General features: G+C 46.7%; 2 protein-coding genes across 2 annotated transcripts; one reads left to right on the forward strand and one right to left on the reverse strand.

Annotated features, from left to right (window-relative positions):
• Positions 1 to 28,529: 28,529 nt before the first annotated feature.
• Positions 28,530 to 47,538, reverse strand: TBC1D20 (TBC1 domain family member 20). The gene is made up of 8 exons (XM_032974460.2): positions 47,037 to 47,538; positions 45,925 to 46,110; positions 44,950 to 45,030; positions 42,022 to 42,208; positions 41,102 to 41,203; positions 40,695 to 40,836; positions 39,114 to 39,298; positions 28,530 to 30,928 (listed from the first exon to the last, which is right to left on the reverse strand). The coding sequence occupies exons 1-8, from the start codon at positions 47,098 to 47,100 to the stop codon at positions 30,661 to 30,663; spliced, it is 1,215 nt and encodes a 404-aa protein (XP_032830351.2). The 5' UTR covers positions 47,101 to 47,538; the 3' UTR covers positions 28,530 to 30,660.
• An 18,480-nt stretch (positions 47,539 to 66,018) lies between these two features.
• Positions 66,019 to 106,429, forward strand: DGAT1 (diacylglycerol O-acyltransferase 1). Its single transcript, XM_032974429.2, has 17 exons — positions 66,019 to 66,399; positions 73,461 to 73,548; positions 74,047 to 74,087; positions 76,846 to 76,931; positions 79,632 to 79,684; positions 81,015 to 81,120; positions 83,848 to 83,982; positions 86,871 to 86,948; positions 92,734 to 92,837; positions 94,303 to 94,341; positions 95,532 to 95,573; positions 96,073 to 96,117; positions 96,924 to 97,036; positions 97,723 to 97,788; positions 98,259 to 98,346; positions 105,304 to 105,366; positions 105,541 to 106,429. The coding sequence occupies exons 1-17, from the start codon at positions 66,209 to 66,211 to the stop codon at positions 105,688 to 105,690; spliced, it is 1,488 nt and encodes a 495-aa protein (XP_032830320.1). The 5' UTR covers positions 66,019 to 66,208; the 3' UTR covers positions 105,691 to 106,429.
• The last annotated feature ends 343 nt before the right edge of the window (positions 106,430 to 106,772 follow it).

Raw genomic sequence — 106,772 nt, forward strand, 5'->3', positions numbered from 1 at the left:
ATTGGCTCATTTTGGCAAAAAAATACTGCATAGGTTAATATGTTGTTTTATTTTTGAGATGTGAAAATGTAATCGTAAAATTTCCCATTTTTTACGTAATATATAGGATCCTAATGTTAAACACAACCAAGGAATGCACTTTTTATTGAAAAATAAAACTATTAAAAAAATGGGCCAATTTTGCCAAAAAATGGCATAGGTTAGTGTGCCGATTTGCTTTTTTATACTTGAAATTTTCATGGTGAAATGTCCCACTTTTAATGTAATATATTGCATACTAAGGCTAAATACAATGGAGGAATTAACTTTTGTCGAAAAATAAAGCTGTGAAAGTTTGGCCAATTTTGGCCAAAAACAGCATAGGTTAGTATGCCGATTTTCTTATTTTACCTTTAAAATTTCATGGTGAAATTTCACACTTTTTACGTAGTATATAGGATACTAAGGCTAAACACATCCGAGGATTGCACTTTTGTTTAAAAAAGCTTAAAATTTGGCCAACATTGGCCAAAACGGCATAGGTTAGTATGGCGATTTTCTTTTTGTGGGACATGAACATTTCATAGTGAAATGTTCCACTTTTTATCTAATACATAGCATACTAATGTAATGAGAGAGCACGCCGATATACGGAGGGCTGCATAGGCATTGCCCCATCGGTCATAGCCAATCAGGGCTACGGGTTCGATCTGGGCCAAAGTTCATGGGCGGAGCTCAGGGGTACACGCGGGAACGATCGAGAAGGTTCTGAAGGGGGCGTGGTTAGAGGCAGAGCGAAGCCCCGCCTCTAACCACGCCCCCTTCAAGGAGGATATAAGGAGAGGCAGGAAGAGGTCGGTGTGGAAGCCTGGGTCTGGACTGCATCTGTACTGCATCTCGTCAGCCACCGACCACGTGGCAGCCTCGAGCGAAGCTCTCCTGACTCCCGGCGCGCCGTCGACCAGCGGTGCGCGGGGAAGCGAGAGCGAGGGAATCCGCGTGGGAATGGAGGAGCAGTGAGCGCGTGCATGCGGCAAGATAGAGAGAGGGTGACCATCTAAGAGAGTGCGGAGCCGAGGAGTCATCACTAATAAATGAAAGACGCAAATCTCAACGTGTCATGGAAGTCGTTTATTAAATTAAGGTGAAATACAATGGAGGAATTAACTTTTTGTCGAAAACTAAAGCTGTGAAAGTTTGGCCAGTTTCAGCCAAAAACGGCATAGGTTAGTATGCCGATTTTCTTATTTTTACTTTAAAATGTGATGGTGAAATTTCCCACTTTTTTACGTAATACAGAGCATACTAATGCTAAACAAAATGGAAAATGAGCTATGAAAATTATGCAAAATTTGGCCAAAAACGGCATAGGTTGTGCTGATTTTCTTTTTTGGTACGTGAACATTTAATAAAATGTTCAACTTTAAATCTAATACATAGCATACTAAGGGTAAATACAATGGAGGAATTAACTTTTTCTTGGAAAATGTAGCTGGGAAAATGTGGCTCATTTTGGCAAAAAACTGAATAGGTGCCATAACGCTAACCCCTAACCCTATCCCCTAATCCTAACCCCTAATCCTAACCCAAATCCATATGCCTTTAAACGCGTCTCAGCAAGATGAGTTGAATCGTACATGGCGCGACTCTGTCGAGTAGAGTCGAAGGGCAAACACCACTTGCTTGTGTGAATTGTGGAACCGGGGCGGCATTTGCATTGAAGTCGATGCTGGATTGTTGCCGATTTGTAGCACACTGTTTGGGAATGCAGCGCGTTTCACTACTTCAGCACCGATGTTCACCAAATATTCAACAGAGGAAACGTATGGGACAGCTTGGGATGTCAATGCAGTAGTTTGTTACTTGAAAATCCGTGAAGAAATTACGAATTGCAGTGCAAATCGGCCTGTTTCGTTTTTTATTACCGGCGCTTGACGTGTTACTTGTGCCGTCTGGTGGACAAGTGCAGTACCACAACCATTCAATTCGTGGTTACGTCTGCTATGTGTTGGACATGTGCAGTACAGGCCAACACAGTAGGCCAGCAGTTGCCGCTGTCAGGCGTCACCCGCGCATTCCCCGCAGTTGTGAGTCGCTGGTGCTGCGGTGTCCTGGCGTTAGTGCCAAGCGCGGTTGGCTGCAATGAAGCCGTGAAGACACCGCACAGTGCCACTGCTGCTGTTACCGCGCCGAGGCACTGCAGTTGTACCATGTGACCACACGGTGGCGATACAGCACTATGTTGGTTAAGTTGTTTAGCGAGTGTCCATGTTGGTTAGGTTATTTAGCGAGTGTCCATGTTGGTTAGGTTATTTAGCGAGTGTCCATGTTGGTTAGGTTATTTAGCGAGTGTCCATGTTGGTTAGGTTATTTAGTGAGTTTCCATGTTGGTTAGGTTATTTAGCGAGTGTCCATGATGGTGAGGTAATTCAGTGAGTGTCCATGATGGTTAGGTTATTTAGCTAGTGTCCATGTTGGTTAAGTTGATTTAGCGAGTGTCCATGTTGGTTAGGTTATTTCGTGAGTGTCCATGTTGGTTAGTTTATTTAGCGAGTGTCCATGATGGTGAGGTAATTTAGTGAGTCTCCATGATGGTTAGGTTATTTAGCGAGTGTCCATGATGGTTAGGTTATTTAGCAAGTGTCCATGTTGGTTAGGTTATTTAGCGAGTGTCCATGTTGGTTAGGTTATTTAGCGAGAGTTCATGTTGGTTAGGTAATTTAGAGAGTGTCCATGTTGGTTAGGTTATTTATCTAGTGTCCATGTTGGTTAAGTTGTTTTAGCGAGTGTCCATGTTGGTTAGGTTATTTCGTGAGTGTCCATGTTGGTTGGTTTATTTAGCGAGTGTCCATGATGGTGAGGTAATTTAGTGAGTCTCCATGATGGTTAGGTTATTTAGCGAGTGTCCATGATGGTTAGGTTATTTAGCGAGTGTCCATGTTGGTTAGGTTATTTAGCGAGTGTCCATGATGGTTAGGTTATTTAGCGAGTGCCCATGTTGGTGTGTATGTTGAACTTCTTTCACACCGTACAGAGCCAACTATGCTCATCGAAGGACAACTTAATAAGCTCAAAAAGCAGTTCTAAAGAAAATGTATTTTCAATATAGATTTTTAAAATGCGTAGCTCCAGTGGCTTCCTAATATCGGAAGGAAAAACATTCCAGATGGATGCAAAAGTGAATCTGAAAGCGTGCAATGCATAGACCGTCTTTATTTGATGACTAGCCAAAAGGTGCTGCGAGGATGACCCGAGTTTGCGTGATGATGTCAGCAAGGTATTGAGGTTCATTTGTGGCAAGCGCTTTGTATGTAATGAGTGCAACCTTATAATTCATAATAAAGGTTTTTGGGTTAGATCGCGTAATTTATAAATCTGTCGTAACCCTCCACCACCCGACACGGCCAATCAGCAAAAAAGTGTCACGTTGACAAAAGACAAATAGTTCACTACTTCAGCCCACCGGTGTGTTGAAGAGTGAATCCACAAGATTTACAGTTTGAGTACGACGTTTGGCTGGTAATTACATCCAGCATCATCGGGCAATTCGCCAGAATGATAAAGCCCTCACTTGCTCCCGGTCTTATAATGTATGAGTTCGGCAACAGGAAGCCAATGCAGTTCGGTGAGCACTGGACAGACATGGTCGGATCTTGCAGTACCCGTCATGACGCCTGCCAAAAAATGTTGTACTCGCTGCAGCTTTTTAATGTTTTTGCCAGATGTGCCGTAGAGTAGTGAGTCGTAATAATCGAGCCCTAACCCTAACCCTTTACCATAACCCTAAACCCAACCCTTAACCCTAACACCTAACCCTAACTCTAACCCCTAAACCCTAACCGTTAACCCGTAACCCTAACCCCTAAACAACTAACCCCTAGCGCTAACACCTATCTCTTAACCACTAACCCTTACACCTAACCGCTAATCCCTAATCCTAACCCTTATCCCTAACCCTCACCCAAACCCTAACCCTAACACAATTTTGTCCAAAGCGGCATCGGTTAGTATGCCAATTTGCTTTTTGGACAAAAAAGGTATGCAGATTTTCTTCCTCTCAGGTGAAAATTTTATTTCGATATTTTCAATATTGTACGTAATACGTAGCATTCTACAGCCAACACAATGGAGGAATGCGCTTGTTGTTGAAAAATAAAGCTATGGAAATTTGGCTCATTTTGGCAAAAAAATACTGCATAGGTTGGTATGCTGTTTTATTTTTGAGATGTGAAAATGTAATCGTAAAATTTCCCAATTTTTTACGTAATATATAGGATCCTAAGGTTAAACACAACCAATGAATGCACTTTTTATTGAAAAATAAAACTGTAAAAACTGGGCCAATTTTTTGCCAAAAACGGCATAGATTAGTGTGCCGATTTGCTTTTTTATTCTTGAAATTTTCATGGTGATATGTCACACTTTTTACGTAGTATATAGGATACTAAGGCTAAATACAATGGAGGAATTAACTTTTTGTAGACAACAAAAGATGTGAAAGTTTGGCCAGTTTCAGCCAAAAACGGCATAGGTTAGTATGCCGATTTTCTTATTTTTACTTAAAAATTTAATGGTGAAATTTCCCACTTTTTTACGTAATACAGAGCATACTAATGCTAAACAAAATGGAAAATAAAGCAATGAAAATTATGCAAATTTTGGCCAAAAACGGCATGGGTTGTGCTGATTTTCTTTTTTGGTACGTGAACATTTACTAATAAAATGTTCAACTTTAAATCTAATACACAGCATACTAAGGGTAAATACAATGGAGGAATTAACTTTTTCTTGGAAAATGTAGCTGTGAAAATGTGGCTCATTTTGGCAAAAAACTGAATAGGTGCCCTAATGCTAACCCCTAACCCTATCCCCTAACCCCTAACCCGTAACCCGTAACCCCTAACCCTAACCCCTACCCCTAACCCCTAATCCTAACCCCTAATCCTAACCCTAACCCCTAATCCTAACCCAAATCCCTATGCCTTTAAACGCGTCTCAGCGAGATGAGTTGAATCGTACATGGCGCGACTCTGTCGAGTAGAGTCGAAGGGCAAACACCACTTGCTTGTGTGAATTGTGGAACCGGGGCGGCATTTGCATTGAAGTCGATGCTGGGTGTGATTGTTGCCGATTTGTAGCGCACTGTTTGGGAATGCAGTGCGTTTCACTACTTCAGCACCGATGTTCACCAAATATTCAACAGAGGAAACGTATGGGACAGCTTGGGATGTCAATGCAGTAGTTTGATACTTGAAAATCCGTGAAGAAATAAAGAATTGCAGTGCAAATCGGCCAGTTTCGTTTTTTATTACCGGCGTTTGACGTGTTACTTGTGCCCTCTGGTGGACAAGTGCAGTACAACAACCATTCAATTCGTGGTTACGTCTGCTATGTGGTGGACATGTGCAGTACAGGCCAACACAGTAGGCCAGCAGTTGCCGCTGTCAGGCGTCACCCGCGCATTCCCCGCAGTTGTGAGTCGCTGGTGCTGCGGTGTCCTGGCGTTAGTGCCAAGCGCGGTTGGCTGCAATGAAGCCGTGAAGACACCGCACAGTGCCACTGCTGCTGTTACCGCGCCGAGGCACTGCAGTTGTACCATGTGACCACACGGTGGCGATACAGCACCATGTTGGTTAAGTTGTTTAGCGAGTGTCCATAATGGTTAGGTTATATAGCGAGTGTCCATGTTGGTTATGTTGTTTTAGCGAGTGTCCATGATAGGTAATTTAGCGAGTGTCCATGATGGTTAGGTTATTTAGCGAGTGTCCATGTTGGTTAGGTTATTTAGCGAGGGTCCATGTTGGTTAGGTTATTTAGCGAGTGTTCATGTTGGTTAGGTTATTTAGCGAGTGTCCATGATGGTGAGGTAATTTAGCGAGTGTCCATGATGGTTAGGTTATTTAGCGATTGTCCATGTTGGTTAGGTTATTTAGCGAGTGTCCATGTTGGTTAGGTTATTTAGAGAGTGTCCATGTTGGTTAGGTTATTTAGCGATTGTCCATGTTGGTTAGGTTATTTAGTGAGTGTCCATGTTGGTTTGGTTATTTCGTGAGTGTCCATGTTGGTTGGTTTATTTAGCGAGTGTCCATGATGGTGAGGTAATTTAGTGAGTCTCCATGATGGTTAGGTTATTTAGCGAGTGTCCATGATGGTTAGGTTATTTAGCGAGTGTCCATGTTGGTTAGGTTATTTAGCGAGTGTCCATGATGGTTAGGTTATTTAGCGAGTGCCCATGTTGGTGTGTATGTTGAACTTCTTTCACACCGTACAGAGCCAACTATGCTCATCGAAGGACAACTTAATAAGCTCAAAAAGCAGTTCTAAAGAAAATGTATTTTCAATATAGATTTTTAAAATGCGTAGCTCCAGTGGCTTCCTAATATCGGAAGGAAAAACATTCCAGATGGATGCAAAAGTGAATCTGAAAGCGTGCAATGCATAGACCGTCTTTATTTGATGACTAGCCAAAAGGTGCTGCGAGGATGACCCGAGTTTGCGTGATGATGTCAGCAAGGTATTGAGGTTCATTTGTGGCAAGCGCTTTGTATGTAATGAGTGCAACCTTATAATTCATAATAAAGGTTTTTGGGTTAGATCGCGTAATTTATAAATCTGTCGTAACCCTCCACCACCCGACACGGCCAATCAGCAAAAAAGTGTCACGTTGACAAAAGACAAATAGTTCACTACTTCAGCCCACCGGTGTGTTGAAGAGTGAATCCACAAGATTTACAGTTTGAGTACGACGTTTGGCTGGTAATTACATCCAGCATCATCGGGCAATTCGCCAGAATGATAAAGCCCTCACTTGCTCCCGGTCTTATAATGTATGAGTTCGGCAACAGGAAGCCAATGCAGTTCGGTGAGCACTGGACAGACATGGTCGGATCTTGCAGTACCCGTCATGACGCCTGCCAAAAAATGTTGTACTCGCTGCAGCTTTTTAATGTTTTTGCCAGATGTGCCGTAGAGTAGTGAGTCGTAATAATCGAGCCCTAACCCTAACCCTTTACCATAACCCTAAACCCAACCCTTAACCCTAACACCTAACCCTAACTCTAACCCCTAAACCCTAACCGTTAACCCGTAACCCTAACCCCTAAACAACTAACCCCTAGCGCTAACACCTATCTCTTAACCACTAACCCTTACACCTAACCGCTAATCCCTAATCCTAACCCTTATCCCTAACCCTCACCCAAACCCTAACCCTAACACAATTTTGTCCAAAGCGGCATCGGTTAGTATGCCAATTTGCTTTTTGGACAAAAAAGGTATGCAGATTTTCTTCCTCTCAGGTGAAAATTTTATTTCGATATTTTCAATATTGTACGTAATACGTAGCATTCTACAGCCAACACAATGGAGGAATGCGCTTGTTGTTGAAAAATAAAGCTATGGAAATTTGGCTCATTTTGGCAAAAAAATACTGCATAGGTTGGTATGCTGTTTTATTTTTGAGATGTGAAAATGTAATCGTAAAATTTCCCAATTTTTTACGTAATATATAGGATCCTAAGGTTAAACACAACCAATGAATGCACTTTTTATTGAAAAATAAAACTGTAAAAACTGGGCCAATTTTTTGCCAAAAACGGCATAGGTTAGTGTGCCGATTTGCTTTTTTATTCTTGAAATTTTCATGGTGATATGTCACACTTTTTACGTAGTATATAGGATACTAAGGCTAAATACAATGGAGGAATTAACTTTTTGTAGACAACAAAAGATGTGAAAGTTTGGCCAGTTTCAGCCAAAAACGGCATAGGTTAGTATGCCGATTTTCTTATTTTTACTTAAAAATTTAATGGTGAAATTTCCCACTTTTTTACGTAATACAGAGCATACTAATGCTAAACAAAATGGAAAATAAAGCAATGAAAATTATGCAAATTTTGGCCAAAAACGGCATGGGTTGTGCTGATTTTCTTTTTTGGTACGTGAACATTTACTAATAAAATGTTCAACTTTAAATCTAATACACAGCATACTAAGGGTAAATACAATGGAGGAATTAACTTTTTCTTGGAAAATGTAGCTGTGAAAATGTGGCTCATTTTGGCAAAAAACTGAATAGGTGCCCTAATGCTAACCCCTAACCCTATCCCCTAACCCCTAACCCGTAACCCGTAACCCCTAACCCTAACCCCTACCCCTAACCCCTAATCCTAACCCCTAATCCTAACCCTAACCCCTAATCCTAACCCAAATCCCTATGCCTTTAAACGCGTCTCAGCGAGATGAGTTGAATCGTACATGGCGCGACTCTGTCGAGTAGAGTCGAAGGGCAAACACCACTTGCTTGTGTGAATTGTGGAACCGGGGCGGCATTTGCATTGAAGTCGATGCTGGGTGTGATTGTTGCCGATTTGTAGCGCACTGTTTGGGAATGCAGTGCGTTTCACTACTTCAGCACCGATGTTCACCAAATATTCAACAGAGGAAACGTATGGGACAGCTTGGGATGTCAATGCAGTAGTTTGATACTTGAAAATCCGTGAAGAAATAAAGAATTGCAGTGCAAATCGGCCAGTTTCGTTTTTTATTACCGGCGTTTGACGTGTTACTTGTGCCCTCTGGTGGACAAGTGCAGTACAACAACCATTCAATTCGTGGTTACGTCTGCTATGTGGTGGACATGTGCAGTACAGGCCAACACAGTAGGCCAGCAGTTGCCGCTGTCAGGCGTCACCCGCGCATTCCCCGCAGTTGTGAGTCGCTGGTGCTGCGGTGTCCTGGCGTTAGTGCCAAGCGCGGTTGGCTGCAATGAAGCCGTGAAGACACCGCACAGTGCCACTGCTGCTGTTACCGCGCCGAGGCACTGCAGTTGTACCATGTGACCACACGGTGGCGATACAGCACCATGTTGGTTAAGTTGTTTAGCGAGTGTCCATAATGGTTAGGTTATATAGCGAGTGTCCATGTTGGTTATGTTGTTTTAGCGAGTGTCCATGATAGGTAATTTAGCGAGTGTCCATGATGGTTAGGTTATTTAGCGAGTGTCCATGTTGGTTAGGTTATTTAGCGAGTGTCCATGTTGGTTAGGTTATTTAGCGAGTGTTCATGTTGGTTAGGTTATTTAGCGAGTGTCCATGATGGTGAGGTAATTTAGCGAGTGTCCATGATGGTTAGGTTATTTAGCGATTGTCCATGTTGGTTAGGTTATTTAGCGAGTGTCCATGTTGGTTAGGTTATTTAGAGAGTGTCCATGTTGGTTAGGTTATTTAGCGATTGTCCATGTTGGTTAGGTTATTTAGTGAGTGTCCATGTTGGTTTGGTTATTTAGCGAGTGTCCATGATGGGTAGGTTATATATTGAGTGTCCATGATGGTTAGGTTATTTAGCGAGTGTTCATGATGGTGAGGTTATTTAGCGAGTGTCCATGATGGTTAGGTTATTTAGCGAGTGTCCATGTTGGTTAGGTTATTTAGCGAGTGTCCATGTTGGTTAGGTTATTTAGCGAGTGTCCAAGTTGGTGTGTATGTTGAACTTCTCTCACACCGTACAGAGCCAACTATGCTCATCGAAGGACAACTTACTACGCTCAAAAAGCAGTTCCAAAGAAAATTTATTTTCAATATAGATTTTAAAAATGCGTAGCTCCAGTGGCTTCCTAATATCGGAAGGAAAAACATTCCAGATGGATGCAAAAGTGAATCTGAAAGCGTGCAATGCATAGACCGTCTTTATTTGATGACTAGCCAAAAGGTGCTGCGAGGATGACCAGAGTTTGCGTGATGATGTCAGCAAGGTATTGAGGTTCATTTGTGGCAAGTGCTTTGTATGTAATGAGTGCAACCTTAAAATTCATAATAAAGGTTTTTGGGTTAGATCGCGTAATTTATAAATGTGTCGTAACCCTCCACCACCCGACATGGCCAATCAGCAAAAAAGTGTCACGTTGACAAAAGACAAATAGTTCACTACTTTAGCCCACCGTTGTGTTGAAGAGTTAATCCACAAGATTTATAGTTTTAGTACGACGTTTCGCTGCTAATTACATCCAGCATCATCGGGCAATTCGCCAGAATGATAAAGCCCTCACTTGCTCCCGGTCTTATAATGTATGAGTTCGGCAACAGGAAGCCAATGCAGTTCGGTGAGCACTGGACAGACATGGTCGGATCTTGCAGTACCCGTCATGACGCCTGCCAAAAATTGTTGTACTCGCTGCAGCTTATTAATGTTTTTGCCAGATGTGCCGTAGAGTAGTGAGTCGGAATAATCGAGCCCTAACCCCAACCCCTTACCATAACCCTAAACCCAACACTTACCCTAACACCTAACCCTAACCCCTAAACCCTAACCCTTAACCCCTAACCCTAACCCCTAATCCCTAGCGCTAACACCTATCCCCTAACCCCTAATCCTTACACCTAACCCCTAATCCCTAATCCTAACCCTCATCCCTAACCCTCACCAAAACCCTAACACAATTTTGTCCAAAGCGGCATCGGTTAGTATGCCAATTTGCTTTTTGGCCAAAAAAGGTATGCAGATTTTCTTCCTCTCAGGTGAAAATTTTATTTCGATATTTTCAATATTGTACGTAATACGTAGCATTCTACAGCCAACACAATGGAGGAATGCGCTTGTTGTTGAAAAATAAAGCTATGGAAATTTGGCTCATTTTGGCAAAAAAATACTGCATAGGTTGGTATGCTGTTTTATTTTTGAGATGTGAAAATGTAATCGTAAAATTTCCCAACTTTTTTACGTAATATATAGGATCCTAAGGTTAAACACAACCAAGGAATGCACTTTTTATTGAAAAATAAAACTGTAAAAACTGGGCCAATTTTGCCAAAAAACGGCATAGGTTAGTGTGCCGATTTGCTTTTTTATACTTGAAATTTTCATGGTGATATGTCACACTTTTTACGTAGTATATAGGATACTAAGGCTAAATACAATGGAGGAATTAACTTTTTGTCGAAAACTAAAGCTGTGAAAGTTTGGCCAGTTTCAGCCAATAACGGCATAGGTTAGTGTGCCGATTTTCTTATTTTTACTTTAAAATTTAATGGTGAAATTTCCCACTTTTCTACGTAATACAGAGCATACTAATGCTAAACAAAATGGAAAATAAAGCTATGAAAATTATGCAAATTTTGGCCAAAAACGACATGGGTTGTGCGGATTTTCTTTTTTGGTACGTGAACATTTAATAATAAAATGTTTAACTTTAAATCTAATACATAGCATACTAAGGGTAAATACAATGGAGGAATTAACTTTTTCTTGGAAAATGTAGCTGTGAAAATGTGGCTCATTTTGGCAAAAAACTGAATAGGTGCCCTAACGCTAAACCCTAACCCTATCCCCTACCCCTAATCCTAACCCCTAATCCTAACCCAAATCCATATGCCTTTAAACGCGTCTCAGCGAGATGAGTTGAATCGTACATGGCGCGACTCTGTCGAGTAGAGTCGAAGGGCAAACACCACTTGCTTGTGTGACTTGTGGAACCGGGGCGGCATTTGCATTGAAGTCGATGCTGGATTGTTGCCGATTTGTAGCGCACTGTTTGGGAATGCAGCGCGTTTCATTACTTCAGCACCGATGTTCACCAAATATTCAACAGAGGAAACATATGGGACAGCTTGGGATGTCAATGCAGTAGTTTGTTACTTGAAAATCCGTGAAGAAATAAAGAATTGCAGTGCAAATCGGCCAGTTTCGTTTTTTATTACCGGCGCTTGACGTGTTACTAGTGCCCTCTGGTGGACAACTACAGTACCACAACCATTCAATTCGTGGGTACGAATTGAATGGTTGTGTTTATTCAGGATTTTGGAGATCTTTTTAGTGACCCCTGCAATGTAGGGTAAGGTGATGGTTTTGAGTGGCTCCACAAGAGGATCCTTCTTCATGACTGGAGTGATGGCTTTGCGGATTGTGTAGTCGGAGTAACCATTAGCCCTGAGAGCCTGGTGTACGTGCTTGAGTTCACCAATGTAGCTTATTCAGGATTTTGGAGATCTAAAAAGATCTCCAAAATCCTGAATAAACACAAGATCCAGGTCCGATTCAACACAGTACAGAAAATCCGTGATCTAGTTCCATCTGTAAAAGATGCTGTTCCAGACATACAGTACCCGGGCGTTTACAAACTAAAGTGCCTCTGTGGTAGTAGCTACATTGGAGAAACCAAACGACATATCTCGGACCGCATCCGCGAACATAAAGCAGACTTGAAACACGGTAGAACGAACTCCTCTGCCGTGGCAGATCACTGTTATAATTCAGTGGGCTCACATGACATTGACTTCTCCAAGACGGAGGTTCTTTGCAAACCAACCGGCTACCATGAGAGATTCGTTCATGAGGCCATTCACATATACAAGCATAGAGACAATTTCAACCGAGAAGATGGATTCTGGCTTAGTAACCATGGGAAAGATGTTTTCAACCATTTCCGTTCTTAATTAATTGTATTTTACGATGACCTTCAGACTGCAGCTCTTTCGCTGGCATTGACTCTTAATACCTCTCACACCACGGTTAATGGTATGGTTTACAACATGGAGTATAACAGCGCCTCGCAGCTGTCTCTCTCCCCCTCTTCTGTTCTGACCATGGATGAACTCGTCCGTCTGAACGGTTCCCGTAGCTATCCGTGTTGCTAAAGTTGAGGGTAAGAATCCACCCATTTTTTTCGCCATATAGCATTGTGATATATAACGACTTATTATTGGTAGCTTAGCTGATTGGAGAATATATAGAGTTTATTGATTACATTGAGGTAATTTATATTTTAGTTTTTTATTGGTTCACTATGTAGTATTCATTATATATTGTAGTGTATACCCAGTTACTGTGAATAGCTCAGATGTGTAGGCCTTGACTTAAACATAGCCATTTCTGTGACCAGTCACAAGCTGATCACTCAGTTATTTCAATGCTAAATTCGCTTAGTTATTTCAATGCTAAATTCTCCTGTTTGATTTGTACTAGGTGCCTCTGTGAATGTATATGCTCTGACTTTAACATAACTATTTCTGTGACCAGTTACAAGCTAATCACTCAGTTATTTCAATGCTAAATTCTATGCTAATTCCTTTGTCAAGGGGTGCCTCTGCGGATGTGTATGCTTTAACTTAACCATTTCAATGCTAAATTCTATGCTAATTCCTTTGTCAAGGGGTGCCTCTGCGGATGTGTATGCTTTAACTTTAACATAGCCATTTATGTGACCAGTCACAAGCTAATCACTCAGCCATTTCAATGCTAAATTCTATGCTAATTCCTTTGTCAAGGCGCTTTGTTTCTTCTCACACAGCTTAAAGGTCGCGATCTGAGCATGGATTTTTCACTCCAGCGCTGTCCTCCAGACAGTCTCGTCCCTTCACCTGATGAAGGCCGCTTGTGTTGTGGCCGAAACGTCGTGAGAATATTATTGTGTTATTTTATTTTATCAATTTATTATTTTATTCTCATTCTACGTGACTTTACCGAAAGAACCAAAGAAGATGAATCCTTGCAGTCACGAAAGCTTTAAATCGAAATTTAACCGCCTCTACGGGGAGGGATTCACACAACCTTAAGATCATTCAACAGACTCCGGGATAAGAAGGCTCAACTAATCGAGTCTCTCACCTTTCTGACGAGATGCCGCGACTCTAAGGTAATACCAACCGCATTTACACTAACCTCTGCTGCTGCAACTTCTCTCAATGCAAAACGAATTCTAGCTAGAACTAGCTTCGCTCTTATCTCGGAAAAAATCAGACTTACACGCACCGAACTCGATCAGTTAGACAAGACACTCTACAAATCACATTTAACATTGACAGCAACAATGTCTACATAGGATTGGGAACATGTAGACAATATGACTACCTCTTCGGCTGCCACTATGTCGACCAAATGTAGGGACAATTTGATTTCCAAATTCAATCACCTCTCCAACAAAAAATCGGATCCACACACCGAAAAGATAGACGTCAACAAAGTCGTAATTAATCGCAGTAACAGTTCCATTTCTGATGGTCTGAAATCCGTTTAAGCTAAAGGTATAAACTTTGCTGTCACACCGAGACACTTACCGGTAAATGATATCATTGCCCATGTCGACGTTGCACTCAAGGGCTTGAGTCACATCTCTGCAGACGTAGCAAGATCTGAAATCGCTGCAACCCTCAAAAACGCTAAGTTGCCACCCAGCAACATCAGCAAAGATGAACGTTTTGAATTATCTCAATTAAAAAAGAGAGATGATATTGTCGTCCTCTCAGCCGACAAGGGCAATGCCACTGTCATCATGGATAAAACAGAATATATCAACAAAATTCAAGAACTACTCAACGATGGCAGCTATACAAAAATAAAAAGAGATCCCACCAACAGCCTGGTTACCAAAACGAACAAAATCATCTCTGATTCAACAGCATTAATTGATGAGACCAAACAGTTCTCATTGAAACCCTCTGCTGCCAGACCAAGATTATATTGCCTTCCAAAGATACACAAAGAAGATACACCCCTTCGTCCAATCGTCTCTACTATCAACTCCCCCACCTATAAACTGGCACGTTTTCTTGCTGATATACTGCGACCTTTCACTGGAAAAACCACCTCTGCGGTACTAAATTCTACTCACCTGGTATTGACAATCAAAGGCATTTCCCTGTCCCCAGACGACCTGCTTGTCAGTATTGATGTGGTGTCCTTGTTCACCAAAGTCCCGGTACCTGACACCATCGCTATCATTGAAGACCTGGTTCATCAAGGACTGCATACTGATGTACCCCCCCTGGTGAGACATTGCTTAACCAACACATACTTCACCTGGAATGGAACTTTCTACAAACAAACTGAGGGCACCCCAATGGGCTCCCCCCTATCTCCGGTTGTAGCCAACGTATTCATGGAAAAATTTGAAACTGACGCCATCCAGACTGCCACTCTACACCCGACCTTATGGAAGAGGTACGTGGATGACACCTTTGTCATCTGGCCACATGGCCAGCCTGCTCTAGACAAATTCCGCGACCACATCAATTCCATACACCCAGCCATCAAATTTACTATGGAGGTCGAAAAATATGGCAAACAACCCTTTTTGGATGCCTTAATTAAAAGGAGACATGATGGTTCAATGAGCCACTCTGTCTACAGGAAAGCTACCCATACAGATGCTTACTTGAAACCGGATTCCCACCACCATCCATCCCAGAAGAACTCCCTCATTAAGACTCTATACCATAGAGCCCAATGCATTTCCGACCAGGAACACATTACCAGTGAACTCAAGCACGTACACCAGGCTCTCAGGGCTAATGGTTACTCCGACTACACAATCCGCAAAGCCATCACTCCAGTCATGAAGAAGGATCCTCTTGTGGAGCCACTCAAAACCATCACCTTACCCTACATTGCAGGGGTCACTAAAAAGATCTCCAAAATCCTGAATAAACACAAGATCCAGGTCCGATTCAACACAGTACATAAAATCCGTGATCTAGTTCCATCTGTAAAAGATGCTGTTCCAGACATACAGTACCCGGGCGTTTACAAACTAAAGTGCCTCTGTGGTAGTAGCTACATTGGAGAAACCAAACGACATATCTCGGACCGCATCCGCGAACATAAAGCAGACTTGAAACACGGTAGAACGAACTCCTCTGCCGTGGCAGATCACTGTTATAATTCAGTGGGCTCACATGACATTGACTTCTCCAAGACGGAGGTTCTTTGCAAACCAACCGGCTACCATGAGAGATTCGTTCATGAGGCCATTCACATATACAAGCACAGAGACAATTTCAACCGAGAAGATGGATTCTGGCTTAGTAACCATTGGAAAGATGTTTTAAACCATTTCCGTTCTTAATTAATTGTATTTTACGATGACCTTCAGACCGCAGCTCTTTCGCTGGCAGTGACTCTTAATACCTCTCACACCACGGTTAATGGTATGGTTTACAACATGGCGTATAACAGCGCCTCGCAGCTGTCTCTCTCCCCCTCCTCTGTTCCGACCATGGATGAACTCGTCCGTCTGAACGGGGCCCGTAGCTATCCGTGTTGCTAAAGTTGAGGGTAAGAATCCACCCATTTTTTTCGCCATATAGCATTGTGATATATAACGACTTATTGTTTGTAGCTTAGCTGATTGGAGAATATATAGAGTTTATTGATAACATTTAGGTAATTTACATTTAGTTTTTTATTGGTTCACTATGTAGTATTCATTATATATTGTAGTGTATACCCAGTTACTGTGAATAGCTCAGATGTGTAGGCCTTGACTTCAACATAGCCATTTCTGTGACCAGTCACAAGCTGATCACTCAGTTATTTCAATGCTAAATTCGCCTAGTTTTTCAATGCTAAATTCTCCTGTTTGATTTGTACTAGGTGCCTCTGTGAATGTATATGCTCTGACTTTAACATAACTATTCCTGTGACCAGTTACAAGCTAATCACTCAGCTATTCCAATGCTAAATTCTATGCTAATTCCTTTGTCAAGGGGTGCCTCTGCGGATGTGTATGCTTTAACTTTAACATAGCCATTTATGTGACCAGTCACAAGCTAATCACTCAGCCATTTCAATGCTAAATTCTATGCTAATTCCTTTGTCAAGGCGCTTTGTTTCTTCTCACACAGCTTAAAGGTCGCGATCTGAGCGTGGCTTCTTCACTCCAGCGCTGTCCTCCAGACAGTCTCGTCCCTTCACCTGATGAAGGCCGCTTGTGTTGTGGCCGAAACGTCGTGAGAATATTATTGTGTTATTTTATTTTATCAATTTATTATTTTATTCTCATTCTACATGACTTTCCCGAAAGAACCAAAAAAGATTAATCCTTGCAGTCACGAAAGCTTTAAATCGAAATTTAACCCTAACCCTAATAACCCTAACCCTAATAACCCTAACCCTAACCCTAAAACCCTAACCCTAAAACCCTAACCCTAACCCTAAAACCCTAACCCTAAAACCCTAAAACCCTAACCCTAATAACCCTAAACCCTAATAACCCTAATAACCCTAAACCCTAATAACCCTAAACCCTAATAACCCTAATAACCCTAACCCGAACCCTAATAACCCTAACCCTAATAACCCTAAACCCTAATAACCCTAAACCCTAATAACCCTAAACCCTAATAACCCTAAACCCTAACCCTAATAACCCTAACCCCCTAACCCTATAACCCAAACCCTCTTTTGTATTGACAAATTTTCAACTTTGCACCTCGTAAAAAATCAATATTCAACGAGCACGGACTCGCCTAAACTATGCACAGGCTGCCGATAATCACCACGCAGGCCACAATCAAAACACGTGTTGACGCAGTCACGACAGCTTCAAATCAAGATTTACGCACGATGTTAAACTTCATCCCTCTTCCTCCTCGCCTCATTACAATGAAAAACAATCTGAGGATTTTGCGTTTAAAATAGCTTAAATGTTATACTTAAAAAGCGACGGTCTCCGAGTCTAGCTATTACTAACTCTAAACACAAGACAGGCCTTGTAACTTTGTGTTTGACAAAAAATTCCACCGAATGAGCTGGGAACTCACCTTGAGGAGCTGGGAATCCACATGGACCAGCTGGTAGTCCACCTTGAGGAGCTGGTAAGCCATATGGACCAGCTGGTAGTCCACCTTGAGGAGCTGGTAAGCCACATGGACCAGCTGGTAGTCCACCTTGAGGAGCTGGTAAGCCACATGGACCAGCTGGTAGTCCACCTTGACAAGCTGGTAAGCCACATGGACCAGCTGGTAGTCCACCTTGATGAGCTGCTAAGCCACATGGACCAGCTGGTAGTCCACCTTGACGAGCTGGTAAGCCACATGGACCAGCTGGTAGTCCACCTTGAGGAGCTGGTAAGCCATATGGACCAGCTGGTAGTCCACCTTGAGGAGCTGGTAAGCCACATGGACCAGCTGGTAGTCCACCTTGACGAGCTGGTAAGCCAAATGGACCAGAAGGTGATCAGTACTTGAAGATGAATTCAACGAGGCAATAAGAACCACGGCGTCCTCCACGCGGTGCCCAGCCGAGCCACCGCGACAGCCTCGTGGCCCGCGTGCCCAGCGAGACGGCGCGGGGCGTTCCCGTTCCCCCCCCCCCCCCCCCCCCACTGTCTACGACGCTCCCCGCCCTCAATCTCCTCCCACGTGACGATGCCTCGCTCCGCACGCGCCTTCCCATCAATCATTCTTTAGCCGCCTGTCACGCCTCTCGTTAACCACCAAAATACTACTACTGTGTGCCACTTACCTTGTAGAGTGTGCAGGCGACTAAATAAACTCCTTTAAAAAGTTTTTTTTTAAACAACGGTTTTATTAACAACTTCGTTTAACTCACGGTCGAGAAGTGCGTCAATGATGTGGCGCCTGCTCCCACATCAACGCCGACTCGCCTGTTGTCTCTTATTCTATTATGTTGTTTATCTACGTTACTTCACCGAAAGAACCAAAGAGTTTTAATTCATTGATTACTTCCGGAAGTCGTCCACGCGGCACGTGCGCGCCTGAGGCACCTCGCGCCTGCTTCTTGGGCGACGCGATTCGAGAGTTTAGGGACCGCGGTGTTTTTGACCTACACAAATATGTATAAATAATAAGGCGTCCATACAAAATTTTTAATTGCTTTAAAGTAGCGAATTAATTAATGCCGATTTTGATACAGGTGTAAAGGAGTTCCCGACGACTCACTCGGAGGCTAAGGTAAGGTAAGGGCTTCCGCCAAGGCTTTATTACAAATCTTTAACAATACACAGGGGTGAACAACTCCCCAGGGGTTAGGGGCCCCGAGCTAGGTCCCGACACAGCCGGCTGCCCTGTGCTGTCTCCTCTGCCCCGGCCGTGGGATCAACCAACACGGCCGACCGAGGAGCACAGCCACGTCTAGCCTGGCACTGTGCTCTCCCCTATCCCTACCCTCTTGCCCCTGGCTCCCCGTTCCACCCTTCTCAGACCCTACTCTCCAGCTACGACCCCGCTTACGTCACGGGGTCCCCTTTTTATCCTTGAGGAGCCGTGACGTCACTCTGCTGCCCCGAGTGCATGACGTCACATCATCGCCCTGGACAGCACAAGTGACGCCACGTCCCCATTCTACTCCTCTACATTACCCCCCCCCCCCCCCCGTGAAAAAAAACAGCCGACCCGGCTGCAAGAAAACCCCAACCTTAGGGCAGCACGGCATCCCAGGCATCACAATAACAACAACCAAATGAACGGGAAAAAAGTAAGACGGCTTCTTCCGGCCGGCAGTGCCGAGGGGGCGCCGGGGCTGGGTCCGACGAACGGCCGCCCAGGCCATCACCGGAGCCGCATCCCCCTTGAACGGGTATGCGCTGCCGGCCCGCTTCCCCGTGTGGCGTCCGCCGCCGGTGCAGGTGGGCTGTCCGCAGGCAACAGGCCCACCGCCGTAGCCTCCGGTGGCCGGGGGGTCCTCGCCGGCGCTACTTGGAAGGGCCCTGGGGGCACACAAACAGGGCGAACGCCGCCCCCGTCAACAGGACCCGGCCAGACAGGCACGACGGACGCATCACCCGCCGGCCGCCCCGGAGTTGGGGGTGGATCCCCCAGGGTAGATGGAATATAGCGTTTGAGCCGGGACGGGTGCACTATCCACCGCCGGCGTCCGAACCGAATCCGGACGCACTGCGGCCGGGGGACTTCCACGTCCTCAACGGGACCCTGCCAAGGGCGGTGCAATTTGGCAGATGTGCCAACCGGGACCTGGGGACAATGCAGCCACGCTTTCTGGCCCGCTACCCACGGGAGGCCCGCTGCCTGGTGTTTGGGCAGCCGCTCATTAGCCGCCTGCCGGCCGGCGGAATTCTCAGCAACGGCCTGCCGTGCCTCGCGCAGCCGGTCAAGCGCCACTTTCAAAGGGACCGACACAGCCGACCCCTTCCTGGAGGACACCACGTCCAGTTGGACGTGCACCGGGGGCTCCGGTTCCCTCCCGTACATTAAATAAAAAGGCGAAAATCCCGTTGAGGCGTGAGGAGCCAACCGATACGCTGCCAAGACCCCCGGGACGAACAGGTCCCAGTCCGATTGAGACGTGTTCACATGGTGGCACAGCATGGAAGTGAGGGTGCGGTTCAAGCGCTCTACCATCCCGTCCGATTGGGGGTGGTAGGGCGAGGTGCGGATTTTCTTGGTGCCAAGGAGGTCACACACCTCCTTGAGCAGCTTAGACGAGAAATTCTGCCCCTGATCCGTCAACAATTGTTCCGGCGCACCCTTGTCCAACACGTACCCCTGGACGAATGCCTCGGTGATAGAAGAGGCCGACCGATCGACCAAAGGCCACGCCACAGGCCAACGTGTGAGGTACTCAACGCCCACCAAGAGGCATTTATGGCCCCATTGGGATGCAGGGAATGGGCCCATTAACGCGAGAAACCCGGATGGACTGCAGCGGGGCCCGGTCCTGGACAACTGGGGCCTTCCTCCGCGCGCAGTCGTGGCAACCCTTCAAAATCAGTGCCACGTCACCCTCTACACCTGGCCAGTAATAGTCCCGCTTAAGGGTCAATAGGGTCTTGTGGTAGCCAAGGTGCATAAGCTTCTCGTGAATGGCTCGGGTTAATTTACCACGTAGGCTAGTGGGCACAACCACGCAATAGCGTTCCAATTGGGCATCCCAATGCATGAGAAGTCCGTCATGCACGGCGATCGCTGGGGCCGCCGACGAAGCTGAACCCCGGGCCGTATGTCCGACGCGTCGCCGTAGCTTCAGCAGGGAGGAATCCTCCATCTGCAAGCTGGACCATACCTCCCGGGGGAGTCCCAGGCCGAAATCCGCGGATGTCGCCGCACCCGGGGGGGTGGCCGTCGCGGCCGACGCGACCAACTGGGCCGCGACGTCCCCTGGGGCCTTGCAATGGCTAGAGCCCAGGGCGCAAGCACACCCGCCGCCTGCCGGCAATCTGGACAAGCCGTCCGCATTTCCATGCAGTGCCCCCTTTCTGTGGATTACGTCAAAGGGGTAATCCTGGAGCATCTCGAGCCAGCGGGACAGCTGACCCGAGGGCTGACCAATCCTCAGCGAATATTGCAGGGCCGCGTGGTCGGTTCGGACTGTAAACTGCCTACCGTACAAGTAGGGCCTATACAATTGAACAAAAAAAACTATGGCCAAAAGCTCCCTCCGAGTCACGCAGTATCACTGTTCTGTCGGGGACAGAACCCGACTGCCGTAAGCTACCACCCTCTCCACCCCGTCGACCACCTGGGCCAGGACTGCCTCAATGCCCATGTCGCTGGCATCGGTGTCAAGCAGAAAGGGCTTCGAGAAATCGGGGTACCCCAAGGGCGGCGCATCCGCCAAGGCCGTGCGAAGCGTCGCAAAAGCAGCCTCCTCCTCCGCGCCCCAGTAAAACCTTTGGCCATTGGCGGAGAGGGCGTGCAGCGGTTTCGCAATCGTCGCAAAATCGCGGACAAACCGGCGATAGTACGATGCAAAGCCGACGAAGCTACGCACCTCCGCGACAGATGTGGGAGTCGGCCACGTCCGGACACAAGCCGTTTTCTCCGGGTCCGTGGCAACACCTGACGCACTAACAATGTGTCCCAAATATTTCACCGATGGTTGTAGCAAATGGCATTTTTGGGGTTTAAATTTCAAGCCCGCAGCACGCACTTTGACGAACACAGCCTCGAGGCGTTGCAAGTGCTCGTCAAACGTACGCCCAAAAACAATAACGTCGTCCAAGTAGATTAAACAAGACTCCCACTGCAGCCCCGCCAAAACCATCTCCATGAGACGCTGGAAGGTGGCTGGGGCCGAATGAAGACCCATATGAAGCCGATTGAACTCGAACAGCCCCTGGGGCGTGCGGAACGCTGTCTTGGGTCTTGCCAGAAGCCGGAGAGCAAATCTAGAGTCGAAAAGAACCGCGCGCCCGAGAGGGCGTCCAGGGAATCATCCATGCGAGGCAATGGATATGCGTCAGCCACCGAGATCTTGTTCAATTTACGGAAATCGACGCAGAACTGGAGACTCCCGTCCCGTTTCTTGACTAGCACAATGGGGGCACCCCAAGGGCTAGTGGAAGGGGAGACGATGTCCGCCGCCAACATTTCGTCGACAGCCGAGCGGACATGCTCCTTTTCCGCAGGGCTAAAGCGGTGGGAATTAAGCCAAATAGGGGCTGAGTCGCCCGTATCTATGTGGTGTTCCAAAAGAGTAGTGCGACCCAGATCAAACTTACTTTGGCTAAACACATCGGTGAACCTCTCGATGAGTTCGCGGAGTTGCTGACGCTCCCCGGTGGACAACGAGGCATTCTCGTCACACAACGTGGCGATCCATGATGCGTCGGAGTCCCCCGGGCGCATCACGCCCGCCACAACTCCTCCATCCGGGGCAGCGCTCTCGGGTGGGGGAGCCGGGGTCGCGTGCGCCAGGACGACACCGGCCGGGATTACGATCAGCGTGGGCCCCGAATTGAGGACCTGTAGAAAAAGGTCCTGGTCCTTCGACACGGCCGTCAAGGCGCCCACCAATCCCATCGTCCTTGAAAAGTAACTCGACGGGGACAGGAGGATACCTGTCTACGTGGAGCCCCCATCGAGCGGTCTGCGCAACCTAAGGGGTAGCAAGATTTGTGACGCCGGCGGCACGGTCACCGCCGCCCTATTCAAGGCCCGCACACTGGCAACCAAGGGAGACAGGACGGTAGGCGATTGTAGGAATTGCAGCCACCTCCCTGACGGCAATTCCACACAGCCCTGGTCAACGAGAATTCGAATGGGCATTCTAGACAAAAAGTCGGTCCCCAAGAGGCATGGAACTGCCAAGGTCTTGGAGACCAAAATAGGCCCGGCCAACTCAATCTCGTCCACCCGAACCAACGCTATAACTTGGCCCAATATGCCCAAACTGCTGCCGTTTGCGGCGACACAAGCCCCACGAACCGGCCCTAACGGACCGACGCTGCGGGGTAGGAGCTTGAAAATGGCCTCTGAAATAATGGTGGCAGACGCCCCCGTATCCACCAAGAGGCGAACTCGCACCCCCTGCACGCAACCCGCCAACGCTGAGGAGCCAGCAGCTGCCGCCACCATCCGATGCGCCAGCGCGTTCCAGTGGCGGGTCAGCCTGGGCCATCCAGTGGGTGACAATAGTGGTGCACCGACCCCTCGAGGACAACCCCCTGACGATGAGCCCTAGCCCCGCTAGATGCATGAGGTGAGGGGGGCGGCCACGCGGGTGATGCGTCGTGACTCGCCTGGGGCCCTGGGCTCGATGCCGATGAAGGTCCGGGAGGAGTTGGAGCCCCCTTGCTGAAGGCCCCCGGGGCATTCCTACACCCCCGCTCAATGTGGCCCTGCTGACCACAGCGGAAGCAGGTCACCGTGGCAGTGTCCTGCGGGCGGAAAGGTCCCGGCTGCCCCCGCTGCTCCGGACGGCGACCACCCGCCCCCCTCCCGCGACGACCGGGCATCGTCAGGGCCGCGAGGGTGTCCACACCCTGAGAGGCGGCCTCCTCTTCTGGCGTCGGGATCCCCGCGCACGCCGCCATCCGGGGCTGTTGGCGGGGGGAGAGGTGCGCCTGGATGTTTTCGGCCACCGCCAACGACGTGATCTGGCGATCGTTATTTATGGACAAAGTGATCCCCAGCTCACGTGCCAGGTCGAGTAGCCGTTCCAAGGCCATCGAGTCCAGCGCCCTGCCCTGTATATCAGGGTATGCGGCCTGTGCCAAGGCCAGTAGCGAGCAGCGGAAAACCAATGGAGATTCCCCCTCCTCCCGCCGCCGTAGTGAAAACTTCTGGCGTGCCCTGGACGGCGGCTCGAGTACATCGGCCATCCGGAGGTACACTGTCGGAAGCGTAGCCTTATCGGCCGGGGGAATGGAGGTAGGTCGGAAGGGCCCCCAACGCCTCCTCCATGGACCAGCCAACTGACATATACGCCGCGTCGAACCGGTCCTGGAAGGCCAACCAGTCGCCCACTTTCGTGACAAACGGCGCGATGTGGGGTAACCGGCGCAGCCCCTGGCCGCGTGGTGCGGCAAGGTATGGAAGCCCCCCGACTCCCGCGGGCCACCCTGCAACCACGGCGTGGTGCGGTGGCGCTGCGGCCCCCATAGGCCACGCCGAAGACGCGGCAAGGTGCGGTGGCGCTGCGGCCCCCGTAGGCCACGCCAGAGACGTGGTGGGTGGCGGCAGAGTTGCGGCCCCCATAGGCCACGCCGGAGGCGTGGCAAGGTGCGGTGGCGCTGCGGCCCCCGTAGGCCACGCCGGAGGCGCGGTGGATGGCGGCGGAGTTGCGGCCCCCATAGGCCACGCCGGAGACGTGGTGGGTGGCGGCGGAGTTGCGGCCCCCATAGGCCACGCCGAAGATGTGGCAAGGTGAGGTGGCGCTGCGGCCCCCGTAGGCCACGCCGGAGACGCGGCGGTATAATACGGCCCCGCGGTGGCCCCTGCGGGCCACCCCGCAGGCGCGGCGACGGATCGATCTGCAGCCGCAGCCACAGCAACCTCCCGCGATGCGACGAGGGCCGGCGGCGCTGCGGCCTCCGTGGGCCACGCCGCAGACGCGGCAAGGTGAGGAGGCACAGCAGCGCCTGCGAGCCACCTCGCAAATGCGGCGGCATATGGATCCGCGGCCCATCCCGCCAACGTGGCGTGATGCGGCGGCGTTGCGGTCCCGGCAGGCCACGCCGCAGACGCGGCGAGATGAGGAGCCGCAGTGGCGCCCGCGAGCCACCCCGCAATTGCGGCGGAATCCGCGGCCCGGCTCGCCGGTACGGCAAGGTGCGGAGCCGCGGCAGCGACATCCGCGGCAGCGACATTCGCGGCAGCCTCCGCGGCCAAGCGCGCAGCCACGGCGAGGTGCGAATCCGCGGCAGCGACATCCGCGGCAGCGACATCCGCGGCCAAGCTCGCAGCCACGGCGAGGCGCGGAGCCGCGGCAGCGACATCTGCGGCAGCGACATCCACGGCAGCAACATCCGCGGCAGCCTCCGCGGCCAAGCTCGCAGCCACGGCGAGGCGCGGAGCCGCGGCAGCGACATCTGCAGCAGCGACATCCGCGGCAGCCTCCGCGGCCAAGCTCGCAGCCACGGCGAGGTGCGAATCCGCGGCGGCATTCGCAGCCGCATCCGCGGCAGCCATGGCCGCAACAATGGCTGCCGCTTCCGGCGTCGCAGCGGAAATTACGTCCGCTTGCGGCTCCCCCACCAACATGGCCGCCACCTCCGGCGGCGCATGAAAAATGGCGCCAACTTCCAAATTGGCGGGCGGCAAAACGGCAGGAATCCGCCGGTGCCACGCGGAGTGCGGGCCGGGTGGGTGCGTCCGCGCTCCCACCTCTGTAAGGGCGGCGGTGAGCTGCTCGATCGCCCGCAGGAGCAGCTGCTCCTCGGCATTGCCCCCCACCACGGGCGGTGGTGCGCTGGGACCCCCAGCCGCCGACACCACCTGCCCCGCCGAGTCCATCTCCACGGCGACGGACTGCCCCCGGGTCGCAGCCGGAGCCTCCCTGACGTCATCAGCACTCTCCCGGCGTCCCGCCGGTGGATTCTTACGCCGCCCGCCCAATTTAGGCATAGCGACGGCAGCGTAACCACTCCTGACACCAGTTGTGAAGGAGTTCCCGACGACTCACTCGGAGGCTAAGGTAAGGTAAGGGCTTCCGCCAAGGCTTTATTACAAATCTTTAACAATACACAGGGGTGAACAACTCCCCAGGGGTTAGGGGCCCCGGGCTAGGTCCCGACACAGCCGGCTGCCCTGTGCTGTCTCCTCTGCCCCGGCCGTGGGATCAACAAACACGGCCGACCGAGGAGCACAGCCACGTCTAGCCTGGCACTGTACTCTCCCCTATCCCTACCCTCTTGCCCCTGGCTCCCGTTCCACCCTTCTCAGACCCTACTCTCCAGCTACGACCCCGCTTACGTCACGGGGTCCCCTTTTTATCCTTGAGGAGCCGTGACGTCACTCTGCTGCCCCGAGCGCATGACGTCACGTCATCGCCCTGGACAGCACAAGTGACACCACTTCCCCATTCTACTCCTCTACACAGGCATGCATTGTCACGGGATCTGACCCTGAGAAACCGTGGAGCACCCCCACGAGGGGGCCTCTCGGGTAAAAACTCAGGGCAGGTGCCCCCCCCCCCCCTTCCCCATGAGGCCCTACTTGAGTGTGTGTGTGTGTTTATGTGGGGGGTGGCGGGGGAAGTGCTGTGACGGGAGCCGGGTGGCTTCTCGGTCGTAGCAGCACAGCGACGGCTCCGGTTTCGACGGAACGGCTTCGCTGTTGTGGCACCACAGCCTCCTCACACACTCACTTTCCCACACACGTGTGTGCACGCACACACTCCCAGCGCAAGTCCAACTCATGACATCTCGCGGAGGATCGCTCCGATTAACACAATAGTTCCACGGTTAGGTTTGCAAATGCGAGTTCGCGTTCTAAGTCAATATAAAAAATATATATTTAACGTAAGCTGATTTGTAATTGCGGGTGTGAAGTCGGTTGTTTGTAAGTCGAAGACTGTGTAGGGGCTGATGCCCCCCTCCCCACTCCCCGCAAGCGGGCGGGGCGCAACGTCCGCCCCCTCCACCCCGGCCCCCTCCTCGCTGGGCCCCCCATGCCCCCGTCAATCGGGTGACCGCCCCCCCCCGCACCAGCATCCTCTCTGAGGGACATGGCTAGCGACTTGCAGGCACCGCCTAGGGGTTTATTACGAGAGCGCCCCCCACAACACGTCCGTCTGCACTCGCGAACCGCGCTGATTACGCAATATTGTTTAATTCGCCCGGTCCCCCGCTGTTCGAAATTAATTCATTAATCTGCGCTCTTTGCTGCAAGACTCCAAGCCGTGGTGTCAACGCGGCGTGGTTATTGGTTAACTCGCCACCATTGCTACGAATTAATTAATCTACTAAGCCGTTGTGTCAACACGACGCGCGGCTACAGAGCTCCGTGCCGGCTTGTAATTAATTAATGAATCTGCGCTCGCGGACTATACACTCACTGATTTATCTCTGCGATACACTCGCGGCACGGGCGAACGTGTATCTATTTATATATTTTTATATGCGCGCGCGTCGTACACACACTGATTGGAGTCACCCACACACGGCAGTGCGCCAATCGCTGCCCCACCGCTCTTTACCCCTTTTCACAAACACGCACAACGCGTCAACCAACAATCTTGCACCAGGGTTTTATTCCCGGCGTGAATAGCGAACCCTTGCTTATGCCCCCCTCCAGATAGCACCCTCCGGACAGCGCCTAACCTCTTATCACCTACCCTTTGCAATGTGCGACTATCGTCAAGCTAGGGCTGACTGCGAGCTGGGCTGAATCGGCCAACCGAACGTTCACTCACCTCACAGGCACTCTCACGGCGTCACGCGGACACGGTGGGAGCTGGGGAGGATGCTGGCCGCGAAGACATTGCCTGTGCGAGCGTTTGCAGCTGCACCCAGCAAGCGTCACTCGGACGCCGAGGGCGGCTGGTCTACGCCACAACTCCAGAAGAACTCTCCACCAAATTTGCCCTCCTTCCCCTCTCATGTTCTCAAAGCCCGTTAATTCCCGGGTGACATGATGTCATCCTGCGCGTCCAATCGAATGCTTTTTGCGGCCGTTTTTGAGCGCTCTGGCCGTTACGGGTGGGGGGGGGCACTACCCTCCCCCCTTCCATTGTCCTCGCATCCACGTTCCTTATCGCTGACTCACCGGTTTACTCTGGACGTCTGCTCGCCGAATACACACTCGGGGCGCCCGCGGGGATTCCCCCCCCCCGCCTCACTGTTTACGCTGTCCATAGGGCGTCTGCCTTGGGGAAAACCCCCGTGTCGTGTATGCTCCATAGCGGCCGGCCTGTAAAGCTCTATGCCCCCTTTTAGGGGGGCCGCCATGTAATCCGGCTGGGGGGGGGGGTTCGGCCAATCTGGTTCGGGGAAACCGTGGAACATCCCTGCTACGGGGGTCCTCGGGTAAAAATCCATCGTACTAGCTGACCAAACCCCTCGAGACCCTACGGGGGTGCATGTGTTTAGTGGGGGTGAGCGTGCGTTCGTGTGGAGGGGTGTGAGGAGAGAGCAGCGCCGGCCGAGTTGCTCCACTGCCGTGGCACCACAACTGCCTCATTTGGCTGCTATAAATTTCCACAAAGCACTTCGTCTAGCTAATATTTCTGGCTGGGTCACTTCTGAAAAATAACTAATAGCTCAGTGGAGCTTCGCTGGTAAAATCTAATTTGTTTAGTTTCAGTAAATTTTCCTTTAGTAATTTGTTTACCTTTCCTATACTTTGCACTCCAATCGTTTTTTTTGTATTGTCACTTTCTGACCCATCCCGATTGGACGTGTCCAAATGAACTTCAAAGTTTCTATGAAAAAGTGCTTCAAAGCTGATGAGCTATCATTGCGTGGCCAGGTCGCCTCTGAAAAAGAGCTAATAGTTTCGTGGGCTTTACGTGGTAAATAATCTCGTTTAGTTTGTATTTAGGTAAACCATGCACATGAATAAACATTACATTCCTTGCAATTAAAAAAGGACATGGGGAAGTTATTAATCTTGTTCTGGAACAAAGTCTGAGAAACTGAGTGTAGTAAATATTTATTTTACATCAACATATGAAATGGATTTAGGACCAGTCAACTTTGTTTTAAGAATGTAATAATAAAAATACAAACAGGTTTACATTCTCCACTTTATTTTACACCCTTTTTAACGCTGATTTTAAGTTACCAGAACAGGATCCTGTTATTAAAGTCTGACGTTTTTGGTATATATGTTGCAATGTTTTGACTGGTGCTTTAAAATATGTAATTCTTAATAAAATAATTTATAAGTATATTTGCACCCAAATTATATGTTAAATCATGGGGAAAAAAAATAATTATGCATTTTAACACATTTGCATCACAGGGATTCAAATGAAAAGTTCAACACCCCTCAAACACGGGGATCTTTAGTAGGAACTCAGCCTCCCTTCCAAATAGTCATGATTCACGCATGTTTTTTTGGGTTAGGTCGTGTCGGTATATTAATTAGAGCTATAGCCCTCCTCCACCCGACACAGCCACCGAGACGTTGTTGCTCTGCCATCATACCTACACGACTGAACACGTAAAATATATTTATGAATCATTGGTCATGATAGCCGACATATAAAATGAAGCCATTAGTCATGCTGGACAAGGATCTCAATGCAAAACCCTCCTGACACTCGGTGAATTCCACCAAGACAAACTTTAAAAGATAATACCCAATGCAGTGCTATCCACCGCACACACAACGCAGATTGTTCCTGATGAAAGTTATTCTTCACTTTTTTACCCAGGAGAGCTTGGGTCTCAAGACGTTTTCATGAGAGTCCTGCCAAGTTTTCACAGTAGGAGGCGATAATGCTATGTGCAATTCCAATCGATCAATTTTCAGGTATTTTCCAGCATTGAGATGTTTGGGCAACCTAGTTACATTGTATGTAATTATAGCTATGGGAGGAAACCCATGCAGAATAGGGGGAGAACAAACGCCATATGGCAAGGCACCCGAGTAGGGAATCAAATCCCGAGCCATTGCTGTGAGGCATGAGTGTTACCAATGCGCCACCACCCTCCTGCCCATTTCAGAGTTGCCATAGCAGAGTGCAGATGAGTGGATGTGAAAGAACAAGAGGCATCACATTTGTGAAAAATGCCCGTTGGCCATAATAAGTATACATGCCGCAGCAAACTATTTCTAAGAACTGTCTGCAGTAATCCAGGAACTTGTTATCCAAAGGCTAAAGATGGCAATCTAAGGTGGTGGCTACATTAAAAACAATTCCTCAAAGATTTTAGCAGTTACTGCACAGTACAGCATTTCATTAGTTTTTTAAATTGGAATTGCCCTTGTGCTGTGCATGCAGAATTCTCTACTTTAGAATATTCTCAAAACGCGCCATCAAGTGCACTCGCTTTACAACGGAATGATTTGTAAAAGCACGAGGGGATGCACGTGCCATTTATTGAGTGGGAAAAAAGAGACCATGTGAGAATAAAATCTATCCTTTAGAAGATAATTACTTTAATAAAGAATTGGCTTGAGGGCAATGAGCAGCGTACTAGCCACTGCAACTTAAAGAGGCACGATCCATTGGATCATTTATAAAATGATAGCTGGATGAGTTCCTTCATAAAAAAGGCATCCTTCAAACCATGGATAGATAATGTAAAAGACTTACAGTATACATGGAATACATTCAAGACGGGAAGGAATTAGATATTTTTTTCCCTTTAATATGAACTTTTATATTTGAGTGATGAGACTACGTTATCCAAGGCATAGTCTGCATCAAGAAGGGGAATGTCTTAAGACAAAGGTGACTAATCCAAGACTGGCTTTATACACTCAGTTCAGCATTTTCATCTTGCTGCCAAGTGAAAAAAGAGCTTCATAGGTCATTGCATTCCTCCAGTATAAATCAAAATTCTGATTCTGAAAGTCGTGGTTCAGGGTGTGGTGATGAAGCACCGTTATCAGCATCATTCTCCAAGTCTGCATTCCACAGGTGAATCCTATTGTAAATGCTCCAGCTCATGAGTCGCTCTGCGCATTATCCAATTACCAGTGGTGCCGCCGACAGACTTGATGCCAGTGACCTGCCTCATTTCCAAATACAACCACATTCGTCGTAAACGTCCAATCATAAAACGGATCGGATCTGGCACGACGTGCTTCAAGTCGCGGGTCATGGGAAGAGCCGCAGCACAAATTCCGGGGCCCACTCCAGCGCGGTGTTCACCGCGGCGATGGCGGCAGCACCCAGCGTGGCTGTGAGACCCCACACGGCCAGCTTGAGCATGCGACTCGGGCCCTGGACGTCGGCCACGGGGCCCGTGCCCCCCCCCTCCGCTCCCCCCGCAGGTGACGCCGCAGCCCTGCGATGGCGCAGCACATTGTCCGGCCGCTGCTGCGTGGAGGCTAGCTCAAAGTCCTTAAACGTGGAAATGGCAGTGCTGCGGGAGATGGGAGAGAATAACGAAGTTAGCATTAATAAAGGGTTTTCCACAGAATGCACACTGTGGCGCATTGGTTAGTGGCTGACAAGACGGTGGGTGGTTGTTACTCATCTGCCAGTATTTGTAGGTCACCATCTGACTTTTGTAGTTGTACTGCATGTACTCAGGCCTGCATTGTTATACGTGGCCCGGCTGAGCTCTAAAATAGCTTGAGCCACTCAAATTGTTTTCAAAGACTAAATGAGTGGTTCAGCCATGGCTCAGCTCATATAAATCCTGAGCATGGTTGGGACACAGGGGGAAAACACGGTAACACACAAGAAGCTTATGGTCTTGGGAATTAGAGCTGGGACCATGCTCAGAGCCGGTTCAAACCAAGTAAAGCACAGTGATTACATTGTTATGATGGCCTTGGTGAGGAAATCAGTCTTCAGCTCTGGCTCATTGCTTTTAGCTAGCTCACTCAAGCCAGAGCCAAGCCCAAGCTGAGCCAGGGCTGAGCCACAACCAAGATTAGCAGGACTAGGGGCCCTAAAATACAAGATCCCCACTTTCATAAAATACCATGTTGTCTATCTCCCACAACTAAGATGGGTTCTGAAAACTGCAAAACCATCAGCAAGCTAAGCAGCTGCCTGCTCGAATAGCGGACATAAGCATTAGCACAAAAACAGGGGCCAGAGAGGTAGGAACTGGCCTCTCTGTGCTATAAAAAAGGGCCATTATTCGAAACATCACCTCTTAAATACTTACTCTTTGGTTCTTTCGGTAAAGTCACATAGGTATAAAATAAAATAAATCACAACGTTTCGATTGCAACACAAGCAATCATCATAAGGTGGGAAAGCCACAGCTATATTTTTTTCTTGCTGTGGTTTTCCCACCTGATGATTGCTTGTGTTGCAATCGAAACGTCGTGATTTAATTTATTTTATACCTACGTGACTTTCCCAAAAGAACCAAAGAGTATGGATCGCTGCAGTCACGAAAACTTTAAATCTTAATACTTGTAGGACCTCAGTATTATTGACAAGTGTGACGAGTTGTTTGTTAACTTTGGTTGTGCACCACTGCCAATGCAGTATCACCAAATATTTTTTAAGTCTGCAACTAGAAATAATTTACCTAATTTACATATCCCTATCATGTCATACAAAATATTAAATAACATTAAATTAAGGATATCATAAGAACTGTTGAACTATGATAACAGCTTCTGGGTTCTTTCGGTAAAGTATGTCTGGAAATCCGTGATCTGGTTCCGTCTGTATAGATGTAGTTCCAGACATACAGTACCCGGGCGTCTACAAACGAAGTTGCCTCTGTGGTAGCAGCTACATTGGAGAAACCAAACGACAAATCTCGGGCCGCATCCGTGAACATAAAGCAGACTTGAAACACGGTAGGACGAACACCTCAGCCGTGGCAGATCACTGTTATAATTCAGTGGCCCAACATGACATTGACTTCTCCAAGACGGAGGTTCTCTGCAAGCCATCCGGCTATCATGAGAGATTCGTTCATGAGGCTATCCACATATACAAACACAGAGACAATTTCAAGCGAGAAGATGGATTCTGGCTTAGTAACCATTGGAAAGACGTCATAAACCATTTCGGTTCTTGATTGATTGTATTTTACGGTGACTTTCAGACCGCAGTCCATTCGCTGGCACTGCCTATTAGTACCTCATAGTTCATAGTTCATTTATTTGGTATAGCCCTGTGAGCCATTCGGCTCTTGAATCGGGTGCAACTGCAACAAACAAAAACATGAACAAGAAAACATCTTAAAGTGATTATGTGACTGTGCAAACAGAAAATCCAGGAAAAAAAAAACATCAAAATATTCCTGAAATAGCACCGTACACCAACGCTGTGTGCAAAAATGCCAGTGGGATGCAAGTCAAATAACAACAACAACCACAAGACAACTAAGATTAAGGCCATCAGTCTAACTCCGTACCACAATAAACAAAAACATGGCCAAAACAAAAAAAAAACTTTTCGAAATCACCAAAATAAAAGCCATAAATGCAATGTAACAGTGATCATAGGGACTGTGACCGAATTTTTAACAATAAACTACATAAATAAATTATAACACCAAAATCTAGAGCCACATTTTAGGCCACTGAATAGCAGTGGCAGCTAGGGGTGTACAACTCCTCTAGAGCAGTTTTGAGTGAAGATCTCATAGGTAGTGATTCAAGTTGCAGTTTATTGGCAATAGCATTCCAGAACCTGGGGGCATCAATAGCAAAGGCCCTACCTCCAGTTTTTGTATGGCAATAGGGAATGTGAAGCTGGTAAATGAGCGAAGACCTGAGGTCAAATTTGTTCTTTGAAACAGAGAGGAGATCCAGTAGGTAGTCTGCGGAATTTTTTGTAAGTACATCGTGAATAAATAAGATCTGGTGCACAAGCCGTCGAACATTAAGAGATGTTAAGTTTGACCCAATGTAGAGATCACAGTGGTGAGTCCTATATGGGCAGTTCAATGTAAATCTTAAAGCCGAGTGATAGATGGAATCAAGTTTCTTCAGTACAGTACTTGGGGCTGATTTATACACGATGTCACAGTAGTCAAGTAGAGGCAGTATGGTAGCTTTTATCAATTCCAAACGGAACATTGGGGGGAAGCAGTGCTTGTGTCGATACAGAAACCAAATTTTTATTTTTGTCTTTTTAACAATATAAACATGGTGATCTTCAAACTAAGTTTTGAATCCAGGATGACCCCAAGATACTTATAGATCTTGACTTGCTCTATTTGATAATTATTCAAGGAATGTAATTGGGGAAAATAACTTCCTGCTTTAGTCCCGGTGAGAAGCATAGCACCTTGGTTTTGGAGTTATTCAGGACTAGTTTAAGAGAAACTAGCTGATGTTGTCGTTTGTTGAAATCACCCTGGAGCTTAGCAATCACGTCATCCGGAGAGCGGCCAGCAGTAATCAGTATCGTGTCATCTGCAAAAAGATTTACCCTGGAATGATCCAGGTCAGTGCCCAAGTCATTGACATAAAGAGAGAACAAGAGGGGGCCGAGGATGGAACCCTGTGGAACCCCTTTTGTTATCTTAACACTGTTTGACCTCCAACCATCTGTGAATACAGTTTGGGTGCAAGAAAAGAGGTAATTTTTTAACCATTGCACTGTTCTCGGAAAAACCGAGGCAACTTAGTTTACTAAGCAGGGTGTTGTGGTCTACTGTATCAAAAGCTTTGGACAGGTCAAGAAAAAGACAGGCACAGTACTGCTTATTATCAAGGCTATTGTAAATTTGATTCAGAGTCTAATGCAGCAGATGTGGTGCTGTATTTTTTTCGGAACCCAGATTGTTTTAGATGTAGTAGATTGTTGGTGGACAGGAAACTGCTAATTTGGTAGTTCAATAATTTTTCAAAAATTTTCATCAATGGGGACAAAATTGAGATAGGTTGGTAGTTAATGGGATCATCTTTAGGGCCCCCTTTGTGAAGTGGACGGACATAGGAATGTTTCCATTCTAGAGGAACTGATGCTTCTATGATGGACATGTTGAAAATATGGGCTATAGGTTTGTATATTAGGTGATCAACAGTTAGTAGAGCAAAGACGGGAAAACTATATGCTCCGGTAGAGGAGGACTCTTTGAGGTAGGACAGTTGTTTCAGAACATTACTTTCGTGGATTGGTTGGAAACTAAATTCGTTTAATGTATGGACAGGGGTGTAGGAATTTGCAGGAGCAGGGGTGACTCCCAACACATTATCAAAAAGATTACCAGCTTCAGAAAAATGAAGGTTAAAATTGTCAACTATTTTTTTGGGATCTGAAAAATATTCCCCATTTCGGTTAAGCTCAATGGGCAGATTTTCTGTTTTGGATGCCTTTTCGATAGATTTGATTGTTTTCCAAAAAAATCCTGGCATTTCCATGTGATTTCAGTAGAGTGGAGGAAAAGTAGGGATTTTTTTGCATGCCGTATTTTTTTACGCATCTATTCCTTAAAATCCTGTATTCTAGCCAGTCATTTACCAAATTACTTTTCTGAGCACATGCCCAAACCTTGTCCCTAGTTTTCATGAGCTTTGTAATCAAAGGATCATACCATGGTGGGCGGTTGCCTTTAGTTTTAAATCTAACCAACGGAGCATGTATGTTAAGAATTTGGAGAAACGTGTACCTGAAAGTCTCCCAAGCCTTAGTCAGGTTGGGGATATCACAGACCTTATCAATATCCGAGTGAAGCACATCATTTGTAAATGCCTGAGTGCTGAAATGCCTCAAAGAGTGCTTCTCAACAATTTTAGGGGGAGCTTTGGGTCTGGCTGATGATCTCACCCCAAAAATGAAGGAGTGATCACTAAGATTATTACCCAGAACACAAGTCAGTGCGAAATTGTGAGGGGCATTTGTCAATAGGATGTCAAGCAGAGTTGACTGTCCCGGATTTTTTAGGTTGGGTCTTGTGGGGACATTTATTAATTGAAACATTTTAAATTCATCTGTAAAATTTGTGGCCACGGCCGGCGGGTTTAGCCAATTCCAATTTAGATCACCCACTAAAATTATTTCACCTATCACACGACGGTCAATAGTATAGTTTATAGCATTTGTATAATAATAAATAGTATAACAGTGTAATGTTTAACATAATTCATAAGGCAATATATAGTACCGTGATTGTATAGTGAATATACAGCAGTGTGGTATACAGTAGGGTTAATAGAATAATACATAGTGTAATACAAGTCTAATATTTTATAGTCTAAAGTATAGGGTAGTGTATAGTAACGCATTGTATAATTCAAGGGTGGGATTTGTCTATGGATATATTATACAATGTAGTTTAGATTGGAAGGTATAATATTGTATAGTAGTCCAGTTTTTAGCATAGTTATAAACACAACACAGGACAGAGCAGCGCACCGTGGCTGTTTCCTCCTCTTCCCCCCCCTCCTCCGTTCCGAACATAGATGGACTCGTCCGTCTGAACACAAGCGCCTCGTTCTCCGTGGTGTTAATCCGTCATACTAACATCATGCTAATCCCCCAGTTACATGCTAATTTACTGTTGATATTTAAACTGCTGCTAATCCCTCACACCAACATTATGCTTTTCCCCCAGTTACATGCAAATTTATATGTAAACTCCTCTCCCCCCTCCCCTCGTCCGTCTGAACATAGCTCGTCGCTCTCCGTGGTGCTAATCCCTCACACCAACATCATGCTAATCCTCCAGTTACATGCTAAGTTATATGTTAACTCCTTTGTCAAGGCGCTCTGTTCCTCCCACACAGTTTAAAAGAAGCTGTCCATGCTTGGCAGTGTTCACTCAAGCGCTGTCTTCCGGACAGTCCTGTTTCTTCACCTGAGGAAGGCTACTTGTGTTGTGGTCGAAACGTCGTGAGAATTTTATTCTATTATTATTTTTATTATTTTATTCCCATTCTACGTGACTTTACCGAAAGAACCCAGAAGATGAATCCCTACAGTCACGAAAGCTTTAAATCGAAATTTATGATAACAGCGTCATATACTTCAGCAGACACAAGGGTTCTGCCCTATAAGCACATTCCATGGCTCCCATTAAGTAATTAAAACATCAGCAGGAAACTACATCTGTAGCCAGGTTGGTGTTTTATTTAAAAGCATTACAATGCTGTGTTATGGTGACCTTAACAGCTGCACTAACTACCCGAAAACCTGGGGAGTGTTCCCAGCTGCCATTCTATGAAAATGCTCTAAACCACATCTTTAAAAAATCTAGGTCTTTTATCACATTTTTTGTACTTTCTCCTTCACAGCTGTGCCGTCAATCTCACAACGTATTTGAAGTCTGATTTAAAAATTGGTTGAATTGCAGGATTCCAACCCAGGATCCCATCACTAATAGCCTCAGTGGTCCTGTGTGAGCGGATGACCCTTAGGCCTGTATGCTTGTTGATGGCTCGGCTTCAGGCTTGGCCCTGGCTTAAGTGAAGCGGCTTAACCTGAGCCAGCTGTGAGAGCATGATCTCAGCCATACTCAGGATTTCCATGAGCTGAGACTGAACCAAGCCACAGCTGAGCCACTCGTGCATCTTTGGAAGCAATCAAGTGGCTGAAGCCTGAGCCGAGCCATGCTAAAGGCCGACCCAGAGCCGAGCCTCAATCTGCTTCATGCCAACAGTCTGTCATGCTGCCAGATATGGCTGCAAGCTTGGTCGTACATGTTATGTATATCGTTTATTGTTAAATTTGAATAAAAGTTCCTATGGCTACTGTTGTTACATTGTATTTTATAGCTTTATTTTGGTGATTTCAAAAACATATGGTTAAGCCATGTTTCTTGCGGAAGTGCGGAGTTGGCCTGATAACTTTAATCTAAATTGTCTTATGGTTGTTGTTTGTCTTGTATCACACTGGAATTTTTGCACACAGAGTTGTAATACGGTGGGTTTTTTTCTGGAAGATTTGCTGGTTTATCCAGGATGTTTCTGTTGCGCGTCGTCGCTTTAAGATGTTTCTTGTTCATATTTTGTTTGTTGCGGTTGCACCCGACTCAAGAGCCGCATGGCTCACAGGGCTATACCTAATAAATTAAACTTGAAACTGTGGAACCTTGCATCTGCGCTGCTGCGTGTAGGCCATTACAGACAGCAGACCCACATGCTGCACTGCAGCCTTCATTTGGAAATGGCAGATGAGCCACATCCTCATGAGAGGGGAGCCAAGTGATGACAGCAAGGGGTGGGGAAGGCCCATGCCAGGCAAACGGGTGGAGGTCGCCATCAATTGCCGCTACTGGCAAAAGCAGGCAATATCGGGAATGCCACACTTTGAAACGGGAATGTGGCCATGACCGGGTAAAGCAGCTTGGGGACAAAGAGGGCCCAGCACAGGATTCTGGGATCCCCCACAGTACTCATCAGCAGGGTGCTGCTGTCTCACCTACAGCACTCACTTGAGGGCACAGACACGGTGAGAGGTGAAACATTGCTAATAAAATATAGCAGCTCTTTACAAAGGGAGATCTCTCTACAAATGTATGACACTGTTCTTGAGAAAGGGACGCCACTGATGAGTGGGATCTTTGACACCGTGAGTGGCATGGAACAGTAGAAGGGCGTTCTTGTTGCAGAGGTTCAAAGTTCAAAGTTGGTGGCCGTCCTGTCATCTACATATATTTCATAGGAAAAGTTGTGAATGTGTGTCTGTTCAAAATGTTTAGCGTACTTCCTGACATGCAACAAACTGAAAATTTGCCATGTGGGTACTTTCCAGACTGTACACCATGCAAAAATTATTTTTAAAAATATACTTTTTTGGGGGGGGAGAGGTGGGGGAGCTCAATAATGCAGATATGTTTTGCACGGCAAGTGAGCTGTCACGTCAAATCTGTCATGTGACACGCGGATGTGGAAGTGTAACACATTGTAGTGTAGTGGTTAGCGTGCTGCGCTACGAACCCAGCGACCCGAGTTCGATTCCCGCTCACGGCCACCACCGGTGACGATTATTTGAACCGGTCCTGGACCTCCCCTAGGTCGACTAAGCCTCAAACGAATAACTGGTGGAGTGTGTGAACATCGCCACTGGGGAGACAAAGGCGGCCGGGTGTGGTGAATCCAAATCCCGGGCGAAGCCGGGTAGTACAGCTAGTTCCCCATAAAAGACGTGCCATCTGCTTCATGGGGGAAGTTAAAGATGCGCTGATGTCATAAAAAATGAGTAGGCTATTGTGTGCTGGCATCAAGATCCAAATTTGCCAAATATGAATGATTACCCCCAAAATTACTCAATTGGAATTGCAAAGAAATTAATCATTGCCTCCTAGAGGTATAATAGTTCCCATTTGCAAGACAGGTGTGAATTACCTTGTGCCCACAAGGACAGCTGTCACTGGAGGTGCTCAATCAAATCTTTGACATGAGACATGATTGATTTGAAGCTTTCGTGACTGCAGGAATCCATACTCTTTAACTGTTTTGTCTGCCTCAGCAGCAGACCATGCTTTCCCACCTGATGACGGATGCTTGTGTTGCGCCCTAAATGTCGTAATTTATTTTATTTTATACCTACGTGACTTTACCGAAAGAACCAAAAAGTATGAGACATGATGCCATAATCTTACTACGTGTTAAGTGCCCAGAAACACTTCAGCGTAAAGGAGGGCGGTTCTATCAAAAACAACTTATAATGATTATCTTTACCTCTGGTGGAACTGCAGTGATGCCTCCTTGGCCAGTTCTGATGGTGGAAACTGAACAAAGAGGTCACCGGCACGGGAGATCAGAGTCTCATACGGGAGGTCTTGTGGAATCTGTGAGAGCAGGTGGTGTACACTGGGCATGTCGCAGTCACTCGCCAGCACCTCCTCTTCTCGGTGCAACACTATCTACACACACACAAGCACACAAACACCCGTATTCTGAGTCGCGGCTCAGCTCTGGCTTGACCTCTAACATTCAAGCTCAGTTCCGGCTTGAGCTGCACGGTTTGTTTCAAAGATGATATAAATGGCTCAGCCATGGCTCGGCTCAGGCTCAGCGCCATGGAAATCCTGAACGTGGCTGGGACCATGCTCATAGCCGGCTCAAGTGAATCACGCCTTTGAGCCAGCTCGCATGAGGCAGAGCCAAGCCTGAGCCGAGCCGTGACTAATACAGGAAGAAGATTCACTGTTGGAATAATTTTAATCATGGAAAGTGCTTTCTAAAGCAAGCACTGCAAGAGCGGTTATGCTGGCAATATGCATGCCAGGCAACATGTCTCCCCAGCTTTGGTGCAGGTAAACGGCCTAAGGGCTCAGGGTTCAGTGGCTCAATTAGACTGCTCACCCGTACATGTGGATAAGGGCAGCATGATAACAAAAAAGGATGCACACTAGTGTAGATTTGTTCAGCGTAGCACTTAAGTAAATATTGGCTTTAGCAATGAGAAGTTAAACGGGAGGAATCATACATGGGAAGGCACCAAATACCCTTAGTTTAGTGACCTTGAGCACTCCCCAATGTGGAACTGAGCTTAATAATAACAAAAAAAATACATAAAATCATAAATATCATTATAATTCACGTGCTTATTCCACTGGTCACAGTGTGGAGTCTGATAATTTATCATGCTCGCAATGTGATTTGTTTACCCAGGAAAGGCTCATTGAGCTCATTGAGCCTCAACTCCTTTTCAGTAGGGTCCTGCCAAGTTTTTGGAGTAGGGGGCAATATTGTTGCACTATGAAATTCCAATTGCATAATTTACAGGTAATATTTCATCTATGTGTGTCTCTGTGTGTCTCTCTCTCTGTGTCTCTCCCCTATGTGTGTCTCTCTCTCTGTGTGTCTCTCCCTCTGTGTGTGTCTCTCTCTGTGTCTCTCTCTCTGTGTATGTGTCTCTCTCCGTGTCTGTGTTTGTCTCTCTCTCTGTATATGTGTCTCTCTCCGAGGCTTGCATTCATTTATACCTGATGACGGTTGCTTGTATTGCAATCGAAACGTCGTATTCTATTATTTATTTTACTTTCTTTCTACGTGACTTTACCGAAAGAACCAAAGTGTAATATTTCATCATTGGGATGTCTGATCAATACCGGTTACAATGTATGTTTTTTTAGATATGGAAGGAAACCACAGAACCCAAAGGAAATTCATGCAGAACAGGGGGAGAAACTACAAACTCTACACAGCAAGGTGCCCAAGTCAGGAATCGAACCCAGGTCCTTCTTGGTGTGAGGCAAGAGTGTTACCACTGCGCCACCCTGCCGTCCATGTTGAGAGAGGCCATGGCCCGCTCACCACGGCGGCAAAGTAGATGGGCATGAGTGGGTGGCAGGCGAGGAAGAAGTCGTAGAGCCGCACGACGTGGCGGAAGTCGGAGAGCACATGGCCGTACCAAGTGATGAGCCAACTCAGCGCAAATATGGTGCCCACCTCTGCGCTGCTCACACAGACGCAGCATCCAAAGCTGTGGTGTCACTATACGCTGTCAGTTAAGACAAGTCTGTGTCTTACTGACACAATTTGGTTAAATTATTACGTGGCATAACCCAAAAATCAATGATGAATGAATCGAAGTGGAGTCAAGCAATACAAAATGTTGCGGAGATTAAGTAGGAGAAAACAAATTTAAACATTAAACAGCACCAGTGCCCTTGCACTACAGAAACAAGGGCAGGGTGAGAGGCACTGCTGTGGGTCAACACCTTTGCATGAAGTCGTGCAGCTCTGGGTTCACCCTCTCAAGAATGGGCATCAGGTAGTTGAGAATGTGCTTGGTGCTGTCCATAGTCGGGTCCATGAAGTCTCTGAGAGCCACGCGTGGATAAAAGGACACAAGAACAGACTGCTAGACAGGTGCTGAGATCACCTATTAACATGCAATAAGTGCTTTACATCGCATCACATCTCAAATATTTTGAAAGAGCAACTCTGTGGGCAGATATCACGATCTGACACAAGGACACTCAGCACCTGGTCTGCAAACAGGCATTGTTCTGCCAGAAGGGGGTCGATGATTCCTAGGTGCAATTCCAATTGAATAAACTTACGGGGGTACCGGTGAAGTTCAGATATGCCCTAGCAATATGCGTCGCCAACAGTCATACCCACCATGCTGAGATATTAGTATAAATATTGTCAGGTTGTTATTATTATCATCACTGAGTCTCAACTCTTTTTAGGAGGGTCCCACTAGGTTTTTTCAGTTGGGGGCGATGTTGCTCTGTGTAATCCCATACCGGTTACACTTTTTGTTTGAAAAGCTATGGGTTGAAACCAGAAAACCCAGACAAAACCTATGTGGCTTGGGCAATTGTTGGCACCGGTTCTGGGTGCCTTCCTGCTTGTCTGTGGGATCCTGTGCTTTACTCTATGAAAATTGTGCATGTTAAATTATTGTAGCTTTAACTTTAGAGCTGGGGGAGAACATACGGAGAATAGTGCTCAAGCTTGAAGTTGAAGCAAGGCTGCAAGTCGCAAGTGTTCCCACCACTGTGCAACTCTGCCAAACATTATCATGACCAGACATTCCTCCATTCATTTTTCTGAACAAGACATTGAAAGATCCTGTTATTATTATTCGCTATGAGGATGCCTGCTGCTTGTGTCTGGACGCAGAGGCTACCGCAAGTGGTGCGTGGAGAGCTTGTCCACCATGGCGGTGGCCATGTGATCGCCCACCACCAGCAGGAAGGTGACCACGATGTCATGGTAGCCCTGGTAATAGTGCAGCTGCGGATTGCGGCGCAGAACGTGCAGAATAACGTCGATGAGCTGCTCTTGCAGCACGGCTCGCTGGTCGTCCTGCATACCTGCACCAGCCAGGGCACACACACACCCGTTGCTAAAGGAACTACAGGCAAGCCAGGGTTAGGGTGGCGCAATGGTAACACTCGTGCTTCACAGCAACAAAAACCTGGGTTCTATTCCTGACTTGGAAACCTTTCTGTGTGGAGTTTGTATGTTCTCCCTCTGTTCTGCAATGTGTGTGAATCTACGTAAGTGTGTGACAGAGTGTGCGAGTATGGGTGTAAGAGTCTGTGAGTGTGTGTGTGAAAAAATTCTAGAGCTCAAATATTAGTAGAAGTAGCCACCCCTTCTGAATGGTTGGCTGAGTTGCCATTTGTGGTGGAAGTGCGAGGGGCAATCCGAAGTCTGAGACCGGGAAAAGCGCTGGGCAGAGAATCTTACAAGTGAAATGCTGAGGGAGGGTGGCATCTGTGTGCAGACTGCCCTACATAACATCATCACAACTGTCTGGACAACAGGACAGAGATTTTTTAACGGATGCCGCGATGGTCCCCATCTTTAAGAAGGGGGACTGCACAGATTGTAGCAACTACAGGGGCATCTCTCTTCTCAGTGTGCCAGGAAAGGTCATGGAAAGGATTATTCAACATCACCTTGCCAGGCACGCTGAGGAGAGGCTTGCGGAGCCCCAATGTGGTTTCAGACCAGGGCGGTCCTGCACAGATGCCCTATTATCTGTCCGTCTGCTACAGCAGAGGTGGAGGGAATTCAAACAAGACCTACATCTCTGCTTTATTGACCTGGTCAAGGCCTATGATACCATCAACAGGCCAGGACTGTGGGCAGGTCTTCGTGCTTTCACAGTCCCTGACTCTGCTCACAACCATTAAGGGCCTTCATCATGATGGTGGGCAGGCCCGGGTAAAGCTTCGAGGCCAGGAGTCGGAGCCATTCCCTGTTCACCTTGAGGTGTGACAGGGATGTCCTCTAGCTCCCACATTATTTAACATCATCATTGATCACATAGTTCGAGAAGCTTTCCATGGCTGTTCCGGAGGAATTTCCATCTGTTACAGATACAATGGGCGGCTGATCGATGCCCAGGTGTGGTCGAAGAATGGCTGCCTATTGGTTAACCATGTTATGTATGCTGATGATCTGGTGATTCCTGCTTACTCAGAGGAGGAGTTGGAGGCGCTGCTGCCGAACCTGGAGTGTGCCACTAAGAGGTCGGGTTTTACCATCAGCCCCTTCAAAACTAAGCACCTGCCTGGGTTGTTTTATGCCACCAAACACTCCACCCCTCAGCTTCCCATTGGTGATGGAGCAGTTGTGGAGAGTTTCCCATACCTGGGCAGTGTGCTTATGACCGGTTCTGGTTTGACAGCAGAGGTCTCACTCCGAATCAGTCGAGCGGCATTATCATTTCATCGGTTATGCAATGGTGTCTGGAAGCTACCTGGCCTGTCGCTCCGCACGAAGTTTTAGGTATTCTCGGCCACAGTCATTCCCTCCCTTCTCTAAGCTTGCGAAATGTGGACCCCTCGGATGGAACATCTGCGGCGGTTAAAAACATTCAGGCTGGTATGCCTACAATCCATCCTGGGCTTAACCAGGATGGATTGTGTGGGGAGCTCACAAATCGTTGAAAGATCTGGACAAAGTCCCATTGGTGAGCTACTCCGGTAGGCAAGACTGTGTTGGCTGGATCACGTAGCCTGCATGACCAGCCACTGCATGCCTAAACAGCTTTTGTTCAGCTGGATAGAGCGGGCTAAACGAGTGCGGCACAGGCTAGATAAGAGATGGAGTGATGTGGTAGAATAGGATGTGGAGCTGAGTGGACTTGCCGATGACTGATACCAGTGGTGTCAAGATCAGCCTCTGTGGAGGAGGCTCGTGAAGGACGCTACTGGGCAGTTGGAGGCAGTCGCCCTCCAACAACAACGGAGGGCAGAGGAGCGATGGTCACAACAACGAGCAGAGCACCGGGCGGCTAAAACACAGAAAGTTGGCACAGTAGGGGGCACAGATGGTGCATTGGCCCAGTCATCTCAGTCAGTCGACCCATGGCACCTGGATCTGCCCTGTGACCTCCTGCCAGCAGGTATTCGACTCTTCACGTGGCCTCAACGTACACATAGCCTGGCACAGGTGCTGTGGTGACGTCACCGCCACTTAGTGGCGAATGCCAGTTGTTGTTGTTGTGTGCTGTGTAAGGTGTATGTTTTATGTTGCACATATGGGGTTGATGGTATATATTGGGTGTTGTATGTGGTGCATGTTACATGTGTGTATCGTATGGAGTGTATGTTGTATGTTGCACGTGATATATTTTGCTGGTGTAGTATGTTGCTCGTGTAGTGTATGTTGCATGTGGTGTGTGTGTGGTGTAGTAGATGTGGTATATTGTTTGAGTGGTGTATATTATGTATGTGGTGTATGGCTGTATTTTGTTTGTTGCGTGTGGTAGGTGTTGTGTGTTGTGGCGGTAGTGCAATGGTTAGCGCACTGCGCTACGAACCCAGCAACCCATGTTCGATTCCCACTCAGGGCCAACATCAGTGACATTTATCTGAATTGGTCCTGGGCCTACGCTAGGTCGACTCAGCCTCAAATGAGTACCTGGTATGATGTGTAAACATCACCACTGGGGAGAAAAAGGTGGCCAGGCGTGGTGTTGGTCACCCAACCCCTCGTGTGCCATGCTGGCTTTCAAAGGTGCTCGCTCACAGCGCTTGCCCCAACAGTCTGTTAAGGCTATACGGGGGATCTTTGTTTTTGTGCTGTGGCGCATCCTTACCTGCAGGGAACCTGCGCAGAGATCTCCGCACGTCCAGCAAGACCTGGTTGTAGTCCTTGTTGTTCTCACGTAGGTCCTTGCCTGCAAGGAAGAGCGCAAGCACATTTTTTTACAAATGATAACTCAAGCACAAGAGTTTGGGGCAGTGACCCAGCTCAGCACTAGCACATTCGTTGTTGATTGCAGAGGTTTGCGGTTTGATTCCGGCAGACCACGCCGGTTATTACTGCAAGTGTATTAACCATAACATACTACTATGTGCCATCTGTTTCACAGTGGACATTTGAGATCCCATGACGTCTTTCGAAAAGAGTAGGCCATTGTGTGCCAATCATGGTCTACATCTTCCAATTTTGAAAAAAACGACAATGCCAATTACTCGTGAGAATATACACAGCAACATTATACCTAACTGTGAAGCTACTGAAGACGGTATGCAACATAGCACCTTCCTTCGTGATAGCTGAGCACTAGAAGAATGGCGCAAATACAAAATGTTATGCATTATTATAGTATCTTTGGACGCTGCAGACTCATAGCAGGTAATGGAGGGTAAACTGTGATTAACCATGAAAAGCCATTGCAAATGCAAAAATAAACCAAAATACATAAAAAAATTGACAGAATGTTGAATCAAACCTTTTATTCCGTCTCTTGTAGCACTCATGACAGAAATGCGGTGTCTAACCCATCTGGTAAATACATCTACAACCTTCTTTGGTTCTTTCGGTAAAGTCACGTAGAATGAGAATAAAATAATAAATTGATAAAATAAAATAACACAATAATATTCTCACGACGTTTCGGCCACAACACAAGCGGCCTTCATCAGGTGAAGGGACGAGACTGTCTGGTGATCGCTAACAGCACTTTACCCACCAGTCTGTTAAGACTATACTGTATGGGGGATATTTGTGTGGGGACAAAGCGTTGGTGGGGGACAGTGCGTGGGGTGTGTGGATGTGTGGTGGGCACCTGGCGTGAGGGGCAATGCGTGGGCGTCGATGGAGAGCAGTTTGGGCCACACGTCGCGACGCAGCTCGTTGGTGAGAAGGCCACCCTCGCTGATGGCCGAGCGGCGCAGGGCGGCCACGTCGACGGGATCGCACGCCAGCGCCTTACGCACTTCGACCAGCTTGCGGCGCCGCTTCGACTCGGCATCTGGAATCACGCAGCAGCAGCACTGACTGCCGACAAACTGCGGTGTTCCGCCACTAGTGGTCACAGTGACTGAGAAATAATAACTTAACATCCGAAATTTCAATGTTGACCTTATGGCTTGTACATTAAATCCCTATGACCATCGGAAAGTACAAATATTATTACTATGCTGGTTTACCCGGTAGAGCCTCGCTTAACCTCAAGACGATTTTTCAGGAGGCTCCTGCCAATTTTTTTTTCCTATTGAGGGGTGATGTTGCTTTTACGTAAATTTTATAGGCGAAAGCGGCAATTGCGGGAAGTGGCAGAGATGTGATTGGAGAGCGAGAAGTTGAATATGATACCGAGGTTGCGTGCAGAGAGAGGAGTGAGGGAGAAGGGAGGGAATGAGATGTTAGGAAAGGGCGGAGAGGCACTCGGGACAGTAATCGAACCCAGGAAAGTATTACCATTCATTGCGCAATCTTGTTGCCCAAGGGCGTGATTATTTCATTTACAAATCAACGGAATCAAATCTCATTCAACTCTATAACATTTATTTCAGTCTATAAAGCGTATAAATACCAAAATCATTTCAAGGCGTCGTCATACAGCAGCGAAACAAAAACAGTGTTGGCCAGATTGCGCGGCAGTGCAAGGTACTCGGCGCACTGTCGCTGGATAATAGAAGCACGTTCACTAGGAGCTAACAATGCAAATCAAGTATGAATGCGTAAAAGATGGGGGTGATGATGGTGTCATGGTGATGGTGGAAATGATAGTGGTGGTGTGATTGGGGGATGAGGTTGATTTTGAGGTGTGCCTGGCTCGTCGCTGACCGAGTCTAACTCAGAAAGTCTCCGAGTCTGGCTCAATTAGTTTCTGATTGAGTCTAGTTTAATGAGCCTTTGAGTGTGGCTCGGCGACTCTCTGAGTGGCTTACGAACCTTGTTTCCTCACCGCCGGTGGGAGGCCCCGAGCTGCCCCGTTCTTCGTCTGTTTTGTGCTCATTGGAGGCCCGTCGAGTGCTGCCGAGGTTGGTGGTAAAGGGGTAGGAAGAGGGCTGGTGGGGGGTTGATGAGAGGGGGATGAGAGGTTGTTGAAGGGAGAGTGGTGAGATGGCGTGGACAAGAGCGGTCGGGTCCGGCTCCGCGGCCCTCAAAACGGCTCTGGCGCCGCGGACCCCAGGCGGTCACGCTAGGCAAAACGTGGGCTCCGTCAAGGCCTGGGTGTCCCTGGCCTCATCGTGTAGCGCAGCTCCCAAGGGATCTGCAGCTGGCGGTGCCCATACAGAGGGGGAGCTGCGGCGAAGAGTGCGCAGCGGTAGCTGGGTGAGAGAGTTCGCGGTGCGCGGCAGCGTTCCCACCGCCACTACTCGGCACAAGCGAGCGGGCCGCGCGCGTCACGTGACGCGACTGGAGCGAGGGGGAGCGGCGCGTAGCCCCCCCCCCCACGCATGACGCATCTGCCCGTGGTGACGCCGCATTTGTGCATTGACACACCTACTACTAACATTATCATCACTTAGTTTAACACGGAGGCTTTCGCGACGAATATCATCTATCATAGAGGTTTTTTTGGGTTGTTAAAACACGCCACCACCCGACACAGCCAACTAGTAAGGGTTGTCACGTAAACAGAACGTGACAATTCGTCACTAGTACAGCACACCGGTGTGTTGGAGAGCCAAGCCACAACATTTACAATCCGAGTACGCGGTATCGCTAGTAATTACAACTAGCTTCATCAGGCGACAGCCAGATTTGTGGAGAAGTCTTACTGTTTTGTTCCTTATTTAGAGGTGTAGATGTGGTGACCACGCATCTGCGCTCTTGTGCAAAGTGAAGGGGGGATTGCTGAGGCAACGTACATTATGCACTCGCCTTTTGCCCGTCCAAGGACTGGTGTATTTCAGTAAATCTGAAACTTGCAAGCGAAAAGCAGACCACGACGTGATATTCATTGCATCATTTCGTGTGCAATTTGTAACTCCGCGATGACACAGACCTATTTCATTTTAAGGTTATAATCCCTTGTTCATCATGACGTCCTTTTTACTTCGATGTCTCAACAGCGTGACGGCGATCACGTGACGTGAGGGCTCTGCCTGTGACGTGAGGGTTGTCAGTTGACGCTGAGAAGGGGGGAGGAAGCGCCCCCCCCCACCCCCCATGTGGAGTGACGTCCCTGCTCATGATTAAATCTTGACTTAAAGCTTTCGTGACTGCAGGAATTAATATTCTTGGGTCTTTCGGTAAAGTCACGTAGATAGGTTCAAATAAAATAATAAAAAACTACGACGTTTCTTTCGCAACACAAGCAATCGTCATCAACATAGACTCTGTGTGTCTATGTTGTGTGTCTCTCTCTGTGTGTCTCTGTGTTGTCTCTGCTTATGTGTCTGTGTGTCTCCGTGTCTGTGCTTTGTCACCCCCTCTCTGATATTTAGTTCTACCTGGTGACGATTGCTTGTGTTGCAATCGAAACGTCGTATTCTATTATTTTATTTATTTTATTTCTACGTGACTTTACCGAAATAACCAAATAGTAATTCCTACAGTCACGAAAGCCTCAAATAAAGTTTTAATAGGAAGGATGAGGACCTCCTTTGCCAGTACCAAAATATGATAATAGGTTTTCCCCTTTTTTCTGGCAACAAAACAGGTATTGAGATGTTAAAACACCAAACTAAAACCTTTTACAAGGAATCATGTCTGCATTAACCACAATACTTGTGGTCAGAATGCAAACAAAAAGCATACTCCGATAATATATGCATTGTCTTTTTTTTGTCTTTGACAATGCATATAAAAAAGACAATGCATATATTATCGGAGGATGTTTTTTATAGAACTATTCTGGCAAATTGCCGGATGATGCTGGATATAATTACCAACGAAACGTCATACTCAAATAGTTCACTACTTTAGCCCGGTGGGCTAAAATAGTGAACTATTTGTCTTTTGTCATCGTGACACTTTTTTACTGATTGGCCGTGTCGGGTGGTGGAGGGTTACGACACATTTATAAACAATCTTGATTTGAAGCTTTCATGACTGCAGGAATCCATACTCTTTGGTTCTTTCGGTAAAGTCACGTAGGTATAAGATAAAATAAATCACGAAGTTTCGGGCGCAACACAAGCGTCCATCATCAGGTGGGAAAGCATGGTCTGCTGCTGAGGCATACTGTTTTAAAAGGTTTGAAATTGGTGTCGCTCAAGGGTTATAAAGAAGTGGCCAGGGCTAGTGATGTTAATGTGAGAAATTAGCATGTAACTGTAAGATAGAAGAGCAGCCTCCTAAACGAGGGCACGGAAGTGGCTATGTTAATGTGAGGGATTAGCATGATGTTAATGTGAGAAATTAGCATGTAACTGTAGAAAAGAAGGAGAAGAAGAGCAGCCTCCTCAACGAGGGAGTGCAACCCAACGGGTGCAATCCAAAGGGCCTGTGAGCATGAGAGTGCAATCCAAAAGGCATGCGAGCATGAGAGTGCAATCCAAAGGCATGAGAGTGCAATGCAACGGACATGTGAGCATGATAAATCTAAGAGAGAGGCATAGAGAGAGAGACAGAGAGTCTAAATAACAGCTGACATATGCAGGTTGGATGGAAACACCACAGTCAGTTAAGACTTTACCTGGTTAATAACGTCATTCCAATGATTGCCCAGTTTGTACCCATCCTCTCGGTTGAAGTTGTGTCTGTGTTTATATATCTGGATGGCTTCATGAACAAATCTCTGAAGGTAGCCGGTAGGTTTGCAGAGTACCTCCGTCTTGGAAAAATCAATTTCGTGTGAGCCCACAGCGTTAAAACAATGATCGGCAACAGCAGAGGTATTGGGCCTACCGTGTTTCAGATCTGCCTTATGTTCACAGACGCGGTCCGACACGTCGTTTCGTTTCCCCAGTGTAACTGCTGCCGCAACCACAGCTCAGTTTGTAGACCCCAGGGTATTGCATGTCAGGAATCACATTTTACAGATGGGATTAAATCACGGATTTTGTGTATTGTATTGAAACGAACCTGGATCTTCTGTTTGTTTAAGATTTTGGAAATCTTTTTGGTAACCCCTGCTATGTACGGTAAAGTGATGGTTTTGGTTGGATCCTCAGAAGGTTGTCTCCGCATGGCTGGGGAGACAGCTTTGTGGATTGTATGGTCCGAGTATCCGTTCATCCTGAGGGCTTGGTGTACGTGCTCCAACTCACTGGCTAGGTGATGCTGGTCGGAGATGCAACGGGCCCTATGGTGTAGTGTTTTGATGAGGGAATTCTTCTGGGTTGGATGGTGGTGGGAGTCAGGCTTTAGATAGGCATCCGTGTGGGTGGCTTTCCTGTGGACCGAATGTCCCAACGAGCCATCAGGTCTCTTCTCGATCAAAACATCCAGGAATGGTAGCTTGCCATCCTTTTCCACTTCCATGGTGAATTTGATAGACGGGTGTATGGAATTGATGTGGTTTAGAAATTGGTTCAGTGCTGGCAGGCCATGTGGCCAGATGACAAACGTGTCATTTACGTATCTCTTCCACAAGGAATGACGTAGGGTGGATGTCTGGATGGCATCTGTCTCAAAATGTTCCATGAAAACATTCGCTACCACAGGCGATAAGGGAAAACCCATTGCGGTACCCTCATTTTGTCTGTAGAATGGACCATTCCAGGTGAAGTATGTGTTGGTAAGACAGTGCCTTACCAAAGTTGGTACATCTGGATTCAGTCCTTGTTGGACTAAGTCTTCAATGATTGCAATGGTGTCAAGTACAGGTACATTGGTGAACAGAGAGACTACATCAAAACTGACAAGCAAATCATCCGGGAACAGTGAGATGTCCTTGATTAGAGAAACCAAGTGAGCTGAGTTAAGTACAGCTGAGGTGAACTTGCCTGTGAAAGGAAGCAGGGTCTTAGACAGAAATCGGACCAGTTTGTAGGCATGTTTCTAAATGTGGAGGGAAACCCTGGAGGAACCGGAGAAAAATCCACATGACCAAGGGAGAGAGAAATGCAAACTACAAATACAAAGCAAGTGTCAGGGTCGGGATCGAACCCACGGCCTCCTGTAAACCAGGCGAGGGAGTTAACATCTCGGCACCCCGGTGCTCCCGTCTGGTTATCGAGTTGTCCGTTTCATCCGTCTTACAGGGAGAGATGCACAGCCCACCGTGACCGTCTCCAATGTTTCCTTTATCTCATGGCATGTACACCCAAAATAACCAAAGAGTATTTATAAATAACGCGATCTAACCCAAAAACGTTTGTTATGTATAATATTGGTCGCGGAAGCCTACGTATAATAATAGGGGTTTTCCCCTTTTTTCTGGCAACAAAACTGAAACCTTTTTACAAGGATTCATGTCTGCATTAACCACAACACCTTCAGTCAAAATGCAAACAAAAAACACACTATGATAATATATGCATTGTCCTTGAAACTGATTGGTCCACACCAAGGGACGGCTTTCTTTTGAGCCTCGACCCAATTGGTGCTCGACCAGATGACGCCAAAAGGCGTACAGCTCAAAGACAATGCACTATCAAAGTAATGAGGGCTCGGGGTGAGCATCTACATCATTAGACCTCCTTTGCCAGTACCAAAATATACTAATGAGGTCTAATGATGTAGATGCTCACCCCGAGCCCTCATTACTTTGATAGTGCATTATCTTTGAGCTGTACGCCTTTTGGCGTCATCTGGTCGAGCACCAATTGGGTCGAGGCTCAAAAGAAAGCCATCCCTTGGTGTGGACCAATCAGTTTCAAGGACAATGCATATATAATCATAGTGTGTTTTTTGCTTAAATTTTGACTGCAGGTATTGTGGTTAATGCAGACATGAATCCTCGTAAAAAAGTTTCAATTTTGTTGCAAGAAAAAAGGGGAAAAACCCTATTATTATATTTTGGTACTGGCAAAGGAGGTCTAATGATGAAAGCCTACGTGTTAAACTGACACATTTATATATTTACGCGATCTAACCAAAAAAAACCTCTATTATGGATTATCATAACTTATTATTAATAACCGCCATTTACCACTTTGAGGCCACGTGAAGTGTTGAAAACCTGCTGGGAGGTCACAGAAGAGACCCAGGTGTCATGGGTTGACTGAGATGACTGGCAGATGCACCAACTGTGCTCCCCACTGTTCCAATTATCTGTGCTTTAGCCCCACGGCACTCCGCTCTTTGTTGTGAGCGTCGCTCCTCTGTCTTCCGTTGTTGCTGGAGGGCGACTGCCTCCAACTGCCCAGTAGCGTCCTTCACGAGCCTCCTCCACAGAGGCCGATCTTGACACTGCTGGTACCAATCATCGGAAAGTCCAATCAGCCCCACATCATTCTATACCACGGCAATCCATCTCTTCTCCAGCCTGTGCCGGGCCCATATAGCCCCATCTATCTGGCCGAACAGAAGCTGATTGGGAATGCAGTGGCTGGACATATGGGCTACATGACCCAGCCAACGCAGATCACTGATTGGGACTGTGTCCATCAGTTAGCGGCTAAAACACATCAACTTGGCACAGTAGGGGGCACAGGTGGTGCATCGGCCAGTCATCTCTGTCAGTCAACTCATGGCACCTGGGTCTGTCCCGTGATCTGCCAACGGGCTTTCGACACTTAACGTGGCCTTAAAGTGCACATAGCCTGGCACAAGCGCCATGGTGGCGTCACCATCACTGAATGACTAATGGTGGCTGTTCTTGTGTCCAGATCTTTCAAGGATTAGTGAACTCCTCACACAATCCAGTGTGGCTAAACCCAGGATGGATCGTAGGAAGGTTAGCCGGAATGTTTTAAACCAGCGGAGATTTTAATTTAGAGGGCTATACGTTTTGCAAGCACAGAGCAGGGAGGGCATAACTGTGGCCAAGAAGACCCGGAGATTTATATGGAGCAACAGGCCAGGTAGCTTCCATACAGTCTTACATAGCTGATGAAAAGATAATACCGCTTGACTGATTCAAAGTGAGACCTAGCCTGCCAAACCGGAGGTGGTCATAAGCACACTCCCCAAGTATGGAAACTTATCCATTTGCTCAATAACTGCCCCTTTTGTCGGCATAAAATACGGCGGCAGGTGCATCTTTTTTGTGGGGCTGATGGTAAGGCCCCATCGTAGCATGCTCCAAATTCAGCAGTAGCATCTCTAATTCCTCAGAGTGAGCAGCAATCACTCGCTTATCCGCATACGTTATATTATTGACCAATAGAGAGCCATTCCTTGAACGCACCTGGGTATCGATCAGCCTCCTATTGTATCTATACCAGAGGGGAATTCCACCGGTACATCCATAGAAAGGTTCTCGAAACATAATTTATTTTAAGATAATTTATTGATACTTATTTCACAGACTAGATCGCTTTATAGCGCCCCCACACACACCACACTGATATTTTCGTCTTTTTCAACCACCGCATGCCTAGGGAGCTTTTGATTGGCTGGACATGTGTGAAAAAGAGCTTCATACAGTGAGGGAAAAAAGTATTTGATCCCCTGCTGATTTTGTACATTTGCCCACTGACAAAGAAATGATCAGTCTAGAATTTTAATGGTAGGTTTATTTGAACAGTGAGAGACAGAATAACAACAACAAAAATCCAGAAAAACGCATGTCAAAAATGTTATAAATTGATTTGCATTTTAATGAGGGAAATAAGTATTTGACCCCCTCTCAATCAGAAAGATTTCCGGCTCCCAGGTGTATTTTATACAGGTGTAGTGTTGACAAAGGAGGCAGAGACTTCTTTGTAGGCAACACTGTTTATTTACTCTAACGTCAGAGAACGTCCCTAACACGGACAGGTAGCGTCCTCTCCCACCTGGTAGCCTAGAGGATACGTCCTCATACTTAGTGTGCCCTCACACTATACTCTGCTTAACGGGTACCGCCACTGGGCCGTTCGCACCTGGCACTGACAAGGGCCGGAGGTTGGAAGTCCCAGGGCACTATCTAGATGTCTTGAGTCTTGAGGTGAGTGCGGACTGACTCATGCTGGGAAAGCTGCCCTTTATATCCTTCCTCTCCCAACCGTCCTGTCTCGAGAGGGTCTGGGTACAACCGTTGGCCCCCCCAGCCCCCTCCCTAAGTGGGCTGTGGCCCCCTCACCCCTGGTCAACGGTTATTGTAGCTGTGACTCATACAATACTACTATGCAGGTAAGTATACATGTTGCGCGTAACAATGACGCTACATCACCCCTCCCCTCGTAGCACACAGCCGTCTTGGCTGTAACAAATCTCAATAACAAGGTAACAGTAACAAACATACACAAAATAAAACATAAAAATGCTGCTTTTGAACATTAAATGCCCTAACCCACATATACAATGTAAAATACAACGTTTTAATAAATGAATCAATGAACAACATGTTTGTGTGGTGTCGATTGGCATGCTGTGTGGGGGGGGGGGGGTAGAAAGAGAGAGAATCAGTGGGGTGTCAACGAAATCGCAGGGTCTTTGATCTTGTCCTTGTGGCTGGGCCCGTCATGTCAGGTGCAGCCTCCGGCTGTGCCTGTGGGGACGGAGCCGGTGGCGACGCTAGTCCTGCAGCGTCTGTGGTTAGAGGCACAGGTGTCAGGCGATCCCCCTGAGCATTTGACGCACTCAATATCTTGTTGGGCACATCACAACCACGGCCAGAGCTAAGTATGCATGTGTGAGGAGTGCGCGGGTGCACGAACGGTTTCAGACGCGACGGGTGAATATACCAGGAACGTCGTCCCCAGCGGATTATAATAATTTTATTTGTGAGCACTTTTCTGAATACTCAAAGACACTTTACATAAAATCATAAAAGCAGCAAAAACAACATCAAATGGTAAAAACACTAAAAACACATCAAACTTAGCTAAACATTAAAAGCAATTTTTAAAAAGTGAGTTTTAGTCAATGATTTGAACGCTGGAAGGTCGGTGCAGTCACGGATTTGTTTTGGGAGAGAGTTCCAAAGTGAGGGGCAGCTAGGCTCTGTCACCCCAGGTTCGATGCTTGGTCCTGAGACGTGGAGTCAGGAGGTTGGCGTCAAATGAGCGAAGGCTACGGGATGGGTTGTGGCGGTGGAGCAGGTCAGTGAGGTAGGAAGGGGCCTGGTTATGAAGGGCTTTATGTGTGAGGAGGAGGATTTTGAATTGAATTCGTTGTAGGACCGGGAGCCAATGGAGGTTCTGGAGGAGAGGGGTAATGTGGTCATCGGTGTGGGTGCGAGTGTGCAGATGAGCAGAAGAGTTCTGGATGTACTGGAGTTTATTTAATGTTTTGGTTGAGGTGCCGTATAGGATGCTGTTGCAGTAATCGATTCTGGAGGTGATGAAGGCATGGGTGAGGGTTTCTGCAGCGGAGAAAGAGAGTGATGGGCGAAGTCTGGAGATGTTTTTGAGGTGAAAAAGGCAATTCTGGTGATTTGTTTTACGTGGTGTTCAAAGGAGAGGTTATTGTCAAAAATGACTCCAAGGTTGCGACTTTGAAGGGATGAAGACAGGGTGTAGGTGTCGACAGTGACGGAGAAACTGCGAATGGATATAGTGATAGATTTGGGACCGATGATGATCATATCTGTTTTGTCGCAGTTAAGTTTAAGGAAATTGGTGTGCATCCACGATTTAATGTCAGCGAGGCAGTTAGAGAGAGTGTAGTGGGTGGCGGAGGTGATGGATTTGGTGGAGATGTAGAGCTGGACATCATCGGCATAGCAGTGAAAGTTAAGACCATGGTGGCGAATGACACTGCCAAGGGGAAGCAGGTATAGTATGAAGAGCAAAGGACCAAGCACCGAGCCCTGGGGGACACCTTGGGACAACGGAGCGGTGGAGGAGGTGCAGTTGTTGATGTGGATGAACTGTTGTCTGTCGGTGAGATAAGATTGGAGCCAGGAGAGGGCGGTGCCAGTGATGCTGAGGGAAGATTTGAGGCGAGAGAGAAGAATGGTGTGGTTGATAGTGTCAAAAGCTGAAGTGAGGTCCAGGAGGATGAGGATGCTGAGGTGACTAGAGTCTATGGAGAGGAGGATGTCGTTGGTAACTCTGAGGAGGGCTGTTTCAGTGCTGTGTTGTGAACGGAAGCCGGATTGAAATGGTTCGAACAGGTCATTTGAGGAGAGGTGGATTTTGAGTTGTTTGGCGACAGTGCGTTCCAGTATCTTAGACAGAAAGGGGAGATTGGAAATGGGCCGAAAGTTTGACATAATGTTGGGGTCAAGTCCAGGTTTTATGAGAAGGTGGGTCACAGCAGCCAGTTTGAGTGAACATGGAATTGAGCCAGAGCTGAGAGAGGAGTTAATGATTTTTGTGATGAGTGTGGAGATAGCTGGTAAACAGTCTTTGATGAGGTGGGATGGGATGGGGTCCCGGACACATGTTGATTTTTCATCCCTGTCAAGATTTTAGACAGCTTCCCCGGCGACACTGGGGAGAACTGAGACAGTGGCTGAGAGGTGTGGTGGGGGGGGGGGGGAACAAATGATGGAATGACAGAGCAGACAGTGGTAGCAGAAGAAGAGTACAGGTTGGTGTAAATGGTGTCAATTTTGGTCTGAAAGAATGATAGAAAGGTGTTGCATTTATCAGTTGTGAATGAGTTGAAGATATTGTCACTGGGTTTGAGAAGTTTATTTACTGTGTAGAAAAGAGCCTTTGGGTTGGTAGAACCAGAATGTATGAGGTGTGAGTAGTAGGTGGACCGGGTAGTGTTAAGAGCTTCCTTATACTGCTGAAGGTAATCTGTGTAAGCTTAAATTTCGATGCTTACTTGAAACCGGATTCCCACCACCATCCATCCCAGAAGAACTGCCTCATCAAGACTCTATACCATAGAGCCCAATGCATTTCCGACCAGGAACACATTACCAGTGAACTCAAGCACGTACACCAGGCTCTCAGGGCTAATGGCTACTCCGACTACACAATCCGCAAAGCCATCACTCCAGTCATGAAGAAGGATCCTCTTGTGGAGCCACTCAAAACCATCACCTTACCCTACATTGCAGGGGTCACTAAAAAGATCTCCAAAATCCTGAATAAACACAAGATCCAGGTCCGATTCAACACAGTACACAAAATCCGTGATTTAGTTCCATCTGTAAAAGATGCTCTTCCAGACATACAGTACCCGGGCGTTTACAAACTAAAGTGCCTCTGTGGTAGTAGCTACATTGGAGAAACCAAAATACATATCTCGGACCGCATCCGCGAACATAAAGCAGACTTGAAACACGGTAAGACGAACTCCTCGGCCGTGGCAGATCACTGTTACAATTCAGTGGGCTCACATGACATTGACTTCTCCAAGACGGAGGTTCTTTGCAAACCAACTGGCTACCATGAGAGATTCGTTCATGAGGCCATTCACATATACAAGCACAGAGACAATTTCAACCGAGAAGATGGATTCAGGCTTAGTAACCACTGGAAAGATGTGTTAAATCATTTCTGTTCTTAATTAATTGTAATTTTACGATGACCTTCAGACCGCAGCTCTTTCGCCAGCATTGCCTCTTAATACCTCTCACACCACGGTTAATGGTATGGTTTACAACATGGAGTATTCTAGGGCTTCGCAGCTGTCTCTCTCCCCCTCCTCTGTTCCGACCATGGACGAACTCGTCCGTCTGAACGGGGCCCGTAGCTATCCGTGGTACGGAAATTTGAGGGTAAGAATCCACCCATTTTTTCGCCATATAGCATTGTGATATATAACGACTTATGGTTGGTAGCTTAGCTGATTGGAGAATATAGAGTTTATTGATAACATGAAGGTAATTTATATTTTAGTTTTTATTGGTTCACTATATAGTACTGTGAATAGCTCAGATGTGTAGTCATTTCTGTGACCAGTCACCAGCAAATCACCCAGTTATTTCAATGCTAAATTCGCCTAGTTATTTCAATGCTAAATTCTCCTGTTTTGATTTGTACTAAGTGCCTCGGTGAATGTGTATGCTCTGACTTCAACGTAACTATTTCTGTAGCAGTTACAAGCGAATGCCTTAATTTAGCTATTTCAATGCTAAATTCTATGCTAATTCCTTTTAACAATGGGTGCCTCTGCGGATGTGTATGCTTTAACTTTTAACATAGCTATTTCTGTGACCAGTCACAAGCTAATCATTCAGCCTTTTCAATGCTACATTTTATGCTAATTCCTTCGTCAAGGCTCTTTGTTCCTCTCACACAGCTTAAAAGCCGTGATCTGAACGTGGCTCTCTCACTCCAGCGCTGTCCTACCAGACAGTCTCGCTCCCTTCACCTGATGAAGGCCGCTTGTGTTGTGGCCGAAACGTCGTGAGAATATTATTGTGTTATTTTATTTTATCAATTTATTATTTTATTCTCATTCTACGTGACTTTACCGAAAGAACCAAAGAAGACTGTGTAAGCTTGTAGATGAACAATTAAACCAGTTTTCTTATGGAGCCTTTCAAGCTGACGCTTACGGGATTTCATTTTGTGCAGAATAGGAGTGTACCAGGGAGCATAGTGAGTGAATGAGACCGTTTTAGTTTTGATGGGAGCCAGATGATCGAGACTGGTGGAAAGTGTTTCATTGTAGTAGTTGGTGAGGTCGGAAGGGTTGTCAGTCACGGGTGGGGTGGAGGAGGATATTTTGCTGGCAAGAAAGGCTGAAAGGGCAGGACTAGAGATGGATTTAAGATTTCTGAAAGAAATTGTCCTTTTGTCCTTGTTTATAGAAATGGGGAGATCAATGTTCATGGTGATTGCCAGGTGGTCCGAGATTGTGAGGTTGTGGGGCTCGAGCAGCGGTATGGTGAGACCAGTAGAGCAGACCAGATCCAAAATGTGACCACGGCTGTGGGTTAGAAAGTTGACATGTTGGGTGGAATTGAAGCAGTGTAGCAGTTCCAGGAATTCAGTAGCAAATTTACAGTCAGTGTCAATGTGAATGTTGAAATCTCCCAGGAGCAGAACAGAAGGTGAGATGGCAGATAACTGAGTTAAAAAGTCAGAAAAGTCAGAGAGAAAGGAAGGATTTGGTTTGGGGGGTCGGTAGATTATGGCAGTGACCAGAGGAGTGGGACCAGAGAGTTTGAAAGTGATGTGTTCAAAGGACTGAACAGCAGGGATGGAGATGGTGGATGTTTTAATGTCCTTTCTGTACACTGCAGCGACACCACCTCCCTGCCCCTCAGATCGGGGTTTGTCCATGTATGTATATCCTGTAGGTGTAGCCTGGTTGAGTGCGAAATAGTCCATAGGTTTATGGCAAGTTTCAGTGATACAGAGAAAATCCAGGTTATTGTCAGTAATGAATTCATTTAAAATGAGGCTTTTATTGTTTAGTGAGCGGGTGTTGAGCAAAGCCAGTTTCAGGTGACTTTGCTTCGTGGTGAATTGAGAGGACCGAGGGATGGGGCGGAGATTGGTTAGGTGCACGTGTCGTATGTTGTGATGACGTATTAAGGAAGTTGTGGGGCGCAAACAGGACCAGATGGATGGAATGGAGTTTGGGGTTGAGTAGTTGTAATTGAACATACGACCAGAGCCTCTGTGAAGCGGACGGCGAATTAGTTCAGTTTCTCGGTGAATGTCAATGCAGTCCAAATGAAGGTGGTTGTTGATTGAGTGGAAGTCGGTGGTAGAGTGGAGTGGTGGCATTATCCAGGTGTGGAGCTAGCACTAGCTTGTACCCAGATGCCCGGTGTCTTGTAAATGGGAGGGTGTCCACGGCTCCCAGGCGCCGCTCCGGCTTCTCGATGGTGGCGCCGCGACCGCTGCGTGACGGGAGCCGTGGGAGCAGCTCAGGCAGACCCAGGGAGCAGCAGCTCAGGTAGACCCAGGGAGCAGCAGCTCAGGCAGGCCCAGGGAGCAGCAGCTCAGGCAGGCCCGTGGAGCAGCAGCTCAGGCAGGCCCAGGGAGCAGCAGCTCAGGCAGACCCGGGGAGCAGCAGCTCAGGCAGGCCCAGAGAGCAGCAGCTCAGGCAGGCCCAGGGAGCAGCAGCTCAGGCAGGCCCGGGGAGCAGCAGCTCAGGCAGGCCCAGGGAGTAGCAGCTCAGGCAGGCCCAGGGAGCAGCAGCTCAGGCAGGCCCAGGGAGCAGCAGCTCAGGCAGACCCGGGGAGTAGCAGCTCAGGCAGACCCGGGGAGCAGCAGCTCAGGCAGGCCCAGAGAGCAGCAGCTCAGGCAGGCCCAGGGAGCAGCAGCTCAGGCAGACCCTGGGAGCAGCAGCTCAGGCAGGCCCAGGGAGCAGCAGCTCAGGCAGGCCCAGGGAGCAGCAGCTCTGGCAGACCCAGGGAGCAGCAGCTCAGGCAGACCCGGGGAGCAGCAGCTCAGGCAGGCCAAGGGAGCAGCAGCTCAGGCAGGCCCAGGGAGCAGCAGCTCAGGCAGACCCAGGGAGCAGCAGCTCAGGCAGACCCAGGGAGCAGCAGACCCAGGGAGCAGAGTCTGTATACATTGAGGCCGAACGACACGCACCACCTCGACCGGCCCCTTCCATGGTTGGGCCAACTTAGACGAAGTACCTGTTGGGATCTGGGGGCAATGGAGCCACACAGTGTCTCCTGTCACCCATTTGTGGTTGGAGGTACGAAGACCCGTAAGTTGTTCGTTGGCCCTCTGTTTAGCGTCTGACTTGACCCGGGATGCTTCTCGAGCCTCTGTGAGCCTGTCTATGTTGTAACGTAAGGATTCGTCAAATTTTGACACATGTTTAGAGCTAGTCAGACTCAGCTGTGCATCAATTGGGGGACTGCTCTCCCGTCCGTACATGAGGTAGAAGGGAGAGAATCCGGTCGGGGCATGGAGAGCCATGCAGTATGCTGCTAGAACCCCAGTGATACGCAAAATCCCAATCCAATTGAGAATCGTTGACATGATGGCTAAGCATAGCCGTGAGTGTTCTGTTAAGTTGTTCGACCACACCGTCTGTTTGTGGGTAGTATGGTGAGGTACAAATTTTGTGGGTACCCAGCAGAGCGCAGACCTCTTTGAGCAGTTTGGAGCAAAACATTTTCCCTTGGTCAGTCAATAACTTTTCGGGCGCACCCTTGTCCATGACATAACCATTTACGAATGCGTCCGTAATAACCTGTGCAGATTGGTTGGGGAGAGGCCAGGCCACAGGCCACTGTGTGAGGTACTCAACCCCAACCAATAAGTATCTATTTCCCCGGGTAGTAGTTGGGAATGGCCCCAGCACGTCAAGTGCGAACAACTCATTAACGCGAGACACTTTGATGGACTGTAGGGGCGGCCGACAAGGTGTAGTGGGATGATTCCTTCGTGCACACTGGACACAGCTCCTGAGTATGTTGCCACGTCATCAGCCATACCTGGCCAGAAAAAAAGTCTGCTTGAATGGTGTCCAGCGTCTTGTGTACTCCCAGGTGAGCCAATTGCTCATGAACGACACGCACCAGTTTACCTCACAGAATTCTGGGGACGACGATCACCTGCTTGTTTAGAGTGTCGTCCCAGAAAAATAGGAGCCCGTTCTGCATAACTGTTCTGGCTGAACGACCCAATTCTGCAACCCCTTGGGAGTTCACAGCACGCCGGCGCAGTCTAAGCAGCGACGTGTCCTCCATCTGGAGACGCCCCCACTCGGCGATGTCCAGGTTGAGCACAGAGTCGCATGGCTTAGTACCCTCATCCTCCTGTTGCATGGGCGTTTGCGCTCCCGCCGCAGCTGCCATTGGTGTGGTCGACTGGCAAGAGGGCTGCTTGAAGCGACCTGAGCCGGATAGGCAAGTGCAGGGCGAGTGCTGTGGTAACCGCGACAAAGCATCAGCATTCGAGTGCTGGGTCCCTTTCCTGTATTCCACGCTAAACGTGAAATCCTGAAGTATCTCCAACCATCTGGACAATTGGCCAGATGGTTGGTCTACTCGCAAGGCGTACTGTAACACCGCGTGATCCGATCGGACCCGAAATTCACTGCCATACAGGTAAGGTCGATACTCACGAACAAAGTGAACAATCGCAAGCAGTTCGCGGCGCATGACGCAGTAGCGTTGTTCTGTCGGTGAGAGAACTCTACTACCGTACGCAATGACCCTCTCCACGCCATCAACGATTTGAGATAGAACAGCGCCAATACCTGTATCACTGGCGTCGGTGTCCAAGATAAATTGCTTGTTAAAATCGGGGTAACTGAGTGTCAGAGCATCGGCCAGAGCATTTCGAAGGTTTGAAAAGATTCCTGAGCCTCGTCCCAATGAAATTTAACACCTTTTGCTCTTAAGGCGTGGAGTGGTTTGGCAATTGTGGCAAAGTTTGCAACGAAGCGCCTGTAATACGATGCAAATCCGATGAAATTACGCACTTCCCCCACCGACATAGGTGTGGCCCATGTCCTCACGCACTTCGTCTTCTCAGGATCTGTAGCAATGCCAGACTCACTAACAATGTGGCTAAGGTATCTGACGGATTTATGCATAAGATGGCACTTCTGTGGTTTAAACTTTAAGTTCGCATTCCTCATTTTTCCGAATACAGCTCACAGCCGTTCGAGGTGCTCATCAAAGGTGCGGCTAAAAACAATGACATCGTCTAAATATATTAGACAAGAGTCCCATTGAAGACCGGCCAGAACGAGTTCCATGAGTCTCTGAAATGTTGCTAGCGCGGAGTGGAGTCCCATGGGTAACCGATTAAATTGGTAGAGACCTTGTGACGTGCGAAACGCCATTGTGGGTCAGGACGTCTCGTCAAGAGGTAACTGCCAAAATCCGGATAGCAGGTCCAATGTTGAAAGAAATTGAGCACCGGCCAAGCGTCAAAGGAGTCGTCCATCCGTGGTAGTGGGTAAGCATCTGCAATTGTGATTTTATTCAATTTGCGAAAATAAACGCAGAAGCAGAGGCTTCCATCGTACTTTTTGACAAGAACAATTGGCGCACCCCACGGACTGTTAGATGGAGAGATAACATCGGCTGCCAACATGTCATCAACGGCCAGCCTGACCTGCTCCTTTTCGGCAGGACTCATTCTATATGGATTATGGCGTATGGGGGCCGCGTCCCCCGTTTCAATGTGGTGACTGAGCAAATTGGTGCGGTCTAAGTCAAATTTACCTTTACTGAAAATATCGGAAAATTTAATTAGGAGTGATCTCAATTTCCGGTGTTGGGACTCAGAGAGCTCCGCTGAGTCTGAGCTTAACGAATCAAGCCAGCGAAAATCTGTACTTGAGCTCGGCGTCGGACATGTACCAACCCCAATGCTACTAACGATGTGTGTCTCGAGAAGTGCCGGCGATGCGTGAGCAACGACAGTACCTTCACAAACGACCGACATGTGTAAACCCGTGTTCAAGACCTGTATAAAAGGTTGTCCCTCTGCCGATACCAGTGTCTGAGCCCCGACAAGTGCCAGTCCGTGTGTTGCTTTCTTAGATGGTTCCAGCAAAATGGCAGCAGTAGTCGTAGCAGGGTCGAGCTGCTTGCGCAATCGAAGAGGCACTAACATTTGCGCTCCCGGCGGGATTTTTACCGAAACTGCCACGAGTGCGTGCAAAGTGACATGTGTTGGAGTGCACAGCCGTGTGACAGGAGGTAAAAATGCAACACGGTGACCGGAAGGCAACTCGATGCAGCTCTGATCGATCAAAATTCTGATAGGCATTTTGGCCAAAAAGTCCATTCTAAGGAGACATGGAACGGCTAGCGACGTTGAAACGAAAATCGGTCCTGCTAATTTAACATCCCCGATAGAAATTTCAGCATGAAGCTGACCTATAATACCGAGTGATCCGCCGTTGGCTGCGTAAAAAGGCACTTCAACAGGGCTCAGAGGGTGATATATCCCGGGCAGCATGTCATAAATCAACTGGGAAATTATGGTGACGGACGCACCCGTGTCAATGAGTGTTCTAAACCTGATACCGTCAATGGAACCCGTGACGACCGACGTCCCCGCGGTCGCAGCGATCACCCTATGGAGCAGCTCCGACCACTGATCCGGTCGAAGCTGCAGTCTATCATGTGAACGACTCGGCGTGGTGCAACCCGACGCACAACCCAAAACGACGCGGTGAGGTGTGTGAGGTGTGCTATCTGGCCGGGTGTGTGTGGTGCTGCGACTCGCCTCTGAGTGTTGGGAAAAGGTGGAAGATCGTCCCGTCGGTGTTGGAGTCATCGGGAGCCGCCGTCGAGGAACCCAGCAGCCCGATGCGACGTGCCCTTGCAGGCCACAGTTGTAGCAAGAGACGGTGCTGTAGTCCTGATGTTGAGGCGTCCTCTTGCGAGTGTTCTCCTCATGGCGACACGGATGATTTCCCCAGCTGGGCGCTCCTTGTGCAGCACACGCTTGAGCGGGAGTTGCAATGATCATGAGAACGGTGAGGAATCAGTCGAGAACTACACGGGAAGATCTTGTCAATGAGCTCAAGGCAGCTGGACCATAGTCACCAAGAAAACAATTGGTAACACTACGCCGTGAAGGATTGAAATCCTGCAGCACCCGCAAGGTCCCCCTGCTCAAGAAAGCACATATACATGCCCGTCTGAAGTTTGCCCATGAACATCTGAATGATTCAGAGGACAACTGGGTGAAAGTGTTGTGGTCAAATGAGACAAAAATGGAGCTCTTTGGCATCAACTCAACTCACCGTGTTTGGAGGAGGAGGAATGCTGCCTATGATCCCAAGAACACCATCCCCACCGTCAAACATGGAGGTGGAAACATTATGCTTTGGGGGTGTTTTTCTGCTAAGGGGACAGGACAACTTCACCGCATCAAAGGGACGATGGACGGGGCCATGTACCGTCAAATCTTGGGTGAGAACCTCCTTCCCTCAGCCAGGGCATTGAAAATGGTTCGTGAATGGGTATTCCAGTATGACAATGACCCAAAACACACGGCCAAGGCAACAAAGGAGTGGCTAAAGAAGAAGCACATTAAGGTCCTGGAGTGGCCTAGCCTCTAGACCTTAATCCCATAGAAAATCTGTGGAGGGAGCTGTAGGTTCGAGTTGCCAAACGTCAGCCTCGAACCCTTAATGACTTGAAGAAGATCTGCAAAGAGGAGTGGGACAAAATCCCTCCTGAGACGTGTGCAAACCTGGTGGCCAACTACAAGAAACGTCTGACCTCTGTGATTGCCAACAAGGGGTTTGCCACCAAGTACTAAGTCATGTTTTGCAAAGGGGTCAAATACTTATTTCCCTCATTGAAATGCAAATCAATGTATACATTTTAGACATGCGTTTTTCTGGATTTTTGTGTTGTTATTCTGTCTCTCACTGTTCAAATAAACCTACCATTAAAATTATAGACTGGTCATTTCTTTGTCAGTGGGCAAACGTACAAAATCAGCAGGGGCTCAAATTAGTTTTTCCCTCACTGTAGTTGTAATTACTGGCGAAGCGTCGTACTCAGATTGTAAATGTTGTGGCATGGCTCTCCAAAACACCGGTGTGCTGTACTAGTGACGAATTGGCCACGTTCTGTTTACGTGACAACCCTTACTAGTTGGCTGTGTCGGGTGGTGGCGGGTTTTAACGACACATTTATATATTTACGCGATCTAACCCAAAAAACCCTCTACTATGAATTTTGTTTTTTTATCTATTGTAGTCATTGTTGTTAAACATTTACCATTCCCCATGTGTTCACTCCTACCAGGAACGTAGCCCCATGTTTCCCATTGAAACAACCTTTTTTTACCTCCCTTAACATCGTAAAATTTTCTTTAAAAATATCATGAAGCAGAAGAACCGCCCCGATTGGACATCTGTCCAAATGAACTTCATAGCTCATCGGATTCCTCCAGTCTAAGTAAAGCTGATGCTTATGACATTTCACGTGGCTTCCAGGTGCACCTAGCCTGGTACAAGCTCTGCGGTGACGTCACTGGAATTAAGTAGCGAAGGGCCGTTTCTTCTTGAGGGGCGGGGTGTGAGGTTGAGGGGCGGGGCCTTAGTGGGAGGGGCGGGGCCTTAGTGGGAGGGGCGGGGCCTTAGTGGGAGGGGCGGGGTGTGAGGTTTGAGAGACGCGAGGGGGAAGTGCGGCGTCTACCAGGCAGCAGTAAGCAAGTTGTTGTTGGTTGAGGCGACTTGACTCCTTTATCTCTCTCGCGCTCCCGCCGCGCTTGACTTGCCCCTCCAGGTGCCAGGACTTGTTCGTTACCGCTGAAGCGAGGAGGAGCAGGGGGAGGACAATGAAGGGCTCGTCCACCCCCGACAAACCCAAGGCGACGGAGGGCGACGGCGCCCCTCCGCGTGCTCGCGGCGCCAGGAGGCGCTGCACCAGCTCTAGCGGCCCCGTGTCGGGCGCGAGCCCGGGCCCGGCGGGGGAAGCGCCGCGCGGACACCGGGACAAGCAGGAGGAGGGCGGCAGCAGCAGCCTGAAGTAAGTGGCGCTCACCCGGGGGGAGGGTGGACTGAGCGGGGCAGTGTGCTTGGGCATCGCCTACCCACAGAGGAAACCCACGCAATACGAATAAGGGGTGGCGCTCAGAGCTAAGCACCGGTTGATTCAAGAATCCAGAGCTGTTACTGCCATCTCCTGGCCTCCTCATAATCGCACACCTTCACGTGGCATTCCCCAGCCAGCAGCGTTCAGCAGGCGTCATCCCGCTTAGCTTCCAAATGGTGTGGGGAGCGTTAATGTCCGCGCGGGGTAGGTTAAAGGTGATAAGCAACTCTGCCAAATAGAACGTTTTCGCCTGTGGATGGACTTGGTTTCTGCCATGGCAATGTGGAATGGTCACCAATAGCACCATTGGTTTCGTGAGACGTGGTGAGGCCCACGGCACGAGGAAACCTGATTTGTGCGTAAATGAAGGTCAGGAGGTCGTCCCGGGCCAGTGACGCCAAACTCCCGCACCCCCAGTCTCGCCATGGCCACTAGAGTTGTAAACATCAGTTTTATTTTACATTACCAAGTAATGTGACATACTTTTTTCCTCCTATAGACACGTTTATGAACAGGTAGATGTTTGTACAATTGCCCTCGCCAATCAGTGCGTGCATTTGTAATTCCAACCGGAAATGATTCCAAGTTCCTGACTTTCAAAATCAATTATTCTGAAAACGGTTACCGGTTTTTCGATTCTCGTTTAACAACTGTAATGCTTACACACAAGCATTTCGATGCTGTATATCATGAGCTTGGTTGTCATCCAGTGCTGGAGAGGCAGCAACGAGAATTGGTGGATCGCACAAACCCTTCACGTAGGTGTTTCGGAAGTGTCATTCGCTGGCTCGCCAGGAGACGTCGGTGCTGCAAGTTGACTAATCGCCATCTGTTTCCGTCTGTACGAGGATATAACTGTTGCCCCCTCACACACGTGGGTTTTCTCTAGGTGCTCTGGTTTCCTCCCACTTGCATAAACAGATTAATTGGGGCTAAAATAAAAAAATAACACACTGTAACAGGGCCCTCCTGAGAAATAGTCCTTGCACACTGTGTGGTTCTCCTTGACGAATAAGTAAATTTACAAATTTTATGAAGAAGCGTGATTATGTTGGTGACTTTGATGTTATACGTCTAGTGAGCACTAAGAGGATAACTTCTGCTTACAGGCCTGCCGCTTGCCTCCTGCACACCACCTCAACTTCCTCTGCCCAATAGCACCAATCATAGTGCCCCGACTTGGAAGTGTCTTACACTGTTCTTAGCTGTGCAGCAGGGTGGCTCAGTGGCAGCACTTGTGCCTCACAGCAACAAGCCCCTTCGTTCATAATCATGATGTCAACTTGTAACGCGCCGCCGAATGGTATTCGTCCTCTTGCAAAGAGAGATGACGACTCAAAACAGCAGCAGTGATGCAGTGAGCCAGTGTCAACAATTGCCCAAGCTCTGTGGTCCTCTTATAAATAATTATAAGCTAATTAATGAGTTTATATGTGGAAGGAAACCAGAGCACCCAGAGAAAACCAGTGACATTGTATTTTTTCAGTTATGGAAGGAAACCATTGGACCTGGAGGAAACCCATGCAGAACAGGATGAGAATATATAAACTACACACACAAAGATGCCCGAGTTGGGAATCGAACCCTTACCCTTCTTGCTGAGAGGCACGAGTGTTAACCACTGCACTGACACCCTTTCGCACCTGAAACGAATGCGTTTCGTATTCCCGGGAGATTTGGAATTTGGACCGTGGCGGTGGCTCGCAGTTGTGTGGTCTGGTGAGTGATGTCATAGCACAGCTGATAGCGTCTGCTTGCAGCAGTCGGTGCACACTGTAGCAGTGAGGCTTTTAGAAAGTCACCGAGAGGCTGCGGAAATGGCGTAATTGACTTTGTGTGAACGAGCTAGTTGCACTCACCACATGGCTCTCCACTACTTGAAAATACATCTGTGTTGATAGTACTGCACTAAAAACGAAACTATGTTTATTTTAAACTTGATTTGGAGCTTATTTTACCAGGTAAGGCCCACTTGGCTATATAGCTCTTTTTCAGAAGCGACCTGGCCACAAATGATCGCGCAACGAAGTGGCTTATTAGGTGGACATTTCTTGCAGCCAAATACTCTACATGCATGTTTCTAAATGTGGAGGGAAATACCGGAGGACCCGGAAAAAAATCCACACGACCATTTGGAGAACATGCAAACTCTAAATATACAGGCGTCAGGGTCGGGATCGAAATCACGACTTCCGTATATACCAGGAAAGGTAGTTAACATCTTGCCACCATGGCACCTCTGTCGCCACTTTGAGTACTCTCAGCCACCTGACACAGCCAAAGGATTTGCCACGGTGTGCAAGCGCTTAATGCACCTATTGTTATTGTTTCAGCTCGCTCACCAAATGTCGGTTTCATTAGATTCGAGAGGTTATATTGGAGACTACGACAAACATGTGGACAAGATCCAGGAAGTGAGAATAAAAATCCAGGACTTCCTGGGTTGTTATTGGTTGAGGATTGCAATGATTGTTCTTCAGCTCACCGGTTTAACACTTCAATTATTGGTCTGTGTCAGGTGGTGGAGGGTCTTAACACAGATTTGGTCAGATCATTACATGGCTTCATCCAAAAATATATTTTAAATTCAAAAGTATAAAGTTTACTTTTGATTTGCTCTAACGTCTAGATTTGATTCATAACGGATTAGGATTAAATAATATTCCTTAGGTTTTAGGGAATGCCTTTTTATTGGAGACTGGAGACAAGGGTTAAATGATAAGAGTTACATTTCCACAAACTTTATTTCTTTTTCATTTATTTATCTGAACATGGTATGAACGTAGAGAGTTGTGTCTCTGCATGAGACTACATCTGTATCGGCTGTGTCGCTGCTCTTGCCACATTGCAGGCGGTTCTCGTGTCGTGCTGTTCTCAACAACTGCAATCGGCATCCTGCTGCAACCTGGCACTATATTATTCTGGCTGTCTTGTGATGAAGTCATATGTTGTAGTTTGTTCACTTGGAAGGTTTTCGTAGCCAGTACTCTGGTCCATTTTGGCTTTGGCTGTGTAGTTTATGCAAATCGTTGTCATTAACCCATCACCAGCTGACAGAATTGAGTTGGTCACTCACCATCAACCAAAGGTCTGGAGTTTGATGCAATTTGGCAGGAACGTCATTGCCATAGATATATAAGATTTCCCCAAGTTTCGCGTCTCGAGGTCAAACGGTTTTTATTTGAGAGGTCACTAAATATTTACCTGATATGGCTCCCAGATGAGACCAATGGCAGGAAAAGTACTAATAGCATTCTTTTTTCATGATGCCACAGTAAACAGTAAAATATTAATGGAAAACTCTGTCTGTGCTATATACAATTTTATTTATTTATTTTAACGTTCATTGTAAGGCATAATGTTATTCTTTGACATTGCGCTATATCCTGTAAAAAAGGTAATCTATGAAAATATTTTACCTTTTCTTAAACAAACTTAACATGTCTACTTGTGTAAAGATGCTCTTCGATAAAACTAGCACTGCCTTGCAATGCAAAGACAAACTATCTTGTCTGATCTCAGCATGGTAATAAATAAATAAAATATCCATGCCAATCAACCATGGAACGTTTCAATGAGTACACTGCATTGAGATATTTGGCTAATTGCATTATTGATAGTTGTCATGTGGGAGGAACTGGAGAAAACTCGCACAAATGAGGGTTGCCACTCAAAGCGTCGTACAGAATGATTAAGGAATCTATTTCTGTACTGCCATTTCCTGGCCACCTCCAGCCCCCATCCTCCTACACCTGGTATTCCAGACAAATCCCCCTTGCAATCACTAAACAGGCTCAAACTGCTTAGCTTCCCTTTAGGCCGACTATTTAGTTTGGGAGGTGAGCTACCATGCAGGCCAAGTCTATACAAGAAGTAAACGCGTGAACACCTACTAGGACACTCGTGTGTGAATTAAGTGTTCTATTACTATTGCTACCCAGAAAGTATAAACTCTTTCAGGATGGTCCTGCCAAGATTTAGCAGTATAGGGGGCGATGTTGCTGCAATGCGTAATGTCAAATTGGGATGTTTTTGCTAAATCCCAGTTGCACTCTTGAGTTAGTTTTTAAGAAAAGGGAGGAAACTGGAGAATATGTACAGAACAGATGGAGAATATACAACCTCCACACGGAAAGGTGTCCGAGTTGAGAATCGAACCCAGGAATTATTGTTGTGAGGCTTGAGTGTCACCACTGTGACATCCTGCCTTCTGTGTTTCAGTCAGTGCCATTTATGGGATGAGAAACTGTGGGAATTCTTACACCCCTGTGGCAGCTCCCTTCGTTTATTAGTTTATAAGGTGAAATAATTATGCTTATTGATGGAGACGTCTCTATGTGTGTGGCAGACCGCTAACTGGTCTTCACCATTGTGTTTCATGCAGTTAGTGGTGACTCAAAACAAAGATTTTAACAATGTTACTGCAAGAAATGCGGCCTGGTCCATTTGTATGTCCATATGCCTTCATTAGGCCACGCGTGTTGTCAATTCACATGGTATTTGCGTGGCTGCGGCGTGTCATGTAGTTGAGCAAAGAGCCAAGACCAAGGATCTGGTTTTGATTGCAGAATTTAAATGGGAGGAGGGTTAATCGGGTTTGGTTGGGCGTGTTGTATGAGTGCTGTTGCATCAGAACAGGATTTTCTGCTGTTGGTTGAACCTAATACAGTGCCCCCGCCCCTGTGGTCTATGAACTCCGCATGGACCACAGGACGGTGTGGAAGCGGAGTAGTGCGGGGCTGCAGTGTACTGGACTAACTGGAGTACATGTGATTATAATTATTCTCGCATGTTTACCCATGAAAGCCTAACCCAGTCGAGACTTTCAGCGGGGTCGTGGCAGGTTTGAGTAATTGGCAGGTATTTTTTTTTACTTTGGGATGTTTGGCTAATACCATTTGTATTGTTTTTTACACACTTGTTGAACTTGGCAAGTTGTCGGTTTATATTCTTTGGAATCTTTGACGCTTAATATGTTGATCTATGAAGCCTAACGAGCTGAAATTTTCTACACAGACAATGAAATATTTAATTGCCGGTCCAACTACTACATTGTAATAATTAAACATCGTACATTGTACCCCCCTCACTTTTGAAATCACGAATGGTCGCGCCCACCTACGGCGGCAAAGGTCTGGTCCAATGACAACGGCTGTTGCTGGCCAGCCTGTAACCAATGAAAGAGGCGCTCATATCGCCACTTGTTATGGCGTCGGGTCGACTATTGTGCCACCCTCTTATAGCGAAAGCGATAAACTTTTGAATGCACAAACTTTTATTTGCACACAAAAGTAGAGAATACATTATTTTGACTCCGGAATTAATCAAATTTGATGTGTTCAATAAAAGTTGGCCCCTTTCTTTCGATACGTTTAATTTTCATTATGCAGGCCACCCATTTTAATTGAGCGCATCAAATTTGATTATTTCTAACTTTCGAATGCAAATACAAGTTTGTGCATTGAAAAGCGTGTTTTTTCCTATGGGAAGAAAGTGAAGAACCCGGAGGAAAGCCATACAAAACAAGGGTGGAACATACAAACTCCACCCCGATAAGAGCCCGAGTTGGGAATGAAACCTAGGTCCTTCTTTTCTGAGGCACAGGCGTTAACCACTGCGCCACCCAGCCACAGTGTAGTTCTATGGCACATTGTTGCGTGGTGGTGCAATGTGGTAGAATAGTGTAATGCAGTGTTGCATATTGGTGCAGTGTAGTATATTTCTCTGAATATTTCCATCTATCTCTTGTCTTATAGGATTACATGTCTTTTCTATTGTATTTGAATATATCTCCTAGAATCTCTGGTTCTGATGCATCCTCTTCTATCACATCAAAATACATCACTTATTATCTCTTTGGTCTTATCTGAATACATCTTTCAAACCGTTGTCTTGCGTTGACTGCTCCTTAATATCGATACCTTTGTCTCATCTGCATCTCTCATCACTTCACCTCTGTCTCGTGTCTCATCTCGTATTCTACATCTCCATCACTTTTCTACATCTCTCATTGCACGTCTTGTATGCCTTGTGTAGTCGGTGGAATGTGTTGTCAGTTTGGTGGCTAGTGGCTGTATGTACACAAAACGGTACCAGTGCGCAATGATACGAATACAGACACGGACGCATCCGCAATCACGGACGCGAGAAACACGAACCCTGCCCTGTGTGGGTGCCCGGTGAAACCTGCATGAGCACCGCGTGTGTGGGTGCCCATGCTGGAATGCGGCTGGGAATGCACGAGTGGTAACAGCTGTTGAGGTTGCATAAGAGGGGTGGGATTGAATGAGGTGGGTGGCGGCTGCTGTGGGGCAGCTGGCTGGAGGTTACTGGGCTTGGGTCAGCTTATCCAGGGTCTCTACAAGCACCGTTTCAGCTGTCAAGGAGAGAGTAAGTGTGCACCTTTGATGGGGGTGGACAATAGCTGGAAAGGGGGGTGGTGACGTCTGCCCTTGCTGTGTGGCAGAGGAGGGCCAGGGTGGGCACATAGCCGGCCCTATGAGGTCTCGTATAAATAGTGCACTGCCTGAAGATGTGGACTTGCCTAAAGCCAGAACAGCAGCATTGATCTGGAGACAAAGCTTGTCATATGGGCAGCAGTAGCTCACTGGTAACGATTGTGCCTCAAGGCAAGAAGGGCCTGGGTTCAGCTTCTGACTCGGGCACTTTTCTGTGTAGAGTTGGTATGTTCTCCCTCTGTTCTGCATGGGTTTCCTTCAGGTTCTCCAGTTTCTTTCCAATGAACACACATGCAATGTAACTGTTATTTGCCAAACATTGCAACGCTGAAAAAGTCTGCAAATTACTCAAGTGTGATTACACATAGCAACATCATCCCCGACTGAAAACACTTAACAGAACTCTCCTGAAATAGTCTTGAGACTCGGTGAAGGTTTCTTGGGTAAACAAGGGCAATCATAATAATAATAATATCTCTTTCCCACCTCGCCCTACCCTCTGCCCCTTCCGTGTTCTTCATTCACCGTGCACTGTAGATGCCACAGAGTGCAGGACTCACTCCTGAGCTCCTCCAGTGGTTTCAGCAACTATAGAGGCATCATCAACTGGTGTGTCATCATGCTGGTATGGGCGTGTGTGTGCACGTGTGATGATTATAGATGTGTGATGTGGGCGACAGCATGGTGGCTTGGCCCTCATGCGATTTCTGCTCAAGTCTCAGAAGGCCCGTTGTTAACGTGGAGGTTCTCGTAGCCTACGATTGATTTTTTGTTTGGGCCAAATAATGATCAAATCTGTGTCGATAAGATACCTCCAGCACCCGACACAGCAAAACAACTTAATTGTCACCTGTGCAGTAATTTAATGACGTGCCAATAAGATTTAAACTAGATATTAACCATCATAAACAAAGTAATTCTTATTACAGTTTATCTGGGCCAAATTATGAACATTAACTGCATTATTCCTGATAACTGGTCATGCATGTTCCGGTCATAGCAAGATTGCAATATTGTTATGCGCGTGTTGTTTTCACGTCTCTCTGAGGTTGTGAGAACTTCTCCAGTTATGTCTCACTTGAGCCGCTTGTGACTCACGAACCCCCTGTGCCCACCCTCCCAGGTGCTGGGAAACGCCCGTCTCTTCCTAGAGAACCTCATGAAGTAAGACTTTTCAGCTCAGGAAAACTGTAATAATAATAACAGTACTTTACCGAAAGAACTAAGCATATAGGTGTGTCTCACTTAAGGAGTGGTAAGCGAACACTCGATAAACGTCATCATTTTCCCATTGACTCCCATATTAAAATTTGAGATACGTTTCAGAGGCAACATTTTCCACTCTTGAACAACTCTTTTAACGTGAAACAGCTACATTTGAAATCACTCGCACACACATTTTCTCTCCACTCAATCACACAGCCCTCTTATGCTCTCTAGCTCTCCCCATCTCATACATACACACATTCCTCCCCCCACCAAATAAAAATAACCCCCCATGTAGTCTTAACAGACTGTTGGGCCAAGTGTTGTTAGCGAGCACCTTTGAAGGCTGGAATGACACACAAGTGGTGGGTGGCCAGTACCACACCCGGCCATATTTGTCACCCTAGTGGCATGTTACACTCTGCATCATTTGAGTCCGAGTCATGCTAGGGGAGACCCAGGAACATATCAGATTATCGTCACTGGTGTTCGACGTAAGCGGGAATAAAACTCTGATTGCCAGATTCGTAGCGCCGCGTGCTAACCGTTGCGCCACTGCTCCCTACAGCCACCCCTCCCTCCACCCACCCATTTCAGTGACACCACGAGGCCCCCACCCGTCACCCACTCCTTCCCGAATCATACGCTTGCGCAGCATAGCGCAGGAAACTCATAAACAACTGCGGGCAGTGGTGCGCCCCCTGCCATCACTGACGCATTTGATCGATCATCTCCGCTCGTTACGTGAACGTTTACTAATTTTTTGAGCCAATGAGGCTAAATTCAAATAAGTCGTTATAGCGACTTCTCGTAAAAAGAACGCTCGTTAAGCGAGACACACCTTTAATGGTAATGGGTTTTTTTGACAGAGTGCCCTTTACACCGGGACGTCTCAAAACACTTAACATTTGCATTTACATCTCATCGCAACCGATTTTTAAAGGGCACCCCCAGTGGCAGCTGTCTCTATGTGGACACAAGGTGACTTGGTACCTGACATGCAAGCAGGCATTGGATTGCTGCCAGGAGGGGGAAATCTTGCTATGTTGGCTATCATTTGTGATCAGGTCACTTCTGAAAAAGAGCTGTATAGCTCGTTAAAATAAAAATAATTTAGTTTTTAGCTTATTTGAGTAATTTGCGGGTAATTGTTCAATTTTGGACCGTGATGCCAGCACACAATGGCCTGTTCACTTCGAATGTCATCACAGGATCCTTAGCATTACAATACTACACCTGCCCTGGTTACTACACCTGTAGTAATAACCAGGGCGGCCTGCTGGTTTCACTCTTGTCATGGCTTATCATGTTACGACACTATTTAAATTGTCATTAGTAGTAGTATTTTATGGTTAACACACCCGCAGTAATAGCCAGGGCGACTTGCTGGATTTGAACCCTAAATCTCTGTAACAAGTGGCGAGCACGCTATGGCTGGGCTGTGTCACTGCCCCGATCAGTATGAATAGTTTAGTGCTCATTGCCCTCCCAACTGCACCTACGTGTTGGTATTAAATTCCCGTGTCTGCCCCCATGTTACTTGTGGTGGAGACTTACAGGAGCGCTGCTGCCTGCTGTGAAGTGGACACTGCCCATCGTGCGAGGTTATTTACAAGAGGGAGATTCCCTGGGCTTGGGTCAAGGCCCACATGCTAGTATTGCAAGTTACCCACAGCTGTTTTATTATTATAAATATTTGATTAACGCTTGTATGCCCAGGAAAGCCTCTGAGTCTCAAGACTCGTTTTCATCAGCAGAACATACGTAACATTGGACTTCCCAGCTCACTAACGGTTCTTATCTGGCTTAAGAGAGGGCAATAATTAATTAATTATGTTTAGGCAGTGGTATGAAATATGGGGCACCATGAGCATTTAAATTTGGAAATTGCACACATCACTAAGAGACAGCATCATTGTTCTTGTGCATGTGTATATGTGATATTTGGAGTGTGTACGGGAAATGATAGTTGAGTTGACTGCCAGCCCCTTAATTCGTTTGTATAGGACAGTGGCATCATGGGTAGGCCGTATCCTGTGCTGATGTCCCAAGCACTCAGGTTCAATACTTGGGGCCTGAGTACAGAACGACTTGCGCATTTCTCAAAATAATGTAAGTTGGGTTAAAGGTAGAGCTTGTCGTGATTCTGTTTGAATGAGGAAGTTAAGGAAATCAAACAACGTAAGTTAGGATATAACTTAGGGGTGATCAGGACTCCTAAAAAAAAGTTAACTGAAAATTAATGACCTAATTATTGGCAAAATACATATTCATAACATTAATAACTAACATAATCAACATGCATAACGTAAATTTACTTACCACAGCCACAGACTGAATTACAGAGCAATGACTTCTTGGTGGCCTTGCTGCATGGGTGTTGCCTGCTTGGACGCTGATTGGCTGATGCAGTGAGAACGATGACCTCACCCCTTGCAACCGCAGCCATTTACAGCATTGCTATCTCATGAGCACACCATTATATTTCCTTCGAATTTTGATCCGGTCTCTCTTACGACATTTCAGATCTTACTACAATTGCAGCCTGCCAGACTTTTGCAAGAACTTTCTGTACTCTGGCCCTTGGCCAGCCTATCGATGGCAATTGGCATCTGAACCCAGCATTATTGACGAGGCCACTGCCTGGTGTCATGCCTGCGTTAAAAGGTGTACTTCCCCAGCATAAATGCACGTGTTTGTGTGTGTGTGTGCACAGATATGGAATACTGGTTGACCCAATTCAGATTGTTTCGCTGTTTCTGAGTGATCCGTACAGCTGGCCTGCCACTTGCTTGGTTATCGGTAAGCGCCACCACCCACTCGGTGCATCACTGTCTGTCCGGTCATCAGTGCGTGCTCTTATATTTAGAGTAATTTTGTTTCGTGTGACGTGGCCTAGCGGGAGCGCATTCACCGCTTATTGGATACGAGCGGAAAGTACCCGGCATTGCCTGGCCGAAAAAGACATACACATCGACTTACACAGACATCGACCCACACACGCAAATACATCGACTTACACACACGCACATATCGACTCACGCACACACACATCGACTTACACCCACACACATCGACTTATACACACACACACATGGACATACACACACACACATCGACTCACACACATCGACTCGCACGCACACGTGGACTTAGACACACACATTATTTTAATATTTACGAACTTAATTTTTAAATATTAGGTGTCCCCACACATACACATTATTATTTTAATATATCCTAACTTAATTTTTTAAATATTAGTTTTCTAACTACATGAGTTTAGCGAAAGAAGCAAGAAAATAGTACCTAACAGTGACGTGGTGAGACCTAGTCCCGTGCAGAGCCTTCGGCCTCACCTAGATTGCCCAGCCGGCCGAGGTTGCACCTTGGCAGGCTGGGGCTGGGCTGCTATACCGCCCCCCCACCGCCCGCTCTACAGTAGCAGTTCCTACAAACTACAGTAGGATCTACCTACTCTACAGTAGTATCTACCCACTCCATAATCGTATATACCGACTCTATAATAGTATAGTGAGTTCAACCGAGTCGCAGACGTACTTTTGGAGGCAACGCATTTATGTAACACCAACACACGGGGTAACTGCCCCTTAACAGAATAACTACACTAATTACAACGTAACTAGCTACAACGAACCGGACCCCAGCTTGGGTCCCAGTCCACGTGTTGGAGACTCGGTAGAAAGTAGACGAAGATTTCTTCAGGATAAACAACAGCGCCGGTCCCTCCGGGGGACCTGGCTTATATCCTCTGCGGCGTGGCTGGCTCCGCTCTTGGCCATGACCACCTTCCAGAATCCTCAAGCAGGATCTCGACCCTGACATGTGACCACCCCGAGCCCCCACATGGGGCCCCTGTGGAGACTTAACCAGTCACGAGTCCTCTGGGGTCAACCAGAGTGCCACGGCCCTTAGTAACCCAATTTCCATGGCCGGTACTTCCACACCCTATCCTGTAGGGGCCGGCACTGCACGAAAGCGTGGTGCCATCCAGCGCTATCGATCAGCGCTCACCGAGCCCCTCTAGGGCTGGTTTTGCACCCACATCCTCGTGGTGTCTGCGATGTCGTTACACCGCACGCCGTGCCTCTCCAGGGCCGGCATTATACAGTGACATCCCGCGATGTCACTCCAATAGTATATATTGACTCTATAATAGTATTAACTTCAAAAAAGTGTTGTGGTGAGGCCTAGTCCCGTGTAGAGCCCCCGGCCTCGCCTAGATTCCCCAGCCAGCTGAGGTGGCACCTTGGCAGGCTGGGGCTGGGCCGCTACTACCCCCCCTCCACTATCCCCCCGCCCGCTCTACAGTAGTAGTACATAAGCTCTATAATATTAGTATCTACTGACCCTATAGTAGTAATTGCACACATTGGGGTGGGGGGGGGAGAAGAGGAAATTGTACTTTGAAGAATGTACCTCAGTCTTGTGTTTTTTTGGTTGCATTTTTTACGCAAATGAGAATCCCCCCCCCCTCCCACCGAACGCGTACGTGTCGCTAGGGGGCGCGCATGCGCAGATGCGTGCATTGGCGCGCTGGTAGGTGCAAATAATAGATAAATAACAAAAACTGCACAAAATCGCTAATTAAAGTACTTTAAAGGTGACGGACATGAAATTGGAATAGCGCTGGCTCACCACGGGGCTTATGCCGTTCTACCTGGGTACTTTTTAAAAACGTAAACCCAACGGTTTGCGAGCCAAATCCTTCGTAAGTGTCGGCCACACACACACAGACGGACAGACAGACGTACATAAAATGCTTTTTATAGGTTAGAAGTTCACGGTTTAAATTCAGTGGCCGCCCTTTTTTTACTGCATGTGTATTAACCGTATATATACTACTGTGCACCGTGTGCTTCACAGTGAATATTCAAGATCCCGTGATGTCATTCGAAATAAGTCAGCCATGGCGTGCCATGTCAGGGTCAAAATTGGAAAAAATTCCCGCAAATTACTCAATTGGGATGATACAATTATTGTCCCACTACTGCAAAGCTTGTCAGGAACTTCCTGAAAAAGATTCCTGAGACTTGCCGAGGCTTTCTTGGGTAAACAATTGCAATCGTAATACACATTTGTTTTTTTCCATCCTTATCGTGCGAGAATGTCATTAAAGTGATATGTTTCACAGACAAATTCTGCAATAGTTTCACGATCAGAGAGCAATGTTGCGTGTAATCCTAACTACATAAATTATTGTAATTTTTTTTAATTTGGACTATGGCATCGACACACAATGGCCATCTTTTTTCAAATGACATCAGAGGATCGTTAGCATACACTTTGAAGCAGACGACACCTGTTATGATGATTATACACCCGCGGTAGTAACCAGGGCGGCATGCCAGATTTAAATGTGAACCTCTGTAACATGCACTCTCTCGGCCATGTCACAGCCCCAAATTCCCATGCTTGATTTCACCACATGTCTGCTCATCAGAGAGCTTGCTAAATCGGGTCTGTTTTGTGTCTTTGCAGTGTCTAATCTGTTCATAATGGCCGGTTTCTTCATCGAGAAGCTTCTTGCATCGGTACGTGCAGCTTTAGTTGGGAAATCACTGGCATGTTTGTGTTTTGAGTGCTATTTAGTATTGCGCTTGGTTACCCAGGAAAGCCTCCGTGAGTCTCAAGACTCTTTCTTTAGGAGGGGCCCTGACATGTTTTCGCAGTAGGGGACGGTGGTGCTTATGTGTGCAGTCCCAACTGAGTAATTTGCAAGGAATTTTCAGCCATTGGCCAATAACAGTTACATGATATGATTGTTCTAGCTATTTTGTTTGGAAACTGGAGACCCTGGAGGAAACCCATGCAGAACAGGCGGAGAAACATACAAACTCCACACAAAAAGGCACGCAAGTCGGGAATCGAACCTTGAGGACCTCTTGCTGTGAGGCACGAGCGTTACCACTCTGCTATCACCCTGCCACTTTAGTGTGCTTCGCGTGAACACTTTCTTTCACTCTCCACGTTGGCGCATGTGCAACATGGGCAAACTATCTAAATTACATTAATGAATAACTTTGGTGGCAGACCAAAATGTGAGTTTTGTTTAGCGGTGTGTTAAGGCCCATATTACACAAGAAACACGGATATAGTGACACTCCTCTCGTCTGCGATAACGCCACGGGCACAAGTCATGTAAAATCCAAGCTATAGATTAGAGGAACCTACACCCTGTTATCCACGATTACAGCTCCTCTCATCCGCCACTGTTACCCGTGATGAGTGCGGTTAATAGGTTAGCATTGCACGGGGTCCTAGATCGTGACTGTTATCACAAGCTGAGGTCTGGTGTAGCCATGTTGTATACTGTACTGCAGTATAGCGATGTAGCATACAGTGCTGCTATATAGTGTACTGCATTTCAGTGTAGTAGTGTCGTGCATGGTACTGCAGTGTAATGAGTGACGTAGCGTATGATACTGCAGTGTGGTGGTGTAGCCTATTGCAGTGTAGTGTAAAGTAGTGTCGTAAATACATCCTTGGTATCATCTTCAGTTGCACCATCACCATCCATTGAACAACATTACATTGAGGTTTGGCTGTATTACGTAGCCTCGGGGCCGTATGCTTTGTCACAACTCTGTTCCCGCTTGGCTCTGAGAGTCAGCTCATAGCCATGCTTCACTTGGGCCAGCTCTGACCATGGTCTTAGCTACATTCAGTTCAGGATTTAAATGAGTTGAGCCTCAGCCAAGCCACGGCTGAACCATTTGTGCATCTTTGAAAGCAACCAAGCGGCTCATGCCTGAGCTGAACTGCGTTCGAGGCTGAGTCAGAGCCAAGACGTGAATATCGCCGTCAATTTGCACGCTGCTTTGTGCAGGTGGAAGAAACTACTGTGTGTGTCTCTGCCTGCAGGGAATTCTGGGAGAGCGGCTGGGCCAATGGCTGCACTGGCTGAACCTGCTAACGGAGCTAACACTGCCTGTGGTCGTCACGCTCCTCGTCTCGTCTATTAATCCCAGTACGTGCTCACATCCAAACACACAAATAAACAGACCACCTGTGTCGCCCTACACAGGCTTGGGGCAGGTGCTGTTTGCAAGCATCTATGAATGTCGGTATAGCGAGCGAGGAGGAGGGTAGCCAACATTACAGTGCTTATGTTTACACACCATGTCAGGTACTAATTTAAGGCTCAGTTGACCTAGGAGAGGCCCAGGACCGGTTCCAGTTTAAGTATGTATCACCAATGTTGCTTGTGGAGGAATTTAACTGATGTCCTGGAATTCATAGCACAGTGAGCTAACCATAAACCTACTGCTCCCCATAAATGCATACGGGGACACGCACACATGCATCCAGGATATCCACACACATATACAAGGGGACACATGGAGATGTGCACACACGCAGTTATGTGTGCGCATACACGAGGACACATACACACGGGGACATGCACACAAACCTTCATCACCAAATTTTACCTCAGCCAAGAAATACATCTTAAACAAGTCAGAGAAGATGGTTTATTATTTTCAACTGACCAGAATCTGGGAAGTCATTATTGCTGTTATTCTTAACGTTGCATGGCTACATTTTTGACTGACTTACAGATCAGCACACCGGCTCCAAGAATGGCCCCACGGGAATTCCTTTACTTTTTTCTTTCTTCGTCTTTAAGAACTGGAGATGGCAAATAGTTGTTTTTTAAAGTTTAATTCTTTTCACTTGAATATCAATTGGTGAACCAATGCATCTTTCCATCCCTTGCGTCACAGCACATAGCCCAAGCTCCCTCGGCTCAGTCGTGTTGCACACTCACTTTCCACACCACCCAACCTCGCCCCTGCTCCCACATTCACTTAGGAGTTTGGAAAATAAACTCCCGAACTCACTCTTGTGGCTCTGACAGCACTTGCTGCATAGTTATTACATATAAAGTATGTTTAAGGTCAGTTCGAGAGGTTTCTTCATTGTTAAAATAAATCAGTGGAGCTAGACAGGACCCATCTCCATTGGAGACCCTGAGACTGTGGTGGAAACTCCATATTGCCATGATGGGGGCCAGTGTATTCATAGTAAACAGATGTGGGAACTCTTTAGATGACATGAAGATGCTGCATTTTGCAAATCAAACTGCTGAGGTTGTGAAGTGGATCCATGTGAAGTAGAGCACCGATGGGTTCTGCTATTTCAGGGCATCGTGTAAACATGTTAATAGCTCAAAACTACCGTAAAGCCACCTGGACTTTGTCCAGAGCATTTTCGCAAGAGCACTCCTCATTGATCTCTAGTAAATGTTTTGTTTGTCATTGATCAATTTACTCAACATATAAATAATAAAATTTTTACAACTGACAATCTAAGAGCAAAAAATACTTTCATCGTTAAAGACATGCTCTGGGGTCATGAGGATTGAAGACATCGTTAGCACATGTTTGGGTCTGTTCACTACGTTTATTATCATATTGCGGTATTTAGTTTTTTTTTCAGAGGGTACGGTTTTATTGCGTAAACATCGCAGCATGTCGATATGTAATGCAGTGTCTTACATGGCCACGTGGCACTATTATAAAATAAGTGACTTTTGTTCTGATGTAACGCTTCGAATTTGCAAAAATAATTGTGAACCTCTGTATTAATCGTTAACCATGATCAGCTGCTACTGTGATGAGGGCAGGGCCAAGTTGTCTTCGTTCCCCATAATCTAGCAAAGCAACATTCTACATAACGCCTGAAATGGGCTCATCTCATTGCCGTCACCATCTGAGCACCGTAGCTACCCCGTCATTCTTGCCACATTTGGCAATAGACGCTGACTCTACTTGAGCAAATAGCTATAGTGAAATGGGTTTTTTCCTGATAATCTTGTTTTTATCTGTATGCATGTATGTATGTTGAACTTCATTCGCATCGTACGTAGCCAAATGTGCTAATTGGAAAGCTGCCGCTTTCAGAAGTGTTTTCAGTGTTCATTTCTGTAATGTCCAGGATATGAACAGTAACATCACATGCATTCATCATCACTTTGAAACAACCAAATCCCACCTCCTGCTCTGAACAGAAACTCAGATCTCACCATCATCTGACCTCACACATTCAATATTCCCAGCAAACAGCCTCTTACACGCTCTCCGGTTGAAAAGTGGAGTTTGTGTTTTCACCAGAGATAGAATCTATGTTTCAGACTGCTATGATCTTGAGATCTCTGTAGCACTGTGGTATTCGCATACCAGACTCCGTCTTGGACTGGCCCACTACCTTAGATCTGTTCCTGACTTCTGGCCTGACTCCACACATAGTTGACGTTACTTCACCAGTTGGCACGTCTGACCTCCGTTAATTACTGTAAAGTACTTCTGCCCCCTTGTATATGAAAGTGACCGAGATATTGTGGCATTTAAAAATTGCTTATTGGAATTAAGGTCTGCAATGTAATACTCTATGCTCCATCTCCTTGACAGACGTCCACCACAATGTTAGAACGACGGTTTTTTTTGCCAACACAAATCTTCACAGTCTATCTAAACATAGAGGGGGCGACTCGCTCCAGACCGAGTGTTGAGTATGACTTGATGACAGCTGAGTGTGTATTTTGGCAGTAATCTAAGGTTGCGTGTTGACACATGATGTTCAGAAGTAATGGTTCTGTCAAAAGTGGGAGCTCTGCAATGTCGGTTCTTCACATCTTAGTTGGCATGCAATTGATCGCATCTGGTGGATTGGTCAAACCCCCCGTTGGTCGCAGTCTGCTCCGCCATCATGCTGTTCGTCTACACGGTGCTCTTCCTAAAGCTCTACTCGTATGCCGACGTCAACCGCTGGTGCCGCGAGCAACGTGGCAAGCCCGGCGCAGGGCGCCGCTTCGCACGTTCCCTCTCCAGTACGCACGCTCTCCGCCACGCCGACACCCTCACCCTCACTCCTACTGGCACGACGCTTGTTTACCCAAAATGTCGCCGAGTCTCAAGATTATTTTACAGGAGGGTCCTGTAAAGTTTTTATAACTGTAACGTGTAATCCCATTTGAGTAAATTGCATGCAGTTTCTCAGCATTTGGACAATACCAGTTACACTTCATGTTTTTTCACCTATGGGAGGAAACCCGAGAACCTGGAGGAAACCCATGCAGAACAAGGGGAGGTCATACAAACTCCACACAGCAAAGGCCCGAGTCAGAAATTGTACCCAGACCCTTTTTGCTGTCAGGCACGACCATCTATTTGTATTATTGTACATTTAAATTAAGTATATGGATTCATATTCGTGGTTCTTTCAATCAGTCACGTAGAAGGGAAACAATAAAATAATACAAATATAAAACAATACAATTCTCACGACGTTTCGACTGCAACACAAGCAATCATCATCAGGTGTGAAAACCACAACAAGAAAATTTGAAAAAAGTGGCCTGGGTCACATCGCTGCAGACGAAGAAAGATCTGAAATCGCTGCAACCCTTAAAAACGCTATGATGCCAGCTACCAACCTCAGAAAAGATTAGCGTTTTGAATTATATAAATTAAAAAAGAGGGATGACATTGTCATCCTCTCGGCTGACAAGGGCAATGCCACTGTCATCATGGATAAAATAGAATATAACAACAAAACTAAGAAATTACTCAACGATGGCAGCTATACAAAAATAAAAATAGATCCCACCAACATCCTCGTCATAAAAACCAACAAAATAATTTCTGATTCAACCGCATTAATTGATCAAACCAAACAGTTCTCGTTGAAACCTTCTGCTGCCAGGCCACCAAGATTATACGGCTTACCAAAAATACATTAAGTAGATACACCCCTTTGTCCCATCGTCTCTACTATCAACTCCCCCACCTACAAACTGGCTCGTTTTCTGTCTGAAATCCTGCGGCCTTTCACTGGAAAAACCACCTCTGCGGTACAAAATTCTACTCACCTGGTATCGACAATCAAGGGTATTTCCCTGTCCCCAGACGACCTGTTTGTCAGTTTTGATGTAGTTTCCTTATTCACCAAAGTTCCTGTACCTGACATCGCAATCATTGAAGACTTGGTTCATCAAGGACTAAACACTGAGGTACCCCCCCCTGGTTAGACACTGCTTAACCAATACATACTTCACTTGGAATGGAACTTTCTACAAACAAATTGAGGGCACCCCAATGGGCTCCCCCCTATCTCCGGTTGTAGCCAACATTTTCATGGAGAAATTTGAGACTGACGACATCCAGACTGCCACTCTGCGCCCAACCTTATGGAAGAGGTACGTGGATGACACTTTTGTCATCTGGCCACATGGCCGGCCTGCTCCAGACCAATTCTTCGACCACATCAATTCCATACACCCAGCCATCAGATTTACCATGGAAGTCGAAAAAGATGGTAAGCTACCTTTTTTGGATGTCCTAATAAAAAAGAGACCTGATGGTTCAATGAGCCACTCTGTCTACAGGAAAGCTACCCATACGGATGCTTACCTGAAACCGGATTCCCACCACCATCCATCCCAGAAGAATTCACTCATCAAGACTCTGCACCATAAAGCCCAATGCATATCCGACCAGGAACACATAGCCAGTGAACTCAAGCACGTACACCAAGCTCTTAAGGCTAATGGTTATTCCAACTACACAATCCGCAAAGATATCACTCCAACCATGAAGAAGGACCCTCTTGAGGAGCCTTTCAAAACCATCACTTTACCCTACATTGCGGGGATCACAAAAAAGATCTCCAAAATCTTGAATAAACACAAGATCCAGGTCCGATTCAACACATTACATAAAATCCGTGATCTGGTTCTGTCTGTAAAAGATGTGATTCCGGACATACAGTACCCTGGCGTCTACAAACTAAGTTGCCTCTGTGGTCGTAGTTACATTGGAGAAACCAAACGACATGTCTCGGACCACATTCGTGAACACAAAGCAGACCTGAAACACGGTAGGACCAACACCCCGGCCGTGGCTACCATGAGAGATTCGTTCATGAGGCTATCCACATATGCAAACACAGAGACAATTTCAACCGAGAATTAGGATTCTGGCTTAGCAATCATTGGAAGGATTTGATAAACCATTTCGGGTCTTAATTGATTGATCACGCTTAAGGTGGCTTTCAGACCGCATCCATTATTTTTCATCTCCCCCTTCCTCTTTTCCAAACATAGATGGACTCGTCCATCTGAACAAACTGTCAAATATCGCTATCCGTGGTGCTAACGTTAAAAAACTGCCACTTTTTTAAAATTTTCTTGTTGTGGTTTTCACACCTGATGATGATTCCTTGTGTTGAAGTCGAAACGTCGTGAGAATTTTATTGTTTTATATTTTTATTATTTTATTGTTTCCCTTCTACGTGACTTTACAGAAAGAACCAAGAATATGAATCCCTGCAGTCACAAAAGCTTTAAATCAAAAGTATATGGATGTTATTTATCTGTACAGTATAGGATTAATGTTATTAACCATTTACATTTTTCCTGTATATTGAGTCGTACACGGGGACATAACCCCAGTATCTAGATTTGCGATTTCTATTTTCTCGGAGATTTTCAAGAGCCTAACCCTCGCGAATGTCCAGGTCTTACCATACGATGAAATCACCTGCAAGTTACTCAATTTGGGATCTCGTATAGAAACGTTGACTACCAAAACTAGGCAGGATCTTGCTGATGTAGTGTATTGAGACTAAGTGTGGGTGCATTTGGAAAATTAAACGTAATCACGGTAATCACAATAACACTCGGTGTCCCATTGTACCATGGTGTTTGTGCCCCCGCAGCATCCTCAGTTGGCAAGGTGAACGGAGAAGCCAAACAGGTGGCAGTCGTGCATTACCCTGACAACCTGAACTATAGAGGTGCGGCTTCACACACAGCTGGCATCACAGCACTACCCATGAATACACATCCACAGCATAGCTAACACATAGCATAGCTAATACTACATCGCTAATACAAACCATATAGCCAATACACAGTATAGCTAACACACCGTATAGCTAATACACACTGTATAGCTCAGAATCTGAATCTTAAATTCATACTGGAGTAATCCGATGAGCTATGAAGCTCTTTTTCACAAATGTCCAGTAGCTAGACTCTACGGGCAGTCCTCGACTTACGAACGGGTCTCGTTCCCAAGACCCGTTCGTAAATCGACTGGTTCGTATGTCAGAATTCACTAATGTACCGTATTTACTTGTATTTAATTGTACATACGGTTAGTGTTATAAAATGTATAGCAGTTCAACAAAAAAGGGAAGCATTGTTAAACTCATAAGAATAAATATTGTACATTGGCATGTAATACTCAAAAATACTGTATAGTAAATAAAACAAAATAAAGTAACATGAAAAGAAAAAATAATCTGTTTTATTATATATTACCTTGAGTCCTGATGCTGGCTTGCTTGTCGGAAGAGGTGTAATGAGTCCCCACGATTGTGCCCACACACAACAACAACAACAACAACCACCGCCATTCACCACTTAGTGGCGGTGACGTCACCACGACGCTTGTGCCAAACCATGTGCACCTTGAGGCCACGTGAAGTGTCGAACGCCCGCTCAACCACATAACGTGGTTGAGCAATAGGGAGCCATCCCTTGACCGCACCCGGGCATCGATCAGCCTCCCATTATATCTGTACCATATGGAGATTCCCCCGGTACAGCTTTTGAAGGCTTCCTGAACTACATGGTCAAAATAGATGTTAAATAATGTGGGAGCCAGAGGACATCCCTGTCGCACCCCAAGGTGTACAGGGAATGGCTCTGACTCCTGGCCACGTAGTTTTACCCGGGCCCGCTCACCATCATGAAGGTCCTTAATGATCGTGAGCAGAGGGTCAGGGACTCCAAAAGCACGAAAAACAACCCAGAGCCCAGGCCTACAGATGGTATCATAGGCTTTGACCAGGTCAATAAAGCAGAGATGTAAGTCTTGTTGGAATTCCCTACACCTCTGCTGTAGCAGACGGACAGAAAATATGGCATCTGTGCAGGACCGCCCTTTCCTTAAACCGCATTGGGGCTCCGCAAGCCTCTCCTCAGCGTGCCTGGCAAGGCGATGTTGAATAATCCTTGCCAGGACCATTCCCGGCACACTGAAGAGTGAGATGCCCCTGAGTGAGATGCCCCTGTAGTTGTTGCAGTCTGTGCGGTCCCCCTTCTTAAAGAGGGAGACCACCAGGGCATCCTTCCAATCCTGCAGAACCCGTCCAGTGGTCCAGATTGTTGTTATGATGTTATATAGGACAGTCTGTGCACAAACGCCACCCTCTCTCAGCATTTCGCTTGGGAGATTGTCTCTACCCAGTGCCTTTCCTGGTCTCAGACTCCGGTTCGCCTTCAGTACTTCCTCAACAGATGGCACCTCAGCCAGCCACTCACAGAGGGTGACTTCTTCCAATATTTGAGGCACCGCAGCCTCAGCAGGGTCATCCCCACTTTGTGCCACGATGTTTTCCTGGCTGAGGGATTTTCCCTCCCCCAGGACCTCACAGAAATGCTCAGCAAATTTGCAAACCTGTTCCTGGGGATCGGAGATTGGATCACCGTTTTTTCCCCTAATGATGGTAATAGGTGTGGCATTGCAGGTTACTTTTTTGATGGAGTTAAATAGAGATTTGTGATCACGGGCCACTGAGGCAGACTCCATCTCCTCAGCAACCCGCGACCACCACCCATCCTTGCAGCGCCTCACGGCTCTCCGAACCTCCGAGCGAAGGCTGCGGTAAGCCTCATTCTCTGACGTGGGATTCTGTAGCCGATGACAGTTGGCCTGTCGCTTTTTCTCAACCATCCTGAACACCTCCTCTGTCAGCCAGGGTCTCTGGGGAGGTCTGGACCGCGTACCCAAAGCAGCCATTGCAGCTGCATGAGTCACAGTTCTAAACCTCGCCCATTTACCCTCGACATCAGGAGGAGTGGGGGACGATGCCAACCCCAGCGATGATGAAATTCTCGCTTGCAACTTTCATCAGATAACTGAGACCAGGCCACTTTAGGTTGGAATGGGGTCCTGGGTGTACACCCACCACCGGAGTGGAAGAATGGCAGGCGCATCTTACAGATGACTAGTCAATGGTCAGAGGGCAGATCAGCTCCACGGTAGGTCCTGGTATCAAGGACATGGGCTCGCATCCGCTGGTCCGTCACTATGTAGTCCAGCAGATGTTCTTGCTTGGACCCGGCATGCATCCATGATATTGTGTGGATGCGCCGATGCCGGAACAGCGTGTAGGTAATTACAAGCCCATGGGCTGCTCAAAAATCTAGCAGCCTCCTACCGTTGTTATTGAGCTGATCTGACCCAAGTGCACACACACGGGGGCACGCGCACTCAGCACACACACAAAAAACAACAAAGATCCCCCATATAGCCTTAACAGACTGTAGGGGCAAGTGCTGTTAGCGAGCACCTATGAAGGCCGGAACGGTACACGAGGGGGTGGGTGGCCAGCACCACGCCCGACCGCCTTTGTCTTCCTAGTGGCAATGTTTACACACCGCACCAGGTACTCATTTGAGGCTGAGTCGACCTAGGGGAGGCCCGGGACCGGTTCAGATAATCGTCACTGATGTTGGCCGTGAGCGGGAATCGAACCCGGGTCGCCAGGTTCATAGCGCAGCGCGCTAACCGCTACACTATCGCACACACGTGCGCACATACACTCACATGTGTGTGCACACTCACTCCCAGCGGGATTCTGGGACTTAGTACATCTCGCGGAGGATCGCTCCACCGAACAAAATAGTTCCGTGGTTCGATTGACAAGTTGGATGGTTAAAAAATGATATCTTATGGAGGTTCATTTTTAAGTAAGGATATTTGTAAGTTAGGGACTGTGTATAGCTAACACCTTATTGCGATCACACATACAGCTAATACACACTGTATAGCTAACTCATCATCTATGTAATACACTGTAAAGAACATACACCGTTTAACTAATACACACTACAGCTAATACATCCTATGGCTCATACATAGCATAGTTAATACACTGTATAGCTCATACACAGTGATAGCTAATACACACCGTATGGCTAATGCACACCGTGTGACTAATACACACCGTGTGACTAATACACGCCATGTGACTAATACACGCCGTGTGGCTATACACGCCTTGTGGCTAATACACGCCTTGCGGCTAATACACGCCGTGCGGCTAATACACGCCGTGCGGCTAATACACGCCGTGTGGATAATACACGCCATACAGCGAGGGAAAAAAATATTTGATCCCCTGCTGATTTTGTACGTTTGCCCACTGACAAAGAAATGATCAGTCTATAATTTTAATGGTAGGTTTATTTGAATAGTAAGAGACAGAATAACAACAACAACAATCCGTAAAACGCATGTCAAAAATGTTATAAATTGATTTGCATTTTAATGAGGGAAATAAGTATTTGACCCCTCTGCAAAACATGACTCAGTACTTGGTGGCAAACCCCTTGTTGGCAATCACAGAGGTTAGACGTTTCTTGTAGTTGGCCACCAGGTTTGCACACAATTCAGGAGGGATTTTGTCCCACTCCTCTTTGCAGATCTTCTCCAAGTCATTAAGGGTTCGAGGCTGACGTTTGGCAAATCGAACCTTCAGCTCCCTCCACAGATTTTCTATGGGATTAAGGTCTGGAGACTGGCTAGGCCACTCCAGGACCTTAATGTGCTTCTTCTTGAGCCACTCCTTTGTTGCCTTGGCCGTGTGTTTTGGGTCATTGTCCTGCTGGAATACCCATCCACAACCCATTTTCAATGCCCTGGCTGGTTCTCACCCAAGATTTGACGATACATGGCCCCGTCCATCGTCCCTTTGATGCGGTGAAGTTGTCCTGTCCCCTGAGCAGAAAAACACCCGCAAAGCATAATGTTTCCACCGTCTTTGGTTCTTTCGGTAAAGTCACGTAGAATGAGAATAAAATAATAAATTGATAAAATAAAATAACACAATGATATTCTCACGACGTTTCGGCCACAACACAAGCGGCCTTCATCAGGTGAAGGGACGAGACTGTCTGGTAGCGCTGTCCTACCAGACAGTCTCGTCCCTTCACCTGATGAAGGCCGCTTGTGTTGTGGCCGAAACGTCGCGGACGAGACTGTCTGGTAGCGCTGTCCTACCAGACAGTCTCGTCCCTTCACCTGATGAAGGCCGCTTGTGTTGTGGCCGAAACGTCGTGAGAATATCATTGTGTTATTTTATTTTATCAATTTATTATTTTATTCTCATTCTACGTGACTTTACCGAAAGAACCAAAGAAGATGAATCATTGCAGTCACGAAAGCTTTAAATCGAAACATAATGTTTCCACCTCCATGTTTGACGGTGGGGATGGTGTTCTTGGGGTCATAGGCAGCATTCCTCCTCCTCCAAACACGGCGAGTTCAGTTGATGCCAAAGAGCTCCATTTTGGTCTCATCTGACCACAACACTTTCACCCAGATATCCTCTGAATCATTCAGATGTTCATTGGCAAACTTCAGACGGGCATGTATATGTGCTTTCTTGAGCAGGGGGACCTTGCGGGCGCTGCAGGATTTCAGTCCTTCACGGCGTAGTGTGTTACCAATTGTTTTCTTGGTGACTATGGTCCCAGCTGCCTTGAGATCATTGACAAGATCCTCCCGTGTAGTTTTGGGCTGATTCCTCACCGTTCTCATGATCATTGCACCTCCACAAGGTGAGATCTTGCATGGATCCCCAGGCCGAGGGAGATTGACAGTTCTTTTGTGTTTCTTCCATTTGCGAATAATCACACCAACTGTTGTCACCTTCTCACCAAGCTGCTTGGCAATGGTCTTGTAGCCCATTCCAGCCTTGTGTAGGTCTACATTCTTGTCCCTGACATCCTTGGAGAGCTCTTTGGTCTTGGCCATGGTGGAGAGTTTGGAATCTGATTGATTGATTGCTTCTGTGGACAGGTGTCTTTTATACAGGTAACAAGCTGAGATTAGGAGCACTCCCTTTAAGAGTGTGCTCCTAATCTCAGCTCGTTACCTGTATAAAAGACACCTGGGAGCCAGAAATCTTTCTGATTGAGAGGGGGTCAAATACTTATTTCCCTCATTAAAATGCAAATCAATTTATAACATTTTTGACATGCGTTTTTCTGGATTTTCTTGTTATTATGTCTCTCACTGTTCAAATAAACCTACCATTAAAAGTATAGACTGATCATTTCTTTGTCAGTGGGCAAACGTACAAAATCAGCAGGGGATCAAATACTTTTTTCCCTCACTGTATGGCTAATACACGCCGTATGGCTAATACACGCCATGTGGCTAATACACACCATATGGCTAATACACACCATATGGCTAATACACACCATATGGCTAATACACGCCGTGTGGCTAATGCACACCATATGGCTATTACACGCCGTGTGGCTAATACACACCATATGGCTAATACACACCATATGGCTAATACACACCATATGGCTAATACACACCGTGTGGCGAATACGCAACATATGGCTAATACACGCCATATAGCTAATACACACCATATGGCTAATACACGCCGTGTGGCTAATACACGCCGTGTGGCTAATACACACTATATGGCTAATACACACCGTGTGCTTACCGTGTGTCGCGTACCCTATATTCTCTGTCGCTTGCAGACCTCTACTACTTTGTATTTGCACCGACGCTCTGCTACGAGCTCAACTTCCCTCGCACATCGCGTATTCGCAAGCGCTTTCTGCTGCGCAGGATATTTGAGATGGTGAGGGCAGAGCAGCACTGCGCGCGCTCACTCATGGCAGCAGTATAATTCTTGTCATGCATCATTATTATGATTATACTTGTTTACCCAGGAGAGGCGAATGTTTCTTCCTTGTTCATCAGTCTCTATGGGGTCTCTGATCCACGTGTTCCTCGTTTTGTCTTTGGTCTACTTCCCAGCTAGCATCTGTCCGTGCTTCTTTGCACTTTTCAGCTCTTGTTCCGGTGCCTTTATCGGTGTCCGTGTTTCTGATCCATACGTCATAGCTGGGCTCTGGTTGGAAATGTTCTTCTGGGGCATTGATGTTTTGTTCACTACCAATGCTGAAGAATACTGCTGTTGTTTCTAGATTTGAAGTTTTCGTGACTGCAAGGATCCAAACTCTTTGGTTCTTTCGGTAAAGTTACGTAGGTGGGGGAAACAAATAAATAAACAATAGGGTCAAATAAATCACAACGTTTCGATTGCAACACAAGCAATCATCAGGTGTGACAACCACAGAAAGGAAATTTTTACTGAAGTGGGAGAGAGACCAGGGTTAGGGCAGTTAAATAAGTCATAGAGGAGGAGGGTAGGGGGGGGGTGAATGGTGGGAGGAGTGCGTACACTGCAAGTACAACAGAGACGCTGAGAGTAAAAAGGCAACATGATTGTTGCCAAGATAGATGATGACATCTAAAGCAGAATAGCCGCACTGTTAAACGCTAAGGATGCAATTAACTCCGTAAAATAGACTAATACCCGGTAAATAAGATGGAACAACTATGAACAGTTTCATTTTACTTGGTTAATAACATCTTTCCAATGATTGCTCAATTTATATCCGTCCTCTCGGTTGAAGTTGTGTCTATGTTTATATATCTGGATGGCTTCATGAGCAAATTTTTGATGGTAGCCAGACGGCTTGCAGAGGACCTTAGTCTCGGAGAAAACAATATCATGGGAGCCCACAGCATTATAGCAATGATCAGAAACGGCTGAAGAATTAGTTCTGCCGTGTTTCAGATCTGACTTTTGCTCGCGGATCCGGTATTTTTCACATACATGACTTTACCGAAAGAACCAAAGAGTACTGCTGTTCATATTCTTAGTTTTTTCGGTAAAGTCACGTTGAAGAGAAACAACAAAATAACAAAATATATATAAAACAATAAAAAATTCTCACGACGTTTCGACCATAACTCAAACGGTCATCATCAGGTGTGTCGGTTTTTTTTAATTGTTTTATATATATTTTGTTATTTTGTTGTTTCTCTTCAACGTGACTTTACCGAAAAAACTAAGAATATGAATTACTGCAGTCACGAAAGCTTTAAATCAAAATTTAAGTACTGCTGTTTTTAATAAGAATAATAAAGATGGGCGTTAAATGCAGAAAATAAATCATTAACTCACATATGCTGTTTGCACAAATGTATATCCTTTACACATTTGGAGCTAATTATGTGTATGTTCTGATCCACAGCTGTTTCTCATGCAGCTAATGCTGGGATTCATCCAACAGGTATAACCTGTGGTTAACCTGGGTGGTAGTGATAACACTCATGCCTCACTGCAATATGGATACGATACGGAAACACACAGACCTGAATATATTCACATACAGACATGGTGACATGCAGAGACATGGAGAAAAGGAGACACAAATACACAGACCCACAGTTACCTACAAGCACAGACATGGTTATGCTCACACACAGACACAGATACACAAATGCCGAGGCACAGACACAGGGAGACACATAAGCCGAATACATACAGACATGAATACAGTCACAAACACGGAGGTGCATGGAGACATACAGAGATACACGGAGACATAGACATGGAGACACTTAAACAGTTGAGAAAATTATTGTCACTGATTTTGCAGAGCCATTGATTTTCTTGTGTTTAATATGACAGCATGAGCAAGGCATCGTAATTCACTCTCGGCTACAACTCGTACCCAACCACTGACCTGCCCGCCCACCGACTGAGTTTGTGGTTCGGCGTGGCCTCGATGGAGAAGCACTGCCCTAGATCGACTTATGACCTTGTGTTTATTTTTGTAAACAGCTGAACATTTACAAAAATAACAGATTGTATCTTAAGAAAGCAATAAACTAACCCAACTGTAAGGGATGTCAGGGGAGGGATTACCACCAAAAGGAGGGGGAGTGGGACGGTGACAGTGGAAGGGGGAGGAACAGGTGAGGAGATATAAGAGAGAGAACGGGCGGGAAAAGGGGAGAACCGGATCAAGAAGGCTGGGGACGAGTGTATACTGGGGGGAGCAATAAGCCGAACGCCCTGCAACCTTGTGTCGGCTCTCCTTTACACAAGCATGCATTAAATCTAACGATCCAGGCTGAGCAGTGGCAAGCCCGGCCCAACGCCGGGTCTGGTCTCTAATAAGAATGGATGTGCATGATGAGCCTCCTTCCCTTGCCCTACCCTCCATGTAAAGTCCCTCACCGCCACTGCCCTTGCCCCCCACACAGCACCGTCGTCCCATATAAACACGAGAACGTGCTTGCAATAGCGGCAGACACATATGCCCACGCGTACAAAGCGATCACAATATAGATGACCCCATGCAAATTACAGAAATATCTCTGTGATGTTTAAGTGTTTTTCCGTGTGCTCTAAAGTCGTCATTTAACCTGACCTATTCTCTCCCTCCTCGTGTCTTCTGTCACCCCTTTGACCCAGTGGATCGTTCCGAGTATTCGCAACTCGATGAAGCCACTCATTGTAAGTATTCCCTTGCAGGGCTACACACAGCGCTCTGTACATTAGTCTGGGCTGCATCTTAATACTGTGGGTGAATTAATTGTAAACATTCTACGATGTGCCGTCTGCTTCACAGTGGACATTCAAGGTCCCCTGACGTCATTCTAAATGAGGAAGCAGTTGCGTACGAGCGTATTGGCCCATTTTCATCAATTTGGAAAATTACTCAATTGGGATGGCACATAGCAATCATTACCCTCTACTCGCAGCAGGCTTGTAGCCCAGGTGCTGAGTCCTCTTATGCCTCACAGGGATAGCTGCCACCGGCAGTGCCCTTGCAAATGTTTTGAGATGAGATGCAGTGCTGGTTGTTCATCACACGTGAAAAGCCCCAAAATGCCAAGCACAGAGGAAGGCTGCATTACAAACAGCTCCCGATGGTTCTTTTCACTGCAGCACCTTTGGAGCCTCACCCAATCAGCACTATGATGATGACGACAACTATGATTGTTCTCTGCAGGAGATGGACGTGTCACGTGTAGTGGAACGCCTGCTTAAACTTGCCGTAAGTTCTTTATCACTTCCGTCTCGAGTATTTTTTTAGGACCACTGAAAGCACTACATATTCGACACGCATGTTTTGGCCACCAATTTGATTCATTAGGCCCTGTAATGTTCTTCAGCTCACCGGTGAGATAAAACAATAGCGACTGGCATGGTAATTGCACGTAATTTATTTGGCTGTGTCAGGTCGTGGCGGGCTCTAAATAACACAGATTTGGTGAGACCATGATGTGGCCTCAACCAAAAATGTAATTTTGAATACATAAATATGACCTGTTTATCATATTCTGGGCTTGGAAATTAATGCAAACCGACACACCTGATGACGACCGTTTGTGTTATGGTCGAAACGTCGTGAGAATTTTTATTGTTTTATATATTTTATTATTTTATTGTTTCCCTTCAACGTGACTTTACCGAAAGAGCTAAGAATATGAATTTGGATTATTTTGTTGACAAGTTAGATACATTTTACTGAATAATACCATAGAGTAGTGTCTTAGGAAATTACATTTTTATCGTTTGCAACTTAATTTAATAATCATATTAGTACATTTGCATTATTCACACGAGTAGATTTGCAAATGAATAGCAAAACTACTACAGTCACAATCAGTAAATGATATAGTGCATTTTATATTTTGAAAAGTTCTCTGTAGTCATCAGTCACCCTTGCAGAGTAGAATTTCAAACTTGCGCACACTCAGCCAGATAAAGAAGGTCGTTAATCGTGGTTAATCAGATGACCTGCATCTGCCAGGTTTTGTGACGTTTTCTTCCACCTCGTTAACTGCTGACCCCCACCAGGTCCCAAACCACCTCATCTGGCTCATCTTCTTCTACTGGTTCTTCCACTCCTGCTTGAACTTGCTGGCGGAGATCATGAAGTTTGGCGACCGAGAGTTTTACCGCGATTGGTGGTGATGAACGCCTTTTTTCTGAAATGTCCTCTAAAAAAACTTTCCTCTTCAACCGTTTGAGGAGGGTGGCATTTACAAGATGGGGGTCTTTTGTGTCTGTGCATTTGTGCTACGATGGTTAAACCGGATTTGTTGCAATACTAGTAACCAAATGAAAACAAATTGTGACAACCCGGTTAATATCGGTTTTCCACACATATCAATGTCTATAGACATACAATTAACAGGTTTATCTCTAACTGAAAAACGAAGGTAAATGTACTAATTGTGACTTGGGCCTGTGTTGAGCGGTTTGGATGTGAGTGCCTGCCATTCGTGCATTCATTACTGACATTCCATTGGAAATGATGATCGTTTATTTATTTTACAATAGGTAATAGTGCAGTGCAAGATTATATGGTTAACACAACCACAGCAATTACGAGGGTGGCCTGCTGGGTTAATTCTCGTACCTCTGCAACAAACGGCCAACGCGCTTCCACAATGATAATTTATATAGCGCTTTTCATGAAGGATCTCAAAGCACTGTACAGGACACAAGAGCAGCAGTCGGCTTGAAAATAATATACATTTTAAAACTCATTTACTAAAATAACTACAAATTTAATAAGTGGAAGCGTGAGCCTAAAAATTGCTGTGACATTGAGTCGGGCAACCTCACTGGAACGTGCGTGCGAGTTCTGCAGGAATGCGCAGACTGTCACCTACTTCTGGGCCAACTGGAACATCCCGGTGCACAAGTGGTGTGTCCGGTACGTTGGCTCCCCGAATCGCCTGTCAGGGAATTGAGCATTGCTTTAATTATATCCTTAGGGGAACCCCCCAATATTGTTATTACTTGATTGTTTGTTTAGGCCACGTAAATATCTACTCAAATCTTTGTATTGTTAAAACCCTCCACCACCCAACACAGACAAATACATTGCACGTGGTGTACAATCGTTATTGATTCGGCTCGCTCATTGTTGAGCTGAAGAACACATCTGGTTGTGAGGATTGCTCAACTTGCTGGTGAGCGGAAACAGTGATTTGCATGCGTTAAACACTTGCACAACACGTGATGATTTGTTTAGCCATGTGGAGCGGTGGAGGGTTCTTAACGACACAGATGTGGTCAGATGATGGTGGCCTCACCTGTGAAATCAGTTATGACGCAGTGTTGAATAACGTTTGAACACACGCGTGGTCGTGCTCATGTGTGTCCACATTGAATGTCACGCAGACACTTCTACAAGCCACTGCTCAAGAGGGGCTTTAACAAGATGCACGCGCAGCTGGGCGTCTTCCTCCTCTCCGCTTTCTTCCACGAGGTTCGTCTGCTCTCCAGTAACGCCACTGGACAAGTTCAGTGACATTTTTGACACAGCTTTCTGTATACAGTGGTCCCTCGTTTATCGCGGGGGATACGTTCTAAAAATAACCCGCAATAGACGAAATCCGCGAAGTAATCAGCTTTATTTTTTACAATTATTAAACATGTTTTAAGGCCGTAAAACCCCTAACCACACACTTTGATACACTTTTCTCAGACAGGCATTAACATTTTCTCACATTTCTCTCTTATTTAAACACTCTCAAAGTTCAAATAAGTACAATATTAGTAAATGAAACCAAAGATCAAAACCTGTTTTCAAGCCCAAACATTTTTGTAAATCTGGCTAGCCGAACGCATTCTGTACTCCCTTAGCTAATCAGAACGCAGAACACATGTGCGGTTCTCCCTTAGCCAATCAGGACGCCGAACACAATGCACGTTCATACTGTACGCAGGAAAAAAAAGCATGCAAAATTACACTAAAAAAAATCCGCGAAACAGCGAGGCCGCGAAAGGTGAACCGCGTTATAGTGAGGGACAACTATAAATGTATGCCTACCATTAGGGGTGAATTATAAACATTTATTTAAAACATTTTAACCAGCAAAGCCTCATTGAGTTTCAAGCCTTTTCAGGGGGGTCCTACCAAATCTTTCCAGTAGGGGGCGATGTTGCTGCAGTGTGTGATCTTAATTGAGTAATTTTCAAGTAATTTCTCAGCATCGGGATATTGGTGCAGTACCAGTTAGATTTCTCACCATTGGAGGAAACCGGAGAACCAGCCGGAAACTCATACAGAACAGGGGAAGAGGATACAAACTCCACGCAGAAACACGCTAGAGCCAAAATCGAGCCCAGGAACTTCCTGCTGCAAGGCACAAATGTTCTCTAAACATCCCTTTTACATTTCGATTTAAAAGCTTTCGTGACTGCAGGGATTTATATTCTTGGTTATTTCGGTAAAGTCACGTAGAAGGGAAACAATAAAATAAAAATATAAAACAATAAAATTCTCATGACGTTTCGACTGCAACACAAGCAATCATCATCAGGTGTGAAAACCACAGCAAGAAAATTTGAAGAAAGTGGCGGTTTGTATTTATTTATTTGTAACGTTAGCACCACGGAGAGCGATTTGACAGTTTGTTCAGATGGACGAGTCCATCTATGTTCGGAAAAGAGGAGGGGGGAGACGAAAATAATGGATGCGGTCTGAAAGCCACCGTAAGCGTGAACAATCAATTAAGACCCGAAATGGTTTAACAAATCCTTCCAATGATTGCTAAGCCAGAATCCATCTTCTCGGTTGAAATTGTCTCTGTGTTTGTATATGTGGATAGCCTCATGAACGAATCTCTCATGGTAGCCAGATGGCTTTCAAAGAACCTCTGTCTTGTAGAAGTCAATGTCATGTGAGCCTACTGAATAATAACAGTGATCTGCCACGGCCGAGGTGTTGGTCCTACCGTGTTTTAGGTCTGCTTTGTGTTCACGAATGCGGTCCGAGACATGTCGTTTGGTTTCTCCAATGTAACTACTACCACAGAGGCAATGTAGTTTGTAGACAGATGGAACCAGATCACGGATTTTATGTAATGTGTTGAATCGGACCTGGATCTTGTGTTTATTCAAGATTTTGGAGATTTTTTTTGTGATCGCCGCAATGTAGGGTAAAGTGATGGTTTTGAAAGGCTCTTCAAGAGGGTCCTTCTTCATGGTTGGAGTGATAGCTTTGTGGATTGTGTAGTCGGAGTAACCATTAGCCTTATGAGCTTGGTGTACGTGCTTGAGTTCACTGGCTATGTGTTCCTGGTCGGATATGCATTGGGCTCTTTGGTGCAGAGTTTTGATGAGGGAATTCTTCTGGGATGGATGGTGGTGGGAATCCGGTTTCAGGTAAGCATCCGTATGGGTAGCTTTCCTGTAGACAGAGTGGCCCATTGAACCATCAGGTCTCTTTTTTATTAGGACATCCAAAAAAGGTAGCTTGCCATCTTTTTCGACTTCCATGGTAAATCTGATGGCTGAGTGTATGGAATTGATGTGGTCGAAGAATTGGTCTAGAGCAGGCCGGCCATGTGGCCAGATGACAAAAGTGTCATCCACGTACCTCTTCCATAAGGTTGGGCGTAGAGTGGCAGTCTGGATGGCGTGAGTCTCAAATTTCTCCATGAAAATGTTGGCTATAACCGAAGATAGTGGGAGCCCATTGGGGTGCCGTCAGTTTGTTTGCAGAAAGTTACATTCCAAGTGAAGTATGTATTGGTTAAGCAGTGTCTCACCAGGGGGGGTACCTCAGTGTTTAGTCCTTGATGAACCAAGTCTTCAATGATTGCGATGGTGGCAGGTACAGGAACTTTGGTGAATAAGGAAACTACATCAGAACTGAGAAGCAGGTCGTCTGGGGACAGGGAAATACCCTTGATTGTCGATACCAGGTGAGTAGAATTTTGTACCGCAGAGGTGGTTTTTCCAGTGAAAGGCCGCAGGATTTCAGACAGAAAACGAGCCAGTTTGTAGGTGGGGGAGTTGATAGTAGAGATGATGGGACGAAGGGGTGTATATACTTTATGTGTTTTTGGTAAACCGTATAATCTTGGTGGCCTGGCAGCAGAAGGTTTCAACGAAAACTGTTTGGTTTTTTCAATTAATGCGGTTGAATCAGAAATTATTTTGTTGGTTTGTATGACGAGGCTGTTGGTGGGATCTCTTTTTATTTTTGCTGCAACCCTCAAATACGCTAAGATGCCAGCTAGCAACCTCGGCAACGATGGGCGTTTTGAATTATATAAATTAAAAAAGAGGGATGATATTGTCATCCTCTCAGCCGACAAGGGCAATGCCACTGTCATCATGGATAAAATAGAATATAACAACAAAATTCAATAATTACTCAACGATGGCAGCTATACAAAAATAAAAAGAGATCCCACCAACAGCCTCGTCATACAAACCAACAAAATCATTTCTGATTCACCAAAGTTCCTGTACCTGATACCATCGCAATCATTGAAGACTTGGTTCATCAAGGACTAAACCAGGGGTCTCAAACTCACGGCCCGCGGGGCAATTGCGGCCCACAGAACGATATTTTGTGGCCCCCTACTTGACATCATTTTTTATTTATTTATTAATTATTATTATTTTTTTACCATAGCTCAGGCTCGTGACAGCTTCCGGTGTTTGTTGACAAGTTAGCCAAAGCGAATTAGCAACGTTAGTCACTTGGTTGAAACGTGATTCCGGAGTGACACCAAGTGGAAGGAAAATATATCCTGTCACCCTGTGCAAGGTACAAAGGGCTTAGGAAGTGGGCGGACTCAACAAGAGTAATCAGTGACCTAATAAAGACAACAGAGTGTTGCAATAGGAAAGGGAAAATAATTACATGGATAGCAAATAGCATGAGATGGGTGGCAAGAATAAAAGCCAAATGGTGGTTAGAACCTGAATATTATAAAGAAGAAGTTATAGATTATTATTACAAGAGAAACAAAGACAAGGAAAAGGGACAGATATGTGCAATCGCAAAAGAAAACGAATTTACCAAGAACAATTTAATAAAAAAGAGCCAGAAATTAAAAGATATAAAACATGAGACAATGCACTTGATGTTAAGAATTAAGACAGGTGGAGTAACATGGACACCAGAGTTAACTCAATGGCATCCAGAGAGATTTAGTAGAGCAGAAGGATATGTAGGAGAGAGAGGACCGGGTCGCCAATCTTAAAACATGTCTACTGAGGCAACAAGATTTTTTCAAGAAAGCAAGCAAAGAGAGTGATGCAGCAGTTGAAGCTAGCTACGTGGTGAATGAGATGATTGCTAAGGCGGGAAAGCCATTCAAAGACGGCGAGTTCATCAAAAAGTGCATGTTACAGGCTGCAAGTATAGTCTGTCTGAAAAAGAAGGGTCAGTTTAGCAACATCAGCCTTTCAGCCAACACAGTGGCAGAGCGCATTTCTGACCTGTCAGGTAACATATACGATCAACTGCGTGAGAAAGACAAACATTTCCGTGCATACTCAGTCGCTCTTGATGAGAGCACAGACATCACTGACACTGCGCAGCTCGCAATGTATGTCCAATTTTGAAGTGACGGAGGAGTTGCTCACAGTGAATCCAATGCATGGCCAGACCACCGCTCAGGAGATATTCCGCCAGCTGTGTGATGCCATTGTGGATGCCGGTTTACCATGGAAGAGGTTTGCTGGCATAACAACCGACGGAGCACCATCAATGACAGGGAGGAGAAATAGACTGGTGGCACTTGTTCAAAGAAAACTGGAAGAGGGTGTGGAGGAGGCCATTGCTCTGCACTGCATTATCCATCAGCAGGCCCTTTGCAGAAAATGCCTGAAGTTTGACAATGTGATGTCTGTCGTTGTGAAATGCATCAACCATATCAGATCCAGGGGCTTAAAGCACCGGCAGTTCCGCGCCTTTTTAGAGGAAATAGAGTCAGCATATGAGGATGTGCTCTACTTCACCGAGGTACGTTGGCTCAGCAGGGAAAGCGTCTTGAAGAGGTTTTTTGAGTTGAGAGCAGAAGTGAAAGCCTTCATGGAGAAGGATGGGATGGCTGTTCCTGTGCTAAGTGATCCCAAATGGCTCATGGACTTAGCTTTTCTTGTTGACATCACACAGGAGCTGAATGTACTGAACAAGAAGTTACAAGGCTAGGGGCAGCTTGTCAGTGCTACCTATGACAAAGTCAGAGCATTCTCCACAAAACTTGTATTATGGAAAGCCCAGCTCTCTCAGACAAACCTCTGCCATTTCCCAGCATGCAAGGCACTCATGGATCCGGGCACACCATTCAGTGGTGAGAAGTATGCTGATGCCATTGTAAAGCTACAGGAGGAATTTGATCACAGTTTTGCAGACTTCAAGACACACAGAGCCACTTTTCACATTTTTGCTGACCCCTTCTCCTTCGATGTGCAAGATGCCTCTCCTGTGCTTCAAATGGAGCTAATTGACCTGCAGTGCAATTCTGAACTCAAAGCCAAGTTCAGGGAGGTGTGTGCAAAAGCAGACAAGCTTGGACAATTTTTTAGATAATTGCCCCCCACCTTCCCTGAGCTTTCCAGGATGTTCAGATGGACCATGTGCCTTTTTGGGAGCACATATCTGTGTGAAAAGCTCTTCTGCACCATGAACTTTAATAAGTCAAAGTACAGGTCCAAACTTACTGATGAGCATCTTCAAGCCATACTGAGGGTCTCAATTGCTTCCTCCCTCAAGCCAAATGTGGCTCAGCTGTGTAAGAAGAGGAAGCGCTGCCAAGTCTCTGGCAGCAAGGAGTAGGTAAGAGAAGCCTATGTTCTGAAGAACCGTTCATGTTCTGAACTGTTATTAATAAAGATTGAGCAGATTGGATCAGTTGTACTTTTTTTTGGAATATTTGATGCGGCCCAGCCTCACCCAGACTCTTGCTCCAGCGGCCCCCAGGTAAGTTGAGTTTGAGACCCCTGGACTAAAAACTGAGGTACCCCCCCTGGTGAGGCACTGCTTAACCAATACATACTTCACTTGGAATGGAGCTTTCTACAAACAAACTCAGGGCACCCCAATGGGCTCCCCCCTATCTCCGGTTGTAGCCAACATTTTCATGGAGAAATTTGAGACTGACGCCACCAGACTGCCACTCTACGCCCAACCTTATGGAAGAGGTATGTGGATGACACTTTTGTCATCTGGCCACATGGCTGGCCTGCTCTAGACCAATTCTACGACCACATCAATTCCATACACCCAGCCATCAGATTTACCACGGAAATCGAAAAAGATGGCAAGCTACCTTTTTTGGATGTCCTAATAAAAAAGAGACCTGATGGTTCAATGAGTCACTCTGTCTACAGGAAAGCTACCCATACGGATGCTTACCTGAAACTGGATTCCCACCACCATCTATCCCAGAAGAATTCCGTCATCAAGACTCTGCACCATAGAGCCCAATGCATATCCGACCAGGAACACATAGACAGTGAACTCAAGCACGTACACCAAGCTCTTAAGGCTAATGGTTACTCCGACTACACAATCCGCAAAGCTATCACTCCAACCATGAAGAAGGACCCTCTTTAGGAGCCTTTCAAAACCATCACTTTACCCTACATTGCGGCGATCACAAAAAAGATCTCCAAAATCTTGAAGAAACACAAGATCCAGGTCCGATTCAACACATTACATAAAATCCGTGATCTGGTTCCGTCTGTAAAAGATGTGATTCCGGACATACAGTACCCTGGCGTCTACAAACTAAGTTGCCTCTGTGGTAGTCGTTACATTGGAGAAACCAAACGACATGTCTCGGACCGCATTCGTGAACACAAAGCAGACCTAAAACACGGTAGGACCAACACCTCGGCCGTGGCAGATCACTGTTATTATTCAGTAGGCTCACATGACATTGACTTCTCCAAGACAGAGGTTCTTTGCACGCCATCTGGCTACCATGAGAGATTCGTTCATGAGGCTATCCACATATACATATACAAACACAGAGACAATTTCAACCGAGAAGATGGATTCTGGCTTAGCAATCATTGGAAGGATTTGTTAAACCATTTCGGGTCTTAATTGATTGTTCACGCTTGCGGTGGCTTTCAGACCGCATCCATTATTTTCGTCTCCCCCCTCCTCTTTTCCGAACATAGATGGACTCGTCCATCTGAACAAACTGTCAAATCACTCTCCGTGGTGCTAACGTTAAAAATAACCGCCACTTTTTTCAAATTTTCTTGTTGTGGTTTTCACACGTGATGATGATTGCTTGTGTTGCAGTCGAAACGTCGTGAGAATTTTATTGTTTAATATTTTTATTATTTTATTGTTTCCCTTCTACGTGACTTTACCAAAAGAACCAAGAATATGAATCCCTTTTACACTTCACTATTTAGCTGTGGGCTCGGATGGGAGTGCAGTGTGTGTTCTCTCCGATTCCAGTACCTGGTGAGCGTGCCGCTGAGAATGTTCCGGATCTGGGCATTCATGGGCATGATGGCACAGGTGGGGTCATCGCAAGGACATGCACATTACAAGGATTGTGAAAAAGATGAGAATTGTGTGTGTGTGGTGGATTGCTGACGTGTTTGATTTGTGGTGTGTGTGGTTGATTGGTGGTTTGTGTGGGGTGTACGGTGGATTGGTGATGTGAGGTTGATTGTCGCCGTGTGGTTGCAGGTCCCCTTGGCATGGTTTGTCGGCAGCTTTCTGAGCGGTAACTACGGAAACTCAGCCGTGTGGCTGAGCCTGATCCTCGGGCAGCCGGTGGCGGTGTTTATGTACGTGCACGACTACTACGTGCTCAACTTCAGGGATGCCGCGCAGTGAGGCACCCCTTCTTCGCCATCCCAGCGCCTCCTGGCTCTGCACGGCCTCAACATTTTGCCATCTCGGATGCCGACCGTGTGGCCAATCAGGCGGCATGTACCACTGAGCCGGGCTTCGTGCTTCTCCAGGCCGTGAGGAAAGTTTCTGCGGAGCGGGTGCCGAGGGCCCTGTGACGTTGCAATACACTTCTAGCTGTGTCATCGCGCGTTTGGGAATTCGCCATTGTAGGGGCAGTGGTGATTGGGTGAGTTACCCCAATTGGAATAGGTACCGATTAAGTAATTGAGATAGTGATTTGTTTCGTTCTCCGTCCTCTATCACCAAAACCAATAGCCGTGCAACGATGCCAATTAACCGGTCCACGAGTACTAATGAATGGCCTCCTCATTTGGGTTAATGGTATCATGGGTCTGACTTATTGTTATATAGAACAAAGATAATTACAATAGACTTGCTAATGGTGAACTTTTTATTTAATTGTGAAAGAGACTAAAATCTGGAACTAACGTGACTGAATGTGAAGGTGTAATTGATTCTAGATTTGAAGCTTTCATGACTGCAAGGATCCATACTCTTTGGTTCTATTCGGTAAAGTCACGTAGGTAAAAAATAAAACAACAAAAATCACGACGTTTTGGCCACAACACAAGCAGCCTTCATCAGGTGAAGGGACAAGACTGTCTCGAGGACAGCGCTGGAGTGAAACACAGCCAAGCTCAGACCGTGACCTTTAAGCTGTGTGAGAGCAATTAAGGTGCCTTGACAAAGGAATTAGCATAAAAAATATGCCTTTAATAGGCGGACTTAGCATGATGAAAGGTAGGGAGGGGGTCGACCTGTGCAGGCTGGCGAGGGGGCAAGGTAGCGTCCACATGCTGGTGGTGTGAAAATGGGATTTTAAGAAGTTGCGAAAGTTTGGGGTACCACTACTTGAAAAATATACTGTACCATTGAAAATTAGTTTAATGTTTGGTTCGATTTAGAACATCTTTACAATAGTTGCTTAATATGAAACCATCTTCTCGGTTGAAATTGTGTCTGTGTTTGTAGATCTGAATTGCCTCGTGAACAAATCTCTGATG

This window comes from Petromyzon marinus, chromosome 54, assembly GCF_048934315.1.
Source record: "Petromyzon marinus isolate PM22_M1 ecotype Great Lakes invasive population chromosome 54, UKy_Petmar_22M1.pri1.0, whole genome shotgun sequence".
Taxonomy (NCBI): domain Eukaryota; kingdom Metazoa; phylum Chordata; class Hyperoartia; order Petromyzontiformes; family Petromyzontidae; genus Petromyzon; species Petromyzon marinus.

Excerpts from the sequence above, each read along its gene's own strand:
- TBC1D20 (XM_032974460.2), bottom strand. The coding sequence starts at position 47,100 with ATGAGCACAAAACAGACGAAGAACGGGGCAGCTCGGGGCCTCCCACCG. Across the intron at positions 42,209-44,949 it reads TCTGCGCAGGTTCCCTGCAG|GTATGCAGGACGACCAGCGA; the intron begins GTAAGGATGCGC and ends TGGCTGGTGCAG. Across the intron at positions 39,299-40,694 it reads CCATCTACTTTGCCGCCGTG|ATAGTGTTGCACCGAGAAGA; the intron begins GTGAGCGGGCCA and ends GTGTGTGTGTAG.
- DGAT1 (XM_032974429.2), top strand. The coding sequence starts at position 66,209 with ATGAAGGGCTCGTCCACCCCCGACAAACCCAAGGCGACGGAGGGCGAC. Across the intron at positions 97,037-97,722 it reads GAGTTTTACCGCGATTGGTG|GAATGCGCAGACTGTCACCT; the intron begins GTGATGAACGCC and ends CGAGTTCTGCAG. Across the intron at positions 98,347-105,303 it reads TCTCCGCTTTCTTCCACGAG|TACCTGGTGAGCGTGCCGCT; the intron begins GTTCGTCTGCTC and ends CTCCGATTCCAG.